Here is a 144,179-nt window from a genome sequence, read left to right on the forward strand (position 1 = left end):
TACAGGTGTATGAGAGAGATCCCCCAGTACAAGTGTATATGAGAGAGATCCCAGTACAAGTGTATGAGAGAGATCCCCAGTACAGGTGTATGAGAGAGATCCCCAGTACAAGTGTATGAGAGAGATCCCAGTACAAGTGTATGAGAGAGAGAGGGGGGAGGTATGCTTCCCTTTTAGAAGCTATAGAGTTAAATGTTTTAATTCAGCTATTTTTCTCATTTAAACTGTTGTTTGCCTTTTCACAATATCCTTGGCATTTCTTACCGTCCTTCGGGCCTCTGTATTCTTGTTATTTATTTTGGTTATGAAGAAGCTTCTAGGAGCCATTGTGTAGATAAGCATGGCTGTAAACAAGGCCTAGTCATTTTTCCCAGAATGTGCTGGTACAAAAACATAATGGCCAATAGAATCTAAGTGTCTTATCTCCATTCATACAACACCCCAAATGCTGATCTCTATGTGCTAAAATATAGCTGTATCTGTTTGAAATAAACAGTTTGATTTGAGTGCATTGGAAGACCGACTGTGTTTTTCATTTACTCTGTCAGCTCGCTGCCGGCAGCTATCTCATCCTCCCTCAAAGGGTTAATTAGGACTCACCTTACAAAAGTCAAGAGGGCTGTTGGGGCCCTGCATAAAAATCCCTAACAATATTTGGCGTCCCTGGGTGGGCTTAGAAGTAAACAACATCAACACCGAGACAGCCTCCGTGAAGTGTCCCCGCCGGCTCGGTGAACAGAACTGACCAGAGAGCTCTCAGGGTAAGCTGTTTTTTTGTCTACCTTGATATGTCACTTCTGTGTCACTGGTTGGACGGACCGGGTAAGACTGTCTCTGTGTTATGTATTTGCCACTGTTGTTCACTGTAACCTAAGCTCATAGTTTTTGGCAAAGAACCACTTTGTAAGGTGATGGACAGAGACTGGACAGAGACTGGACAGTGACGGATGGTCAGACAGTCTGTGATGTTAGCTGAAACTGTGGGACGGGAGGGAGTAACCCTTAGAGGTCCGCACTGCTAAAGTAGGAGATACTTTGTTGTGATTGTCAGATTATCATAGTGTCTATAGTACTGTTTGACTAGTGTCAATAGGGTTACCCATAGAGGTATAGAGCTCAATTTGTGCACGTGCAGCGGAGACCCACTCTGATCAAGTGTGCGTTTAGCTTCATTTTGAAGTCTGAACGACTTTGTGGATGACTGTAAGAACTAGTAGTGACTTGGTAAAGAGTCAGTAAGAGAGTTGACTTGGTAAAGAGTCAAGGAGAGAGTAGTTCAGTAAAGAGAGTTGATTTGGTTAAGAGTCAATAAGGGAGACTTGGTAAAGAGTCCTCTGTGGAAGTCTGGTATCTAGTTTCTTTGGGGTCGGTCACACAAGGTGTCGGATTCGTTGTATCTGTGGGGGACAGGTTTGGCAGTGTTGCAGTTGTAGACATTTGTGATGGGAAGTAAGCAAAGTAAAGTAAGCCAAGGGTGCGGACCTAGAAAAGCTACTCAGATTGTGTCTCACATGAAGGGGTAAGATGCACAGAGACAGAAGGTTGTTGAGTTAAGTAGGACTGATGGAAAAGTGTAAGTTGACATGATCGGACATAAGGGCTGGTAGTTTTGTGTTTGAAGTGAGAAGTAGTATTGAAGGTTTTGGGATGTGTCAGATGATCTGATGATTGTACAAGTGAGAAAACTTGATCAGATTTGCAAAACAGACTCTTAGAGCCTCTGACTGATGGACGGACCAGGACAGAGTGACAGGAATCCTTCAGAGTGCCCAATGAAGAAAGAGACGGGCGATAAGGGACATTTCAAAGTTTTTGATGTGGAAAGAATTTGAGAAAAAAGAGATTTAATTATATTTTCCTTGGAGTGAAAAATGGCCCCTATAATCCAGACTCCACCCCTGTATCTGGTGGTTAGAGAAGATGACACGCCCTACCATTCTTCAGTGGCGGCCATCTTAAGACAGTTTATTTTTCAGTGGCGGCCATTTTAAGTTATATTCCCTTCAAGTCGATGAAAGTTGATTGCTGTTGGCAGCCATAAAAGCTGTTGTGGGGCTTTGTAGGATAACAGCTGACCATGTTTCGGGCGTCTGCTAGGGGTCTTGGGAGTGAGGGATGTTGTTTGTTTGAGTATTATTCAAATTTATTGATCCCGACAATTAGAGAAAAATTACTATGAAAAAGTGTTGCAATGTCTCTGGTACCTGCTTTCTGGTGTTTAAGGGGTTAACAGAAGGGTGGGGGCTGTTGGAGCTGCGTTTTGTTTTGTGAAGACATGTACATGGCCTTGACGCTGAAGTTCTCCAAAAATCTAGGGCTCTGTCTGAGCTGTGTTATCACTTTGTGTTCTGTTCTGACCTTGACGCTACAGTAAGCTGAAGTTGTTTACAGAAGGGGGCAGATCGCTGCATTTAGACTTCTCCCTGACAATCTAAAAAAAGACTTGAAGGAATTTATTTGGTTGTGGAACAGGAATACAGTATGATGTGATGTCCTCCTGTGTACCCCATGAACAGACTAAGCAAGAATGAGCCCCCCAACTGTATTACAGAGCCTATGACTGACTTTTGTTCCTTTTTGATTAAAAACCATTTTAAGTGTACCTGGATTTTATTGAGACGTTGGAGTCTGGCCAGAACTTTATAGGAAGCACAGAACACTGGGCTGGAGATGTGGAGGACTCTGACACACTGACGTACAGAGGGAATAGAGGATGTTTCACAGACCACGCCAAAGTGAGATTGACAACATCTCCGGAAGTCTCAACCGACCAACCCAAGTGGGCGTTGCGGGGAGGAGACATTACTTTAGTGAGTGGCGGAGACGGCCCCCACAGGGCAGGACAAGGGGTGGTTACGGACAAGGATGTTAGCGAGAACAGTCCCCCTTCTGAACGGCCCCCCCAGACAGAGTTAGTGCCTTTCATTGTAGAACTCTCCCCTGCTAGTCCGATGATGATTTTAGCCCATTCCCGGTCAAGAAAAGACTCAGAAAGAACAGCTGGATACATGTAGGATGGTCCAAGAGCTCTAAGCTGCCAATGAGTGCACTGAAGCCCAGTGGTCCCTAGCCCAAACTGGCAGCAGTCCCTGAGAGTGACATATTATTCACTGTTATTGATTTGGCAAATGTTTTCCTCTCTGTGCCCCTACATGAAAATTGCCAGTACCTATTTGCCTTTACCAGTTCAGTATTCCAGTATACCTGATGTAGATTCCCACAAGGGGGTGAAACTCACCCAGCCAATACCCCACGGCCCTACAGGGAGTAGACTGGCAGACTAGCCCCTTACTGGATGTTCTCCTTTTCAGTATGCGGAAGATCTACTGTTTTTGTTTGCCAGGATGCAGCTATTGACCTTATGTGTTTTCTGTTCCAGAAGGGTTGCAAAGTTCCCAGAGACAAACTCCGGTACTGCCAGGAGAAGGTGGTCTTCCTAGGCCACTGCTTCTCAGCCACAGGCAGACACCTGACAGAGGGAAGAAAGCTGGCAGTCCAGAATGTGCCCCTGCCCTGAGGCCCTAAGCCTCTTCACATGATTCTAGGACTGGCCAGCTCCTGCAGGCCTGGGATAAGGTCTGCTGCCTCCAGCCCAATGCTGCCCCTTTCTGACTGAATTGCCTCTTTCCCATTTGCCCTTAGTCAGGAGGCAGTTGATGCATTCCATAGCCTTAAGCTGGCAAATCCTGTCTGCCCCGGCCCTAGGCACATGCCACGGAACCAGACCTTTTATTTTATTTTGCACGGAGTATATAAGCCACAGGTGTCCTAGCCCAGGAACGGGGTGGCCTCCCCAGTGGCCCACTATTAGGCCCGGTTAGACTCAGTCGTGAGGGGGGCCCCTCATGTGTCAGTAGCTGCAGCCAGCAATCTGCTCACCAGGGCCAGTGAGCTGATCCTAGATCATTCAGATGCAGTGCAAACCCCACATACCTTGCACAGTGTCCTCACCCAAGTACAGCCCAAGCATCTGAGCAAAGGCCAGACAGCTCAGACTCCAGTGTGCACTCCTGATGCCCCAGGATACACTGATAAGGTGCACAGCCCTGAATCCTGCATTCTATCGCCAGTCTGCCAGGATTCAGAGAGGGGGGGGAGAAGGGTGATTAACCCAGATGTTGAGTTTTTCTCATAGATGGCTCCAGGTCTTCAGGAGAAGACAGACGGTTCTATGCTGGATATACAGTGGTCAGTGGCGCACATGAGGTAGTGCAAGCAGAACCACTCCCTCCACACAGGTCAGTGCAGGAGGTGAAGTGACGGCACTCAGGGAAGCGCTACAGCTGGTGGAAGGTAAAAGGGCAAACATCTATACTCAAGGTATAGTCCTGGGGTCTAAACACGACTATAAAGGCTAGAGATTTCCTCACCTCTGCAGGGACCCCCTTTAAGCATGGTACACTGGTTAAAGAGCTCATGGATGCTCTCCTACTTCCACAAGAGGTGGGGATAATAAAAGAAAAAGCACACACAATTTGTTGACTCCACAAGCCAAGGGCAAGTATGTGGCCGACGGGATGGCGAAGGCAGCTGCACAGATGGAGCCCAGAGACTGTCCTGAAGTCTCAGAGGTGAGTTCTGAGCTAAAAGTTTGATCCACAGGTGTTCCAGTCCCTGGTGGCCCGAGAGTCATCAGAAGTGAAGGAAGTGTGGAGGAAAGCTGGAGCCCAGATGCTGATGGGACCTGGATGCGGGGAGAGAGGGTGTGCCTGCCCAGAGCCCTGCACCCGACAGTAAGTCAAGTATCCCACGGACACACACACATATTCAAAATGGCCATGCTAGTGCTCAGAAACCGCAAGTGGTTTGCCCGGGCATTACTACCCCTGTCACTAGACTAGTGAAAGCCTTTATAGTCTGTGGCCGCCACAACCCGGGTAAGGTGGAAAAGGCCCCACAGAAGGTGACACCCAAGCTGCTGTATCCCTTCCAGAGACTGCAGATGGATTTTATCCAGCTACCAAAAAGTGGTACGTAGGAGTACATGCGTGTGTGCATTGATCTCTTTCCAGGGTGGCCAGAAGCTTTTCTCATGACCAAGGCTACTGCCAGAGCTGCAGCCAAGAAGTTGGTGAGTGAGATTTTTCTGCAGGTTTGGACTTCCAGAGACCATAGAGTCCGGTCGCAGAACCCACTTCACTGGACAGGTAAAGACCTGAAACCTTGTCCCTCCTGGGTGTAGAACAGGCCCTGAACACCCCATACCCTTCCCAAGTTGGTGGTGCGTTTGAGATACTTTAAACAGCACTCTTAAGTTAGAGATCCAGGAGGCCATGGAAGAAACAGGGAAACCATGGCGCGAGTGCTTTCCTGCTGCCCACCATTCAGTTAGGACCACCCCCAACAGAAAGATGGGATTGTCCCCTTTTGAAGTACTTTTTGGCTGTGCACCCAGACTAGGCCCCTTCTTCCCACAGATCCTATAGCTGACGGCAGGAAACCAGGTGGAACATGCCACACAGTTGAGCCAGGCCTTGGAAAAGCTCCGCGAAAGTGTTTCTGATTACTTTTTCAGATCCAGACAGAGACCTCAGGACGCATAACCTGAAGCCTGGAGACTACGTGGTGGTAAAGAGACACCAGGGAGAGAATCTGGAGCCTTGCTACGATGGTCCTTTCCAAGTCCTGCTGACCAGTGCCACGTCTGTGAAGCTAGAGGGAAGTCAGCACGCTTCCACGCTTTCTATTGCAAACTTACTTATTCTTCTTGCTAGCTGGTCTCGTCTGACTGACTGTATGCTCAGGGACACCCCAACCATGACTATCACTGTATCTATAGGGGTGACCAGGATGCCCCCAGGGTAGGAGACTTTACCTATGGTTGGTGCAACAAGACAATGACCTTCTTTAACATTGACAGCACAGGTAACCCTGTATTAGCAGTGTCTGATGTGTACAGGATTTGTGGGGACAGGAGAGTCAGGTCAGGCCTAGAGGCTGGGAAGGTGAGTGTACGGTGATAACACTTGTGCATTCCTTCCTCGTCATCTCCAGGGATAAGGTTGATCAGACACATAAAGAAAAGGTAGAGAATCCCAAAGGATTCTGGAGGTCTGAGAGGAGCACCTAGATGACAACGTTTATATAGATACAGTGGGAGCACCAAGGGGGGGTTCCAGATGAGTACAAGGCCCACAATCAGATATGGGCAGGTCTTCCCCAGATCATTATTCCCCATGACATATCATTATTCCCCAGAGAGCTATGAGCAAAGATGTTGGTTGGGTAACTGTTTTTATTGTAATCAACAGAGATTTATGAATTATATCCGAGATGCTTCCCAGAACCGCATGGCTTTGGACATGACCCTTGCTGAGAAGGGAGGAGTCTGTAAGATGGTGGGAGTGGCTTGTCGCATATACATCCCAGATGACATCGCCCCCTATGGATCCATTACCCATGCTCGTGAAAAGATTGAAGGACTGTCCAGGGAACTCAAGAGAAACTCTGGGGTGGACACTTTGCCCTTCACTTTGTAGTTGGGGGATTGGAAGGGTTTCCTTTAAGTGGGGGTGATATTGGGGATTGTGATTTTGCTCTTGTCACTTATGGTGTGCTGTGTGGTCCCCCTCATCAAGTCCACCATGTCCCAGATGGCCGTCCAAGCGGTAAGAACCACGACAGGAGAAGTGCCCGGAGCGGAGGATGATGCTGCCTGTTTACAAACCTATGGACTATGGGGACTCAGTGATGTGATTTGAGTGTGCGGGCCTGTAACCCCTGAGTGACCAGCCTCCAGGGGATCTGGTGAAGAGTTAACAAGTCCAGCAGGTACGGGCTTAGCCTACCTGTGGGTACCTGGAGCTTGAGGAGGTCGCTCAGGATGGAGTTACAGGCCAGCAAAGCTCAAAGGGGGGAATTGTTAAGGAGGTCGCACTGGTTTCGGGCGCCATCTTGACTACTGTCCGCCATCTTAGATACAGCGGCCACCTTGAGGGGGGGGGGGGTATGCTTCCCTTTTAGAAGCTATAGAGTTAAATGTTTTAATTCAGCTATTTTTCTCATTTAAACTGTTGTTTGCCTTTTCACAATATCCTTGGCATTTCTTACCGTCCTTCGGGCCTCTGTATTCTTGTTATTTATTTTGGTTATGAAGAAGCTTCTAGGAGCCATTGTGTAGATAAGCATGGCTGTAAACAAGGCCTAGTCATTTTTCCCAGAATGTGCTGGTACAAAAACATAATGGCCAATAGAATCTAAGTGTCTTATCTCCATTCATACAACACCCCAAATGCTGATCTCTATGTGCTAAAATATAGCTGTATCTGTTTGAAATAAACAGTTTGATTTGAGTGCATTGGAAGACCGACTGTGTTTTTCATTTACTCTGTCAGCTCGCTGCCGGCAGCTATCTCATCCTCCCTCAAAGGGTTAATTAGGACTCACCTTACAAAAGTCAAGAGGGCTGTTGGGGCCCTGCATAAAAATCCCTAACATATAGTAGTTATATTCCTGTACATAGGGGGCAGTATTATAGTAGTTATATTCCTGTACATAGGGGGCAGTATTATAGTAGTTATATTCCTGTACATAGGGGGCAGTATTATAGTAGTTATATTCCTGTACATAGGGGGCAGTATTATAGTAGTTATATTCCTGTACATAGGGGGCAGTATTATAGTAGTTATATTCCTGTACATAGGGGGCAGTATTATAGTAGTTATATTCCTGTACATAGGGGGCAGTATTATAGTAGTTATATTCCTGTACATAGGGGGCAGTATTATAGTAGTTATATTCCTGTACATAGGGAGCAGTATTATAGTAGTTATATTCCTGTACATTGGGGGCAGTATTATAGTAGTTATATTCCTGTACATTGGGGGCAGTATTATAGTAGTTATATTCCTGTACATAGGGGGCAGTATTATAGTAGTTATTTTCCTGTACATAGGAGGCAGTATTATAGTAGTTATTTTCCTGTACATAGGGGGCAGTATTATAGTAGTTATATTCCTGTACATAGGGGGCAGTATTATAGTAGTTATATTCCTGTACATAGGGGGCAGTATTATAGTGGTTATTTTCCTGTACATAGGGGGCAGTATTATAGTAGTTATATTCCTGTACATAGGGAGCAGTATTATAGTAGTTATATTCCTGTACATAGGGGCAGTATTATAGTAGTTATATTCTTGTACATAGGGGACAGTATTATAGTAGTTATTTTCCTGTACATAGGAGGCAATTTTTATTAGTAGAAACAAACAAAATACATGGTACATTCCAATCAGAATTTAACAGAAATCATACATTGAAATTAATAAATAAATGTATAATATGTTAATTGGTTAAAGGGAAAAGGATTAAACATAATTACACGATGCATTAGTCCAAACATATATTTCTCCATAACTTCCTATTCCCATCTCTTTTCCCTATCTCTATGGATCGGATCCACCTGAGCTCAGACATAATAAGTGTGACTGCGGTCATGTGCTGGAAGGTCTCGCTGTGGATGGAGACTCGGGTCCTGTTGTGCCAGTGGTAATACTTTATGGTGGTGATAATGAGGTACATGGTTTCCCTGTTGATGCCATCTACATGTGATGTTACCCCATAGATGATCTCTGGGTAGCTTAGAGACTGCAGCCTTGGTATATTCAGCCTGCGAGACACCTCCTGCCATATCCGCCTCCCTCCCCGGCACTCGGTGGTAAAATGCTCCATGGTCTTCTCTTGGGGGCATCCTAGGGGGCACATACGCTCAGAGACGCTCAGAAATTTTAAATTGCCCCTAACAAAGAGCTTCCCATGCAGAGATAACCAGGCGATGTCATAGAACTTTGCGGGAAGCCTCAGACTATTCAGAAACCTCAGACTCTCCTGCAGGGTGGCCGTCGTGCAGTCCCTCAGAGCTGGCTGTACTGTATAGAAGGTCTTACAGATATTAGTGTACAGCTCCTTCCTGGTCCTACTCTCCAGATATGTCTTATCTATTCTCCACTTTTTCAAAGACCTCAGACCATACTCCAGATACTGGGGGAGGAAGCCAGGAGTCCATCGGCCCCTCTTGAGACTCCCGCCTCGCACCAAAGATTCTGCAAAAGGCAATATCCAGTCCCTGACACTACTTACCCACAGGAGACCATTATTTGAGTCCAGGCAACCAAAATTAACTTTCAGAAACATGGAGTCAAAGAAAACCCTTGGATTTAACATATCCAGTCCACCCTCTCTCCTCTGCAGGTAGGTGATCCCTCTTTTTACTGGGTTCAACCTGTTCCCCCATAAAAGTTGGAAGAACAGGCTAAAGAGCCTAGCGGAGAAAGATTCTGGCAAAGGAAAGACGACAGAGACGTAGAGGAAGACAGGGACCAGGTAAGTCTTCATCAGAGTAACCCTTTCTCTATAGGTCAGCCTCCAGTTCTTCCATCGCTGAACCTTTGCATTTCCGGCTTCCAACTTCTCTTCCCAATTTAGTTTGGCATTATCTTCCCTCCCAAATTTAACCCCAAGAATTTTAATATGGGTGGAGGCCTTGGCGAATTGTGGTAGATCAAAGCCAGGAGCAGTGTCCAATGTCCAGAAAGCTTGGCTCTTCTCAAGGTTGACCAGAGACCCGGAGGCCTCTGAGTAGCTTCTGATGGCTGCAGATAACATCTCCACCTCACGAGGTTCAGATATCACCACAGTCACATCATCCGCGTAGGCGACTACCTTCAAAGGCAAGCAATGGGGGACAGGCACCCCCCAAAAATCGCACCGCTGCAGTGATCGCAGAAACAAGTCTATGGCAAACACATACAGCAGTGGACTCAGAGGGCAGCCCTGTCTCACCCCTGCGTCTACTCCGAAAGTGTCCCCCTGCCAACCATTGATCAGAGGAAAGCTCTTCGCCTCTCTGTACAAAGTTCTCAGCCAATCAATAAATTGTCCCGGAATACCGTACTTTGACAAAGTGGCCCATAGATAATCGTGATCAACCCTGTCAAAGGCTTTAGCCTGGTCCAGACCTACAACATATCTCCCACACCTCAGAGCTTTACATCTCTCAAACATCTCCCTTATCGAGATGACTGCTCCAGAGATGTTCCGCCCTCTTACCGTGCCGTACTGAGAGCCTGCCAACAGTGCCGGGGACAAACAGACTAACCTAGAAAACAGAATATTTGCCAGAATCTTCCTGTCGACATTCAAGAGGGCGATCGGCCTCCAGTTCTTGATGTCACTAGGCTCCTTACCTTTGGACAGCAGAATAAGGGAGGACACTCTCATGGATGGAGGCATCAGGTGATTTTCTAGACAATTTGTAAACACATCCACAAGGATCGGGGCTAAGAGGTCCCTGAACTTCTTATAGAATTCACATGTTATTCCATCAGGACCTGGTGCCTTCTTCAGATGTAACTTATCAATGGCCTCTTTAACCTCCTCCTCTGTTATTCCTGCTGTCAAAGGAGAAAAGTCCAATTCTCTAGTGTCAGGGCCTGGAGTTGCCTCCAAGAATTGAGCCATTTTCTCTTTATCCAAAACCTTTTTCTGAAATAACTCAGCATAGTAGGATCTCACCACCCCCAGGATACCCTCCCGAGATTCCTGTAAAACTCCCTGGGAGTCAGTGAGACCTGTGATTGATTTCTTGGCCACACGTTCCCGGCAATTTTCATACGGATCAGGGACGCCTAGAGTCCCGTAATCTCTTTCTATTACCAGGGACGTGTAGCGGCTGTACTGATACTGCTTTATCTCAGACTTCAGTCGGTCAATCTTTTGTTTGTCAACCCCACCCGCCGAATAGAGTGACTCCAATTCTTTCCGCAGCTTGAGATACTGGCTGTACTTACTCTTCCCCTTCTTCACTGACAGTCTCTTCAAGAGGGACCGGATCTCCTCCTTGACGTTCTCCCACCAGTCAGATATGTTTTCATAGAAGTCCTGTCTCTGAAGCTGGTCCTGAAAAAGGGAGTGGACACAGTTCTGGACATATACATCATCCAGGATGCTGGAATTAAGCCTCCATAACCCCCGTCCAATATCAGAACGGTTAGCGGTGCCTAGGTGAAACAATAAGACAAGATGGTCAGAATATGGGACGACCCTCTCAATCATCCCACTAACAGTCTCTGAAGGACTTACAAACGCCATGTCAATTCTACTGTTCCTGTCAGCACATGTGTAGGTATATTTAAGTTTCCTCCCGTCCAGGGTGAACACATCACACAGATGGGCCTGTGATACGATGTTCTGTAGTACTTTGGAGTCTCTGACCACTGCTCTGCCCGAGGACCTGTCACCCGATGTCATGGTAACATTAAAGTCGCCCGCCAATACTACAGGGATCGAGGTAAAAAGATATTGTTTTACCTCATTAAACAGCTGGATTCTCTCTGTCACTGTCTGTGGGCCATAGATGTTGATCAGCCGGAGCCGCCTACCATGGATGGTCACTTCCAGCACCAGGCACCTCCCCATAGCGACCTCCGTCAGCCTGTGCACCGTCACGTCTGTGGTGTTAAACAGTATGGCGACCCCGGCGTACGGCTCCACAGCCAGTGACCAGTAAGAAGGACCAGACCGCCACTCACGCTCAGCCTCACGGAGATGCCCTAAGGTGGTCAGACGGGTCTCCTGCAGGAAGATAACATCAGCGTCCAGATATCTCAGGTGGTCATATACAGCGTGTCTGGTCCTTCTTACTTTAATGCTGTTGACGTTGCTGGAAGCAACTTTTAGAGAGAATCCAGCCATCATAAGGAAACAGAAAAACAGAGCAGCGACCCCCATCATCATATGTCAGAGTCAGAGTCTCCCTGTACACCACCAGTCTCCATGTCCGACTCCTCAGCAGCCTCTACAGGAGGGGGCTTCTTCTTAGTTGGGGGGTCTCCTGTGTCCACCTCACAATCATTATCAATGCGCTGTAACTCGCGCTCATAATCACCTTCTGACTCAGACAGAACATCATATCTGTTAGATAGGACCATGACCCCGGTATCACCACTGGACTTTTTCCTGGTTTTTGGACCTAAGTTGTTTTCTTCCTCTGGTTTACGGGAGGATTTATCTTTTTTCTTTCTTTTGTTTTTTTTAACCTCCTCATATTCCCCAGGTGCTATAGAGGTGGCTGACTGAGGCTGCTCCTGAGTTACCACCCCCAAACTCCCCTGAGCACCATCCGACATCTGAGGTGCTGGTACAGCATCACCTGAGCCCTGTACCTCCCGCCTGGTCAAAATTTGCCCTGACACCAAGGCCTCCTCCTCTAAGGCATCTGCCTCCTGCACCATCTCATCATCAGAGAAGTCTCTGGCGATGTTGTGCCAGGCCTCCGGGCAATCCTTGTGTGGGTGCCCAATCTCTCCGCAGAGGTTACATTTCACCCTCTCACAGGTGGCACTGAGATGACCGACCTCCCCGCACAGGTTACACTTCACCACTGTACATATATTGGCCACGTGACCGATCTTTCCGCACTTGAAGCACTTTCTTGGTTGCCCAGGATAGAAGCAGACGCCTTTCTCTCTCCCTATGAAGAAGGAGTTGGGGAGGTGTAGGGTGATATTATTGTACTGCCTCAGTTTTACCAGAACCTTCCACCCTCCAGTCCAGATGCCGTCGGCGTCTCTGTTCTTAGTGAGGTCAGACACCAGATCACAATGGCGCCTGAGCCACACTAGAATGTCCTGAGGGGGAACAGACTCGTTCCAAAATATCACATTGACCACCACGGTACCTGGCCTGGATATGGGGACAAACGTGAACTTACACCAGCCATCAGTGTCCCTGAACCGGGGGAGTTTATCCCAGAACCTATCCAGACTGGACATAAGCTTAAAGCTGACATCATAGCCCTGTCTGTCTGGAAGGTTGATGACTGCCAGGATATCATCTGGGGAGAACCCCATCTGGCTGCACAGGAGATCCCGCACCACAAACCTCCTATCTGGGAGATCTTCCTTTGCGCCCCTGTTTTTAAAGCGCACCACATTCCTCCTCTTAAACGCCTGCCCCGTGTAGTGTGCGCCGGAGGTGAAGGAGGGAGCGCCGCGGCTCCAGGCGTTTCTGGGAGGTTCATGACAGGGTTCACTCCGGGTATTGGGGGGAGGGTCTGAGCTAGAGCGACCCGACTCAACTGGGGGGCTCGATGTTATAGGGGGGAAGTCACTTACATTATCCTGTACAACCCCCTTTCCCCCATCCACCTCTATGTTATCCTCAGGTGACTGCACATCCCATACAGATTGAGGGTCCCCTCCATCCCCCGACCCATCAGGAACATCATGATGACCACCAGTGTCCCCAGTGTCTGCTCCAGCAGTAGAACCGTCCTGGATCACCACATCACCCTGACACATAGGTGTATGTCCACTGTCCTGCTGTGGTGTAGTGCCTCCTGGGACTTGTGGTGCCTGTGCATGCTCCTGCTGCAGTGTAGTGCCTCCTGGGACTTGTGGTGCCTGTGCATGCTCCTGCTGCGGTGTAGTGCCTCCTGGGACTTGTGGTGCAGGTGCATGCTCCTGCTGATGGATGGCTGCAGACCTTGGCAGCTGCTGTCTTCCCTTCTCGCCCTCATGAAACACAAAGCTTGGGGCCTGCAGTATGGGACGTGTTCCTCTCTCATCAGGGGACATGCTGGACACTGACGCAGCGTCAGAGGGTCTGGACATAGATGTTATGTTCTGTCTGGCAAAGCGTTCCTTGTTCCTATAGGACTCAGACAGCGGCCCCATCTTCTCCAGGACACAGTCCATCTCTCCCACCACCACCGCCAGCTCTTTGCTCAGTGAGTGCAGCTTAGAGTCATACAGGGCGCTACTCTCAGGGTGCGCAGTTTTTAGTGAGTACATGCAGTCTATTTGCATTTGCAGCATCTGTTTGTGGTGACTTAGCTCCCCCATCCTCCTTACCAGTGCTGGGATCTCCTCTGCTAGCCTTAGCTCAGGCGCTCGGGTGGTCTCCTTCACCTGCCGTGCTGGTCTCTGTAGTCCTCCAGGCTGAGTGCATCCACCGGTCTCCTTGTGAGTCACATCTCCAGGCTTGCTGCTTGCACCGGCCTTTGCAGGGACATGTTGTGGCTTCACAGCAGATCTGGTGCGGCCTGGAGCGGCCATGCTGGTCACCACATCCCTCTGCTGCAGGTTTTCTTGCAGGGTTTGTTTCTCTATGGATGTACTCCTCTGTCTGGGTGCAGGAGTGGGGGGCTGTGCACCTGCTGCTGGTCTGACAATCTGCTGCTTCACCTGTGCTCCTCCACGCTGCTGTACTCACTTTCTTTACTTCAGCTTTCTTCTCCACATTACTGCAATTCAGTTGATTCTCTTGTTTACTGAGAACTTTTGGATTTGCATCCATCTTTAGAATTGTCTGGGAGTTTTCTCCCGGTTTAGGCCTGGAAGCCTGGGCCTCGCTTGGGGAATCTCCCCACCCAGGGTGGCCCCGCCCTGGGCTGTCTCCAGACATGAGGAGGGTCAAGAGCTCTCACCACACACAACCTCACCTCTAGGAGGCAGGATTATAGTAGTTATATTCCTGTACATAGGAGGCAGTATTATAGTAGTTATATTCCTGTACATAGGGGCAGTATTATAGTAGTTATATTCCTGTACATAGGGTGCAGTATTATAGTAGTTATTTTCCTGTACATAGGAGGCAGTATTATAGTAGTTATATTCCTGTACATAGGGGGCAGTATTATAGTAGTTATATTCTTGTACATAGGGAGCAGTATTATAGTAGTTATATTCCTGTACATAGGGGGCAGTATTATAGTAGTTATATTCCTGTACATAGGGGGCAGTATTATAGTAGTTATATTCCTGTACATAGAGGACAGTATTATAGTAGTTATTTTCCTGTACATAGGAGGCAGTTTTATAGTAGTTATTTTCCTGTACATAGGAGGCAGTATTATAGTAGTTATATTCCTGTACATAGGTAATTATATTCTTGTTATTGTAGTAAGGTGTTTTTATTTATTTGTGTTCTTTATTCCTGTATAAGGGCTGTATATATACATTACATTGTCACGCCTACTTTTTTTTAACCCTGCCCACAGAATGGGGCCACTTTTACAGTTTTTTTTTCATGGCCACTTTGAATTCCCAGTCCGTCCGTGCACCTGCTGACAGATTCCCTGTTATTGGGAACGTTGAGTGATACCTTTATACAGCAGAGAAGAGGATCACTTACTGGTTCCAGCAGTTCTGTCCGGTTGATGAGGATCCCCCCAACTGAGATTCGCATGATGGTCTGAAGGCTCTGGGTGACCCCCTCTGTCACATGACCAATGCGGAGACTTTGCTCTTCGTCCACTTCAAGGACAATACGATGGTCATCGCTGCGCACCACAACCTGAGAGAGGAGCACAGGGGTCAGGCGGGGCGCAGAGGGGTCAGGCGGGACGCAGGTCCCATCCCTGCTGGTACTAACTTCTGGCCGAGGGCCGGGAGGGGAAATAGTGTCACAGGGCGCAGCCTTCAAATGAAGGAATAAACAGCCAAAAACTAATGTTTTTCCGCTCATTTTGCGTTCAGTTTCTGCTTCAGATACTTTTCCTGCTCTTTTAGTTTCCCAAAACCAATTTTTGGCGTGATTTTTTTTTTGGACATTTAGAACAGCTGCTAAACCTTCAGAAACGGCTTACAGTGCGACAAATGCAAGGGCCCAGAATTCTCGGTAGTGACGCAGTAAGGGGCCACGTGCAGCCACGGATGTGCAGAGCAATGGTCCTCATGCATCTGCACGCGCCACTCATACTTACACTGAGTGCACTCCATGTAATGGGCGTGTGCCAGATTTATTAATGCGACTCTGCACCAGACACCCCTTCATCTGCAGAACTTTGTGGCTCCGTGGACACAGTGAAGCCCAACACAAAACTGTCACAGACATCAGTCCAAAACACTGGGCACCAAAATACAGACCCGGCACCATACCGCCTGGTGAGCAGTGTATCTAATCCCATCCTGCACTATACCGCCTGGTGAGCAGTGTATCTAATCCCATCCTGCACCATACCGCCTGCTGAGCAGTGTATCTAATCCCATCCTGCACTATACCGCCTGCTGAGCAGTGTATCTAATCCCATCCTGCACCATACCGCCTGCTGAGCAGTGTATCTAATCCCATCCTGCACCATACCGCCTGCTGAGCAGTGTATCTAATCCCATCCTGCACCATACCGCCTGCTGAGCAGTGTATCTAATCCCATCCTGCGCCATACCGCCTGCTGAGCAGTGTATCTAATCACACCCTGCGCCATACCGCCTGCTGAGCAGTGTATCTAATCCCATCCTGCACCATACCGCCTGCTGAGCAGTGTATTTGCAACATCCCTGCCAATGCAAGGCGGCGGAGTTGTTGTGAGTAAGCCCCTAATATTTGTGTTCCCTTCATAGTCTGGTCAGCTCCTCTGCAGGACACTACACATATAATTAGGTCATTGTGCAGCGGTAGATTCTGCCTGGATAGGTAAGGGTTAAATGTATTTCATGTTACCATCCAATGATATGCCTCAATGCACTTAATTGTGAACTGGAGTGTGATTGGAAGAGGAGACCGCCTGACCAGGGATTGACTAAACCCTTACAGGAGGAGTTAGAGTTCCAGAAACTTCAGAAGTGAGCAGATCTCTTTAGGCCCAGCCCTCACCTCATGGAGAGTTCAGACCCAGCTTCTGACTGAGAAGAACCACGTGCCACGTGCTGTCGAGCATCGCTCCAGCACTCCGTAGATTAATCTCTGCCACAGAACTTTACCAGCTCTGCTACATCCGGCCCTGCAGTGCCCGGAGCGGTTACCTCACGAGATGGTGGCGCAGCAAGTAATTCCAGCCTGCCAAAACCTTCACTGGCGGGAAACCCAGAGGCATTGCCAAGCTCCACCCCCTGCGCGTGTGGCGCAAAGTACCGTGGAGGAGGAGTCGGAGTGTGAGCGGCCGGCAACGAAGAGGGTTAATCGGCCATCTTGGATTTCGGCGCCTAAAGCCTGCCAGCAGCGTGCCAGCAGCGTGCGCCTCATCCAGAGTCCCGGCGCACGTGTCCTGCGACTGAAGGAGAGTAACGCTGAGCATCACGAGCCCCTGCTGCCTGCCGGACATCGGGAACTGAGTCCTCTGTGCACCGGAGCTGTTCTGTCACCGCGGCTGATCTTGAGTGATTACCGCTGGGGAAGTTAAAGGGGGGTAGAGATTGTTACCGAAGCTAGGTTAATTGGCTCATCTCCCAGGGAATAGTGACTGTGCTTTAAAGTGCCTAAGTTCCTATTTCTGGCCAGCGCCCATAGCAACGGACATTGTGTAACCCCTCAGACTTCACTAGGCTAGCCCAATCATGTCAGTCCAAGACGAAGAAACGGAACCAGGGCAATTCCCGTCCCCCGGTCCCTCCTCAGGGTATCAGAGCATGTTAAACCCGCCAGAAAGCCCCTTCAGCCCTGCTGCAGCCAGTGTCCCCGGGACTCCCACCATGATGCCTCTGACTATGCCCTACTATCTGGGGGCCCCACTACGAAGGAGAATTACACACTCTCTCTAAATTTAGAGCCAAGCTGTTAGCTACCTTTGCCCTGCATCCGCTCACAGAAGAACAGAAAGTGGTCATTTTAACCGGGCAATTAAAGGGACCCGCTCTCCGGGAAGTCAAGTCTGGGCCCCGAGAACAGCGCCAGAATGTGGTCCAAATTCTCAATAGGCTGTGCAACACCTTTGAAAAATGTACTGCGTCAGAAAAGAAGCAAAAGTTCTTCGGAGAAAGACTCAGAGACTTTGCCCTCTCCCTACTGGAGACATGGAAGGCCATAACCCGCCTTGATCTCAAAGAGGCTGAAAACTCTGATCAAACCCTGCGGGAACAATTCAATAATGGACTTTTTGATAGACATCAAAGATGTCAACTACAGATGCTGTCTCTTCAACATGCCCAGGCCTCTTATCCAGAGTTCAAAGAGATTGCCATTGACATACAAGGGGAACGACTGCCCGCTGGACCGCAGAAAGATTCTGAATCCGTGGATATGGAGTCTACGGAAGTTGCTGTCCTAGCAGAACAGATCACCACCCTGGCGGACACCATGATTAAAATACTCGACCGACTGTCCCAGTTGGAAGTAACCATCTCCTCCAAAATGAGGAAACCACCAGAGGACTCTTTATGGCCAGTGACTCTCCGTGACTCCCCATCCAAACATCGCCCAAGGGAGGCAAAGTCTTTAAACACCTGGAGTCAGAAAGAACCCCGTCAGCGGTGCAGCTACTGCCGTAAATACGGGCATGAAGAGAATGGATGTCGTCGGTTAAATGACAAACCCTTGGAGCTACGGGACGACCTCCAAGGGAAGAACCTTTAGGTCCCCGAGATGCCAACTGGATGCCCAAGTTTGTGGGGAGTCACCCCATGGTTCATGTAACCATCAAAGGAGTAACCCTACCGGCCTTAATTGATACCGGCTCTGAAGTGACCACCCTTCGAAGTGCTACCTTCGAGAGATGCCGAAGAGGAGCATCCTTGACGCAGCCTCCCCAACATTATTGCTACCAATGGAAAACCGTACCCATCCGCGGCTATTGGGAGCCCGCACTAACCATTGGAGACACTGAGTTAACCAGGCAGGGCGTTGTGGTGACACAAGTGCCTGAAGACGGTAACTTCTCCCTGATACTGGGTACCAACATCCTCCGCAACTGCTACCCTGAAGTGCTGAAGTCTCTCCACAACTCTCTACCAACAGTTCACAGCAGAGACGGAAGGCAATTCAGGAGACTATGCAGGTCCTAGCGGCGCAACAGAAGTTTGCTGGCCCTAATGGAGAAATCTGCAGAGCCCGGATCAAGGATCCACAACCTGTCCGCCTTCAACCTGGGACTGAGAAGTTAGCATGGTGCCGAGCCTGCATGGCCGTTCAAGGTCAAGACTACCAGGCTATGGTAGAACCACCAGCTGATGAAGACCTGCCCATTCTAGCCGCCAGGAGCCTAGTCACTGTATCCAGAGGACAAGTACCCATCAGACTGCTAAACGTGAGCATCCACCCTGAAGACTTAGTGGAAACCTCTCTGTCTGCCTCTCAACAGCTGGAGGTGATGCAAATTGCTGAGGGTGAGCCTGCCGAGCAATCCTGGTGGCTTGAGCTCAACATTGGAGATGACGATATTACTCCTGCAGACCAAGTACAAGGTGTCCTGAATGTCGTCATGAAGCACCACCCGGCCTTCAGCAAATACCCGCTGGATTTTGGGCAGACTACCCTGATTCAACATACCATCCCTACTGGCTTTCATCCTCCTATCAAAGAGAGGTACCAGCCCATACCTCCAGCCCATTACCAAGAGATGAAGACAGCCAATGTTATCCAGGAGAGTCGCAGCCCATGGGCTGCCCCGCTGGTCCTTGTGAAAAAGAAGGATGGAACCCTTCAATTCTGTGTTGACTATAGGAAGATCAACAATATCACCCACAAGGATGCCTATCCGCTGCCTCAAATCGAGGAATCCCTCGCAGCCCTACTTCTCTACCCTGGATTTGACCAGTGGCTACTGGCAAGTGGCCATGCGCCAGAAGATAGGGAGAAGACGGCTTTCACCACCCCAATGGGCCTGTTCAAGTTCAACAACATGCCTTTCAGCCTATGCAATGCCCCAGGCACGTTTCAGCGGTTAATGGAGAGATGTTTGGGTCATCGGAACTTTGCGACTGTCCTACTGTACTTGGATGATATCATCATCTACTCTAAGACCTATGAAGAGCATCTCCAACATCTGGCTGAAGTCTTCCAAATCTTGACCCAGCATGGGTTGAAGGTAAAGCCCTAGCGTAAAGTACCTTGGACATGTGGTGAGTGCTGATGGAATTGAGCCAGACCCAGATAAAATTGCAGCTGTCCATAACTGGCCTACCCCATCTACTATCTCGGATATCAAGAGCTTCTTGGGATTTGCCAGCTACTACAGGCGATTTTTCCTGAAGTTTGCCCAGTTAGCAGCCCCTCTGCAAGAACTCTTAAGGGGACTGCCAAAAGAGGGCCAATGATCCTGAGCAGCCATTGAATGGACAACAGAACGAGAAGCAGCCTTCCAAATGCTGAAGCAAAGACTAACTGAGCCTCTGGTGTTAGGATACCCAGATTACAATCTGCCCTTCATACTCTACACCGATGCCAGCAAGCAGGGATTAGGAGCTATACTATCCCAGCTTCAGAATGGAACCGAAAGGGTCATAGCCTACGCCAGCCATTCCCTTCAAGAACTGGAACAGAATGACCAGAATTAGAGCTCATTCAAGTTGGAGTTTCTGGCATTAGTCTGGGCTGTGACCTAAAAGTTCAACCCCTTGCCGCATCTGAACACTGCCCGGCTTGGAGCCCTGGAGCCGCGATGGGCTTCCAGGTTAGCAAACTTCAACTTCACTATCAAGTACCGGGTTGGCAAGACCATCGACAATACTGATGCTCTTTCCCGACTCGCTGACCAGTGGGAGGGACCCTCTACGGATGCTCACTGGGAAGATGTGGAGATGCCAGCGTTCTATGCCCGGTTTGTCTGCCAAGAGGCCCAGAGAGTCTACTCCTTACCCTCAGAAGCAGTACCAGCTACCCCACCAGAAGAGGCTGCACCACCGGCTGAGAAAGACCTCTGGATGAGCCTGCAGGCTGATAGCCGCGCCATAGGAGAAATGATGGACTATCTCTCTAGTGGGCGAGTGCCTGAACGGATTCGATGGAGGAGGGCCGATGGAGAATTGTCCCAACTGTGGTGCCAGAGGAAGACTCTGAGTATGCATCAGGGCCTGCTGAAAAGGAGAACTCTGGATCCTATGACCGGCTGTACCAGATTGTGATTCCCCAGAGGAATGCCAAGATAGTGCTGGATATGTACCATGACTAGTCCAGACACTTTGGCACTCAGAAGACTGAAGCTACCCTCCGGAAGCGCTTCTACTGGGTGAACATGAAGGCAGACACCGAGACCTGGTGCCGGGAATGCCCAGGCTGCGCCATTGCTCGAGGAGAGCGACACAATCAAAGGGCCCCTCTACATCCCATTGTGAGCCAATGGCCTCTGGAGATCCTGGCTCTGGATCACGTGAAGTTGGAGCCCAGCAGATCCGGTCACACTTATGCCCTGACAATAATCGACCACTACACCAAGTTTGTGGTCACAGTACCAGTCAGAGACTTGTCCGCCAGGATCACCGCAGCGGCCCTGTGGAAGAGCTTCATTCTCCCTTATGGCTGTCCGGATAAAATCCTTATAGACCAGGGAACTGCATTTGAGTCGCAAGTGTTCCAGGAACTGTGTACTCTCTACGGCTGCAAGAAGCTGAGGACCTCAACTTACCATCCTCAGGGCAATGGGCTCTGTGAGAAAATGAACCAGACTCTCATCAACATGCTGAGAACCCTGACCCCTTCGAAAAGGGTTGATTGGCCGAAGTTACTACCGGAGCTAGTTTATCTGTACAATAATACCACCCATTGCTCCACAGGATACACTCCCTACTACTTGATGTTTGGGAGACATGGCCATCTCCCTGCTGATATGGCCTTGGACATGGAAAACCCGATTCCCAATCTTTACTCCCTCAGACTGATTGGGTTCAGGAGCATCAGAGGCGTCTGGGGGATGCCAGAGATATTGTGGATCTTCGGGTGGAAGAAGCCCGAGACAAACAAAAGAGAGACTTTGACCGCAATGCCTGTGCTGAGCCCCTTACCCCCGGAGAACGAGTGTGGCTTAAAAACAACCATCCCACCATCCCATCCTTACTCCAGCGAGAGTTACTCCAGAGAGGTCTCCATCCCCGCCACAGTCTCCAGTGCTGCTGCCTGTGGAGGAGGACCCTGTCCCCGAACCTTTTTCCCCCCTCGTCTCTGAGGAGCCTGTGATCCTTACTGCAGTGCCTGATTCCGGAGATGACGACGAAGAAATGGTAATTTTCTCTCAACAGGAACTCGGGAGATCTCAGCGAGAGATAAAGGGGAAACCTCCTGCGTATCTGCAGGAGTACCAGCTGTCCCAACACAAAGGTCGAAAGCCAAAGGCCATCTGCTTTGCTGATCCTGAGGTACTCACTGCTACTGACTGCAACTCTGATACAGAGTAATCCCTACGGGCTGTAGCCCTTTCCAGGTACTATGTATATATTGTAAATATGTACCATTTTCCTGCTATTCCCAGTTGGGCTGAGCGCCCATATACCTTATAGAGCCAGAGAATTTCCTGGGACTCTTTCCCCTATTTATCATAGAGTCAAGAGACTCTCCTTGAACTGCTCACTATTGTTATATGCTATGTTAGAATCAACCTCTGCTGACGCAGAGCCCCATCTCCATGAAGAATTCTGTCCCTCCACATCTAGAGGAGATCCTTTGTTCATTTGCACTTTTCCCCACATCAAGGCCTGTGCCCAGAAGATGGACTTTGTCTTAGAGCCTTCTGAGAGACTTTTAGCCAACGGCCATAGAGGAAAAGTTTCTAATGACTTCATTTTTGCACTTAGTGGGGCACATTTACTTACCCGGCCCATTCGCGATCCAGCGGCGCGTTCTCTGCACAGGATTCGGGTCCGGCTGGGATTTAAGATGGTAGTTCCTCCGCCGTCCACCAGGTGGCGCTGCAGCGCCGAAAATAATCTTAACGCCCCGGAATGCACCATCCCATAGAAGGTGAAGGTGAGCGCTCCCCAAGCGACACATTTTCGGTTTTTAAATGCGGCGGTTTTTCCGAATACGTCGGGTTTTCGTTCGGCCACGCCCCCCCGATTTCTGTCGCGCGCATGCCGGCCCCGATGCGCCACAATCCGATCGCGTGCGCCAAAAACCCGGGGCAATTCATGTACAAGCGGCGCAAATCGGAAATATTCGGGTAACACGTCGGGAAAACGCGAATCGGGCCCTTAGTAAATGACCCCCAATGTCTTCCTTTGCAGAAATGGACATTCTGTTTGCAATTTCTATGTTTTTTTCTCTACAGGAAAAGAGACATTCTTGCTATTACTACTGTGATACCAGTAAAGTTTCATGTAACGTTTGTAATGTTAAGCCATTTACCCATTGGGCTGTTTAAAGCCAATGTGTGTTAACATGTTTGCACAACTGTCAATGCCATTTTGTCAGTAAGTTTGCACATAACCATTTTATAGGCTTTGCAGGATTGTAGCGAGACTGTGTTGGACCGTCTTTGTATTTAAATCCTGATCGCAGGCTTACGCCTAGAACCCGAGCTCGGTACTTGTGTGGCTTCTGTAAACTGCGGGTCCTTAGGGGACAGGGGGTGTTCATCCAGTAGCACCTAGATGTCATACACTCAGGGTAAGACCGTCAGACGACAGGTAAAAGTGTACTGTATGTATTGCACGTACTTAATTGTATTACTATTTGTCGCTAAGGAAGAGGAGTTTTTGAACAAATATTCAGGCCTTGGTGCAAGGAGTGGATTACAGGACATGACACCACACCTTTCCCTACTATACAGTTGGTTCAAGGGCGTTAGGCCCTGGTGGGGGATGTTGCATACCTAATCCTTTAATGTTTGACACTGTTGTCTTGGAATCCATGCAGCACAGATAGAGGAGTCTCTGGTCACTCCTTGCACTTTGTGGATAAATATATCAGGGAATTGTATCAGTTATGGCTAAAGTAGGAAGCTCTTCCTGCTCTACAGCATGTTGCCTGCAGATAGGACACTATGTATAATGTGCTCAGCTCCTCCTACTCTATAACATACTGCCTGTAGATAGGACACTATATACAATCTGCTTGGCCCCTCCTGCTCTATAACATGCTGCCTGCAGATAGGACACTATGTACAATCTGCTCAGCTCCTCCTACTCTATAACATACTGCCTGTAGATAGGACACTATATACAATTTGCTTGGCCCCTCCTGCTCTATAACATGCTGCCTGCAGATAGGACACTATGTACAATCTGCTTGGCCCCTCCTGCTCTATAACATGCTGCCTGCAGATAGGACACTATGTACAATCTGCTTGGCCCCTCCTGCTCTATAACATATAATCCAGTAGAATAAAACCTCTTTTGTGACTGGAGCTCAAAAACGAAAACGACGATCCATGCACGTTTCCTACTTATTTGTGCACCAAACACAAGGGATCACTTTCAGGGATAAGTCACCATTCAGACCAGAAACCGTCTAGTCCCAGTCTCCTCCACTCACTGTATATAAGAGACATATCCAGACATAGTGTAGACAGTTTCAAACTTTTAAAACTTTTATTTCCAGTTCTACTCAAATATGTAGATAAAAAATGCGCATATCACAAATAACTCCACGAGGACGCCAATCCTTGCCCGATCCAGGGTTTCGCCTCTGTGCTTCTTCCGGGGCATCTTATATACAGTGAGTAGAGGAGACTGGGACTAGACGGTTTCTGGTCTGAATGGTGACTTATCCCTGATCGTTTTCGTTTTTGAGCTCCAGTCACAAAAGAGTTTTTATTCTACTGGATTATTGAATAGTGGATGTTTGCTGGATCCATCTAGGACCGTTAAGGACAGCTCATAAGAGAGAAGGTGCAGCACCACTCAATTTTTGTTGCTCTATAACATGCTGCCTGCAGATAGGACACTTTGTACAATCTACTTTGCCTGGGTCGTGGTTTCCCTGTGCTCCTTACCTTGTGCCAGGCCCCATCATTGATTCTTCGACCTCCATTTATAGTCACTTTTGCAAACTGGTTGTGAATCTGGATTTCAGGGCGACCATTTCGAAGTCCTAAGAGAAACCACTCTCTACCACCTGCTGTGTCCCCAAAAATCAGCACACCCTCGGGGTCATAGGTGCGAACCTCAAAGGCAGAGAATGGTCTGCAAGAAGAAGGAAAGAAAGTGTCATCTCTTGATATCCATCAGGGTGGGCGCTATGGGTAGGCAAAGTGGGCATTTCAGAGGAGAATCTCTTGTTTCAAATGAATTTAGAATCGTGTTTCTAGGTGCCAGGGATCCGGAGATATTCAGGTTTAAAGTGAGGATTTCATGTGCGATTTTTACATCTAAAAATCACTCCAGGTGGCATTTTAACAGTTAATGGGGCAGATCTACTTACCCGGTCCATTCGCGATCCAGCGGCGCGTTCTCTGCGGTGGATTCGGGTCTTCCGGCGATTTACTAAGGCAGTTCCTCCGACGTCCACCAGATGTTTCTATTGCGCTGAATGCACCGGACTTCACCAAGCCGGGCTGAGTGAAGGTAAGCGCGTGTCCCGCGACACTTTTTTTAAATGTGGCGGTTTTTCCAAATCCATTGGGTTTTCGTAACGGCCACGCCCCCGATTTCCGTTGCGTGCATGCCGGCGCCGATGTGCCACAATCCGATCGCGTGCGCCAAAATCCGGGGGCAATTCAGGAATAATCGGAAATATTCGGGTAACACGTCGGGAAAACGCAAATCGGGCCCTTAGTAAATGACCCCCAATATCTCCGTTTTCCTGACACTTAGAAACAAATTTAGATTCATATAAAAGAGGAGACTCTTCTTTAATAGGAAACAAGAAGTGAGGTTCTATGTGTCACAGAGCCAGAGATACAGCCCCCTGAAATGTAAGCACCCCACTCCAGATTCTTAGCCATCAGGCTGCAGGGAGAATTTGCTGCACCTCACAGATGATGGAAATATTCACTTTTATATGTTACTACATTGTGATAAAAAAATAATATCAACTAATATTCAGGTTTTTAACCGTCTCCTATCCAGAACTATCTAAGAACACACTTTCTCTCTTATTGCCTTTTATTTCGTGATACGATGAACATTCGATCCTCTTCACCTACATATTAACACCGCGACCCAGAACATGTCCATAAAGTTATATGTAACACCAAAAACACACACATGTTCCAGAATATACACATCTAAAAGTGACTGACTTATTATCTCATTAGCTTCTGGTCATTTACTAAGGGACCGAATCGCGTTTTTACGCGTTATCCGAATTTTTCCAATTTGCGCCGATTTTCCCTGAATTGCCCCGGTATTTTGGCTCACGTGATCGGATTGTGGCGCATCGGCGCTGGCATGCACGCGACGGAAATCGGGGGGCGTGGCCATACGAAAACCCGACGGATTCGGAAAAAATGCAGATTTAAAAAAAAAAAAGTGTCGCTTGACATGCGCTTACCTGCACCCAGGATAGGATAGTGAACTCCGACGTCCTTCAGCACAGCAGCGACACCTGGTGGACGTCGGAGGAACTACCTTAGTGAATCCAAGCAGAACCCGATTCTCCGCAGAGAACGTGCCGCTGGATCGCGAATGGACCGGGTAAGTAAATCTGCCCCATAATTATTATTTGGGTCACCATTGAGTAAGGAACATACAGTGATAAATCTGTGTGACGCTCAGTGCAATTTCCTGCAAAAATAGTGGACCCTGTGGATGTAACGTTCCCTTTGCTGCATGTTTTGGTGAATATACGTATGGGCTCTGTATGATCTCCTCACATCTTACTATTTTAGGAAAGTAGATTTTCTTTATATAAGTGTCTGGATTTGTACAGATTTTAGAGGAAGTTTTGAATTTTCATGCAATTTTTGCATTTTATTGCCGTTTGCTGCAAAGTTGCATGAAGGTGGTCGTGTGTATGAATTTTAAAGTTATTCTTGTTTACATGGAGATTTCTGGAAAAAATAGGAGCTTTTTATGTTAGGATTGGGTAACACAAAAGACAGGGGATAGTGTGCCCTGAGCTTGCCCCAACCCCTGTCCCTTCCTATTGCCCCCCCACGCTAAACTGTGGGGCGACTACTTGAAGACTCGGAATACACTGGATAAGTGTGGGAAGGGAAACACAAACAGACTGACAAACATAAAACACAAAAGAATAGTAAACTAGCCGGAGTCACAACGAGAGGGAACGTCAATAGCAAAATCAATAGGCAAAGAGTCAATGTCAAAAACGAGCCGAGGTCACAACGATACAGATACAGAGCAAGTCAAACCTAATGCTGAGAGCGAGTGGAGAAGGGATTTCAAACACTGGCACAGGTGACTAGTGAAGCTGCAATTTATGCAGCCAGAACTCCACCTACAGAACCTGATAGGAGCTGGACAGCTTCTGGGAATTAACCCCTCATGGTGCAGAACAACCAGGCACCAAGCAGAGGTAGCACAAGTCCCAGCAGTTCCGAACACAACTCCTAGACAGCGCGAGATCTTAGCAGCCGCTGCCCAGGACGAGAGGTGGAGTTTGCGCGGATACGCGCCGGGGTTCGGAGAACGCTGCTGGTACCACCAGAAGAACCAGAAGTCCCAGCATTTTCCCTAGCGAACCTGACAGTACCCCCCCCCCCTTGACGGGGGGCCTTCGGACCCCTAGATCTTAAAGATGGCTTCTGAGGGTAGGCCTGATGGAATAACCTGAGTAACCGCGGAGCATGAACATCTCTAGCCGGAACCCAAGACCTATCCTCAGGACCAAAACCTTTCCAATGGACCAGGTACTGGAGAGAGTTACCTACCCATCTGGAATTCACCACCTTTTCCACCTCAAATTCCAGATTCCCCTCTACAATAGATGGAGAAGGAGGGTCAGGAAGAGGCAAAACGGGCTCAACATAGCGCTTCAGAAGACTCTTATGGAAGGTGTTATGGACCCGCCACCCTGCTGGAAGTGTAATCTTGAAGGAAACCGGGTTAACAATATGAGTAACAACAAATGGACCCACAAACCTGGGCGCAAACTTCAAAGAGGGGACCTTCAATTTAAGGTTCGTGGATAACCACACTTTATCCCCCACCACAAACGTATCAGAGTTAGTGCGCCTTCTTTCAGTTTGTTGGACCATAGAATTTTGTGCCCTCTGAATATTCTCCTGAACTTGTGACCAGAGCGAGCGCAACTTGGATGTAATAGCTTCTGCCCGAAGAATATTAGAGACAGGCACAGATGAAAAAGAGAAACGAGGATGAAAACCATAATTGCAGAAAAACGGAGAAACCTGAGTGGAGGAACTACAGTGATTATTAATAGCAAATTCTGCCAACGGAAGGAATTTCACCCACTGGTCCTGACTGTCCGAGACAAAGAGTCGCAGATATTGAATCATCTCCTGATTCATTCTCTCGGACTGACCATTAGACTCAGGGTGAAACGCCGACGAGAACGACAAATTAACTTCCAGTCTAGAACAAAATGCTCGCCAAAATTTGGAAACAAATTGTACGCCCCTATCTGACACAATATCATCTGGTATACCATGGAGGCGTACAATATTCTGTATAAACAATTCAGCTAATTCTTCAGCTGAAGGTAACTTTTTTAATGGAACAAAGTGTCCCATTTTAGAGAAACGGTCCACTACCACCCAAATCACTGTACAGCCTTGAGATGCTGGCAGATCAGTGACAAAATCCATAGACACTTTAGACCATGGCCTGGTGGGAACTGGAAGCGGAAGAAGAGGCCCCTCAGGACGTCTCCTGGGAGTCTTTCCTCGCGCACAGACCTGACAGGCTTGGACAAATGCGTGCACATCTTTAGTCATGTGAGGCCACCAGTAACTTCTCTTTAAGAGATCCAAGGTACTCCGCATTCCCGGATGACCTGCCAATACCGAGCAATGCGTCTCCTCCAACACTCTTAAATGACAAGAAAGAGGAACAAATAATTTGCCTTCCGGAAGGTCTTTAGGTGCAGATCTTTGTCCTGCTAAAATTTGAGAGGAGAGGTGGGAGGAGACACCTGCCAGCACAACCCCTGGAGACAAAATATTACTGTCCGTAGCCTCTGGAAGCTCAGGAGTCCCGAAGCTACGGGACAAGGCATCAGCCTTCACATTTTTTGACCCAGGTCGGTAGGTGACCACAAAATTAAAGCGAGAGAAAAACAAGGCCCACCTAGCCTGACGTGAGTTCAAGCGCTTAGCAGTATCCAAATATACTAAGTTCTTATGATCCGTGAGTACAGTTATAGGATGAAGAGCTCCCTCCAAAAAGTGCCGCCAGACTTCAAATGCCCACTTAATGGCAAGGAGCTCTCGATTACCAATATCATAATTCCTCTCACAAGAAGAAAACTTTCTAGAGAAATATGCACAGGGCCTAAGTCTGGTGAGAGTGGGGGACCCCTGAGACAACACTGCACCTACTCCAACCTCGGAGGCATCAACCTCCACAACAAACGGTAGAGAGAGGTCAGGATGAACCAAAACTGGGGCTGACGAGAATGCCGCTTTTAAAGTTCCAAACGCAGAGCAAGCGGTAGGGGACCAATTGTTTGGATCAGCACCCTTACGGGTTAGATCCGTGAGGGGTTTGGCGATCACGGAAAAGTTCTTTATAAAGTTCCGATACTAGTTAGCGAAACATAAAAAACCTTGTAGGGCCTTAAGATTGGTAGGCCGAACCCAGTCCGTGAGCGCCTGAACCTTACTCCGATCCATCTGTACATCAGAGGGAGTCACAACATAACCTAAGAAGGAAACCTTCTGGACGCAAAAAACACACTTCTCCAGCTTAGCGAAGAGGTGGTTTTTGCGCAACCTGGTAAGTACTTGGCGGAGATGTTGCTGGTGAGAAACCATATCAGGAGAGAAAATCAAGATATCGTCTAGATACACCACCATAAACACACCGATGTAATCATGAAAGATGGAGTTCATAAACCCTTGGAACACCGCTGGGGCATTACTCAAACCAAAGGGCAGAACCAGGTATTCAAAGTGTCCCAAAGGTGTATTAAATGCAGTTTTCCACTCATCCCCTTCTCGGATCCGAATCAGGTTATAAGCCCCTCTGAGATCTAATTTAGAGAAAACTAGGGCCCCAGAAACCTGATTTATGAGATCCGGGATCAAGGGGAGAGGACCTGAGTTTTTTACCGTTATCTTATTTAATTCTCGATAATCAATACACGGCCGTAAACCACCATCTTTCTTCTCAACAAATAAGAACCCGGCCCCAGTGGGCGACTCAGAGGGACGGATATGTCCGATTGCCAAACTCTCATCAATATAACTCTTCAGTGCCTCCCGTTCTGGTACTGACAGGTTATATATACGACCCTTAGGTAATCTAGCATCAGGAAGAAGGTCAATTTTACAATCATACTCCCTGTGAGGAGGAAGGACTTGGGACATCTGAGTAATCAGAGAGAAAACCTGGAAGACTCTGATCTTCCGCCACCACTGTACATAATGAAACTCTGGTCAGGTGATCCTTACAGTGAGGACCCCAGTGAACCAGCTCCAGAGTTTCCCAATTAATTACCGGATTATGGATCCGGAGCCAGGGTAGACCAAGAATGACGTTTTCAGACAAGTTTTCCATAACTAGGAAAGAACACCATTCTTCATGCCTAGCTCCTACCATAAGCTTTATCTGCGGGGTTCGGAATTTAATCAACCCTGCCTGTAGAGGGGTCAAATCCGCACCCGACATCTGGATAGGAGTGGACAAAGGAATCAATGACATGCAAAACTGAGAGACAAAATTATAATCAATTAAATTAGATGCAGCACCTGAATCCAAAAAGGCGCGACCAGTGCAGGAAACAGACTGAAACTTAACCGTACAAGGTAAATACATTCTAGACACAATTGGGAGTACCTGAGCTCCTAAGCAGTCCCCCCGACTACTGCTTAGGAGCGGAATTTTTCCTGCTGCTGCCTCTTGGAACAGGTGTTGATCTGATGATCAAGACTTCCACAGTAGAAACAAAGATGACGTCTCAGTCGATGTTGCTTCCGCTGTGCAGGAGAGATGCTATCCAGCTCCATGGATTCCCATTCTGGACTACCTGGAGACAGACTGGCCGCTGGCTGACAGTCAGAGGACACCCGAGGTGATCGCCTGGATCTTAGGCGACGATCAACTCGGATGACCAGAGTCATAGCATCATCTAATGTCTGTGGCTCGGCATAAGCTAAGACTAAGTCCTGTACTCGGTCTGACAGTCCGGACATAAATTGGTCTTTTAGGGCGCAGTCATTCCATTGCGAGTCAGTCACATACTGTCTGAACTGGGCACAATAATCTTCTGCTGTCCGTTTTCCCTGACACAGAGATCTAAGGTGGGAAACTGCCAGTGCTCGGCGGTCAGGTTCGTCATAAATCTGGCCTAAAGCAGAAAAAAAAGCGTCAAGAGAAGAAAGGGATGGAGAGTCAGGTGGGAGAGAAAAGGCCCAATTTTGCGGATCCCCATGCAACAGGGAAATGACCACGCCCACCCTTTGAGTCTCTGTGCCCGATGAACGAGGGTGTAAAGAAAAATAAAGTTTACAGCCCTCCCGAAATGAAAAAAATTTCTTACGGTCACCAAAAAACAAGTCAGGGAGAGGAACCTTAGGTTCAGGTGCAGGTGGTGGTGGAGCCTGCGGTGTTGTCTGCCCCGAAACCTGCATTTGAAGACGGGCAGACCGACTCTGAACATACTGAGTTAAGGTCTGGACCTGAGCAACCACAGCTGACAAAGGCTCCATGGAAGGAGAGAATGTAGCAGGTCATATACAGGTTGCAGACCTATGTGTGGGCCAGTGTTTCTGTTAGGATTGGGTAAAACAAAAGACAGGGGATAGTGTGCCCTGAGCTTGCCCCAACCCCTGTCCCTTCCTATAGCCCCCCCACGCTAAACCGTGGGGCGACTACTTGAAGACTCGGAATACACTGATAAGTGTGGGAAGGGAAACACAAACAGACTGACAACATAAAACACCAAAGAATAGTAAACTAGCCGGATTCACAACGAGAGGGAACGTCAATAGCAAAATCAGTAAGCAAAGAGTCAATGTCAAAAACTCGCCGAGGTCACAACGATACAGATACAGAGCAAGTCAAACCTAATGCTGAGCGAGTGGAGAAGGGATTTCAAACACTGGCACAGGTGACTAGTGAAGCTGCAATTTATGCAGCCAGAACTCCACCTACAGAACCTGATAGGAGCTGGACAGCTTCTGGGAATTAACCCCTCATGGTGCAGAACAACCAGGCACCAAGCAGAGGTAGCACAAGTCCCAGCAGTTCCGAACACAACTCCTAGACAGCGCGAGATCTTAGCAGCCGCTGCCCAGGACGAGAGGTGGAGTTTGCGCGGATACGCGGCGGGGTTCGGAGAACGCTGCTGACACCACCAGAAGAACCAGAAGTCCCAGCATTTTCCCTAGCGAACCTGAAATTTTATTTTGTGCGTTATGTATTTTTAAACACATTTGTGGATAGCAACCAAATATGTTTTTGTTTTAGCATTTTTGGGAGTGTAAATTCTTGATGTTGTGTGCTGTGGTATATATAAATCTGCTCACTTATTTTTAGTTCCCTATTTGTGCGTAAACCTCCACATACTGTATGTTATCAAGACATTTTCAATGCACTTTTTGTGTTTGTCACAAAGTTACATGAGGGTGGTCAAATGTTAATTGCCAAATGCATGGCCTGGTTGTCTGCTTTCTATTCTATAGATTTATGGCGCCTTTACTGTTTATTCTGTTTTATTGCTATATTTTGCAGGTTGTGACTGTCTTAAAATTTCTAGCTGAAAAGCAGATATCCGGTTATTACAGTGTTACTGATATCATGTGGATTTATTGATGTGAACATTTGTGAGCTCTACACATGACCTTTTAATACATTTGGGATGTGAAGGTAAATATTTTCTGTTTGGAGAACATTTTTTGCCATCAAAGTCAAATTTTAAGTATATTTTATAAAATGTTTCAGTTTGAATCTAAATTGCATGAAGGCGCCGCTGTCTATAAACTCTTTAATGCTTTCAGAAAATCTGTGGTTTGCTGCGGTTCACTTTAATTTTCTTTGCTGTAATTTCGATTTTATTTGTAAACGTCAAAATTGCTCTGACCAAAACCGCGACAAAATATCCAGAAATACCGGGCGATGAAAGGGTTAATATCCCTCGGCTGAATTCGCGCGGGAAGATTCTTAACATCTATCTGTCTGGTTCTCCATCTCCTATAATCCGACCCATTTATATATCTTACTTTTTCTCTATTTATCAATCTTCTATTTCTCTTCTAGTGTATTTATCTCTCATATCCATCTCCTGTGTATACCCTCTCCTCCTGTATATACGTAGAGAGATAGTTGTTGACGCCAAATTCTGACCCTACCATCCGAATGTCACAGCAGAAATCGAGACTCATCAGACCAGGCAACGTTTTTCCAATCTTCTACTGTCCAATTTCGATGAGCTTGTGCAAATTGTAGCCTCAGTTTCCTGTTCTTAGCTGAAAGGAGTGGCACCCGGTGTGGTCTTCTGCTGCTGTAGCCCATCTGCCTCAAAGTTGGACGTACTGTGTGTTCAGAGATGCTCTTCTGCCTACCTTGGTTGTAACGGGTGGCGATTTGAGTCACTGTTGCCTTTCTATCAGCTCGAACCAGTCTGCCCATTCTCCTCTGACCTCTGGCATCAACAAGGCATTTCCACCCACAGAACTGCTGCTCACTGGATGTTTTTTCTTTTTCGGACCATTCTCTGTAAACCCTAGAGATGGTTGTGCGTGAAAATCCCAGTAGATCAGCAGTTTCTGAAATACTCAGACCAGACCTTCTGGCACCAACAACCATGCCACGTTCACAGGCCACAAATCACCTTTCTTCCCCATACTGAGGCCCGGTTTGAACTGCAGGAGATTGTCTTGACCATGTCTACATGCCTAAATGCACTGCCGCCATGTGATTGGCTGATTAGAAATGGCTGAAAGAAAGTGTTAACGAGCAGTTGGACAGGTGTACCTAATAAAGTGGCCGGTGAGTGTATATATAATCAGCTCCTGTATATTCTGCATCTAGAAATCTCGCTTTCATATTTACCTTCTATCATAATAATAATTAATAATTCTTTGTATATAGTGCACACAGATACCGCCGCGCTGCACAGAACTTGCCAGATCAGTCCCTGTCCCCATTGGGGCTCACAATCTGTTCAACCTACCAGTATGTATGGAGTGTAGGAGGAAACCGGAGGAAACCCCCACAGACACCGAGAAAACATACAAACTCTTTGCAGATGTTGACCAGAGTTGCAATGCTATAATGCTAACCAGCGAACCACCATGCTGCCCATCAATCTCCTATAAAATTCTCCCATATTACAGGTTGTTTTACCAGACTAAAGGTTACTGACCGTCTTGCTGACTGTGACTGGTCATAAAACTGTTTTATTTAGGGGCCCCACTTTTAGTTTTGCCCAGGGCCGCACTTGGTCTAGAACCGTCCCTGCTTGTCCTTACCGGGTGACCCTGTGCAGATCGATGTGGACTGTTCCTGCTGGAAGGTCATGGCCCCAGTTCTGTCCTATGTGCATGGATGTCCGTGGATCCAGGAAGCCTCCGTGGCAGCTTCTAGTCTACGACATAACAGCCAAAGTCATTCCGGACCCAAGTACTTCTCCATCTATAACAGCCAAAGTCATTCCGGACCCAAGTACTTCTCCATCTATAACAGCCAAAGTCATTCCAGATCCAAGTACTTCTCCATCTATAACAGCCAAAGTCATTCCGGACCCAAGTACTTCTCCATCTATAACAGCCAAAGTCATTCTGGACCCAAGTACTTCTCCATCTATAACAGCTAAAGTCATTCCAGATCCAAGTACTTCTCCATCTATAACAGCCAAAGTCATTCCGGACCCAAGTACTTCTCCATCTATAACAGCCAAAGTCATTCCAGACCCAATTACTTCTCCATCTATAACAGCCAAAGTCATTCCAGATCCAAGTACTTCTCCATCTATAACAGCCAAAGTCATTCCGGACCCAAGTACTTCTCCATCTATAACAGCCAAAGTCTTTCCGGACCCAAGTACTTCTCCATCTATAACCGCCAAAGTCATTCCGGACCCAAGTACTTCTCCATCTATAACAGCCAAAGTCATTCCAGATCCAAGTACTTCTCCATCTATAACAGCCAAAGTCATTCCGGACCCAAGTACTTCTCCATCTATAACAGCTAAAGTCATTCCGGACCCAAGTACTTCTCCATCTATAACCGCCAAAGTCATTCCGGACCCAAGTACTTCTCCATCTATAACAGCCAAAGTCATTCCAGACCTAAGTACTTCTCCATCTATAACAGCCAAAGTCATTCCGGACCCAAGTACTTCTCCATCTATAACAGCCAAAGTCATTCCAGATCCAAGTACTTCTCCATCTATAACAGCCAAAGTCATTCCGGACCCAAGTACTTCTCCCTCTATAACAGCCAAAGGCATTCCGGACCCAAGTACTTCTCCATCTATAACAGCCAAAGTCATTCCGGACCCAAGTACTTCTCCCTCTATAACAGCCAAAGGCATTCCGGACCCAAGTACTTCTCCATCTATAACAGCCAAAGTCATTCCGGACCCAAGTACTTCTCCATCTATAACAGCCAAAGTCATTCCAGATCCAAGTACTTCTCCATCTATAACAGCCAAAGTCATTCCGGACCCAAGTACTTCTCCATCTATAACAGCCAAAGTCATTCTGGACCCAAGTACTTCTCCATCTATAACAGCTAAAGTCATTCCAGATCCAAGTACTTCTCCATCTATAACAGCCAAAGTCATTCCGGACCCAAGTACTTCTCCATCTATAACAGCCAAAGTCATTCCGGACCCAAGTACTTCTCCATCTATAACAGCCAAAGTCATTCCGGACCCAAGTACTTCTCCATCTATAACAGCCAAAGTCATTCCGGACCCAAGTACTTCTCCATCTATAACAGCCAAAGTCATTCCAGATCCAAGTACTTCTCCATCTATAACAGCCAAAGTCATTCCAGATCCAAGTACTTCTCCATCTATAACAGCCAAAGTCATTCCAGATCCAAGTACTTCTCCATCTATAACAGCCAAAGTCATTCCAGATCCAAATACTTCTCCATCTATAACAGCCAAAGTCATTCCGGACCCAAGTACTTCTCCATCTATAACAGCCAAAGTCATTCCGGACCCAAGTACTTCTCCATCTATAACAGCCAAAGTCATTCCAGATCCAAGTACTTCTCCATCTATAACAGCCAAAGTCATTCCGGACCCAAGTACTTCTCCATCTATAACAGCCAAAGTCTTTCCGGACCCAAGTACTTCTCCATCTATAACCGCCAAAGTCATTCCGGACCCAAGTACTTCTCCATCTATAACAGCCAAAGTCATTCCAGATCCAAGTACTTCTCCATCTATAACAGCCAAAGTCATTCCGGACCCAAGTACTTCTCCATCTATAACAGCTAAAGTCATTCCGGACCCAAGTACTTCTCCATCTATAACCGCCAAAGTCATTCCGGACCCAAGTACTTCTCCATCTATAACAGCCAAAGTCATTCCAGACCTAAGTACTTCTCCATCTATAACAGCCAAAGTCATTCCGGACCCAAGTACTTCTCCATCTATAACAGCCAAAGTCATTCCAGATCCAAGTACTTCTCCATCTATAACAGCCAAAGTCATTCCGGACCCAAGTACTTCTCCCTCTATAACAGCCAAAGGCATTCCGGACCCAAGTACTTCTCCATCTATAACAGCCAAAGTCATTCTGGACCCAAGTACTTCTCCATCTATAACAGCTAAAGTCATTCCAGATCCAAGTACTTCTCCATCTATAACAGCCAAAGTCATTCCGGACCCAAGTACTTCTCCATCTATAACAGCCAAAGTCATTCCGGACCCAAGTACTTCTCCATCTATAACAGCCAAAGTCATTCCAGATCCAAGTACTTCTCCATCTATAACAGCCAAAGTCATTCCGGACCCAAGTACTTCTCCATCTATAACAGCTAAAGTCATTCCGGACCCAAGTACTTCTCCATCTATAACCGCCAAAGTCATTCCGGACCCAAGTACTTCTCCATCTATAACAGCCAAAGTCATTCCAGACCTAAGTACTTCTCCATCTATAACAGCCAAAGTCATTCCGGACCCAAGTACTTCTCCATCTATAACAGCCAAAGTCATTCCAGATCCAAGTACTTCTCCATCTATAACAGCCAAAGTCATTCCGGACCCAAGTACTTCTCCCTCTATAACAGCCAAAGGCATTCCGGACCCAAGTACTTCTCCATCTATAACAGCCAAAGTCATTCCGGACCCAAGTACTTCTCCCTCTATAACAGCCAAAGGCATTCCGGACCCAAGTACTTCTCCATCTATAACAGCCAAAGTCATTCCGGACCCAAGTACTTCTCCATCTATAACAGCCAAAGTCATTCCAGATCCAAGTACTTCTCCATCTATAACAGCCAAAGTCATTCCGGACCCAAGTACTTCTCCATCTATAACAGCCAAAGTCATTCTGGACCCAAGTACTTCTCCATCTATAACAGCTAAAGTCATTCCAGATCCAAGTACTTCTCCATCTATAACAGCCAAAGTCATTCCGGACCCAAGTACTTCTCCATCTATAACAGCCAAAGTCATTCCGGACCCAAGTACTTCTCCATCTATAACAGCCAAAGTCATTCCGGACCCAAGTACTTTTCCATCTATAACAGCCAAAGTCATTCCGGACCCAAGTACTTCTCCATCTATAACAGCCAAAGTCATTCCAGATCCAAGTACTTCTCCATCTATAACAGCCAAAGTCATTCCAGATCCAAGTACTTCTCCATCTATAACAGCCAAAGTCATTCCAGATCCAAGTACTTCTCCATCTATAACAGCCAAAGTCATTCCAGATCCAAATACTTCTCCATCTATAACAGCCAAAGTCATTCCGGACCCAAGTACTTCTCCATCTATAACAGCCAAAGTCATTCCGGACCCAAGTACTTCTCCATCTATAACAGCCAAAGTCATTCCGGACCCAAGTACTTCTCCATCTATAACAGCCAAAGTCATTCCAGATCCAAGTACTTCTCCATCTATAACAGCCAAAGTCATTCCAGATCCAAGTACTTCTCCATCTATAACAGCCAAAGTCATTCCAGATCCAAGTACTTCTCCATCTATAACAGCCAAAGTCATTCCAGATCCAAATACTTCTCCATCTATAACAGCCAAAGTCATTCCGGACCCAAGTACTTCTCCATCTATAACAGCCAAAGTCTTTCCGGACCCAAGTACTTCTCCATCTATAACCGCCAAAGTCATTCCGGACCCAAGTACTTCTCCATCTATAACAGCCAAAGTCATTCCAGACCTAAGTACTTCTCCATCTATAACAGCCAAAGTCATTCCGGACCCAAGTACTTCTCCATCTATAACAGCCAAAGTCATTCCAGATCCAAGTACTTCTCCATCTATAACAGCCAAAGTCATTCCGGACCCAAGTACTTCTCCATCTATAACAGCTAAAGTCATTCCGGACCCAAGTACTTCTCCCTCTATAACAGCCAAAGGCATTCCGGACCCAAGTACTTCTCCATCTATAACAGCCAAAGTCATTCCGGACCCAAGTACTTCTCCATCTATAACAGCCAAAGTCATTCCAGACCCAAGTACTTCTCCATTTATAACAGCCAAAGTCATTCCGGACCCAAGTACTTCTCCATCTATAACAGCCAAAGTCATTCCGGACCCAAGTACTTCTCCATCTATAACAGCCAAAGTCATTCCAGATCCAAGTACATCTCCATCTATAACAGCCAAAGTCATTCCTGACCCAAGTACTTCTCCATCTATAACAGCCAAAGTCATTCCAGACCCAAGTACTTCTCCATCTATAACAGCCAAAGTCATTCCGGACCCAAGTACTTCTCCCTCTATAACAGCCAAAGGCATTCCGGACCCAAGTACTTCTCCATCTATAACAGCCAAAGTCATTCCGGACCCAAGTACTTCTCCATCTATAACAGCCAAAGTCATTCCGGACCCAAGTACTTCTCCATCTATAACAGCCAAAGTCATTCCGGATCCAAGTACATCTCCATCTATAACAGCCAAAGTCATTCCGGACCCAAGTACTTCTCCATCTATAACAGCCAAAGTCATTCCGGACCCAAGTACTTCTCCATCTATAACAGCCAAAGTCATTCCGGACCCAAGTACTTCTCCATCTATACCTCCCCATACTTAAACCCCTTAGGGACCAGGCCCCTTTTCCATTTTTTATTCCCCACTTGTCTTCTGCCAAATAGATTGTATTTGCCATTTAATTTTCCCTGCCAAAAAAACCATTTGCTCCATATTCTATTGGCCATGTATTTACAGCTTTCACTGTGTGCCCCAAATGTCTCCTTTATTCTCTGGGTCCGAATAACGTTATATTTTAACTGTTTTATTGAGAAATATGCAAAAATAATAAGACAGCAGTGGGATTTTGTATCAAAGGCGTCGAGCACCCAATAAGATAGACTTGAGGAATCGTATAAGACGTTGTGCACCCTATAAGATATATGTCGCGCGTCCCATAAGACAGGCGTGGCGTGTCCCATAAGACGTTGTATACCCTATAAGACACGTTTTATGATATTATTATTGCTACTATTACGGGATTGTACAACCATTTTAACACTTATTAAAATGGCATAAAGTGTTGAGTCAGACGTTTGGGAACCATTTTCCGTTATAGGGGATCAGAAATTTTGGGATGTGGTGATAAACAAATGAAATCATAAAAATGTTGGGTATTTTATTTGAGTTCTGAGGAACTGTATTTTTAGACCCCTTCGGGTACTTGAGCGGATCCAATATAGCGTTGCACTATATGGGGATTTCCTCATGCTACAGACAACTGTTATAGATTGAGCAGAATGACATGTTGGGGTCTCGCATAGACTCACTATGCTGGCATTTAAAGGGAACCTGTCACCACATTTTCACACATACAGCCAGTGACAGGTTCCCATGGAGCCCTAGTAACTAACTGACGCCCTTTTTCAGCTACAGCAGGGAATAAAAGTATTTTGTCAGCCACCAATTGTACACGTTCTCTGTCTTATAAAGATGAGCGATTCCTGTACCTGACATCATAGGTAGAACCTCAACTATGAGAGACAAAATGAGTAAATAAATCCAGGAAGTCAAATTGTCTGATTATTAAAGAATTTATTTTCAAATTATGGCGGAAAAGATGAAAATAACACTTACCTGTAATTGGAACTTTTTCGCCCCCACAGCGGCACCACAGGAGGATCCCCCCACCCCAGAGACAGGAAACAAAGGACTGTGCAACATCCCCACCGGGGCCTTTTCTTGGGGCCTGGAGGCAGCTGGGGCCCAGAATACCGGAGTGGCTGGCGGTTGCGGCCTAGGGCATGCTGATGTCACGGTGCTTGGCATGGGGACCGGAGGGCTGTCCTCCAGCAGGTGGTGTGTGCAAGAAATATGGAGGGAGAGGCTGATGTACTGGTTTTCCTTGGGGCAACCCCTGAGTGTCTGTAAGATAAGTCCCTGGGTAATGGAGGGGGAGCCCTTGGTGTTATAGCCGTATCCAGGGAACAGATGGAGGCAACGTTGTGCAAAAAGTAACTTGCGGTTCTTTATTGAAACAACTGCAGGGAACAAGCCAAAAGATCTGGTTACAGATTCCAGTTTATAGGAGGGGTCCGGATTACTGGAGTGGTCATGGAGAGTGATCCTCAGGAGTTGGTTCACCAGCCTGGTAGTAGGTGCAGGCTGGGAGGTAGCTGTGTCCAGATATGGAAGCTGCAGCTTTGTCCTGGGTCTAAGTTCTGAGTGTGGCACTGGAGGTGTGCGTCACACCATCTCTCTAGTCACTGACAGATCTGTGCTCTCTGGGAGAGCTGGGGCCTAGGAGCTGCTCATGTGGTGAGAGCATGTGCTCTCAGTGGTCTCTGGAACTCAAGAGGCCTTGCCCCTTCCTGTCCAGGTGGTGGCTCACTCTCCAATCACACTCCAGTTCACATAAAAGAATATCATTGGATAAGAGACATCACATACCTTAACCCTTGCTATACAGGCAATGTCTACCACTGCTAATTACCTCTATACGACTGAGGGGCTTACTCGCAACACTCTTCTGTCTGCACATTGGCAGGGGTGTTGAAACTGGAACCCTTTAAAGGACACCTGTCATCAGGTCTGTGTCACTAGTCCTGTCACTACTACCTGTTGGAGCCGCTTACAAGGATCCATCCCAGCCTTTATCTAGTTATTTCATACATTAATTATTGTAAAATCATCTATTTTTTATCATGTAAATGAGGCTGGTCACATGGTCAGAGGCAGTGATGTCACCTCTGTTCTCCTCCCCTCTCCTCCCCCTGCTCATGTCTGTGTGTAATGTATAGTAAAGCATTGCTGGTGTCTGTGCTGCATCTGCTGACATGCTGCATCCTCCTAATATACAGGTGAGAGACACCGACATCAGCTACACATGTATCTGACATGTTCTGCTGTAACATGGAGCTGCTGTATCTCTCCTAAACACACACACATGCACACACAGGCTGCAGGGGGCGTGGCCACCAGCACCAGGAAGCACATCATTATACAGCCTCACATCATTATACAGGCTGTCAGTCATGCACTGGGGGTGTGGCTGCGCCTCCCACTCATGAATAGAGTGGACAGCTTGAATATGCTAATGCTTCATTGGACATTTCACAGGTCATTTGTATACAGTTTTAGGACCTCATTGCTTAGGTTTACAGGCATGTAGAGGGACAATGAAGGGATAGAGGCAATGCTCTCTAATGGCAGTTTATGAAAATATATTTAGTTTAGGGGGGTTATTTTGCATGACGGGTTCTCTTTAAATGCAGCCCCTCCTCACAACGCACCAGTTTAGTTTCAGAGAACCTTAATTCAGGATGCAACCAAACAATTTTATTACAACTGTAATTTCAGCTGGAATAAAAGAGTTAATGTATATATTGTCTATAACCAATAATATGCTGTGTTATTATTGTAAAGCAAGCTGGAAGCTGATTGGGGAGTGCTGCGACCTCACTATGGAAGTATAACACCCCTTGTGGGCGGAAGCACCTGGGCTGAGTGTAGCACCTACCTGTGCTGCAGAAGCCAGTGTCACACTACCAGGAAGCAAAGCCTACTCAACCTGCTGTTGATGTTCAAATAAAGAACTGAGTTGATTTGCACAATGCCCCTCCACGTGATCCCTGGATCCGACTGCTTCACCATCAGGGGCTCCCCATTCTCCATCAGCTAGGGATTTCTATATACAACTCAGAAGTTACCCCAGGGAGAAACCTCCTTCATCAGCCTCTCCCTCTATTTTTATTACACACCACCTGCTGGAGACCTGCCAGTCTGTAGGCCCGTCCTCTGGTCCCAACACACAGCACTGTGACCATAGTGTGCCCAATGCTGCATAAGCCAGCCACTCCGATATCCTGGGCCCCGGCTGCCTCCAGCCACCCGGAGAAAGGCTAGGCCCTGGTGGGGGATGTTGATAATTCCTAGGAGGGGAGGAACTGGAGACATCACAGTTTACCAAATGATAGGTTGTGAGCAGAAGAAATGTCCAATTGATAATGTCGAAAAAAGGTAGTAGGAATACGCAGGTAGCTACCCTTGATTCCGAGTGGAATAGGCCTTGTGCCCCAGTGGAACCAGTAAATCTTTGATCTGGTAACAGGAAGCAATGGTACTTCTGCTCCATCGAGCTATTGCAGTGATGGCGAACCTTTTAGAGACTGAGTGCCCAAACTACAACGGAGACCCACTTATTTATCACAAAGTGCCAACACAGAAATGTAATTTGGGATTTATACTCCCTGCTCTGTCACAGTTTTCATTGATACCAGCACCTGAGGACACCAATAAAGCAGAAAATAGTCCCAGGTAGAGCTGTCACTTTAAAATACCTCTGTGCACAGCAAGTCCTGGGCTGTCTGGGACTGCAGGAAGATACCTGGAGTCATCTCTGGTGATGACCTGAGTGCCCACAGAAAGGGCTCTGAGTGCCACCTCCGGCACCAGTGCCATAGGTTAGCCATCACTGAGCTATTGTCACCTTACTAGCAGATAATAGGACAAGAAGACATTCAGTGGCCCTAAACTGGTTAGTTTTCTGCACATAAAGGGGGATAGACCTACATACATCCCAGGAATGAAACTGTGACACAAGAAGGATTGGGACACAAAGAAGGGAGGAAAATCTCAAGTTGACAATGACAAGCGGAAATCACCTTAGGTGAAAAAGAGGGCAGTCTTCTAAAAGAAAGACCAATTTAAGGGAAAGGTTCCGAAGAGATGAGTCTTGGAGAAGCTCAAAAGGAGGACCTTTCAAAACAGATAATAAGCCCAGGGAGGAACAGAGGGAGAACTAATGGCGCGTAACCTAGAGGCTCCATTAAGGAGTCTGTTAACTATGGAAAACTGTGCCACCCTGCAGTCTAAAAAGGCCCTGAAGGCTGCCACCTGCACTTTAAGGGTCAATACTCTAAGCCCCTTGTGTAGACCACTTTGAAGAAAGTCCAATATTAAACTAATATCTGAAGCAGATGATTGGTCCCTCTGTCCTTAGTAAAATTGAGGAAAACTCTCCAAAGTAGATATTACCTTGTCCGACAAGCCTTTAGGTTCCGTCCATCCTGAGGGACAAGAAAAAAAAAAAGTTGGTGGTTTGTGAGGGTTCCAGTCCTTTGTTTCCTGTCCCTGGGAGTGGGGGAATCCTCCTGTGGTGCCGCTGTGGAGATGTAGGTCTACAAACAAGTAAGATTTCTGGCTCTCACAGACCTACCTGAAGAGCTTTTATTAAAATATAAAGTATAAAATATAACACAAACCAAACATCATATACAATAAATACAATTACTTACCTGCTGGTCCAGCCCCATTCACACAAAAAACAATAACTTAAAATACACCAAAAAGAATAAACACTACATACCACAACCCATCAATCCAAACCACATAAAGTCCAGGTTCGGTGCCTCCAAGCCCCTGCATCTATATATACTCAGAACACAAAACAAAAATCTACTGTGCAGCACCAGCCCAACACCAGGAGAGGAGAGGACAGACTAAGGGACACTAAAGGAGAACCCCCTCCAAAGAAGCCCTCCCCGTGCCCAGCCTCTCATACTCCAGAGAGCGCACCTTCACCAGGAGGGAGAGGACAGACTAAGGGGCACTAAGGAGAGAGGCCCTCCCTGTGCCCAGCCTCTCATACTCCAGAGAGCGCACCTTCACCACGAGGAGAGAGGACAGACTAAGGGACACTAAGGAGAGAGGCCCTCCCCGTGCCCAGCCTCTCATACTCCAGAGAGCGCACCTTCACCAGGGGGGGAGAGGACAGACTAAGGGACACTAAGAAGAGAGGTCCTCCCCGTGCCCAGCCTCTCATACTCCAGAGAGCGCACCTTCACAAGGAGGGGAGAGGACAGACTAAGGGACACTAAGGAGAGAGGTCCTCCCTGTGCCAAGCCTCTCATACTCCAGAGAGCTCACCTTCACCAGGAGGGAGATGACAGACTAAGGGGCACTAAGGAGAGAGGCCCTCCCCGTGCCCAGCCTCTCATACTCCAGAGAGCGCACCTTCACCAGGAGGGAGAGGACAGACTAAGGGGCACTAAGGAGAGAGGCCCTCCCTGTGCCCAGCCTCTCATACTCCAGAGAGCGCACCTTGACCACGAGGAGAGAGGACAGACTAAGGGACACTAAGGAGAGAGGCCCTCCCCGTGCCCAGCCTCTCATACTACAGAGAGCGCACCTTCACCAGGAGGGAGAGGACAGACTAAGGGACACTAAGGAGAGAGGTCCTCCCCGTGCCCAGCCTCTCATACTCCAGAGAGCGCACCTTCACCAGGGGGGAGAGGACAGACTAAGGGACACTAAGGAGAGAGGTCCTCCCCGTGCCCAGCCTCTCATACTACAGAGAGCGCACCTTCACCAGGAGGGGAGAGGACAGACTAAGGGACACTAAGGAGAGAGGCCCTCCCCGTGCCCAGCCTCTCATACTCCAGAGAGCGCACCTTCACCAGGGGGGAGAGGACAGACTAAGGGACACTAAGGAGAGAGGCCCTCCCTGTGCCCAGCCTCTCATACTCCAGAGAGCGCACCTTCACCAGGATGGGAGAGGACAGCCTAAGGGACACTAAGGAGGACCTCCCCGTGCCCAGCTTCTCATACTCCAGAGAGCGCACCTTCACCAGGAGGGAGATGACAGACTAAGGGACACTAAGAAAAGAGGTCCTCCCCCTGCCCAGCCCCTCATACTCCAGAGAGCGCACCTTCACCAGGAGGGAGAGGACAGACTAAGGGACACTAAGGAGAGAGGCCCTCCCCGTGCCCAGCCTCTCATACTCCAGAGAGCGCACCTTCACCAGGAGGGGAGAGGGCAGACTAAGGGACACTAAGGAGAGAGGACCTCCCCGTGCCCAGCCTCATACTCCAGAGAGCACACCTTCACCAGGAGGGGAGAGGGCAGACTAAGGGACACTAAGGAGAGAGGTCCTCCCCGTGCCCAGCCTCTCATACTCCAGAGAGCGCACCTTCACCAGGAGGGAGAGGACAGACTAAGGGACACTAAGAAAAGAGGTCCTCCCCCTGCCCAGCCCCTCATACTCCAGAGCGCGCACCTTCACCAGGAGGGGAGAGGGCAGACTAAGGGACACTAAGGAGAGAGGTCCTCCCCGTGCTCAGCCTCTCATACTCCAGAGAGCGCACCTTCACCAGGAGGGAGAGGACAGACTAAGGGGCACTAAGGAGAGAGGTCCTCCCCGTGCCCAGCCTCTCATACTCCAGAGAGCCCACCTTCACGAGGAGGGGAGAGGGCAGACTAAGGGACACTAAGGAGAGAGGTCCTCCCCGTGCCCAGCCTCTCATACTCCAGAGAGCGCACCTTCACCAGGAGGGGAGAGGGCAGACTAAGGGACACTAAGGAGAGAGGTCCTCCCCGTGCACAGCATCTCATACTCCAGAGAGCTCACCTTCACCAGGAGGGAGAGGACAGACTAAGGGACACTAAGAAAAGAGGTCCTCCCCCTTCCCAGCCCCTCATACTCCAGAGAGCGCACCTTCACCAGGAGGGAGAGGACAGACTAAGGGACACTAAGGAGAGAGTCCCTCCCCGTGCCCAGCCTCTCTTACTCCAGAGAGCACACCTTCACCAGGAGGGAGAGGACAGACTAAGGGACACTAAGGAGAGAGGTCCTCCCCGTGCCCAGCCTCTCATACTCCAGAGAGCGCACCTTCACCAGGAGGGAGAGGACAGACTAAGTGACACTAAGGAGAGAGGTCCTCCCCGTGCCCAGCCTCTCAAACTCCAGAGAGCCCACCTTCACGAGGAGGGGAGAGGGCAGACTAAGGGACACTAAGGAGAGAGGTCCTCCCCGTGCCCAGCATCTCATACTCCAGAGAGCTCACCTTCACCAGGAGGGAGATGACAGACTAAGGGACACTAAGAAAAGAGGTCCTCCCCCTGCCCAGCCCCTCATACTTCAGAGAGCGCACCTTCACCAGGAGGGGAGAGGACAGACTAAGGGACACTAAGGAGAGAGGTCCTCCCCGTGCCCAGCCTCTCATTCTCCAGAGAGCGCACCTTCACCAGGAGGGAGAGGAAAGACTAAGGGACACTAAGGAGAGAGGTCCTCCCGGTGCCCAGCCTCTCATACTCCAGAGAGCCCACCTTCACGAGGAGGGGAGAGGGCAGACTAAGGGACACTAAGGAGAGAGGTCCTCCCTGTGCCCATCCTCTCATACTCCAGAGAGCGCACCTTCACCAGGGGGGAGAGGGCAGACTAAGGGACACTAAGGAGAGAGGCCCTCCCCGTGCCCAGCCTCTCATACTCCAGAGAGCGCACCTTCACCAGGGGAAGAGGACAGACTAAGGGACACTAAGGAGAGAGGCCCTCCCCGTGCCCAGCCTCTTATACTCCAGAGAGCGCACCTTCACCAGGAGGGGAGAGTACAGACTAAGGGACACTAAGGAGAGAGGCCCTCCCCGTGCCTAGCCTCATACTCCAGAAAGCGCACCTTCACCAGGAGGGAGAGGACAGACTATGGGACACTAAGAAGAGAGGTCCTCCCTGTGCCAAGCCTCTCATACTCCAGAGAGCGCACCTTCACAAGGAAGAGAGAGGACAGACTAAGGGGCACTAAGGAGAGAGGTCCTCCCTGTGCCCAGCCTCTCATACTCCAGAGAGCGCACCTTCACAAGGAGGGGAGAGGACAGACTAAGGGACACTAAGGAGAGAGGCCCTCCCCGTGCCCAGCCTCTCATACTCCGAAGAGCGCACCTTCACCAGGGGGGGGGGGGGCAGACTAAGGGACACCAAGGAGAGAGGCCCTCCCCATGCCCAGCCTCTTATACTCCAGAGAGCGCACCTTCACCAGGGGAGAGAGGACAGACTAAGGGACACTAAGGAGAGAGGTCCTCCCCGTGCCCAGCCTCTCATACTCCAGAGAGCGCACCTTCACCAGGAGTGGAGAGTACAGACTAAGGGACACTAAGGAGAGAGGCCCACCCCGTGCCCAGCCTCATACTACAGAAAGCGCACCTTCACCAGGAGGAAGAGGACAGACTAAGGGACACTAAGGAGAGAGGTCCTCCCTGTGCCCAGCCTCTCATACTCCAGAGAGCGCACCTTCACCAGGGGGGAGAGGCCAGACTAAGGGACACTAAGGAGAGAGGTCCTCCCCGTGCCCAGCCTCTCATACTCCAGAGAGCGCACCTTCACCAGGATGGGAGAGTACAGACTAAGGGACACTAAGGAGAGAGGCCCTCCCCGTACCCAGCCTCATACTCCAGAAAGCGCACCTTCACCAGGAGGAAGAGGACAGACTAAGGGACACAAAGGAGAGAGGTCCTCCCCGTGCCCAGCCTCTCATACTCCAGAGAGCTTACCTTCACCAGGGGGGAGAGGACAGACTAAGGGGCACTAAGGAGAGAGGCCCTCCCCGTGCCCAGCCTCTCTTACTCCAGAGAGCGCACCTTCACCAGGAGGGAGAGGACAGACTAAGGGACACTAAGGAGAGAGGTCCTCCCTGTGCCCAGCCTCTCATACACCAGAGAGCGCACCATCACAAGGAAGGGAGAGGACAGACTAAGGGACACTAAGGAGAGAGGTCCTCCCTGTGCCCTGCCTCTCATACTCCAGAGAGCGCACCTTCACAAGGAGGGGAGAGGACAGACTAAGGGACACTTAGGAGAGAGGTCCTCCCCGTGCCCAGCCTCTCATACTCCAGAGAGCGCACCTTCACCAGGAGGGAGAGGGCAGACTAAGGGACACTAAGGAGAGAGGCCCTCCCCGTGCCCAGCCTCTCATACTCCAGAGAGCGCACCTTCACCAGGGGAAAGAGGGCAGACTAAGGGACACTAAGGAGAGAGGTCCTCCCCGTGCCTAGCCTCTCATACTCCAGAGAGCGCACCTTCACCAGGAGGGAGAGGGCAGACTAAGGGACACTAAGGAGAGAGGTCCTCCCCATGCCCAGCCTCTCATACTCCAGAGAGCGCACCTTCACCAGGAGGGAGAGGACAGACTAAGGGGCACTAAGGAAAAAAGGTCCTCCCTGTGCCCAGCCTCTCATACTCCAGAGAGTGCACTTTCACCAGGGGGGAGAGGACAGACTAAGGGACACTAAGGAGAGAGGTCCTCCCCGTGCCCAGCCTCTCATACTCCAGAGAGCACACCTTCACCAGGGGGGAGAGGACAGACTAAGGGACACTAAGGAGAGAGGGCCTCCCTGTGCCCAGCCTTTCATACTCCAGAGAGTGCACCTTCAACAGGGGGAGAGGACAGACTAAGGGACACTAAGGAGAGAGGCCCTCCCCGTGCCCAGCCTCTCATACTCCAGAGAGCGCACCTTCACCAGGAGGGAGAGGGCAGACTAATGGACACTAAGGAGAGAGGCCCTCCCCGTGCCCAGCCTCTCATACTCCAGAGAGCGCATCTTCACCAGGGGAGAGAGGGCAGACTAAGGGACACTAAGGAGAGAGGTCCTCCCCATGCCCAGCCTCTCATACTCCAGAGAGCGCACCTTCACCAGGAGGGAGAGGACAGACTAAGGGGCACTAAGGAGAGAGGTCCTCCCTGTGCCCAGCCTCTCATACTCCAGAGAGTGCACTTTCACCAGGGGGGAGAGGACAGACTAAGGGACACTAAGGAGAGACGTCCTCCCCGTGCCCAGCCTCTCATACTCCAGAAAGCGCACCTTCACCAGGGGGGAGAGGACAGACTAAGGGACACTAAGAAGAGAGGGCCTCCCTGTGCCCAGCCTTTCATACTCCAGAGAGTGCACCTTCACCAGGGGGAGAGGACAGACTAAGGGACACTAAGGAGAGAGGCCCTCCCCGTGCCCAGCCTCTCATACTCCAGAGAGCGCACCTTCACCAGGGGAGAGAGGGCAGACTAAGGGACACTAAGGAGAGAGGTCCTCCCCGTGCCCAGCCTCTCATACTCCAGAAAGCGCACCTTCACCAGGAGGGAGAGGACAGACTAAGGGGCACTAAGGAGAGAGGTCCTCCCCGTGCCCAGCCTCTCATACTCCAGAGAGTGCACTTTCACCAGGGGGGAGAGGACAGACTAAGGGACACTAAGGAGAGAGGTCCTCCCTGTGCCCAGCCTCTCATACTCCAGAGAGTGCACCTTCACCAGAAGGGAGAGGACAGACTAAAGGAAATTAAGGAGAGAGGTCCTCCCCGTGCCCAACCTCTCATACTCCAGAGAGCGCACCTTCACCAGGGGGAGAGGACAGACTAAGGGACACTAAGGAGAGAGGCCCTCCCCGTGCCCAGCCTCTTTTACTCCAGAGAGCACACCTTCACCAGGAAGGGAGATGGCGGACTAAGGGACACTAAGGAGAGAGGTCCTCCCCGTGCCCAGCCTCTCATACTCCAGAGAGCGCACCTTCACCAGGGGGAGAGGACAGACTAAGGGACACTAAGGAGAGAGGCCCTCCCCGTGCCCAGCCTCTCATACTCCAGAGAGTGCACCTTCACCAGTGGGAGAGGACAGACTAAGGGGCACTAAGGTGAGAGGTCCTCCCCGTGCCTAGCCTCTCATACTCCAGAGAGTGCACTTTCACCAGGGGGAGAGGACAGACTAAGGGACACTAAGGAGAGAGGTCCTCCCCGTGCCCAGCCTCTCATACTCCAGAAAGCGCACCTTCACCAGGAGGGAGAGGACAGACTAAGGGACAGTAAGGAGAGAGGGCCTCCCCGTGCCAAGCCTTTCATACTCCAGAGAGTGCACCTTCACCAGGGGGAGAGGACAGACTAAGGGACACTAAGGAGAGAGGTCCTCCCCATGCCGCCCAGCCTCTCATACTCCAGAGAGCGCACCTTCACCAGGGGAGAGAGGGCAGACTAAGGGACACTAAGGAGAGAGGTCCTCCCCGTGCCCAGCCTCTCATACTCCAGAAAGCGCACCTTTACCAGGAGGGAGAGGACAGACTAAGGGGCACTAATGAGAGAGGTCCTCCACGTGCCCAGCCTCTCATACTCGAGAGAGTGCACTTTCACCAGCGGGGAGAGGACAGACTAAGGGACACTAAGGAGAGAGGCCCTCCCCATGCCCAGCCTCTCATACTCCAGAGAGCGCACCTTCACCAGGGGAGAGAGGGCAGACTAAGGGACACTAAGGAGAGAGGTCCTCCCCGTGCCCAGCCTCTCATACTCCAGAAAGCGCACCTTCACCAGGAGGGAGAGGACAGACTAAGGGTCACTAAGGAGAGAGGTCCTCCCCGTGCCTAGCCTCTCATACTCCAGAGAGTGCACTTTCACCAGGGGGAGAGGACAGACTAAGGGACACTAAGGAGAGAGGTCCTCCCCGTGCCCAGCCTCTCATACTCCAGAAAGCGCACCTTCACCAGGAGGGAGAGGACAGACTAACGGACAGTAAGGAGAGAGGGCCTCCCCGTGCCCAGCCTTTCATACTCCAGAGAGTGCACCTTCACCAGGGGGAGAGTACAGACTAAGGGACACTAAGGAGAGAGGTCCTCCCCGTGCCGCCCAGCCTCTCATACTCCAGAGAGCGCACCTTCACCAGGGGAGAGAGGGCAGACTAAGGGACACTAAGGAGAGAGGTCCTCCCCGTGCCCAGCCTCTCATACTCCAGAAAGCGCACCTTTACCAGGAGGGAGAGGACAGACTAAGGGGCACTAAGGAGAGAGGTCCTCCACGTGCCCAGCCTCTCATACTCGAGAGAGTGCACTTTCACCAGCGGGGAGAGGACAGACTAAGGGACACTAAGGAGAGAGGTCCTCCCTGTGCCCAGCCTCTCATACTCCAGAGAGCGCACCTTCACCAGGGGGGAGAGGACAGACTAAGGGGCACTAAGGAGAGAGGACCTCCCCGTGCCCAGCCTCTCATACTCTAGAGAGTGCACCTTCACCAGAAGGGAGAGGACAGACTAAAGGAAACTAAGGAGAGAGGTCCTCCACGTGCCCAACCTCTCATACTCCAGAAAGCGCACCTTCACCAGGGGAAGAGGACAGACTAAGGGACACTAAGGAGAGAGGCCCTCCCCGTGCCCAGCCTCTTATACTCCAGAGAGCGCACCTTCACCAGGAGGGGAGAGTACAGACTAAGGGACACTAAGGAGAGAGGCCCTCCCCGTGCCTAGCCTCATACTCCAGAAAGCGCACCTTCACCAGGAGGGAGAGGACAGACTATGGGACACTAAGAAGAGAGGTCCTCCCTGTGCCAAGCCTCTCATACTCCAGAGAGCGCACCTTCACAAGGAAGAGAGAGGACAGACTAAGGGGCACTAAGGAGAGAGGTCCTCCCTGTGCCCAGCCTCTCATACTCCAGAGAGCGCACCTTCACAAGGAGGGGAGAGGACAGACTAAGGGACACTAAGGAGAGAGGCCCTCCCCGTGCCCAGCCTCTCATACTCCGAAGAGCGCACCTTCACCAGGGGGGGGGGGGGCAGACTAAGGGACACCAAGGAGAGAGGCCCTCCCCATGCCCAGCCTCTTATACTCCAGAGAGCGCACCTTCACCAGGGGAGAGAGGACAGACTAAGGGACACTAAGGAGAGAGGTCCTCCCCGTGCCCAGCCTCTCATACTCCAGAGAGCGCACCTTCACCAGGAGTGGAGAGTACAGACTAAGGGACACTAAGGAGAGAGGCCCACCCCGTGCCCAGCCTCATACTACAGAAAGCGCACCTTCACCAGAAGGAAGAGGACAGACTAAGGGACACTAAGGAGAGAGGTCCTCCCTGTGCCCAGCCTCTCATACTCCAGAGAGCGCACCTTCACCAGGGGGGAGAGGCCAGACTAAGGGACACTAAGGATAGAGGTCCTCCCCGTGCCCAGCCTCTCATACTCCAGAGAGCGCACCTTCACCAGGATGGGAGAGTACAGACTAAGGGACACTAAGGAGAGAGGCCCTCCCCGTACCCAGCCTCATACTCCAGAAAGCGCACCTTCACCAGGAGGAAGAGGACAGACTAAGGGACACAAAGGAGAGAGGTCCTCCCCGTGCCCAGCCTCTCATACTCCAGAGAGCTTACCTTCACCAGGGGGGAGAGGACAGACTAAGGGGCACTAAGGAGAGAGGCCCTCCCCGTGCCCAGCCTCTCTTACTCCAGAGAGCGCACCTTCACCAGGAGGGAGAGGACAGACTAAGGGACACTAAGGAGAGAGGTCCTCCCTGTGCCCAGCCTCTCATACACCAGAGAGCGCACCATCACAAGGAAGGGAGAGGACAGACTAAGGGACACTAAGGAGAGAGGTCCTCCCTGTGCCCTGCCTCTCATACTCCAGAGAGCGCACCTTCACAAGGAGGGGAGAGGACAGACTAAGGGACACTTAGGAGAGAGGTCCTCCCCGTGCCCAGCCTCTCATACTCCAGAGAGCGCACCTTCACCAGGAGGGAGAGGGCAGACTAAGGGACACTAAGGAGAGAGGCCCTCCCCGTGCCCAGCCTCTCATACTCCAGAGAGCGCACCTTCACCAGGGGAAAGAGGGCAGACTAAGGGACACTAAGGAGAGAGGTCCTCCCCGTGCCTAGCCTCTCATACTCCAGAGAGCGCACCTTCACCAGGAGGGAGAGGGCAGACTAAGGGACACTAAGGAGAGAGGCCCTCCCCGTGCCCAGCCTCTCATACTCCAGAGAGCGCACCTTCACCAGGGGAAAGAGGGCAGACTAAGGGACACTAAGGAGAGAGGTCCTCCCCGTGCCTAGCCTCTCATACTCCAGAGAGCACACCTTCACCAGGAGGGAGAGGACAGACTAAGGGACACTAAGGAGAGAGGCCCTCCCCGTGCCAACCCTCCAATTCTCCAGAGAGCGCACCTTCACCAGGAGGGGAGAGGGCAGACTAAGGGACACTAAGGAGAGAGGTCCTCCCCGTGCCCAGCCTCTTATACTCCAGAGAGCTCACCTTCACCAGGAGGGATATGACAGACTAAGAGACACTAAGAAAAGAGGTCCTCCCCCTGCCCAGCCCCTCATACTCCAGAGAGCGCACCTTCACAAGGAGGGGAGAGGACAGACTAAGGGACACTTAGGAGAGAGGTCCTCCCCGTGCCCAGCCTCTCATACTCCAGAGAGCGCACCTTCACCAGGGGAGAGTACAGACTAAGGGACACTAAGGAGAGAGGCCCTCCCCGTGCCCAGCCTCATACTCCAGAAAGCGCACCTTCACCAGGAGGAAGAGGAAAGACTAAGGGACACAAAGGAGAGAGGTCCTCCCCGTGCCCAGCCTCTCATACTCCAGAGAGCTTACCTTCACCAGGGGGGAGAGGACAGACTAAGGGGCACTAAGGAGAGAGGCCCTCCCCGTGCCCAGCATCTCTTACTCCAGAGAGTGCACTTTCACCAGAAGGGAGAGGACAGACTAAGGGACACTAAGGAGAGAGGTCCTCCCTGTGCCCAGCCTCTCATACTCCAGAGAGCGCACCATCACAAGGAAGGGAGAGGACAGACTAAGGGACAGTAAGGAGAGAGGTCCTCCCTGTGCCCTGCCTCTCATACTCCAGAGAGCGCACCTTCAGAAGGAGGGGAGAGGACAGACTAAGGGACACTAAGGGGAGAGGCCCTCCCCGTACCCAGCCTCATATTCCAGAGAGCGCACCTTCACCAGGAGGGAGATGACAGACTAAGGGACACTAAGGATAGAGGCCCTCCCCGTGCCAACCCTCCAATTCTCCAGAGAGCGCACCTTCACCAGGAGGGGAGAGGGCAGACTAAGGGACACTAAGGAGAGAGGTCCTCCCCGTGCCCAGCCTCTTTTACTCCAGAGAGCTCACCTTCACCAGGAGGGATATGACAGACTAAGGGACACTAAGAAAAGAGGTCCTCCCCCTGCCCAGCCCCTCATACTCCAGAGAGCGCACCTTCACGAGGAGGGGAGAGGGCAGACTAAGGGACACTAAGGAGAGAGGTCCTCCCCGTGCCCAGCCTCTCATACTCCAGAGAGCGCACCTTCACCAGGGGGGAGATGACAGACTAAGGGACACTAAGGAGAGAGTCCCTCCCCGTGCCCACCCTCCCATTCTCCAGAGAGCGCACCTTCACCAGGAGGGGAGAGGGCAGACTTAGGGACACTAAGGAGAGAGGCCCTCCCAGTGCCCAGCCTCTCATACTCCAGAGAGCGCACCTTCACCAGGAGGGAGAGGGCAGACTAAGGGACACTAAGGAGAGAGGCCCTCCCCGTGCCCAGCCTCTCATACTCCAGAGAGCGCACCTTCACCAGGGGAAAGAGGGCAGACTAAGGGACACTAAGGAGAGAGGTCCTCCCCGTGCCTAGCCTCTCATACTCCAGAGAGCACACCTTCACCAGGAGGGAGAGGACAGACTAAGGGGCACTAAGGAGAGAGGTCTTCCCCGTGCCCAGCCTCTCATACTCCAGAGAGTGCACTTTCACCAGGGGGGAGAGGACAGACTAAGAGACACTAAGGAGAGAGGTCCTCCCCGTGCCCAGCCTCTCATACTCCAGAGAGCGCACCTTCACCAGGAGGGAGAGGACAGACTAAGGGGCACTAAGGAGAGAGGTCTTCCCCGTGCCCAGCCTCTCATACTCCAGAGAGTGCACTTTCACCAGGGGGGAGAGGACAGACTAAGGGACACTAAGGAGAGAGGTCCTCCCCGTGCCCAGCCTCTCATACTCCAGAGAGCGCACCTTCACCAAGGGGGAGAGGACAGACTAAGGGACACTAAGGAGAGAGGGCCTCCCCGTGCACAGCCTTTCATACTCCAGAGAGTGCACCTTCACCAGGGGGAGAGGACAGACTAAGGGACACTAAGGAGAGAGGTCCTCCCCGTGCCCAGCCTCTCATACTCCAGAGAGCGCACCTTCACCAGGGGGGAGAGGACAGACTAAGGGACACTAAGGAGAGAGGTCCTCCCTGTGCCTAGCCTCTCATACTCCAGAAAGCGCACCTTCACCAGGAGGGAGAGGACAGACTAAGGGGCACTAAGGAGAGAGGTCCTCCCTGTGCCTAGCCTCTCATACTCCAGAGAGCGCACCTTCACCAGGGGGGAGAGGACAGACTAAGGGGCACTAAGGAGAGAGGGCCTCCCCGTGCCCAGCCTCTCATACTCCAGAGAGTGCACCTTCACCAGAAGGGAGAGGACAGACTAAAGGAAACTAAGGAGAGAGGTCCTTCCTGTGCCCAACCTCTCATACTCCAGAAAGCGCACCTTCACCAGGGGGAGAGGACAGACTAAGGGACACTAAGGAGAGAGGCCCTCCCCGTGCCCAGCCTCTTATACTCCAGATACTCCAGAGAGCGCACCTTCACCAGGAGGGGAGATGACGGACTAAGTGACACTAAGGAGAGTGGTCCTCCCCGTGCCCAGCCTCTCATACTCCTGAAAGCGCACCTTCACCAGGAGGGAGAGGACAGACTAAGGGGCACTAAGGAGAGAGGTCCTCCCCGTGCCCAGCCTCTCATACTCCAGAGAGCACACCTTTACTAGGGGGGAGAGGACAGATTAAGGGGCACTAAGGAGAGAGGGCCTCCCCGTGCCCAGCCTCTCATACTCCAGAGAGTGCACCTTCACCAGAAGGGAGAGGACAGACTAAAGGAAACTATGGAGAGAGGTCCTCCCCGTGCCCAACCTCTCATACTCCAGAAAGCGCACCTTCACCAGGGGGAGAGGACAGACTAAGGGACACTAAGGAGAGAGGTCCTCCCCGTGCCCAGCCTCTCATACTCCAGAGAGCTCACCTTCACCAGGAGGGAGATGACAGACTAAGGGACACTAAGGAGAGAGGTCCTCCCCGTGCCCAGCCTCTCATACTCCAGAGAGCGCACCTTCACGAGGAGGGGAGAGGGCAGACTAAGGGACACTAAGGAGAGAGGTCCTCCCCGTGCCCAGCCTCCCATTCACCAGAGAGCGCACCTTCACCAGGAAAGGAGAGGGCAGACTAAGGGACACTAAGGAGAGAGGCCCTCCCCGTGCCCAGCCTCTCATACTCCAGAGAGCGCACCTTCACCAGGAGGGAGAGGGCAGACTAAGGGACACTAAGGAGAGAGGCCCTCCCCGTGCCCAGCCTTTCATACTCAAGAGAGCGCACCTTCACCAGGGGAGAGAGGGCAGAATAAGGGACACTAAGGAGAGAGGTCCTCCCTGTGCCCAGCCTCTCATACTCCAGAGAGCGCACCTTCACCAGGAGGGAGAGGACAGACTAAGGGGCACTAAGTAGAGAGGTCCTCCCCGTGCCCAGCCTCTCCTACTCCAGAGAGTGCACCTTCAAAAGGGGGGAGAGGACAGACTAAGGGACACTAAGGAGAGAGGTCATCCCTGTGCCCAGCCTCTCATACTCCAGAGAGCACACCTTCACTAGGGGGGAGAGGACAGACTAAGGGGCACTAAGGAGAGAGGGCCTCCCCGTGCCCAGCCTCTCATACTCCAGAGAGTGCACCTTCACCAGGAGGGAGAGGACAGACTAAAGGAAACTATGGAGAGAGGTCCTCCCCGTGCCCAACCTCTCATACTCCAGAAAGCGCACCTTCACCAGGGGGAGAGGACAGACTAAGGGACACTAAGGAGAGAGGCCCTCCCCGTGCCCAGCCTTTTATACTCCAGAGAGCGCACCTTCACCAGGAGGGGAGATGGCGGACTAAGGGACACTAAGGAGAGTGGTCCTCCCCGTGCCCAGCCTCTCATACTCCAGAGAGCGCACCTTCACCAGGGGGAGAGGACAGACTAAGGGACACTAAGGAGAGAGGCCCTCCCCGTGCCCAGCCTCTCATACTCCAGAGAGCGCACCTTCACCAGGGGAGAGAGGGCAGACTAAGGGACACTAAGGAGAGAGGTCCTCCCCGTGCCCAGCCTCTCATACTCCAGAAAGCGCACCTTCACCAGGGGAGAGAGGACAGACTAAGGGGCACTAAGGAGAGAGGTCCTCCCCGTGCCCAGCCTTTCATACTCCAGAGAGTGCACCTTCACCAGGGGGAGAGGACAGACTAAGGGACACTAAGGAGAGAGGCCCTCCCCGTGCCCAGCCTCTCATACTCCAGAGAGCGCACCTTCACCAGGGGATAGAGGGCAGACTAAGGGACACTAAGGAGAGAGGTCCTCCCCGTGCCCAGCCTCTCATACTCCAGAAAGCGCACCTTCACCAGGAGGGAGAGTACAGACTAAGGGACACTAAGGAGAGAGGGCCTCCCCGTGCCCAGCCTTTCATACTCCAGAGAGTGCACCTTCACCAGGGGGGAGAGGACAGACTAAGGGACACTAAGGAGAGAGGCCCTCCCCGTGCCCAGCCTCTTATACTCCAGAGAGCGCACCTTCACCAGGAGGGGAGAGTACAGACTAAGGGACACTAAGGAGAGAGGTCCTCCCCGTGCCCAGCCTCTTATACTCCAGAGAGCGCACCTTCACCAGGAGGGGAGAGTACAGACTAAGGGACACTAAGGAGAGAGGCCCTCCCCGTGCCCAGCCTCAAACTCCAGAAAGCGCACCTTCACCAGGAGGAAGAGGACAGACTAAGGGACACTAAGAAGAGAGGTCCTCCCCGTGCCCAGCCTCTCATACTCCAGAGAGCGCACCTTCACCAGGGGGGAGAGGACAGACTAAGGGGCACTAAGGAGAGAGGCCCTCCCCGTGCCCAGCCTCTCATACTCCAGAGAGCGCACCTTCACCAGGAGGGGAGAGGACAGACTAAGGGACACTAAGGAGAGAGGCCCTCCCCGTGCCCAGCCTCTCATACTCCAGAGAGCGCACCTTCACCAGGAGGGGAGAGGACAGACTAAGGGACACTAAGGAGAGAGGCCCTCCCCGTGCCCAGCCTCTCTTACTCCAGAGAGCGCACCTTCAGCAGGAGGGAGAGGACAGACTAAGGGACACTAAGGAGAGAGTCCCTCCCCGTGCCCAGCCTCTCTTACTCCAGAGAGCACACCTTCACCAGGAGGGAGAGGACAGACTAAGGGACACTAAGGAGAGAGGTCCTCCCTGTGCCAAGCCTCTCATACTCCAGAGAGCGCACCTTCACAAGGAAGAGAGAGGACAGACTAAGGGGCACTAAGGAGAGAGGTCCTCCCTGTGCCCAGCCTCTCATACTCCAGAGAGCGCACCTTCACAAGGAGGCGAGAGGTTAGACTAAGGGACACTAAGGGGAGAGGCCCTCCCCGTGCCCAGCCTCTCATACTCCGAAGAGCGCACCTTCACCGGGGGGGGGGGGCAGACTAAGGGACACCAAGGAGAGAGGCCCTCCCCATGCCCAGCCTCTTAAACTCCAGAGAGCGCACCTTCACCAGGGGGGAGAGGACAGACTAAGGGACACTAAGGAGAGAGGTCCTCCCCGTGCCCAGCCTCTCATACTCCAGAGAGCGCACCTTCACCAGGAGGGGAGAGTACAGACTAAGGGACACTAATGAGAGAGGCCCTCCCCGTGCCCAGCCTCTCACATCCAGAGAGCGCACCTTCACAAGGAAGAGAGAGGACAGACTAAGGGACACTAAGGGGAGAGGCCCTCCCCGTGCCCAGCCTCTCATACTCCGAAGAGCGCACCTTCACCAGGGGGGGGGGGGGCAGACTAAGGGACACCAAGGAGAGAGACCCTCCCAAAGCCCAGCCTCTTATACTCCAGAAAGCGCACCTTCACCAGGAGGAAGAGGACAGACTAAGGGACACTAAGGAGAGAGGTCCTCCCCGTGCCCAGCCTCTCATACTCCACAGAGCGCACCTTCACCAGGGGGGAGAGGACAGACTAAGGGACACCAAGGAGAGAGGCCCTCCCCATGCCCAGCCTCTTATACTCCAGAGAGCCACCTTCACCAGGGGGGAGAGGACAGACTAAGGGACACTAAGGAGAGAGGTCCCCCCCGTGCCCAGCCTCTCATACTCCAGAGAGCGCACCTTCACCAGGATGGGAGAGTACAGACTAAGGGACACTAAGGAGAGAGGCCCTCCCTGTGCCCAGCCTCATACTCCAGAAAGCGCACCTTCACCAGGAGGAGGAGGACAGACTAAGGGACACTAAGGAGAGAGGTCCTCCCCGTGCCCAGCCTCTCATACTTCAGAGAGCGCACCTTCACCAGGGGGGAGAGGACAGACTAAGGGGCACTAAGGAGAGAGGCCCTCCCTGTGCCCAGCCTCTCTTACTCCAGAGAGCGCACCTTCACCAGGAGGGAGAGGACAGACTAAGGGACACTAAGGAGAGAGGTCCTCCCTGTGCCCAGCCTCTCATACCCCAGAAAGCGCACCTTCACAAGGAGGGGAGAGGACAGACTAAGGGACACTAAGGGGAGAGGCCCTCCCCGTGCCCAGCCTCTCAAACTCCAGAGAGCGCACCTTCACCAGGAGGGGAGAGGGCAGACTAAGGGACACTAAGGAGAGAGGTTCTCCCCATGCCCAGCCCCTCATAATCCAGAGAGCACACCTTCACAAGGAGGGGAGAGGACAGACTAAGGGACACTAAGGAGAAAGGCCCTCCCCGTGCCCAGCCTCTCAAACTCCAGAGAGCGCACCTTCACCAGGAGGGGAGAGGGCAGACTAAGGGACACTAAGGAGAGAGGTTCTCCCCATGCCCAGCCCCTCATAATCCAGAGAGCACACCTTCACCAGGAGGGGAGAGGACAGACTAAGGGACACTAAGGAGAAAGGCCCTCCCCGTGCCCAGCCTCTCAAACTCCAGAGAGCGCACCTTCACCAGGAGGGGAGAGGGCAGACTAAGGGACACTAAGGAGAGAGGTCCTCCCCGTGCCCTGCCTCTCATACTCCAGAGAGCGCACCTTCACCAGGAGGGAGAGGACAGACTAAGGGACACTAAGGAGAGAGGTCCTCCCTGTGCCCAGCCTCTCATACTCCAGAGAGCGCACCATCACAAGGAAGGGAGAGGACAGACTAAGGGACACTAAGGAGAGAGGTCCTCCCTGTGCCCTACCTCTCATACCCCAGAGAGCGCACCTTCACAAGGAGGGGAGAGGACAGACTAAGGGACACTAAGGGGAGAGGCCCTCCCCGTGCCCAGCCTCTCAAACTCCAGAGAGCGCACCTTCACCAGGAGGGGAGAGGGCAGACTAAGGGACACTAAGGAGAGAGGTTCTCCCCATGCCCAGCCCCTCATAATCCAGAGAGCACACCTTCACAAGGAGGGGAGAGGACAGACTAAGGGACACTAAGGAGAAAGGCCCTCCCCGTGCCCAGCCTCTCAAACTCCAGAGAGCGCACCTTCACCAGGAGGGGAGAGGGCAGACTAAGGGACAATAAGGAGAGAGGTCCTCCCCGTGCCCTGCCTCTCATACTCCAGAGAGCGCACCTTCACCAGGGGGGAGAGGACAGACTAAGGGACACTAAGGAGAGAGGTCCTCCCCGTGCCCAGCCTCTCATACTCCAGAGAGCGCACCTTCACCAGTAGGGAGAGGACAGACTAAGGGACGCTAAGGAGAGAGGTCCTCCCCGTGCCCAGCCCCTCATACTCCAGAGAGTGCACCTTCACTAGGCGGGGAGAGGGCAGACTAAGGGACACTAAGGAGAGAGGTCCTCCCCGTGCCCAGCCTCTCATACTCCAGAGAGCGCACCTTCACCAGGAGGGGAGAGGACAGACTAAGGGACACCAAGGAGAGAGGCCCTCCCCATGCCCAGCCTCTTATACTCCAGAAAGCGCACCTTCACCAGGGGGGAGAGGACAGACTAAGGGACACTAAGGAGAAATGCCCTCCCCGTGCCCAGCCTCTCAAACTCCAGAGAGCGCACCTTCACCAGGAGGGGAGAGGGCAGACTAAGGGACACTAAGGAGAGAGGTTCTCCCCGTGCCCAGCCCCTCATAATCCAGAGAGCACACCTTCACCAGGAAGGGAGAGGACAGACTAAGGGACACTAAGGAGAAAGGCCCTCCCCGTGCCCAGCCTCTCAAACTCCAGTGAGCGCACCTTCACCAGGAGGGGAGAGGTCAGACTAAGGGACACTAAGGAGAGAGGTCCTCCCCGTGCCCAGCTTCTCATACTCCAGAGAGCGCACCTTCACCAGGAGGGGAGAGGACAGACTAAGTGACACTAAGGAGAAAGGCCCTCCCCGTGCCCAGCCTCTCATACTCCAGAGAGCGCACCTTCACCAGGAGGGGAGAGGACAGACTAAGGGACACTAAGGAGAGAGGCTCTCCCCGTGTCCAGCCTCTCATACTCCAGAGAGCGCACCTTCACCAGGGGGGAGAGGACAGACTAAGGGGCACTAAGGAGAGAGGCCCTCCCGGTGTCCAGGCTCTCTTACTCCAGAGAGCGCACCTTCACCAGGAGGGGAGAGGACAGACTAAGGGACACTAAGGAGAGAGGTCCTCCCCGTGCCCAGCCTCTCATACCCCAGAGAGCGCACCTTCACCAGGTTACCAAGAATGTTCCTAACCACCTTATCCACTGGGAGGATTTTACGCTGCGTCAACACTAAACACCGTGCGTTCCACGTGTGGTACCTGACCACTAGACTAACCAGGAATAACGTGCAGTGGTCCCAGCCTCTAAATGCTCCATAGGCCCACTCCGCATAGGAGAACGGCCAAACCGGGCCAATGGAGGGGAGCGCCCACCCGGTTGTACACCTCTGTGTTAAAGGGGCACTGAAGCAGGAAGTGGTCCATGCTCTCCAGCAGGCCACCGCACTCCTCCCGGGGACAACCCCTTTCCTCAAAGCTCCTACACTTCAGATTGTCCCTCACAAACACTTCTGCTGTAAGAGGATCCTTTGTCCTCCTCTCATTACCTGTAGTAATGGCTCCTGTGTCCTGCCCTCATTACCTGTAGTAATGGCTCCTGTGTCCTCCCCTCATTACCTGTAGTAATGGCTCCTGTGTCCTCCTCTCATTACCTGTAGTGATGGCTCCTGTGTCCTCCTCTCATTACCTGTAGTAATGGCTCCTCTGTCCTCCTCTCATTACCTGTAGTAATGGCTCCTGTGTCCTCCCCTCATTACCTGTAGTAATGGCTCCTCTGTCCTCCTCTCATTACCTGTAGTAATGGCTCCTGTGTCCTCCCCTCATTACCTGTAGTAATGGCTCCTGTGTCCTCCCCTCATTACCTGTAGTAATGGATCCTGTGTCCTCCCCTCATTACCTGTAGTAATGGCTCCTCTGTCCTCCCCTCATTACATGTAGTAATGGCTCCTGTGTCCTCCTCTCATTACCTGTAGTAATGGCTCCTGTGTCCTCCCCTCATTACCTGTAGTAATGGCTCCTGTGTCCTCCTCTCATTACCTGTAGTAATGGCTCCTGTGTCCTCCTCTCATTACCTGTAGTAATGGCTCCTCTGTCCTCCTCTCATTACCTGTAGTAATGGCTCCTGTGTCCTCCTCTCATTACCTGTAGTAATGGCTCCTGTGTCCTCCCCTCATTACCTGTAGTAATGGCTCCTGTGTCCTCCCCTCATTACCTGTAGTAATGGCTCCTGTGTCCTCCCCTCATTACCTGTAGTAATGGCTCCTGTGTCCTCCCCTCATTACCTGTAGTAATGGCTCTGGTGTCCTCCCCTCATTACCTGTAGTAATGGCTCCTGTGTCCTCCCCTCATTACCTGTAGTAATGGCTCCTGTGTCCTCCTCTCATTACATGTAGTAATGGCTCCTGTGTCCTCCCCTCATTACATGTAGTAATGGCTCCTGTGTCCTCCTCTCATTACATGTAGTAATGGCTGCTGTGTCCTCCTCTCATTACCAGTAGTAATGGCTCCTGTGTCCTCCCCTCATTACTTGTAGTAATGGCTCCTGTGTCCTCCCCTCATTACTTGAAGTAATGGCTCCTGTGTCCTCCCCTCATTACCTGTAGTAATGGCTCCTGTGTCCTCCCCTCATTACCTGTAGTAATGGCTCCTGTGTCCTCCCCTCATTACCTGTAGTAATGGCTCCTGTGTCCTCCCCTCATTACCTGTAGTAATGGCTCCTGTGTCCTCCCCTCATTACCTGTAGTAATGGCTCCTGTGTCCTCCTCTCATTACCTGTAGTAATGGCTCCTCTGTCCTCCCCTCATTACCTGTAGTAATGGCTCCTGTATCCTCCCCTCATTACCTGTAGTAATGGCTCCTGTGTCCTCCTCTCATTACCTGTAGTAATGGCTCCTGTGTCCTCCCCTCATTACCTGTAGTAATGGCTCCTGTGTCCTCCCCTCATTACCTGTAGTAATGGCTCCTGTGTCCTCCTCTCATTACCTGTAGTAATGGCTCCTGTGTCCTCCTCTCATTACCTGTAGTAATGGCTCCTGTGTCCTCCTCTCATTACCTGTAGTAATGGCTCCTGTGTCCTCCCCTCATTACCTGTAGTAATGGCTCCTGTATCCTCCTCTCATTACCTGTAGTAATGGCTCCTGTATCCTCCTCTCATTACCTGTAGTAATGGCTCCTGTGTCCTTCCCTCATTACCTGTAGTAATGGCTCCTGTGTCCTCCCCTCATTACCTGTAGTAATGGCTCCTGTGTCCTCCTCTCATTACCTGTAGTAATGGGTCCTGTGTCCTCCCCTCATTACCTGTAGTAATGGCTCCTGTGTCCTCCCCTCTTTACCTGTAGTAATGGCTCCTGTGTCCTCCCCTCATTACCTGTAGTAAGGGCTCCTGTGTCCTCCCCTCATTACCTGTAGTAATGGCTCCTGTATCCTCCTCTCATTACCTGTAGTAATGGGTCCTGTGTCCTCCTCTCATTACCTGTAGTAATGGCTCCTGTGTCCTCCCCTCATTACCTGTAGTAATGGCTCCTGTGTCCTCCCCTCATTACCTGTAGTAATGGCTCCTGTATCCTCCTCTCATTACCTGTAGTAATGGGTCCTGTATCCTCCCCTCATTACCTGTAGTAATGGCTCCTGTGTCCTCCTCTCATTACCTGTAGTAATGGCTCCTCTGTCCTCCTCTCATTACCTGTAGTATTTTCTCCTGTGTCCTCCTCTCATTACCTGTAGTAATGGCTCCTCTGTACTCCTCTCATTACCTGTAGTAATGGCTCCTGTGTCCTCCCCTCATTACCTGTAGTAATGGCTCCTGTGTCCTCCCCTCATTACCTGTAGTAATGGTTCCTGTGTCCTCCCCTCATTACCTGTAGTAATGGCTCCGGTGTCCTCCTCTCATTACCTGTAGTAATGGCTCCTGTGTCCTCCTCTCATTACCTGTAGTAATGGCTCCTGTGTCCTCCTCTCATTACCTGTAGTAATGGCTCCTCTGTCCTCCCCTCATTGCCTGTAGTAATGGCTCCTGTGTCCTCCCCTCATTACCTGTAGTAATGGCTCCTGTGTCCTCCCCTCATTACCTGTAGTAATGGCTCCTGTGTCCTCCCCTCATTACCTGTAGTAATGGCTCCTGTGTCCTCCCCTCATTACCTGTAGTAATGGCTCCTGTGTCCTCCCCTCATTACCTGTAGTAATGGCTCCTGTGTCCTCCCCTCATTACCTGTAGTAAAGGCTCCTGTGTCCTCCTCTCATTACCTGTAGTAATGGCTCCTCTGTCCTCCTCTCATTACCTGTAGTAATGGCTCCTCTGTCCTCCTCTCATTACCTGTAGTAATGGCTCCTCTGTCCTCCTCTCATTACCTGTAGTAATGGATCCTGTGTCCTCCCCTCATTACCTGTAGTAAGGGCTCCTCTGTCCTCCCCTCATTACATGTAGTAATGGCTCCTGTGTCCTCCTCTCATTAACTGTAGTAATGGCTCCTCTGTCCTCCTCTCATTACCTGTAGTAATGGCTCCTGTGTCCTCCCCTCATTACCTGTAGTAATGGATCCTGTGTCCTCCCCTCATAACCTGTAGTAATGGCTCCTCTGTCCTCCCCTCATTACATGTAGTAATGGCTCCTGTGTCCTCCTCTCATTACCTGTAGTAATGGCTCCTGTGTCCTCCCCTTACTACCTGTAGTGATGGCTCCTGTGTCCTCCCCTCATTACCTGTAGTAATGGCTCCTCTGTCCTCCCCTCATTACCTGTAGTAATGGCTCCTCTGTCCTCCCCTCATTACCTGTAGTAATGGCTCCTGTGTCTTCCTCTCATTATCTTTAGTAATGGCTCCTGTGTCCTCCTCTCATTACCTGTAGTAATGGCTCCTGTGTCCTCCTCTCATTACCTGTAGTAATGGCTCCTGTGTCCTCCCCTCATTACCTGTAGTAATGGCTCCTGTGTCCTCCCCTCATTATCTGTAGTAATGGCTCTTGTGTCCTCCTCTCATTACCTGTAGTAATGGATCCTGTGTCCTCCCCTCATTACCTGTAGTAATGGCTCCTGTGTCCTCCCCTCATTACATGTAGTAATGGCTCCTGTGTCCTCCTCTCATTACATGTAGTAATGGCTGCTGTGTCCACCTCTCATTACCTGTAGTAATGGCTCCTGTGTCCTCCCCTCATTACCTGTAGTAATGGCTCCTGTGTCCTCCCCTCATTACCTTTAGTAATGGCTGCTGTGTCCACCTCTCATTACCTGTAGTAATGGCTCCTGTGTCCTCCCCTCATTACCTGTAGTAATGGCTCCTGTGTCCTCCCCTCATTACCTTTAGTAATGGCTCCTGTGTCCTTCCCTCATTACCTGTAGTAATGGCTCCTGTGTCCTCCCCTCATTACCTGTAGTAATGGCTCCTGTGTCCTCCCCTTATTACCTTTAGTAATGGCTCCTGTGTCCTTCCCTCATTACCTGTAGTAATGGCTCCTGTGTCCTCCCCTCATTACCTGTAGTAATGGCTCCTCTGTCCTCCCCTCATTACCTGTAGTAATGGCTCCTGTGTCCTCCTCTCATTACCTGTAGTAATGGCTACTGTGTTCTACCCTCATTACCTGTAGTAATGGCTCCTGTGTCCTCCTCTCATTACCTGTAGTAAGGGCTCCTGTGTCCTCCCCTCATTACCTGTAGTAATGGCTCCTGTGTCCTCCCCTCATTACCTGTAGTAATGGCTCCTCTGTCCTCCTCTCATTACCTGTAGTAATGGATCCTGTGTCCTCCCCTCATTACCTGTAGTAATGGCTCCTGTGTCCTCCCCTCATTACATGTAGTAATGGCTCCTGTGTCCTCCTCTCATTACATGTAGTAATGGCTGCTGTGTCCACCTCTCATTACCTGTAGTAATGGCTCCTGTGTCCTCCCCTCATTACTTGTAGTAATGGCTCCTGTGTCCTCCCCTCATTACTTGAAGTAATGGCTCCTGTGTCCTCCCCTCATTACCTGTAGTAATGGCTCCTGTGTCCTCCCCTCATTACCTGTAGTAATGGCTCCTGTGTCCTCCCCTCATTACCTGTAGTAATGGCTCCTGTGTCCTCCCCTCATTACCTGTAGTAATGGCTCCTGTGTCCTCCCCTCATTACCTTTAGTAATGGCTCCTGTGTCCTTCCCTCATTACCTGTAGTATTGGCTCCTGTGTCCTCCCCTCATTACCTGTAGTAATGGCTCCTGTGTCCTCCCCTTATTACCTTTAGTAATGGCTCCTGTGTCCTTCCCTCATTACCTGTAGTAATGGCTCCTGTGTCCTCCCCTCATTACCTGTAGTAATGGCTCCTCTGTCCTCCCCTCATTACCTGTAGTAATGGCTCCTGTGTCCTCCTCTCATTACCTGTAGTAATGGCTACTGTGTTCTACCCTCATTACCTGTAGTAATGGCTCCTGTGTCCTCCTCTCATTACCTGTAGTAAGGGCTCCTGTGTCCTCCCCTCATTACCTGTAGTAATGGCTCCTGTGTCCTCCCCTCATTACCTGTAGTAATGGCTCCTCTGTCCTCCTCTCATTACCTGTAGTAATGGATCCTGTGTCCTCCCCTCATTACCTGTAGTAATGGCTCCTGTGTCCTCCCCTCATTACATGTAGTAATGGCTCCTGTGTCCTCCTCTCATTACATGTAGTAATGGCTGCTGTGTCCACCTCTCATTACCTGTAGTAATGGCTCCTGTGTCCTCCCCTCATTACTTGTAGTAATGGCTCCTGTGTCCTCCCCTCATTACTTGAAGTAATGGCTCCTGTGTCCTCCCCTCATTACCTGTAGTAATGGCTCCTGTGTCCTCCCCTCATTACCTGTAGTAATGGCTCCTGTGTCCTCCCCTCATTACCTGTAGTAATGGCTCCTGTGTCCTCCCCTCATTACCTGTAGTAATGGCTCCTGTGTCCTCCCCTCATTACCTGTAGTAATGGCTCCTGTGTCCTCCCCTCATTACCTGTAGTAATGGCTCCTCTGTCCTCCCCTCATTACCTGTAGTAATGGCTCCTGTGTCCTCCCCTCATTACCTGTAGTAATGGCTCCTGTGTCCTCCCCCCATTACCTGTAGTAATGGCTCCTGTGTCCTCCTCTCATTACCTGTAGTAATGGCTCCTGTGTCCTCCCCTCATTACCTGTAGAAATGGCTCCGGTGTCCTTCCCTCATCACCTGTAGTAATGGCTCCTGTGTCCTCCTCTCATTACCTGTAGTAATGGGTCCTGTGTCCTCCCCTCATTACCTGTAGTAATGGCTCCTGTGTCCTCCCCTCATTACCTGTAGTAATGGCTCCTGTGTCCTCCCCTCATTACCTGTAGTAATGGCTCCTGTATCCTCCCCTCATTACCTGTAGTAATGGCTCCTGTGTCCTCCTCTCATTACCTGTAGTAATGGCTCCTCTGTCCTCCTCTCATTACCTGTAGTATTTTCTCCTGTGTCCTCCTCTCATTACCTGTAGTAATGGCTCCTCTGTACTCCTCTCATTACCTGTAGTAATGGCTCCTGTGTCCTCCCCTCATTACCTGTAGTAATGGCTCCTGTGTCCTCCTCTCATTACCTGTAGTAATGGCTCCTGTGTCCTCCCCTCATTACCTGTAGTAATGTCTCCTGTGCCCTCCCCTCATTACCTGTAGTAATGGCTCCTGTGTCCTCCCCTCATTACCTGTAGTAATGGCTCCGGTGTCCTCCTCTCATTACCTGTAGTAATGGCTCCTGTGTCCTCCTCTCATTACCTGTAGTAATGGCTCCTGTGTCCTCCTCTCAATACCTGTAGTAATGGCTCCTCTGTCCTCCCCTCATTGCCTGTAGTAATGGCTCCTGTGTCCTCCCCTCATTACCTGTAGTAATGGCTCCTGTATCCTCCCCTCATTACCTGTAGTAATGGCTCCTGTGTCCTCCTCTCATTACCTGTAGTAATGGCTCCTCTGTCCTCCTCTCATTACCTGTAGTATTTTCTCCTGTGTCCTCCTCTCATTACCTGTAGTAATGGCTCCTCTGTACTCCTCTCATTACCTGTAGTAATGGCTCCTGTGTCCTCCCCTCATTACCTGTAGTAATGGCTCCTGTGTCCTCCCCTCATTACCTGTAGTAATGTCTCCTGTGCCCTCCCCTCATTACCTGTAGTAATGGCTCCTGTGTCCTCCCCTCATTACCTGTAGTAATGGCTCCGGTGTCCTCCTCTCATTACCTGTAGTAATGGCTCCTGTGTCCTCCTCTCATTACCTGTAGTAATGGCTCCTGTGTCCTCCTCTCATTACCTGTAGTAATGGCTCCTGTGTCCTCCTCTCAATACCTGTAGTAATGGCTCCTCTGTCCTCCCCTCATTGCCTGTAGTAATGGCTCCTGTGTCCTCCCCTCATTACCTGTAGTAATGGCTCCGGTGTCCTTCTCTCATTACCTGTAGTAATGGCTCCTGTGTCCTCCTCTCATTACCTGTAGTAATGGCTCCTGTGTCCTCCTCTCATTACCTGTAGTAATGGCTCCTCTGTCCTCCCCTCATTGCCTGTAGTAATGGCTCCTGTGTCCTCCCCTCATTACCTGTAGTAATGGCTCCTGTGTCCTCCCCTCATTACCTGTAGTAATGGCTCCTGTGTCCTCCCCTCATTACCTGTAGTAATGGCTCCTGTGTCCTCCCCTCATTACCTGTAGTAATGGCTCCTGTGTCCTCCCCTCATTACCTGTAGTAATGGCTCCTGTGTCCTCCCCTCATTACCTGTAGTAATGGCTCCTGTGTCCTCCCCTCATTACCTGTAGTAAGGGCTCCTGTGTCCTCCCCTCATTACCTGTAGTGATAGCTCCTGTGTCCTCCCCTCATTACCTGTAGTAATGGCTCCTGTGTCTTCCCCTCATTACCTGTAGTAATGGCTCCTGTGTCCTCCCCTCATTACCTGTAGTAATGGCTCCTGTGTCCTCCCCTCATTACCTGTAGTAATGGCTCCTCTGTCCTCCTCTCATTACCTGTAGTAATGGCTCCTCTGTCCTCCTCTCATTACCTGTAGTAATGGCTCCTGTGTCCTCCCCTCATTACCTGTAGTAATGGCTCCTGTGTCCTCCCCTCATTACCTGTAGTAATGGCTCCTGTGTCCTCCCCTCATTACCTGTAGTAATGGCTCCTCTGTCCTCCTCTCATTACCTGTAGTAATGGCTCCTCTGTCCTCCTCTCATTACCTGTAGTAATGGCTCCTGTGTCCTCCCCTCATTACCTGTAGTAATGGCTCCTGTGTCCTCCCCTCATTACCTGTAGTAATGGCTCCTGTGTCCTCCCCTCATTACCAGTAGTAATGGCTCCTGTGTCCTCCCCTCATTACCAGTAGTAATGGCTTCTCTGTCCTCTCATTACCTGTAGTAATGGCTCCTGTGTCCTCCCCTTATTACCTGTAGTAATGGCTCCTGTGTCCTCCCCTCATTACCTGTAGTAATGGCTCCTGTGTCCTGCCCTCATTACCTGTAGTAATGGCTCCTCTGTCCTCCTCTCATTACCTGTAGTAATGGCTCCTGTGTCCTCCTCTCATTACCTGTAGTAATGGCTCCTGTGTCCTCCCCTCATTACCTGTAGTAATGGCTCCTGTGTCCTCCCCTCATTACCTGTAGTAATGGCTCCTGTGTCCTCCCCTCATTACCTGTAGTAATGGCTCCTGTGTCCTCCCCTCATTACCTTTAGTAATGGCTCCTGTGTCCTTCCCTCATTACCTGTAGTAATGGCTCCTGTGTCCTCCCCTCATTACCTGTAGTAATGGCTCCTCTGTCCTCCCCTCATTACCTGTAGTAATGGCTCCTGTGTCCTCCTCTCATTACCTGTAGTAATGGCTACTGTGTTCTACCCTCATTACCTGTAGTAATGGCTCCTGTGTCCTCCTCTCATTACCTGTAGTAAGGGCTCCTGTGTCCTCCCCTCATTACCTGTAGTAATGGCTCCTGTGTCCTCCCCTCATTACCTGTAGTAATGGCTCCTCTGTCTCCTGTACACCAGATGTCCCCATGTCTGGTCCAGATACACAGATCTTATATTACCTCATACATCTCCTATACACCAGATGTCCCAATGTCTGGTCCAGATACACAGATCTTATATTACCTCATACATCTCCTATACACCAGATGTCCCCATGTCCATCCAGATACACAGATCTTATATTACCTCATACATCTCCTGTACACCAGATGTCCCCATGTCCATCCAGATACACAGATCTTATATCACCTCATACATCTCCTATACACCAGATGTCCCCATGTCTGGTCCAGATACACAGATCTTATATTACCTCATACATCTCCTGTACACCAGATGTCCCCATGTGTGGTCCAGATACACAGGTCTTATATTACCTCATACATCTCCTGTACACCAGATGTCCCCATGTCTGGTCCAGATACACAGATCTTATATTACCTTATACATCTCCTATACACCAGATGTCCCCATGTCTGGTCCAGATACACAGATCTTATATTACCTCATACTTCTCCTATACACCAGATGTCCCCATGTCTGGTCCAGATACACAGATCTTATATTACCTCATACATCTCCTGTACACCAGATGTCCCCATGTCTGGTCCAGATACACAGATCTTATATTACCTTATACATCTCCTATACACCAGATGTCCCCATGTCTGGTCCAGATACACAGATCTTATATCACCTCATACATCTCCTGTACACCAGATGTCCCCATGTCCATCCAGATACACAGATCTTATATCACCTCATACATCTCCTGTACACCATATGTCCTCATGTCTGGTCCAGATACACAGATCTTATATTACCTCATACATCTCCTGTACACCAGATGTCCCCATGTGTGGTCCAGATACACAGATCTTATATTACCTCATACATCTCCTATACACCAGATGTCCCCATGTCCATCCAGATACACAGATCTTATATTACCTCATACATCTCCTGTACACCAGATGTCCACATGTCTGGTCCAGATACACAGATCTTATATTACCTCATACATCTCCTGTACACCAGATGTCCCCATGTCTGGTCCAGATACACAGATCTTATATTACCTCATACATCTCCTGTACACCAGATGTCCCCATGTCTGGTCCAGATACACAGATCTTATATTACCTCATACATCTCCTGTACACCAGATGTCCCCATGTCTGGTCCAGATACACAGATCTTATATTACCTCATACATCTCCTGTATACCAGATGTCCCCATGTCTGGTCCAGATACACAGATCTTATATTACCTCATACATCTCCTGTACACCAGATGTCCTCATGTCTGGTCCAGATACACAGATCTTATATTACCTCATACATCTCCTGTACACCAGATGTCCCCATGTCTGGTCCAGATACACAGATCTTATATTACCTCATACATCTCCTGTACACCAGATGTCCCCATGTCTGGTCCAGATACACAGATCTTATATTACCTCATACATCTCCTGTACACCAGATGTCCCCATGTCTGGTCCAGATACACAGATCTTATATTACCTCATACATCTCCTGTACACCAGATGTCCCCATGTCTGGTCCAGATACACAGATCTTATATTACCTCATACATCTCCTGTACACCAGATGTCCCCATGTGTGGTCCAGATACACAGATCTTATATCACCTCATACATCTCCTATACACCAGATGTCCACATGTCTGGTCCAGATACACAGGTCTTATATTACCTCATACATCTCCTGTACACCAGATGTCCCCATGTCTGGTCCAGATACACAGATTTTATATTACCTCATACATCTCCTGTACACCAGATGTCCCCATGTCCATCCAGATACACAGATCTTATATTACCTCATACATCTCCTATACACCAGATGTCCCCATGTCTGGTCCAGATACACAGATCTTATATCACCTCATACATCTCCTATACACCAGATGTCCCCATGTCTGGTCCAGATACACAGATCTTATATTACCTCATACATCTCCTGTACACCAGATGTCCCCATGTCGGGTCCAGATACACAGTTCTTATATTACCTCATACATCTCCTGTACACCAGATGTCCCCATGTCTGGTCCAGATACACAGATCTTATATCACCTCATACATGTCCTGTACACCAGATGTCCCCATGTCCATCCAGATACACAGATCTTATATTACCTCATACATCTCCTGTACACCAGATGTCCCCATGCCTGGTCCAGATACATAGATCTTATATTACCTCATACATCTCCTATACACCAGATGTCCCCATGTCTGGTCCAGATACACAGATCTTATATTACCTCATACATCTCCTATACACCAGATGTCCCCATGTCTGGTCCAGATACACAGATCTTATATTACCTCATACATCTCCTGTACACCAGATGTCCCCATGTCTGGTCCAGATACACAGATCTTATATTACCTCATACTTCTCCTATACTCCAGATGTCCCCATGTCTGGTCCAGATACACAGATCTTATATTACCTCATACATCTCCTGTACACCAGATGTCCCCATGTCCATCCAGATACACAGATCTTATATTACCTCATACATCTCCTATACACCAGATGTCCCCATGTCTGGTCCAGATACACAGATCTTATATCACCTCATACATCTCCTGTACACCAGATGTCCCCATGTCTGGTCCAGATACACAGATCTTATATTACCTCATACATCTCCTATACACCAGATGTCCCCATGTACATCCAGATACACAGATCTTATATTACCTCATACATCTCCTGTACACCAGATGTCCCCATGTACATCCAGATACACAGATCTTATATTACCTCATACATCTCCTGTACACCAGATGTCCCCATGTCTGGTCCAGATACACAGATCTTATATTACCTCATACATCTCCTATACACCAGATGTCCCCATGTACATCCAGATACACAGATCTTATATTACCTCATACATCTCCTGTACACCAGATGTCCCCATGTACATCCAGATACACAGATCTTATATTACCTCATACATCTCCTGTACACCAGATGTCCCCATGTCTGGTCCAGATACACAGATCTTATATTACCTCATACATCTCCTGTACACCAGATGTCCCTATGTCTGGTCCAGATACACAGATCTTATATTACCTCATACATCTCCTGTACACCAGATGTCCCCATGTCTGGTCCAGATACACAGATCTTATATTACCTCATACATCTCCTGTACACCAGATGTCCCCATGTCTGGTCCAGATACACAGATCTTATATTACCTCATACATCTCCTGTACACCAGATGTCCCCATGTCTGGTCCAGATACACAGATCTTATATCACCTCATACATCTCCTGTACACCAGATGTCCCCATGTCTGGTCCAGATACACAGATCTTATATTACCTCATACATCTCCTGTACACCAGATGTCCCCATGTCTGGTCCAGATACACAGATCTTATATCACCTCATACATCTCCTGTACACCAGATGTCCACATGTCTGGTCCAGATACACAGATCTTATATCACCTCATACATCTCCTGTACACCAGATGTCCCCATGTCCATCCAGATACACAGATCTTATATCACCTCATACATCTCCTGTACACCAGATGTCCACATGTCTGGTCCAGATACACAGATCTTATATCACCTCATACATCTCCTGTACACCAGATGTCCCCATGTCTGGTCCAGATACACAGATCTTATATTACCTCATACATCTCCTGTACACCAGATGTCCCCATGTACATCCAGATACACAGATCTTATATTACCTCATACATCTCCTGTACACCAGATGTCCCCATGTCTGGTCCAGATACACAGATCTTATATCACCTCATACATCTCCTGTACACCAGATGTCCCCATGTCTGGTCCAGATACACAGATCTTATATCACCTCATACATCTCCTGTACACCAGATGTCCCCATGTCTGGTCCAGATACACAGATCTTATATTACCTCATACATCTCCTATACACCAGATGTCCCCATGTCCATCCAGATACACAGATCTTATATTACCTCATACATCTCCTATACACCAGATGTCCCCATGTCTGGTCCAGATACACAGATCTTATATTACCTCATACATCTCCTATACACCAGATGTCCCCATGTCTGGTCCAGATACACAGATCTTATATTACCTCATACATCTCCTATACACCAGATGTCCCCATGTCTGGTCCAGATACACAGATCTTATATTACCTCATACATCTCCTGTACACCAGATGTCCCCATGTCCATCCAGATCCACAGATCTTATATTACCTCATACATCTCCTGTACACCAGATGTCCACATGTCTGGTCCTTATACACAGATCTTATATTACCTCATACATCTCCTATACACCAGATGTCCCCATGTCTGGTCCAGATACACAGATCTTATATTACCTCATACATCTCCTATACACCAGATGTCCCCATGTCTGGTCCAGATACACAGATCTTATATTACCTCATACATCTCCTGTACACCAGATGTCCCCATGTCTGGTCCAGATACACAGATCTTATATTACCTCATACATCTCCTATACACCAGATGTCCCCATGTCTGGTCCAGATACACAGATCTTATATTACCTCATACATCTCCTATACACCAGATGTCCCCATGTCTGGTCCAGATACACAGATCTTATATTACCTCATACATCTCCTATACACCAGATGTCCCCATGTCTGGTCCAGATACACAGATCTTATATTACCTCATACATCTCCTGTACACCAGATGTCCCCATGTACATCCAGATACACAGATCTTATATTACCTCATACATCTCCTATACACCAGATGTCCTCATGTCTGGTCCAGATACACAGATCTTATATTACCTCATACATCTCCTGTACACCAGATGTCCACATGTCTGGTCCATATACACAGATCTTATATTACCTCATACATCTCCTATACACCAGATGTCCCCATGTACATCCAGATACACAGATCTTATATTACCTCATACATCTCCTGTACACCAGATATCCCCATGTGTGGTCCAGATACACAGATCTTATATCACCTCATACATCTCCTGTACACCAGATGTCCCCATGTCCATCCAGATACACAGATCTTATATTACCTCATACATCTCCTGTACACCAGATGTCCCCATGTGTGGTCCAGATACACAGATCTTATATTACCTCATACATCTCCTATACTCCAGATGTCCCCATGTACATCCAGATACACAGATCTTATATTACCTCATACATCTCCTGTACACCAGATGTCCCCATGTCCATCCAGATACACAGATCTTATATTACCTCATACATCTCCTATACACCAGATGTCCCTATGTCTGGTCCAGATACACAGATCTTATATTACCTCATACATCTCCTATACACCAGATGTCCCCATGTCTGGTCCAGATACACAGATCTTATATCACCTCATACATCTCCTGTACACCAGATGTCCCCATGTCTGGTCCAGATACACAGATCTTATATCACCTCATACATCTCCTGTACACCAGATGTCCCCATGTCTGGTCCAGATACACAGATCTTATATTACCTCATACATCTCCTATACACCAGATGTCCCCATGTCTGGTCCAGATACACAGATCTTATATTACCTCATACATCTCCTATACACCAGATGTCCCCATGTCTGGTCCAGATACACAGATCTTATATTACCTCATACATCTCCTATACACCAGATGTCCTCATGTCTGGTCCAGATACACAGATCTTATATTACCTCATACATCTCCTGTACACCAGATGTCCCCATGTCTGGTCCAGATACACAGATCTTATATTACCTCATACATCTCCTATACACCAGATGTCCCCATGTCTGGTCCAGATACACAGATCTTATATTACCTCATACATCTCCTGTACACCAGATGTCCCCATGTCTGGTCCAGATACACAGATCTTATATTACCTCATACATCTCCTGTACACCAGATGTCCCCATGTCTGGTCCAGATACACAGATCTTATATTACCTCATACATCTCCTATACACCAGATGTCCCCATGTCTGGTCCAGATACACAGATCTTATATTACCTCATACATCTCCTGTACACCAGATGTCCCCATGTCTGGTCCAGATACACAGATCTTATATTACCTCATACATCTCCTGTACACCAGATGTCCCCATGTCTGGTCCAGATACACAGATCTTATATTACCTCATACATCTCCTGTACACCAGATGTCCCCATGTCTGGTCCAGATACACAGATCTTATATTACCTCATACATCTCCTATACACCAGATGTCCCCATGTCTGGTCTAGATACACAGATCTTATATTACCCCATACATCTCCTGTACACCAGATGTCCCCATGTCTGGTCCAGATACACAGATCTTATATTACCTCATACATCTCCTGTACACCAGATGTCCCCATGTCCATCCAGATACACAGATCTTATATTACCTCATACATCTCCTGTACACCAGATGTCCCCATGTCCATCCAGATACACAGATCTTATATTACCTTATACATCTCCTATACACCAGATGTCCTCATGTCTGGTCCAGATACACAGATCTTATATTACCTCATACATCTCCTGTACACCAGATGTCCACATGTCTGGTCCATATACACAGATCTTATATTACCTCATACATCTCCTATACACCAGATGTCCCCATGTACATCCAGATACACAGATCTTATATTACCTCATACATCTCCTGTACACCAGATATCCCCATGTGTGGTCCAGATACACAGATCTTATATCACCTCATACATCTCCTGTACACCAGATGTCCCCATGTCCATCCAGATACACAGATCTTATATTACCTCATACATCTCCTGTACACCAGATGTCCCCATGTGTGGTCCAGATACACAGATCTTATATTACCTCATACATCTCCTATACTCCAGATGTCCCCATGTACATCCAGATACACAGATCTTATATTACCTCATACATCTCCTGTACACCAGATGTCCCCATGTCCATCCAGATACACAGATCTTATATTACCTCATACATCTCCTATACACCAGATGTCCCTATGTCTGGTCCAGATACACAGATCTTATATTACCTCATACATCTCCTATACACCAGATGTCCCCATGTCTGGTCCAGATACACAGATCTTATATCACCTCATACATCTCCTGTACACCAGATGTCCCCATGTCTGGTCCAGATACACAGATCTTATATCACCTCATACATCTCCTGTACACCAGATGTCCCCATGTGTGGTCCAGATACACAGATCTTATATCACCTCATACATCTCCTGTACACCAGATGTCCCCATGTCTGGTCCAGATACACAGATCTTATATTACCTCATACATCTCCTATACACCAGATGTCCCCATGTCTGGTCCAGATACACAGATCTTATATTACCTCATACATCTCCTATACACCAGATGTCCCCATGTCTGGTCCAGATACACAGATCTTATATTACCTCATACATCTCCTGTACACCAGATGTCCCCATGTCTGGTCCAGATACACAGATCTTATATTACCTCATACATCTCCTATACACCAGATGTCCCCATGTCTGGTCCAGATACACAGATCTTATATTACCTCATACATCTCCTATACACCAGATGTCCCCATGTCTGGTCCAGATACACAGATCTTATATTACCTCATACATCTCCTGTACACCAGATGTCCCCATGTCCATCCAGATCCACAGATCTTATATTACCTCATACATCTCCTGTACACCAGATGTCCACATGTCTGGTCCTTATACACAGATCTTATATTACCTCATACATCTCCTATACACCAGATGTCCCCATGTCTGGTCCAGATACACAGATCTTATATTACCTCATACATCTCCTATACACCAGATGTCCCCATGTACATCCAGATACACAGATCTTATATTACCTCATACATCTCCTGTACACCAGATGTCCCCATGTCTGGTCCAGATACACAGATCTTATATTACCTCATACATCTCCTGTACACCAGATGTCCCCATGTCTGGTCCAGATACACAGATCTTATATTACCTCATACATCTCCTGTACACCAGATGTCCCCATGTCTGGTCCAGATACACAGATCTTATATTACCTCATACATCTCCTGTACACCAGATGTCCCCATGTCCATCCAGATACACAGATCTTATATTACCTCATACATCTCCTATACACCAGATGTCCCTATGTCTGGTCCAGATACACAGATCTTATATTACCTCATACATCTCCTATACACCAGATGTCCCCATGTCTGGTCCAGATACACAGATCTTATATTACCTCATACATCTCCTATACACCAGATGTCCCCATGTCTGGTCCAGATACACAGATCTTATATTACCTCATACATCTCCTGTACACCAGATGTCCCCATGTCCATCCAGATACACAGATCTTATATTACCTCATACATCTCCTATACACCAGATGTCCCCATATCCATCCAGATACACAGATCTTATATTACCTCATACATCTCCTGTACACCAGATGTCCCCATGTCCATCCAGATACACAGATCTTATATTACCTCATACATCTCCTATACACCAGATGTCCCCATGTCTGGTCCAGATACACAGATCTTATATTACCTCATACATCTCCTGTACACCAGATGTCCCCATGTCTGGTCTAGATACGCAGATCTTATATTACCTTATACATCTCCTATACACCAGATGTCCCCATGTCTGGTCCAGATACACAGATCTTATATTACCTCATACATCTCCTGTACACCAGATGTCCCCATGTCCATCCAGATACACAGATCTTATATTACCTCATACATCTCCTGTACACCAGATGTCCCCATGTCTGGTCTAGATACGCAGATCTTATATTACCTTATACATCTCCTGTACACCAGATGTCCCCATGTCTGGTCCAGATACACAGATCTTATATTACCTCATACATCTCCTGTACACCAGATGTCCCCATGTGTGGTCCAGATACACAGATCTTATATCACCTCATACATCTCCTATACACCAGATGTCCCCATGTCTGGTCCAGATACACAGATCTTATATTACCTCATACATCTCCTGTACACCAGATGTCCCCATGTCTGGTCCAGATACACAGATCTTATATTACCTCATACATCTCCTATACACCAGATGTCCTCATGTCTGGTCCAGATACACAGATCTTATATTACCTCATACATCTCCTATACACCAGATGTCCCCATGTCTGGTCCAGATACACAGATCTTATATTACCTCATACATCTCCTATACACCAGATGTCCCCATGTCTGGTCCAGATACACAGATCTTATATTACCTCATACATCTCCTATACACCAGATGTCCCCATGTCTGGTCCAGATACACAGATCTTATATTACCTCATACATCTCCTGTACACCAGATGTCCCCATGTCTGGTCCAGATACACAGATCTTATATTACCTCATACATCTCCTGTACACCAGATGTCCCCATGTCTGGTCCAGATACACAGATCTTATATTACCTCATACATCTCCTGTACACCAGATGTCCCCATGTCCATCCAGATACACAGATCTTATATTACCTCATACATCTCCTGTACACCAGATGTCCCCATGTCCGGTCCAGATACACAGATCTTATATTACCTCATACATCTCCTGTATACCAGATGTCCCCATGTCTGGTCCAGATACACAGATCTTATATTACCTCATACATCTCCTGTACACCAGATGTCCCCATGTCCATCCAGATACACAGATCTTATATTACCTCATACATCTCCTGTACACCAGATGTCCCCATGTCCATCCAGATACACAGATCTTATATTACCTCATACATCTCCTGTACACCAGATGTCCCCATGTCCGGTCCAGATACACAGATCTTATATTACCTCATACATCTCCTGTATACCAGATGTCCCCATGTCTGGTCCAGATACACAGATCTTATATTACCTCATACATCTCCTGTACACCAGATGTCCCCATGTCCATCCAGATACACAGATCTTATATTACCTCATACATCTCCTGTACACCAGATGTCCCCATGTCCATCCAGATACACAGATCTTATATCACCTCATACATCTCCTGTACACCAGATGTCCCCATGTCCATCCAGATACACAGATCTTATATTACCTCATACATCTCCTGTACACCAGATGTCCCCATGTCTGGTCCAGATACACAGATCTTATATTACCTCATACATCTCCTATACACCAGATGTCCCCATGTACATCCAGATACACAGATCTTATATTACCTCATACATCTCCTATACACCAGATGTCCTCATGTCTGGTCCAGATACACAGATCTTATATTACCTCATACATCTCCTGTACACCAGATGTCCCCATGTCCATCCAGATACACAGATCTTATATTACCTCATACATCTCCTGTACACCAGATGTCCCCATGTCTGGTCCAGATACACAGATCTTATATTACCTCATACATCTCCTGTACACCAGATGTCCCCATGTCTGGTCCAGATACACAGATCTTATATTACCTCATACATCTCCTGTACACCAGATGTCCCCATGTCTGGTCCAGATACACAGATCTTATATTACCTCATACATCTCCTATACACCAGATATCCCCATGTTTAGATCTTAGATGATCCGTTTTGCTCAGTTCCTTGCAGGTTTTATTCAGATACAACCTCATATTTTCTGTCCTTCATCCTTTCGATGTTTCTGAAGACATTGTCCTCTTCTACCCCTCCACCCGATCTCTGATTTGATCTTTCTTCCTCCCCCTTTGCACTTACCTCAGCTCTACACTTATGCAGAAGAAGAATAAGTAGAAATATGACTGTGGTCATTCTTCAGAGCTTGTCCTCCACCAGAGATCTCAGATCACAGCAAGTCCAACACAGAAGTGAAAGCCACAAATGGTCTCCAGTCCTTTCTGAGCAGGGACCTCTGGGCCAATGACCATGGACATCTAGTGTAATGGTCAGGGTCTGCACAAGGTCAGCGTCTGTTTGATCACATAGTTCTCATTAACCACAGAGAAAACATCACGCTGCCTGTGACATTCGCAGATTCAATGGCTGCCAGGAGAATTTCATCGGGATCCAACTACAGCTATGAAAGGCCACGACTGCTCGGTACAGATATCCAGGGCACATCGGATTGGAACGTTATATAAATGAGATTTATATCATCTTGTGCGACTCAGAATCTGCACGTCTCTGTATACAGTGAGAGGCCATGGGCATCCTCTCTGCACGTCTCTGTATACAGTGAGAGGCCATGGGCATCCTCTCTGCACGTCTCTGTATACAGTGAGAGGCCATGGGCATCCTCTCTGCACGTCTCTGTATACAGTGAGAGGCCATGGGCATCCTCCCTGCACGTCTCTGTATATAGTGCGAGGCCATGGGCATCCTCTCTGCACGTCTCTGTATACAGTCAGAGGCCATGGGCGTCCTCCCTGGACTGGGTGGCATGAGCAACCAAACACACAGACTCACTTTTTGTTGGGTATAAAAGATGGTCACAGCTTTATTTAATTAACAATTCAAAATCTTTATCTCGTAAATGCACTTGTAAAATCGTTCCATCGGCTCGGCCGCTCTATGCCAGCTGGCCTCCCAGCTGCCAAGTTGGCCAACCGAGCCTTCACATCCATCGCTCACTTTCCGCCACCAGCAGGGCCGTGTACCCCTACACGGTGCTGCGACCACCACCCAACAAAAAGAGAGCCTGCTAAATACCGTCTTGAAAGCCCGATAAGAAAATATCCGTGCCGATGTCGTTTAAATGGGCCCTATCCTCACGCATCATATTGTCATTATTGCCCTCCAATTCCCTGTGACGCACCACAACCCCACAACGCCCTTGAACATAATGGGACATTCTCGTATTAATGGTACGTCTGGCCCTCTCAACTGCCGAGCGATCCCGGGCTCCCCTCCACACCACCCGGGGACTCACCTCTGACCATACCCCCACGACCTCGGCGAAAAACGACATAATGCGCTCAAGGTCCTGACGCATGAGCGTAATTAATTCGGCCACCCGTTCAGTGCAAAGATCGTTACCCCCCCGCATGTAAAACTAACACCACCGGGCCTTACACCTCTGTCCGGCCCAGAAAATGTAAGAATGTCCAAGTAACCAAACCACCGGCCTGGGGCGCGTTGTGCCAGCAACTCCTGAAAAAAAAAGAACAACAACACATCATTACAAAAAATTACAATAAATCAGGGCGTATGTAACGCGCGAAACACGCCGACCTCCATGTCCGATTTTCATCACTTCCGCATCCGGGAGTCCAGCCCTGGCTGCCTCCGTCGCTGCCCCGATCTGGAAGGAATGCATGACGTAACTCCTGTGATCTGCCCCAGGACCCCAAGGCACTTCCAAAAAACAGCTTGAAAATGGTAACGCGTTCGAGGAGAGCTGTCCTCATGCACCAACGAAACTGGGCACGAAGGGCCGTCAACCGACCCCAAACGAATCCAGGTACCCCTACCAAAAACATCGGATTTTGAACGTCGCACCCGTATGCGAACAAACCCAGAACCCAATGCCACGTTAGCCGTCAAAAAAGGAAAGATTCAAAAGGTGAGGAGCAAACCACAGAACACCCCTTAATCAAGTCGCACAGCAAAACAAAAGAAACCGGCCGCCGCGATTCGTCCGGGATATGCTCCCTGCGCCAACCCTTCAAGGCCTGTCTGATGATAAAAGACTTCGTAGGATCAGCCAACCCCTCGTCAGATTACGAACCAACCCTGAAGCTCACCAGTCATGCGGCCAGGGCTCAGCGCACCATGAAGACCCGAAAATCGCTCCAAAACCATGCGCGCCAGTGGTGTCCGTGAACAGTGAAATCTCGGAATTAGAGACTTCGTGGGCCTGCCAGCACGTCCTGCCATTATATGCCACCAAAAAACTCTCCCACACCCGCAGGTCAGCCCGGAGCGGAAATACGAATGCGATGTTTGGGCGATGAGTACCTTTCGTGGCCAAAGACAAGCGCCATAAAAAAACCCTGCCCATAGGCATGACCCGACACGCGAAAACCAGCAAACCCAATAACGATTGCATCTGCCGCAGCGTGACCGCGCAAAAACCCTTCACCAACAACAAAAGCCTATCGAGCTTATCCCTAGGCAAACGGAAGACCATTGCCTCAGAATCAAGTTCAATGTCAAGAAAAGACAAAAACGTGCAAGGGCCCTCCGTCTTTTCCGCCGATAACGGGACCCCGAATAGCTCCATGAAAAACTGAAAAGACTTCAACAAACAAAAAATCATCCAGATAGTGAGTGACTGACCGAAAGCCAGTTTTGTACTGAACCACCCACTCCAGGAATGAACTAAAAAGTTCAAAATATTTGCATGAAATGGAGCAGCCCATGGGGAGGCAGGTATCGTAATAATACATCCCATCAACCATGCAACCCAAAAGATGATAGCAGTCTGGGTGCACAGGCAGAAGTCGGAAAGTGGACTCGATGTCCGATTTTGCCAACAACTCCCCCTTGCCCGCTTACCGCAACAAGAAAACCGCCCTGTCGAATGAGACGTAGGATACAGATGCCTGCTCCGGAGAAATTCCATCATTCACCGACGAACCCTTAGGGAAGGATAAGTGGTGAATGAATCTGAACTTCCCAGGCTCCTTTTTAGGGACAACACCTAATGGTGAAACCCTCAGGTTTGGAAATGGCGGAGATGAAAAGGGGCCTTCAATGCGGCCCATATCCACCTCCTTGCCTACCTTTTCCCGGAGGACATCCGGGTGCTCCTCTGCGGACTTTAGATTCACTGCAAAAGAACCAACTGGGGAAAAATTAAAGGGGATGAAAAAACAAAATGAAAAGCTGAAACTAAGCTGTCCCGCCGCTTCCTTATCAGGATACCGGCCGAGCCAGTGGGACATCTCCCAAACGTTCACCGGTGTCTTTTTGTTCGGCACCAGCGCCATTCCCCCTGTGCCTAACAGCCGGACGGGAGCACTTGACTGCCGAGTGGTTCCCCCCACAAGTGGAGCACTCGTGCTTGTATTTGCACAGCCCGTAGAACCTGCAATGGCCCTCGTTGAAGAGCCAGCAGGCCCCAGGGCGCCTGACGGCCGCCGAACCATGGCCGGTATTCCCAGCTTGCCCGGCGGCCCCAGAGTGAATGGGGGGTCGCTGAGACACCATCAAGCGGATCCAATCATCGGCCGCCTTCACACCCCAACCCATCCCCGGCTCCCAAAATCTTCACCGTACCACCACCAGGCGGAACCCCCATGAGACTTATAGGACGAATAAATAACATCCTGATAAATGAACAATTCTGAACAGCGTTCAGGGTGTTTCTGACCCATCACGCACCCCAACACCGAAAAGGCTTGCAGCCAATGGGCATTCTCTCTGCAAGTCTCTGTATACAGTGAGAGGCCATGGGCGTCCTCCCTGCACGTCTCTGTATACAGTGAGAGGCCATGGTCGTCCTCCCTGCACGTCTCTGTATACAGTGCGAGGCTATGGGCATCCTATCTATAGTATCTGTATACAGTAAGAGGCCATGGGCATCCTCCCTGCACATCTCTGTGTACAGGGAGAGGCCATGGGCATCCTCCCTGCACGTCTCTGTATACAGGGAGAGGCCATGGGCATCCTCCCTGCACGTCTCTGTATACAGGGAGAGGCCATGGGCATCCTCCCTGCATGTCTCTGTATACAGTGCGCGCTCTTTGCGTAACATCCATTACCGTGCCCTTCATGTTCCTGGGGTTGAAAATGTTGTCGCTGATCTTTTGCAAAGTTTTGAATTCCAGGTTTTTCGTCAGTGCCACCATTCAGCGGCGCTGGTGGGCAAGGAGTGCCCGGGTTTTCTGTGGGAGCTGATCCACCGTTGATGGCCTTAGTTTGGTCGTCTTTGGCCCCTTCTACTTGGCAGCAATATGGTAAGGGGTGGGAGGCTTGGTTGGCTGTGTCTGGTGGGCTCGATGTTTTTCATTGTGTTTCTGACAGAATGCAGGTTACTCACCGGTGTTTGGTTTTGTTGCGTAACGCAGGCTAGCGGGTGTGGCCTTTTCTTACAGCTTTATAGGTTTTACCAAAAAAGAAAGTATGACAAATAAGCGTAGGCCAGCTCGCCATCCGTCAAAGTCAATGACACAAAATATTTGAGAAGGCCAAGAAAGATGATGCGTGGCTATCGCAAAATATCAATTTTATTTCAATACAACATTAAAAAGATGAATAAAACAGTGTAAAGACAAACATATTTAACAATTGGTGAAATGTATAGACCACACAGAGGAATAAAAAACATGTAGGTCACCAGGTAACGCCCTTATGGGCTTCCGGCAGGTTATATGGTCAAATAAGGTGCAAACAATGTAAACAACAAATATGCAGCTAAATGCTGCTGTACAAAAATGCAAAGTGAGCAAACCAGAGACCAATACCATACCAATAAGTAGGACCCCACACGTAAGACCCCGACACGTGTTTCGCCGTCGCGCTTCTTCAAGGGAGCTTTATAGGTTTGCGGATGTCACTAAGTCCTTTTTGATACGACAAGCCTTGAAGGGCTGGCGTCGCAAACACATCACGGTTGAATCTCGTCGCCCGGTTTCTTTTGCTTTGTTACCCCAATAGTGTGTTCCTCGCCTACTGAAGCTTTATTGTTTGTGCAGGCTTTCAGTATTGCATTCTTTGGGGCTTTTCGGGTGAGTGAGCTGGTTCCCCCTTCTTCTTTCAAGCGGGGTGGTTTATTGCAGGGAGATTCGGGTGCGTAGGTCCAAGACCGACCTTTATGGTCGGGGGTCATGGGTCCGTCTTCTGTATGTACCTGGGCCAGCGTGCCCTTATGCCCTCACGCAGGACTATGTTGCTTTGGCTCTCCTGGGGAATAATTTCTTATCCCACGGGGATGGTTCCCCTTTAACGTGTTTTCAATTTCGGTCTGTTTTCAAAAAGTGTTTGTTGGAGGTTGGCTCGGATGTATACGCGTATGGGACCCATTCGTTTAGGATCTGCGCGGTGACTGAGGCGGCTAGAGTGGGTTTGCCGGACTCGGAGTTTATGCGGATAGGTAGATGTTCGCCCTGAACTCTAATGTGTTTGTTTGTTTTTCAGGTTCTTCAGGATCACTTCGTCCTGCGGTTTGGATTTTGGGGCATTCCTATGTCCTCTGGGCGGGTCAGAGATCGGCATGTCGGCCGGGCGGCCGGCAACTCGGTTTTCAATGTGCTGATGTTTTTTGGAGGGGTCTCGACGCACGGTTAATTCTAGAATGGCGTGGTATGTAAGAAGTGTGGGGTTGTAGTGCGACACCAGGAGTTGGAAGGCGACAATGCTGTTTTGTTGCGCCCTGGCGGCGTTTATTTAAATGAGATTGGGTTGGACATATTTTTGGCAGGTTTGCAGGACAGGGTGGATCAGGCTCTGTTCTTGTTGGGTGGTGGTTGTAGCTCCGTGTAGGTGTACATGGACCTACTGGTGGCGGAAAATGGAGATCTGAGATGTGTGCTTTGCTCGTCTGGCTGACTTGCCATCTGGGAGTCCAGATAGGCATAGTGCATTCCCGGGCCATTTACCGTCGAATGGAGAGTTCTTTCACCTAAAGTGCCTACTGTTTTTCAATAATGTTTGAAATTGTTAAATAATAATTGTTAATAAATGATGTGACCGGTTTTCCACCACCCAACACGAGCCTTGGTCTTCAATGTTATACAGGTTAATTGAATGCTGTTCAAGCCATATATTTAAGGTGGGGTTAAGTTAATCATTTCACCAGTCTGAGCATTCTGCAAGGTAGATAGTATACCTGAGCATTAAGCAAGGTGGACAGTATACCTGAGCATTCAGCAAGGTAGACAGTATACCTGAGCATTCAGCAAGGTAGACAGTATACCTGAGCATTCAGCAAGGTAGACAGTATACCTGAGCATTCAGCAAGGTAGACAGTATACCTGAGCATTCAGCAAGGTAGACAGTATACCTGAGCATTTAGCAAGGTAGACAGTATACCTGAGCATTCAGCAAAGTTGACAGTATACCTGAGCATTCAGCAAGGGAAACATTACACTTGAGCATTCAGCAGGGATAGACATTACACCTGAGCATTCAGCAAGGTAGATGGTATACCTGAGCATTCAGAAAGGTAGATGGTATACCTGAGCATTCAGCAAGGTAGATGGTATACATGAGCATTCAGCAGGGATAGACATTACACCTGAGCATTCAGCAGGGATAGACATTACACCTGAGCATTCAGCAGGGATAGACATTACACCTGAGCATTCAGCAGGGATATGTGTGCTGTCGAAGCAAATTGTGTCGCAAGACACGCACTCACATGCACCAGGAAGAAGAAGATGAACTCCAGGGACCTGAGTGGGGAAGCGACACATGCAGGATATCGGGTGCAGGATCTTAGTGACTCCCCGCACAGAGCATTATACACGGACAATGCACTTACATGCACCAGGAAGAAGAAGGTGAACTCCGGGGACCTGAGCGGGGAAGCGACACATGCAGGATATCGGGAGCAGGATCTTAGTGACTCCCCGCACAGTGCATTATACATGGACAATGCACTTACATGCACCAGGAAGAAGAAGGTGAACTCCGGGGACCTGAGCGGGAAAGTTGATTTTTCCATGGCGTCCCCCATGACGGCCCCAACTGGAGGATGACCCTTGACCTCTGTATGGACAGGAAGCAGAGAGGTTAAATACCCCACCCGGCATCCGTACTCCAGTGGCTTCCTACACAGGGAAGGGAGTAGAGAGAAGTTCTCTCCTCATCCCCAGTAGTTGGGACAGTGAGGGGGAATCGCACTTAGGTGTAGGGACTTGTTACCTTACCCGAAGCAGTCTCGGCCTTGATCGGACCTCGGTCCTTTCCTCTGCCACGAGGAGACTGCGCTTCTCCGTCTCTGCCCGCAGCTCCGTGAAGCTAAGAACACCCAGAGCGCGTCCGTCGCGGAGGTCACGTGAGCCGGCTGCAGTCCGACTCTGGTGATGATGTCCGCTGGAAATGACGGAGCCGGATGTGACGTCACGACGGCACGACCTGGAAGCAGGAGCGCGGAGCAGGTAAGATTTAAAAAGCGAGGTGTTCACGTTGATCTGAGGTCTAATGATCGTATGTCAGCCCTGACCCAGGTGCTTACAGACTCCACTCTAGGCATCTCCAGCCTGCTAAGGTCGGTCATATGCTATATGTTTGGATCAATGGTGCCATATACGATATATATTTATATCTATGTGTATATTTCCTTTAGAATCTTGTGGAGTGTGCTCCTTGCTCAAGCTACATAAGGTACTTTCCCACTTATCTACCATACTGAATTAATGTCAGAAGCTATCATGGTATCATTCTATTAATGGTTAGGCTTGCTGATACCAGTAGTTCAGCGATTGGGAACATGGAGTCATGTGGTATGGAGGCTTCAGGCCTGGACCTCATATCCTTAAACCCTGTAAGTGGGGTCATCCAGGGATAAGGTGGTGGGTTACCCACATATCCACCATATCATCACATCATATGGGTGATAAAGGACTAATAACTCCACCTTCTCCTTGGTAGGAACCCAGGGAAAAGGAGAAGGATAAAGGGAGAGCTTAGGACAAAGATCAGGCGAGCACAAAGAAAGCCACATCAAAAAAGTGCAATATGTGTCTGGAAAAACTCCCAAATGATTACAAAAAAACAGTTTGCAAGAATTGTGTGGATAATTTACTCAGACAGGAAAGAGCATCATTTGTAGATGAAATGCGTAACTTTATCAGAGACTAAGTTAAAACTTCGGTTACAACATCCATAGCGGCATTAATCCCTCAAGAACCTACACATAAGAGACAAAGGATTATAGAATCCATATCAGATTCAGAGGGAACTGGAACTAAGGAATCTGTAGATATGTATCCGGGTCCTTCAAGTTCAGCGAGTAAGATGGAATCCAGATATCTACTGGCAACTGAAGACCAAGAACCACTTTGAGAGCTATGTGAGATACCCTCAAGATGGATGAAGTAGAAGAAACCAAGACTATTCAGGATGAGCTATTCAGACTTCTTAAAGTCAAGAAGAGACGTGTGTTCCCAATTAATAACACCCTCAAAGAGTTAATATTGGAAGAATGGAGGGAGCCAGAAAACAAGATCTCCATTTCTAAAGAATTTAAAAACCGACTTTCATTTGACGAATCTGAAGCCAAAATTTGGAATGCTACGCCTAAAGTGGACATCCAGGTCACAAAAATGACCAAAAAAACGGATCTCCCATTCGAAGACGCAATCCAACTAAAGGATCCCTTAGATAGAAAAGCGGACAGTCTTCTTAAAATTGACATGGGAGTGTGGCGTGTTAGATTTGAAATCCAATATCGCCACAACATCCATGGCACGTACCCTCTTTCACTGGATAACTGAACTAGAGAATCATGTCAGAGATGGCACTCCTAGGGAAATGCTATTAAGTACCTTCCCCACACTAAGAGCGGCTACAGCATTCATCGCAGACGCATCAGTCAGGAGGTCACTTTGGCTTCGCCAATGGACTGGAGACTTCTGATCAAAGTCAAAACTGTGTGGTATCCCCTTTGAAGGGGAATATTTATTCTGATCCGAATTAGACACGCTTCTAGAAAAAGCAGCGGATAGGAAGAAAGGCTTTCCAGAATCTAAAAGCAGTCTAAGGAAACAGCCCTTTTGGGACCCTAAGGATAAGAAGCAGTTTTACAGAGGGAAAGGCAAGCAAGGCAGGTGGAGCTACCCTAAAGGAGGGAAAGGAAGAGGGTTTGGGTAGGTCCTGTTTCACAAAAATTCCTCAGGTTCCCAATATTATCACCCAGAGGAGAAGTCCATTTTCAATACAAGGCGCTGCCTTTTGGAATATCCTCGGCCCCGAGAACGTTCACAAAACTTATGGTCGAAGTGATAGCATTCCTCAGGAGAAAAGGGATATTAGTTATTCCCTATCTGGACGATCTATTAGTAGTACTAGGGGTACTTGTGCATCTTGGTGGCTACGTGCATCCTGATACCTAGGTAAACATTCATACTGTTTATTACATAGTGTTTTACTATATCAGATTTTGTCATCATGTCTGTGTCTGTGTTGCATCGCAGCCTCCCCATAGGCCCAGGAGATAGAATACATGCCACTGTGTATTGACAATTTTACATCACTATGCCACCTGATGCTTTTATGTAATTTGCCCAGCATTAGTTGTTACCCCCCCCCCCAAAAAAAAAAAGAATGTCTGCTCCATACTCTTGATTGTGTATGTTTTTATGGTATTTCATTTGATTAATAAAACCTTTTTGCTATATATTTTTTCAACAATATAGTGTCTGTGTATATCTGGTGTTTTGTGTGTTGAGTAGGTTTAGTTGATCTATTAGTAGTGGCCAGTTCAAGACAAGAACTAATACATCTCACAGGGATATCACGATAATAACCTTGCAACAATTAGGATGGATAGTCAACATGGAGAAATCCAAGCTAGCTCCAAGTACGAAGGTAATCTTTTTGGGAACCCTGTTGGATTCAGTTCAGCAAATGTCCTTCTTACCACCAGAGAAGAAAACAAATCTGATACAGCAGATAATAACGTTTCAGAAGAGAAGTCAGTGCACGATAAGAGAAGCCATGAGAATCCTTGGGATTATGACATCATGCATACTGTGTGTACAGTGGAGTCAGTCACACAAGATCCCTTCAGAGTTTGGTAATGGCCTCCTGGGACAAAAACCCCCGACACCTGGGGGTGTGGTTTAGCCGCCGAGCTGCATGGCCGCATGAGAGTGTAGCTCCGTGCCCAAAGCTCCACCATAGCCACATTACCGCAGCGACCACCTGCCATTTAGCAAAAAATTAAGCACCGGGGCTCCGGAGAGACAGTATGCAGGCAGCCGGCAGGAAAAGAACGTCGAGAGACGCCGACAGGACTCCGAAGCAGTCCGGACCCGCGGCGCACAGGAAAAAAAATGGCGCCAACGCGCCTCCTCAGCAGTCCTCACCACCGCTCCCGCTGCCACAGCGGAGCAGCCAGAAGAACAGGGGAGCAACTATGAAAATTCCTCAGCAGGAGGAAGATACAAGGGACAGAAGCAGAAACGGCCAGGTGAGAAAACCCCTCACCCCTGCGCCAACTCCTAGCGCTAGCAGTACAACCCAGAGAGACCCCAAAATGGCGCCAGCCCACACTACACGTGGGAACACATCAAATAGCCCCACAACGCTGGAGCAGCTAGAAATTAGCCCAACTCACTCACCTTCTCCACAATCAGCTTCTAGCACCTCTAACTCAGCCTACAACTCTCCCACAATCAGCCCTGCCAAGCAGAAGCAGAAGCTGCAGGAGGAAGAGCTCACTGACATACAGGAGGGGGACCCTGATATGCCTGATATCACATCAGAGAGATCACTGACATACAGGAGGGGGACCCTGACATGCCTGATATCACATCAGAGAGATCACTGACATACAGGAGGGGGACCCTGACATGCCTGATATCACATCAGAGAGATCACTGACATACAGGAGGGGGACCCTGATATGCCTGATATCACATCAGATTCTCAGGATGCATTTGCCAGATTTCAAGCTTCCGATAAAGCTGTATCTGAATCCCTTCTTAAAGATATGCTCATGGCCCTGCGCAACTCTATGCATAAAGACCTGACACAGCTAATTACACCACTGCAAACAACAGTTAATGATCTAGGGGACAGAGTCTCCGAAACTGAAAAAAGAATGACAACTTTTACTACAGCACACAACGCATTAGTAGATGTGCACACAGAAACGGAGGAGAAAATCACAATGATGCAGGCAAAACTGACAGATTATGAAGATCGCAGTAGACGCAATAACGTCAAACTCAGAGGAATACCTGAAAACGTGCTCGGGCAAGACCTCAAAAGTTATGTGCAGAAACTAACCAACACACTTCTACCAGACCTGGCAGACTACGAACTTTGCCTGGACAGAGTGCATCGCGTGCCAAAACCACCGAATTTACCGGAAACAGTACCCAGAGACACGCTGGCCAGGTTCACATTCTTCCATGTGAAAGAGGCTTTACTCTCACAATCAAGAAAACTGCAAACACTACCACAACCATTTGACAACATCAAGCTTTACACGGATCTATCCGCAGCGACGCTACAGGCTAGGAGAGAGTTCCAACCCATCACAACTACCCTGAGAAACCACGGAATACCCTACAGATGGGGCTTCCCCACAAAACTACTTGTTAAAAGATACAACTCCATCATTCCAATAAATTCAATAGAAGCAGGAAAAGAAATCCTGAAAACTTGGAACATTACAACAGACCCTGTAATGAACACCTCAACAAGAAAATCCCTTCAACGCCTGGAAAAAGACTGGAACGACCGCTGAAGAGTCCTGGGACTATAATCTAATCAACACGTCGCGACAGCTAAGTATCAGCTTTGTTGGACACTTAGTTTACCTCTATGCACATGTTGGTTAAGACCCCTCCAAAGTCGCGGGTTAACATAACCACCGTGATCCTTACATAGTAACACTATGAGTAAAAAAAACCGAATGTTTAAATGTATAAATGTTAATATGTTTATGTCACCCTATTCCCTCCTTACCCAACCCCATCCCACGTATATGGTGAGCTGTGACACTCGAGGGAAATACAACAACAACACACCAGCAATACGACAGTCAGAGACTATCACACCAATAATAAAATAAATGGGTATTAAAATTATGTCATTAAACGTGAAAGGCATGAACAGCCCATGCAAGAGAGCATCAATATGGCGCGAGGCCAAACGGAAAAGTATAGACATATGCTGCTTACAAGAAACCCACATATCAAACAAAAGCCCTCCAAAAATTGACCATAATCAATATCCCAACATTATCTACTCAACATATAAGAATAAAAAAAGAGGAGTATTATTGGCATTCAAGTCACATCTCCAAATCAATATAGAACTACAAGTAATTGATCCCAACAGTAGATACATCATAGTAATTGTGCTCATCAATAATATCAGGTACACCATAGTTAACCTGTATGCACCAAACAAAAGACAAAACCGCTTCATGACGAAACTAATGGGAAAAATTAGGAAGCTGCAGCAAGGTTCCTTAATAATATGCGGCGATTTCAACGCTACGGTACAACACGACCTGGACTCCACCTCAACACCAAAACAAAAACCATACGAGCCTCACTCCTTTCTCTGGAAAAACGGACTTCATGACATCTGGAGAATCCAACACACCACCCAAAGGGATTATTCATTTTTCTCACAAAGACACAACATGTACTCCAGAATTGATATCTTTACTATAGATCGTTCGTTAATTGACAGGATAGAAAAAACATCAATAGGAAACATCGAATGGTCAGACCATGTCCCCATCTATATGACGATATCTGATGCATCAAAACACAACGACTACATATGGAAAGCTGATATGAGCATCATTTATAAGGATAGGGACAAATGCTCAATAGAAACTGCACTCCTAGAGTGCCTAAAAAATAATTTCTCCCCAGAAATAAATATCTTCACAGCCTGGATGGGACACAAGGTATTCATAAAAGGGGAACTAATGAAATTAGGAGCGAAAATTAAAAAACAAAGAGAGAAAGACATCTCTGAAGCCACTAAGACACTTCACCACCTGGAAACACAGAATAAAAAGAAACAATCATATGCACTTAGATTAGAGCTCAATAAAGCAAGGGACAACCTTCGTAATCTATTATTATATAGATACGAGAAAGCCACGAGATTCACAAAAACTAAATACTATTCCCAAGACCAGAAAATTGGATCATTATTAGCTAAGAAACTCAAAGATAAGCACAAAAAAATCAAAATAACACAACGTAAACCCCCCTTTACACATAGAGAACTACGAGACCCCAGAGAAATCGCTAACGCCTTCAAAGGCTATTACCACAGACTATATAACCTCAAACAGGACACAACGACATTCCAACCTACTGAAGAGGATAGAGCCAACGTCCTACACAAAGTCAACCTACCACAGATCCCTCCAGAACAACTGCATCACCTTAACCTACCCCTCACACAAGAAGAGATCAAAAAAACTATCCTCAAACTCCCCTCACATAAAGCTCCTGGACCAGACGGACTGACAGGAGAATATTACAAACAGTTTTCACATATCTTAACTCCTTATCTACTGAAAATCTGTAACATAGCGGCCAACACAGAAACTTTCCCCCAAGACATGTTGACTGCACTCATAGTCACCATCCCGAAACCGGACAAACCAACCGACTCCACACTCAACTACAGACCAATATCACTACTCAACGTAGACGTCAAAATCTACGCTAAAATTATTGCGAACAGACTAAAACATATACTACCGGACCTAATCAAAAATGATCAAGTAGGATTTGTACCAGACAGACAAGCACCAGACAACACTAGAAGACTATTAAACATACTACAGCACTGCGAAATCCACAACATACCGACGACCTTCCTTACGATAGACGCAGAAAAGGCATTTGACAGAGTTAACTGGAAGTACGCTTTTCATACCCTGACAAAATACGGACTGACAGGCCCAATACTATCAGCAATTAAAGCACTTTACTCCAACCCAGCAGCATACGTATACACAAATAACACCCTATCCCAAAAACTCACACTCACAAACGGAACCAGGCAGGGCTGCCCACTATCCCCCATCTTCTTTACCCTTTCAATAGAGCCCCTAGCGGAAATAATTAGGAACCATCCTAATATATCAGGAGTGAAGATTGGAGACTCAGAACACAAAGTAGCACTTTTTGCGGACGACATAGCCCTTACATTAACAAAGACAGACGCCTCACTAACACAACTCTTCAAAATTATAGAAGAATACGGAAAGGTAACACACTATAAAATTAATACCAACAAATCACAAGTCTTACCAGTTAGAATACCAGACGCAGAATTAACAACGCTCAGAAAGAAATACAACCTGGACTGGCAGATGCAAAACATAACGTATCTAGGAATACAACTAACCTACCCCTCTAAAAAACTATACGAAACAAACTTTGCCCCCCTTAATACCAAGATTAAAGCACTATATATAAAATACTCAAGACATCAACTCACATGGTTTGGCCGAATAGCATCCTTTAAAATGATAATTTTACCCAAATTCCTTTATCTGTTCAGAACGGTTCCAATAAATTTACCATGCACTTTCTTTAAACACAATAACAAGAATCTCCAAAATTTCATCTGGCAGCAGAAAAAAACGAGAATTTCACTATCCACCATGACCAAACATAAAATGGCAGGAGGTCTAGGATTACCAGACATAAAAGATTACTACAAGGCAGCGATCCTTGACCAACTCAAACACTGGTGGCTAGACTCAACCGATAAAGTGTGGGTAACAATTGAGAAACACTATAACAACAATACACCATTAATAAATAGAATGATCGCTAACTTATGGAACACGGACCCACCTCACCCAAAACTACAAACAATGAGAACATCAGATACAACATGGAGGAATATGATTAAAAACGAAACCAACTCTAAAGAAAATATCCTACACCGCATCCCATTAAGCTTCCTAGAAAACCAAAACAAAACTCTACAACTAGAAACATGGAGACAAAAAGGATGAGAAACTTTAGAAGATATTCTGAACCCAAACGGCCTGATAGACGCCAGACACCTCATGTCCACTAAAGGCCTCCCATGCAGCGAAACCCAGCAAATCGCAAAGATTAAAAACCTTTTCAACTCACTAAACCATACAACACCTAAGATTGAGCCGGAACTACTAAAATTCCTAGACAAACAACACCCCGGGAAAAAAGGAATATCCTTCTTTTATAACAGAATAGGGAAAAGAAGTAATAAAATGGGAAGAAGACCTACAACAGAAATTCTCAATACAAAAGTGGGAAGCGGCTCTAAAAACAACACACCAAATTTTCCGCTGCACATCGCACATAGAAGCGATAGTAAAGACACACCTGAGATGGTATTTCACACCCACCAGATTAAACCTCATCTACCCCAGCGTGTCACCTATGTGTTGGCGAGGATGCGGCAACAGAGGAAACCTCATACACATCTTATGGAACTGCCCAAAAATAATGAGCCTATGGAAAGCAACAAGCACCGTAATAAAAGAAATAACAAGAAAAGACATAAAGATAAAGCCAGAACAAGCCTTATTACTTATCAATGTAGAAGACCTGCCACAAGAACAGAAAACCATCACTGTACACCTCCTGATGTCAACCAAATTAATAATAACCAGATACTGGAAAAACAAAGACAGCCCAAAACAAAACCTATAAAAAATTCTCCACCAGATGGAACCTCTGGACTGAAAGCAAATATTATCACCCATAACTCAACCTGACTGAGGAAGAAAATATCAACGAACATAGAAGAAAAAGGATAGACTCACAGCTCACCACCACCCCCTACCCCCATACTCACCTTCCCTCCGACCCACTCCTGAATGTTAAGTCATTACCTAAAATGTTATTCTTGTTTTTTGTTATTCTGTTAAAAACAAATCTGCATAGACCATAAATCGCTCTCAACTAGATAAATATGAAGACATATGTGTAATTACAGATTAGGATTTTAACTTGCAACATATGCAACAGGAAGAAAACACAAGAGACCTATGTATAAAAGCATGCTTTATTAAAGAGTCAATAATGCATCTTCCACCCAGGAAAAGAATAGAAATAGGTCAATACTGACAATGTAATTGCACTAAATATGCAACAGAATGTACTGCATGTTGTTATGTAATAAAACTTAATAAAAAGTATTTGAAAAAAAAAAAAAAACCCCGACACCTGAATCAGAAAATAGAGATACCGGAAGTAGTCAAGCAATCCATGGATTGGTGGAAGAACACTTCAAATCTAGAAATCCCTGGCCAGTAATAAATATTCAGACGGATGCGAGTCAATCAGGATGGGGAGCAGACGTAGCAGGTCTCCCCACACAGGGACAATGGCCAAGGTCGATCAGATCCCATTCTTCAAATTACCGAGAATTGAGAGCGGTTTTAGAGACTTTAGGAGCCAGCACTCTAAAGTTAAAGGGGAAACATGTCAGAAAATACTCGGACAATACCACCATGGTGGCTTATCTTCCTCATCAAGGGGGAACCAGGAACTCCGATCTCCTCAGTCTTTCATGGAAGATATTTACGTGGGCAGAAATCAACATCTGCTCTCTCTGCCACCCATCTAAAGGGGGAAGAGAATATGATAGCGGACTATCTCAGTCGTCAGGTCATAGACCATAACGAATGGTGTCTGAACAAGAACATCTTTTCACGTCTCACACAAAGAGGGGGACAACCAGCAGTAGATCTCTTTGCCTCCAGCAAAAATGCAAAAGTACCTCATTTCTTCTCTCTAGAACCAAAAACTCAATTTGGTCAAAGAGATGCCTTCAGTCAGTCCTGGAGCGGACCTCTGATGTATGCATTTCCTCCCATACCTCTCATGGCACGGGTCATTCAGAAGATCAGAGAGGACCAAGCAAAGATTATTCTCATCGCGCCCTGGTGGCCAAAGAGAAACTGGTTTCCGTGGTTAAGGAAGATGGCGTTGGAAGAACCTATCCTGCTGGAACCTCTAAACGACCTCCTGTTCCAGGGTCCAGTATATCATCCCAATCCACAGGCGCTCCAGCTCTCTGCATGGATCCTGAAAGGATGTTGTTGACATCTAAGGGATTATCGAATAAGGTAATATCCACGCTCAAGGCAAGCCGCAAGCCAGTTACTCACAAAATCTATTCCAGGATATGGGGAAGATTTGTATCCTTCTGTGGCAGGACTCCTCCTAAACAACTGTCCCCTAACATTTCCCAGGTGCTGGACTTCCTGCAGGCAGGATTTGACAAGAGCCTAAAGACAAGTTCTCTAAGTCCAGGTTTCAGCCCTCAGCGCATTCTTTGACACTTCACTAGCAGAAAACAAGTGGATTCAGAGGTTTGTCAAAGCTACCGCTAGACTAAGGCCACATGTAAAACAAAATATCCCAAACTGGGATCTCTCATTAGTACTGAACCACCTCGCAGAGGTACCATCTGAGCCCTAAAGACGGTTAAGATTAGAGAGCTGCCGTTACAACTCACCTTCCTTATAGCCATACCAACAGCGAGGCGTCTGGGAGAAATCCAGACCTTGTCAATCAAACAGCCCTATCTCAAGATGTATGAGGACAGGGTCGTGCTAATGTTAGATAAAACCTTCACACCAAACGTGGCCTCATCCTCTCACCGTAACCAAGAAATTATTCTACCTTCCTTTTGCCAGAACCCGAGACACGCCAGAGAATCAGAGTGGCATACACTGGACGTCAGAAGAAACCTTCTACATTATATAGAATTTACCAAGTTTTGGAGGAAAGATGACAACATTCTCCTACAATTCAGAGGAAGGAACAAGGGCAAAAAAGCTTCAATGGCGTCCATTGCCCGATGGATCCGGACTGTCATCAAAGGAGCTTATGATGCCAACAACTGGGACATTCCGGGGACTGTTAGGGCCCACTCAACCAGAGGAGTGGCAGCCTCATGGGCTGAGAAACGTGGTGCCTCACTAGAGGATATATGTAGAGCGGCCACCTGGTCTAGTCAGCTAACTGTTGCCAAACACTATAGGCCAGATATTCAGAGTGCTAGAGACCAGTCCTTCGGAAGGAAGGTCTTACAGGCTGTTGTCCCCCCTAATATATTATCTGGTACATCTCCAGTTGGGGCCGTCATGGGGGACGCCATGGAAAAAGAGAATTATTCTCCCCATTAATTCGGTTTCCATTAGTCCACCATGACGGCCCATATATATTTCCCACCCTAATTTTTGACTAATTTGATCTTAGGAAAGTTTTGCCTATTTGTTCTGTGTGTAATAGTAACATACAATAAATGGGTTGCATCCAAGGCCGGTGTAGTTATTTGGTAGCCACTGGAGTACGGATGCCGGGGTGGGGTATTTAACCTCTCTGCTTCCTGTCCCTACAGAGGTCAAGGGTCATCATCCAGTTGGGGCCGTCATGGTGGACTAATGGAAACCGAATTAACGGTGAGAATAATTCTCTTTTTCACACATTGAGGGGTGCAGTTTCTAAAAAGGGGTAATATATGGGGTTTTACTGCTATTTCGGGCTCTCAAAGTCTAAATAAGGGTTTTCGCGATTTTCATAAAAATTTGAAACATTGTTCTCACAACCTAAAAGAGAGCGAGGAGGCCTAAGAACGCGATATAAAGCAGAACATGTGGGAAATGTTAGTTATGAAGTTACTTGTGTGCTGCCACTATCTGCCTGAAATGCTGAAAATGTTGAACTTTGGCAAAAATTTCTAAAAATTATTCATTTTCAAATTTCCATAACTAAACACAAAGATATCATCAAATGTTTCTATTGATTTGTTTTCTCATAACAAATCCCCTGGATATGGCAAGGGTGTAATAAGAGAAGAGCAGGAAATACTTGTACATGTTCCCTCTCTAGACAGTAGGTGGCAGCACGGTATTACTGCATGGGAGCTGAGCAGGTGAGTAATGGCGACACGGATCTCTGTTTCTGTCTCATTTTTGTGATTTTTGCTGCCGTTTCTCCAGTTGCTTTGGTATGAGCCTCATGTAGAATTATTTTCCACATGTTCTGTGCGACTTTTCACTCTTTAGGCGCAAATCTGCACCTGGTCCAGGGCAGGTGGAAAGGAAGGTTATTTATGTTTAATATTTTGCACATAAACCTGCGGAAGTGAAAGGTTGAACTTTTTTTTGTTCTTCATATATTGTTGCATTCACATTTTATCGCAATGTATCTGTCACTTCTAGGGTTGAGGTCACATGTGGCTTTAACAAACTCATCACAACATTTGGGAAGAACAGATTTGTCTAATTGCTTTCACCATGGCGTTTACAAAACGCATTGCAGATGCACAGGGTTAGGTAGGTGGGTGCGAAAGTGTCGCTCTCCATGTCACAAGCTGGAACATGGGAAACTTAGTAATTGCAGCTGAAGCTACTGCCTGGTAAGGCAACAGTTAATTGTGAAATGTATAATTGTCCAATAGTGTTTCTGTAACACAAGCTGGAAGGTGATTGGACAGAAGCTACCACCTCACCACGGGGAGTATATAATATATAAACTGTATATGAGAGCAGCTCACCTTCTAGTGCCTCAGGCCTACTGCCAGGCACACAGGGCAATTCTGGAGACTTGAGCCCAGGACCGCAGCTTCCACCACTTGGACTCCATCTGAGCAAGCCCAGCCTGCATCTACTATCAAGCTGTGTGCACCTTTCCTGGAGACCACCTCTCCGTAACCACCCCAGCCTAAAAAAATCTGCTCTTAACCATTTTGGCCATTGCCAACGTTGCCCCCGTCTGATCCCTGGGAATGGCTGTTACCACTACAGGCTCCCCATCCATTACCCAGGGACTTATCCTACAGACACTGTGGGTTTGCCCCAGCCTCAGCCTCTCCCTCCACACAACATCTACTTGAGACCTGCCAGACAGCCCTCCGGTCCCCATACCAAGCCCCGTGACATCAGAGTGCCCTAGTCCGCAACCACCAGCCACTCTGGTATTCTGGACCCCGGCTGACTCCAGGCCCCAAGAAAAGGCCGGGCCCCTGTGGGGGATGTTGAACATGCATTAAAACAATGTTAACACATATGATAAACCTGTCTTAACACATGCATGTATTAACACAATGTTAACGTCAGGAAAATGTCCTCTTCTTAGATTTTATCCTCTCCTGTATATAACCCCCTCACATGTCTTGTATCCTCTCCTGTATATAACCCTCACATGGCTTGTATCCTCTCCTGTATATAACCCCTAACATGGCTTGTATTCTCTCCTGTATATAACCCCTCACATGTCTTGTGTCCTCTCCTGTATATAACCCCTCACATGGCTTGTATCCTCTCCTGTATATAACCCCTCACATGTCTTGTATCCTCTCCTGTATATAACCCCCTCACATGGCTTGTATCCTCTCCTGTATATAACCCCCTCACAAGGCTTGTATCCTCTCCTTTATATAACCCCCTCACATGGCTTGTATCCTCTCCTGTATATAACCCCTCACATGGCTTGTATCCTCTCCTGTATATAACCCCTCACATGGCTTGTATCCTCTCCTGTATATAACCCCTCACATGGCTTGTATCCTCTCCTGTATATAACCCCCTCACATGGCTTGTATCCTCTCCTGTATATATTCCCCTCACATGTCTTGTATCCTCTCCTGTATATATCCCCTCACATGGCTTGTATCCTCTCCTGTATATATCCCCTCACATGGCTTGTATCCTCTCCTGTATATATCCCCTCACATGGCTTGTATCCTCTCCTGTATATGTCCCCTCAAATAGCTTGTGTCCTCTCCTGTATATAACCCCTCACATGGCTTGTATCCTCTTCTGTATATAACCCCCTCACATGGCTTGTGTCCTCTGCTGTATATAACCCCTCACATGACTTGTATCCTCTCCTGTATATAACCCCTCACATGGCTTGTATCTTCTCCTGTATATAACCCCTCACATGGCTTGTATCCTCTCCTGTATATATCCTCACACACGGCTTGTATCCTCTCCTGTATATAACCCCTCACATGGCTTTTATCCTCTCCGGTATATAACCCCTCACTTGGATTGTATCCTCTCCTGTATATAACCGCCTCACATGGCTTGTATCCTCTCCTGTATATAACAGCTCACGTGGCTTGTATCCTCTCTTGTATATAACCCCTCACATGGCTTGTGTCCTCTCCTGAATATACCCCTCACATGGCTTGTGTCCTCTCCTGTATATAACCCCCTCAGATGGCTTGTATCCTCTCCTGTATCAAACCCCTGACATGTCTTGTATCCTCTCCTGTATATAACCCCTGACATGGCTTGTATCCTCTCCTGTATATAACCCCTCACATGGCTTGTATCCTCTCCTGTATATAACCCCTCACATGGCTTGTGTCCTCTCCTGTATATAACCCCTTCACATGGCTTGTATCCTCTCCTGTATATAGCCCCTCACATGGCTTTTGTCCTCTCCTGTATATAACCCCTCACATGGCTTGTATCCTCTCCTGTATATAACCCCTCACATGGCTTGAATGCTCTGCTGTATATAACCCCTCACATGGCTTGTGTCCTCTCCTGTATATAACCCCTCACATGGCTTGTATTCTCTCCTGTATATAACCCCCTCACGTGGCTTGTATTCTCTCCTGTATATAACCTCCTCACGTGGCTTGTATCCTCTCCTATATATAACCACTCACATGGCTTGTGTCCTCTCCTGTATATAACCCCTCAAATGGCTTGTATCCTCTCCTGTATATAACCCCTCACATGGCTTGTATCCTCTCCTTTATATAACCCCCTCACATGGCTTGTTACCTCTCCTGTATATAACCCCTAACATGGCTTGTATCCTCTCCTGTATGTAACCCTCTCACGTGGCTTGTATCCTCTCCTGTATATAACCCCCTCACGTGGCTTGTATCCTTTCCTGTATATAACCCCCACAAGTGGCTTGTATCCTCTCCTGTATGTAACCCCACACGTGGCTTGTATCGCCTCCAGTATATAACCCCTCACGTGGCTTGTATCCTCTCCTGTATATATCCCCTCACATGGCTTAAATCCTGTCCTGTATATAACCTCTCACGTGGCGTGTATCCTCTCCTGTATATAACCCCCTCACATGGCTTGTATCCTCTCCTGTATATAACCCCTCACATGGCTTGTATCCTCTCCTGTATATAACCCCTCACATGGCTTCTATCCTCTCCTGTAAATAACCCCCTCACGTGGCCTGTATCCTCTCCTGTATATAACCCCTCACATGGCTTGTGTCCTCTCCTGTATATAACCCTTCACATGGCTTGTATCCTCTCCTGTATATAACCCCTCACATGGCTTGTGTCCTCTCCTGTATATAACCCCTCACATGGCTTGTATCCTCTCCTGTATATAACCCATCACATGGCTTGCATCCGCTCCTGTATATAACCCCTCACATGGCTTGTATCCTCTCCTGTATATAACATCTCACATGGCCTGAATCCTCATCTGCATTTAACCCCTCACATGGCTTGTATCCTCTCCTGTATATAACCCCCTCACATGGCTTGTATCCTCTCCTTTATATACTCCCTCACATGGCTTGTATCCTCTCCTGTATATAACCCCCTCACGTGGCGTGTATCCTCTCCTGTATATAACCCCCTCATGTGGCTTGTATCCTTTCCTGTATATAACCCCCTCATGTGGCTTGTATCCTCTCCTGTATGTAACCCCACACATGGCTTGTATCCTCTCCTGTATATAACCCCCTCTTATGGCTTGTATCCTCTCCTTTATATACTCCCTCACATGGCTTGTATCCTCTCTGGTATATAACCCCTCACATGGCTTGTATCCTCTCCTGTATATAACCCCTCACATGGCTTGTATCCTCTCCTGTATATAACCCCCTCACGTGGCCTGTATGCTCTCCTGTATATCTCCCCTCACATGGCTTGTGTCCTCTCCTGTATATAACCCCCTCACATGGCTTGTATCCTCTCCTGTATATAACCCCTCACATGGCTTGTATCCTCTTCTCTATATACTCCCTCACATGGCTCGTATCCTCTCTTGTATATAACCCCTCACATGGCTTTGTATCCTCTCCTGTATATACTCCCTCACATGGCTTGTATCCTCTCCTGTATATAACCCCCTCACATGGCTTGTATCCTCTCCTGTATATAACCCCCTCACATGGCTTGTATACTCTTCTCTATATACTCCCTCACATGGCTTGTATCCTCTCTTGTATATAACCCCTCACATGGCTTGTATCCTCTACTGTATATACTCCCTCACATGGCTTGTATCCTCTCCTGTATATAACCACCTCACATGGCTTGTATCCTCTACTGTATATACTCCCTCACATGGCCTGTATCCTCTCCTGTATATAACCCCTCAAATGGCTTGTATCCTCTCCTGTAGATAACCACTCACATGGCTTGTATCCTCTGCTGTTTATAACCCCTCACATGGCTTGTATCCTCTCCTGTATATAACCCCTCACATGGCTTGTATCCTCTCCTGTATAAAACCCCTCACATGGCTTGTATCCTCTCCTGTATATAACCCCTAACATGGCTTGTATCCTCTCCTGTATATAACCCCTCACATGGCTTGTGTCCTCTCCTGTATATAACCCCTCACATGGCTTGTATCCGCTCCTGTATATAACCCCTCACATGGCTTGTATCCTCTCCTGTATATAACCCCTCACATGGCTTGTATCCTCTCCTGTTTATACTACCTCACATGGCTTGTATCCTCTCCTGTATATAACCCCCTCACATGGCTTGTTTCCTCTCCTGTATATAACCCCTCACGTGGCCTGTATCCTCTCCTGTATATAACCCCTCAAATGGCTTGTATCCGCTCCTGTATATAACCCCTCACATGACTTGTATCCTCTCCTGTATATAACCCCTCACATGGCTTGTATCCTCTCCTGTTTATACTACCTCACATGGCTGGTATCCTCTCCTGTATATAACCACTCACATGACTTGTGTCCTCTCCTGTATATAACCACCTCATGTGGCTTGTATCCTTTCCTGTATATAACCCCCTCACGTGGCTTGTATCCTCTCCTGTATGTAACCCCACACATGGCTTGTATCCTCTCCTGTATATAACCCCCTCACATGGCTTGTATCCTCTCCTTTATATACTCCCTCACATGGCTTGTATCCTCTCCTGTATATAACCCCCTCACGTGGCGTGTATCCTCTCCTGTATATAACCCCCTCATGTGGCTTGTATCCTTTCCTGTATATAACCCCCTCATGTGGCTTGTATCCTCTCCTGTATGTAACCCCACACATGGCTTGTATCCTCTCCTGTATATAACCCCCTCACATGGCTTGTATCCTCTCCTTTATAAACTCCCTCACATGGCTTGTATCCTCTCCTGTATATAACCCCTCACATGGCTTGTATCCTCTCCTGTATATAACCCCCTCACATGGCTTGTATCCTCTTCTCTATATACTCCTTCACATGGCTTGTATCCTCTCTTGTGTATAACCCCTCACATGGCTTGTATCCTCTCCTGTATATACTCCCTCACATGGCTTGTATCCTCTCCTGTATATAACCCCCTCACGTGGCCTGTATCCTCTCCTGTATATAACCCCCTCACGTGGCCTGTATCCTCTCCTGTATATAACCCCATCACGTGGCCTGTATCCTCTCCTGTATATAACCCCTCAAATGGCTTGTATCCTCTCCTGTAGATAACCCCTCAAATGGCTTGTATCCTCTGCTGTTTATAACCCCTCACATGGCTTGTATCCTCTCCTGTATATAACCCCTCACATGGCTTGTATCCTCTCCTGTATAAAACCCCTCACATGTCTTGTATCCTCTCCTGTATATAACCCCTCACATGGCTTGTATCCTCTCCTGTATATAACCCCTCACATGGCTTGTGTCCTCTCCTGTATATAACCCCTCACATGGCTTGTATCCGCTCCTGTATATAACCCCTCACATGGCTTGTATCCTCTTCTGTTTATACTACCTCACATGGCTTGTATCCTCTCCTGTATATAACCCCCTCACATGGCTTGTATCCTCTCCTGTATTTAACCCCTAACGTGGCCTGTATCCTCTCCTGTATATAACCCCTCAAATGGCTTGTATCCTCTCCTGTAGATAACCCCTCACATGGCATGTATCCTCTCCTGTATATAACCCACTCACATGGCTTGTATCCGCTCCTGTATATAACCCCTCACATGGCTTGTATCCTCTCCTGTATATAGCCCCTCACATGGCTTTTGTCCTCTCCTGTATATAACCCCTCACATGGCTTGTATCCTCTCCTGTATATAACCCCTCACATGGCTTGAATGCTCTGCTGTATATAACCCCTCACATGGCTTGTGTCCTCTCCTGTATATAACCCCTCACATGGCTTGTATTCTCTCCTGTATATAACCTCCTCACGTGGCTTGTATTCTCTCCTGTATATAACCTCCTCACGTGGCTTGTATCCTCTCCTATATATAACCACTCACATGGCTTGTGTCCTCTCCTATATATAACACCTCAAATGGCTTGTATCCTCTCCTGTATATAACCCCTCACATGGCTTGTATCCTCTCCTTTATATAACCCCCTCACATGGCTTGTTACCTCTCCTGTATATAACCCCTAACATGGCTTGTATCCTCTCCTGTATGTAACCCTCTCACGTGGCTTGTATCCTCTCCTGTATATAACCCCCTCACGTGGCTTGTATCCTTTCCTGTATATAACCCCCACAAGTGGCTTGTATCCTCTCCTGTATGTAACCCCACACGTGGCTTGTATCGCCTCCAGTATATAACCCCTCACGTGGCTTGTATCCTCTCCTGTATATATCCCCTCACATGGCTTAAATCCTGTCCTGTATATAACCTCTCACGTGGCGTGTATCCTCTCCTGTATATAACCCCCTCACATGGCTTGTATCCTCTCCTGTATATAACCCCTCACATGGCTTGTATCCTCTCCTGTATATAACCCCTCACATGGCTTCTATCCTCTCCTGTAAATAACCCCCTCACGTGGCCTGTATCCTCTCCTGTATATAACCCCTCACATGGCTTGTGTCCTCTCCTGTATATAACCCTTCACATGGCTTGTATCCTCTCCTGTATATAACCCCTCACATGGCTTGTGTCCTCTCCTGTATATAACCCCTCACATGGCTTGTATCCTCTCCTGTATATAACCCATCACATGGCTTGCATCCGCTCCTGTATATAACCCCTCACATGGCTTGTATCCTCTCCTGTATATAACATCTCACATGGCCTGAATCCTCATCTGCATTTAACCCCTCACATGGCTTGTATCCTCTCCTGTATATAACCCCCTCACATGGCTTGTATCCTCTCCTTTATATACTCCCTCACATGGCTTGTATCCTCTCCTGTATATAACCCCCTCACGTGGCGTGTATCCTCTCCTGTATATAACCCCCTCATGTGGCTTGTATCCTTTCCTGTATATAACCCCCTCATGTGGCTTGTATCCTCTCCTGTATGTAACCCCACACATGGCTTGTATCCTCTCCTGTATATAACCCCCTCTTATGGCTTGTATCCTCTCCTTTATATACTCCCTCACATGGCTTGTATCCTCTCTGGTATATAACCCCTCACATGGCTTGTATCCTCTCCTGTATATAACCCCTCACATGGCTTGTATCCTCTCCTGTATATAACCCCCTCACGTGGCCTGTATGCTCTCCTGTATATCTCCCCTCACATGGCTTGTGTCCTCTCCTGTATATAACCCCCTCACATGGCTTGTATCCTCTCCTGTATATAACCCCTCACATGGCTTATATCCTATTCTCTATATACTCCCTCACATGGCTCGTATCCTCTCTTGTATATAACCCCTCACATGGCTTGTATCCTCTCCTGTATATACTCCCTCACATGGCTTGTATCCTCTCCTGTATATAACCCCCTCACATGGCTTGTATCCTCTCCTGTATATAACCCCCTCACATGGCTTGTATACTCTTCTCTATATACTCCCTCACATGGCTTGTATCCTCTCTTGTATATAACCCCTCACATGGCTTGTATCCTCTACTGTATATACTCCCTCACATGGCTTGTATCCTCTCCTGTATATAACCACCTCACATGGCTTGTATCCTCTACTGTATATACTCCCTCACATGGCCTGTATCCTCTCCTGTATATAACCCCTCAAATGGCTTGTATCCTCTCCTGTAGATAACCACTCACATGGCTTGTATCCTCTGCTGTTTATAACCCCTCACATGGCTTGTATCCTCTCCTGTATATAACCCCTCACATGGCTTGTATCCTCTCCTGTATAAAACCCCTCACATGGCTTGTATCCTCTCCTGTATATAACCCCTAACATGGCTTGTATCCTCTCCTGTATATAACCCCTCACATGGCTTGTGTCCTCTCCTGTATATAACCCCTCACATGGCTTGTATCCGCTCCTGTATATAACCCCTCACATGGCTTGTATCCTCTCCTGTATATAACCCCTCACATGGCTTGTATCCTCTCCTGTTTATACTACCTCACATGGCTTGTATCCTCTCCTGTATATAACCCCCTCACATGGCTTGTTTCCTCTCCTGTATATAACCCCTCACGTGGCCTGTATCCTCTCCTGTATATAACCCCTCAAATGGCTTGTATCCGCTCCTGTATATAACCCCTCACATGACTTGTATCCTCTCCTGTATATAACCCCTCACATGGCTTGTATCCTCTCCTGTTTATACTACCTCACATGGCTGGTATCCTCTCCTGTATATAACCACTCACATGACTTGTGTCCTCTCCTGTATATAACCACCTCATGTGGCTTGTATCCTTTCCTGTATATAACCCCCTCATGTGGCTTGTATCCTCTCCTGTATGTAACCCCACACATGGCTTGTATCCTCTCCTGTATATAACCCCCTCACATGGCTTGTATCCTCTCCTTTATAAACTCCCTCACATGGCTTGTATCCTCTCCTGTATATAACCCCTCACATGGCTTGTATCCTCTCCTGTATATAACCCCCTCACATGGCTTGTATCCTCTTCTCTATATACTCCTTCACATGGCTTGTATCCTCTCTTGTGTATAACCCCTCACATGGCTTGTATCCTCTCCTGTATATACTCCCTCACATGGCTTGTATCCTCTCCTGTATATAACCCCCTCACGTGGCCTGTATCCTCTCCTGTATATAACCCCCTCACGTGGCCTGTATCCTCTCCTGTATATAACCCCATCACGTGGCCTGTATCCTCTCCTGTATATAACCCCTCAAATGGCTTGTATCCTCTCCTGTAGATAACCCCTCAAATGGCTTGTATCCTCTGCTGTTTATAACCCCTCACATGGCTTGTATCCTCTCCTGTATATAACCCCTCACATGGCTTGTATCCTCTCCTGTATAAAACCCCTCACATGTCTTGTATCCTCTCCTGTATATAACCCCTCACATGGCTTGTATCCTCTCCTGTATATAACCCCTCACATGGCTTGTGTCCTCTCCTGTATATAACCCCTCACATGGCTTGTATCCGCTCCTGTATATAACCCCTCACATGGCTTGTATCCTCTTCTGTTTATACTACCTCACATGGCTTGTATCCTCTCCTGTATATAACCCCCTCACATGGCTTGTATCCTCTCCTGTATTTAACCCCTAACGTGGCCTGTATCCTCTCCTGTATATAACCCCTCAAATGGCTTGTATCCTCTCCTGTAGATAACCCCTCACATGGCATGTATCCTCTCCTGTATATAACCCACTCACATGGCTTGTATCCGCTCCTGTATATAACCCCTCACATGGCTTGTATCCTCTCCTGTATATAACCCCCCAGATGGCTTGTATCCTCTCCTGTTTATACTACCTCACATGGCTGGTATCCTCTCCTGTATATAACCCCTCACATGGCTTGTATCCTCTCCTGTATATAATCCCTCACATGGCTTGTATCCTCTCCTGTATATAACCCCTCACATGGCTTGTATCCTCTCCTGTATATAACCCCTCACATGGCTTGTATCCTCTCCTGTATATAACCCCTCACATGGCCTGTATCCTCTCCTGTATATAACCCCTCACATGGCCTGTATCCTCTCCTGTATATAACCCCCTCATGTGGCTTGTATCCTCTCCTGTATGTAACCCCACACATGGCTTGTATCCTCTCCTGTATATAACCCCCTCACATGGCTTGTATCCTCTCCTTTATATACTCCCTCACATGGCTTGTATCCTCTCCTGTATATAACCCCTCACATGGCTTGTATCCTCTCCTGTATATAACACCCTAACATGGCTTGTATCCTCTCCTGTATATAACCCCTCACATGGCTTGTATCCTCTCCTGTATATAACCCCTCACATGGCTTGAATCCTCTCCTGCATATAACCCCTCACATGGCTTGTATCCTCTCCTGCATATAACCCCTCACAGGGCTTGTATCCTCTCCTGTATATAACATCTCACATGGCCTGAATCCTCTCCTGTATATAACCCCTCACAGGGCTTGTATCTTCTCCTGTATATAACCCCCTCACGTGGCTTGTATCCTCTCCTGTATATAACCCCTCACATGGCTTGAATCCTCTCCTGTATATAACATCTCACATGGCCTGAATCCTCTCCTGTATATAACCCCCTTACATGGCTTGTATCCTTTCCTGTATATAATCCCCTCACATGGCCTGAATCCTCTCCTGTATATAACCACCTTACATGGCTTGTATTCTCTCCTTTATATAACCCCCTCATGTGGCTTGTATCCTCTCCTGTATGTAACCCCACACATGGCTTGTATCGCCTCTTGTATATAACCCCTCACGTGGCTTGTATCCTCTCCTGTATATATCCCCTCACATGGCTTGAATCCTCTCCAGTATATAACCTCTCACGTGGCTTGAATCCTCTCCTGTATATAGCCCCCTCACATGGCTGGTATCCTCTCCTGTATATAACCCTTCACATGGCTTGTATCCTCTTCTGTATATAACACCTCACATGGCTTGTATCCTCTCCTGTATATAACCCCATTACATGGCTGGTATCCTCTCCTGTATATAACCCCTCACATGACTTGTGTCCTCTCCTGTATATAACCCCCTCATGTGGCTTGTATACTCTCCGGTATGTAACCCCACACATGGCTTGTATCGCCTCTTGTATATAACCCCTCACGTGGCTTGAATCCCCTCCTGTATATAACCTCTCACGTGGCGTGTATCCTCTCCTGTATATAACCCCCTCACATGGCTTGTATCCTCTCCTGTATATAACCCATCACATGCCTTGCATCCTCTTCTGTATATAACACCTCACATGGCTTGTGCCCTCTCCTGTATATAACCCCTCACATGGCTTGTATCCTCTCCTGTATATAATCCCCTCACATGGCTTGTATCCTCTCCTGTATATAACCCCTCACATGGCTTGTGTCCTCTCCTGTATATAACCCTCACATGGCTTGTATCCTCTCCTGTATATAATCCCCTCACATGGCTTGTATCCTCTCCTGTATATAAGCCCCTGACATGGCTTGTGTCCTCTCCTGTATATAACCCCTCACATGTCTTTTATCCTCTCCTGCATATAAGCCCTCACATGGCTTGTATCCTCTCCTGTATATAACATCTCACATGGCCTGAATCCTCTCCTGTATATAACCCCTCACATGGCTTGAATCCTCTCCTGTATATAACATCTCACATGGCCTGAATCCTCTCCTGTATATAACCCCCTTACGTGGCTTGTATCCTTTCCTGTATATAATCCCCTCACGTGGCTTGTATTCTCTCCTGTATATAACCCCTCACATGGCTTGTATCTTCTCCTGTATATAACCCCTCACATGTCTTGTATCCTCTCCTGCATATAATCCCTCACATGGCTTGTATCCTCTCCTGCATATAACCCCTCACATGGCTTGTATCCTCTCCTGTATATAACCCCTCACATGGCTTGTATCTTCTCCTGTATATAACCCCCTCATGTGGCTTGTATCCTCTCCTGTATATAACCTCTCCCATGGCTTGAATCCTCTCCTGTATATACCCCTCACATGGCTTGTGTCTTCTCCTGTATATACCCCTCGCATGGCTTGTGTCCTCTCCTGTATATAACCCCCTCAGATGGCTTGTATCCTCTCCTGTATATAACCCCCACATGTCTGGTATCCTCTCCTGTATATAACCCCTCACATGGCTTGTATCCTCTCCTGTATATAACCCCATCAAGTGGCTTGTTTCCTCTCCTGTATATAACCCCTCACATGGCTTGTATTCTCTCCTGTATATAACCCCTAACATGGCTTGTGTCCTCTTCTGTATATAACCCCTCACATGGCTTGTGTCCTCTCCTGTATATAACCCCTCACATGGCTTGTATTTTCTCCTGTATATAACCCCTCACATGGCTTGTATCCTCTCCTGTATATAACCCCTCACATGGCTTGTGTCCTCTCCTGTATATAACCCCTCACATGGTTTGTATTCTCTCCTGTATATAACCCCTCACTTGGCTTGTATCCTCTCCTGTATATAACCCCTCACATGGCTTGTATCCTCTGCTGTATATAACCTCTCACATGGCTTGTATCCTCTCCTGTATATAACCTCCCACATGGCTTGTATCCTCTCCTGTATATAACCCTCTCACATGGCTTGTATCCTCTCCTGTATATGACCCCTCACATGGCTTGTATCCTCTCCTGTATATAACCCCTCACATGGCTTGTGTCCTCTCCTGTATATAACCCCTCACATGGTTTGTATTCTCTCCTGTATATAACCCCTCACTTGGCTTGTATCCTCTCCTGTATAAAACCCCTCACATGGCTCGTATCCTCTCCTGTATATAACCCCTCACATGGCTCGTATCCTCTCCTGTATATAACCCTTCACATGGCTCGTATCCTCTCCTGTATATAACCCTCTCACATGGCTTGTATCCTCTGCTGTATATAACCCCTCACATGGATTGTATCCTCTCCTGTATATAACCCCTCACATGGCTTGTATCCTCTCCTGTATATAACCCTCTCACATGGCTTTTATCCTCTCCTGTATATAACCCTCTCACGTGGCTTGTGTCCTCTCCTGTATATAACCCCTCACATGGCTTGTATCCTCTCCTGTATATAACCCCTCACATGGCTTGTATCCTCTCCTGTATATAAACCCTCACATGGCTTGTATCCTCTCCTGTATATAACCCTTCACATGACTTGTATCCTCTCCTGTATATAACCTCGGACATGGCTTGTATCCTCTCCTGTATATAACTCCTCACTTGGCTTGTATCCTATCCTGTATATAACCCCTCACATGTTTTGTATCCTCTCCTGTATATAACCCCTCACATGGCTTGTATCCTCTCCTGTAAATAACCCTCTGATATGGCTTGTATCCTCTCCTGTATATAACCCCTCACATGGCTTGTATCCTCTCCTGTATATAACCACTCACATGGCTTGTATCCTCTCCTGTATATAACCCCTCACATGGCTTGTATCCTCTCCTGTATATAACCCCATCAAGTGGCTTGTTTCCTCTCCTGTATATAACCCCTCACATGGCTTGTATTCTCTCCTGTATATAACCCCTAACATGGCTTGTGTCCTCTTCTGTATATAACCCCTCACATGGCTTGTGTCCTCTCCTGTATATAACCCCTCACATGGCTTGTATCCTCTCCTGTATATAACCCCTCACATGGCTTGTATCCTCTCCTGTATAAAACCCCTCACATGGCTTGTATCCTCTCCTGTATATAACCCCTAACATGGCTTGTATCCTCTCCTGTATATAACCCCTCACATGGCTTGTGTCCTCTCCTGTATATAACCCCTCACATGGCTTGTATCCGCTCCTGTATATAACCCCTCACATGGCTTGTATCCTCTCCTGTATATAACCCCTCACATGGCTTGTATCCTCTCCTGTTTATACTACCTCACATGGCTTGTATCCTCTCCTGTATATAACCCCCTCACATGGCTTGTTTCCTCTCCTGTATATAACCCCTCACGTGGCCTGTATCCTCTCCTGTATATAACCCCTCAAATGGCTTGTATCCGCTCCTGTATATAACCCCTCACATGACTTGTATCCTCTCCTGTATATAACCCCTCACATGGCTTGTATCCTCTCCTGTTTATACTACCTCACATGGCTGGTATCCTCTCCTGTATATAACCACTCACATGACTTGTGTCCTCTCCTGTATATAACCACCTCATGTGGCTTGTATCCTTTCCTGTATATAACCCCCTCACGTGGCTTGTATCCTCTCCTGTATGTAACCCCACACATGGCTTGTATCCTCTCCTGTATATAACCCCCTCACATGGCTTGTATCCTCTCCTTTATATACTCCCTCACATGGCTTGTATCCTCTCCTGTATATAACCCCCTCACGTGGCGTGTATCCTCTCCTGTATATAACCCCCTCATGTGGCTTGTATCCTTTCCTGTATATAACCCCCTCATGTGGCTTGTATCCTCTCCTGTATGTAACCCCACACATGGCTTGTATCCTCTCCTGTATATAACCCCCTCACATGGCTTGTATCCTCTCCTTTATAAACTCCCTCACATGGCTTGTATCCTCTCCTGTATATAACCCCTCACATGGCTTGTATCCTCTCCTGTATATAACCCCCTCACATGGCTTGTATCCTCTTCTCTATATACTCCTTCACATGGCTTGTATCCTCTCTTGTGTATAACCCCTCACATGGCTTGTATCCTCTCCTGTATATACTCCCTCACATGGCTTGTATCCTCTCCTGTATATAACCCCCTCACGTGGCCTGTATCCTCTCCTGTATATAACCCCCTCACGTGGCCTGTATCCTCTCCTGTATATAACCCCATCACGTGGCCTGTATCCTCTCCTGTATATAACCCCTCAAATGGCTTGTATCCTCTCCTGTAGATAACCCCTCAAATGGCTTGTATCCTCTGCTGTTTATAACCCCTCACATGGCTTGTATCCTCTCCTGTATATAACCCCTCACATGGCTTGTATCCTCTCCTGTATAAAACCCCTCACATGTCTTGTATCCTCTCCTGTATATAACCCCTCACATGGCTTGTATCCTCTCCTGTATATAACCCCTCACATGGCTTGTGTCCTCTCCTGTATATAACCCCTCACATGGCTTGTATCCGCTCCTGTATATAACCCCTCACAAGGCTTGTATCCTCTTCTGTTTATACTACCTCACATGGCTTGTATCCTCTCCTGTATATAACCCCCTCACATGGCTTGTATCCTCTCCTGTATTTAACCCCTAACGTGGCCTGTATCCTCTCCTGTATATAACCCCTCAAATGGCTTGTATCCTCTCCTGTAGATAACCCCTCACATGGCATGTATCCTCTCCTGTATATAACCCACTCACATGGCTTGTATCCGCTCCTGTATATAACCCCTCACATGGCTTGTATCCTCTCCTGTATATAACCCCCCAGATGGCTTGTATCCTCTCCTGTTTATACTACCTCACATGGCTGGTATCCTCTCCTGTATATAACCCCTCACATGGCTTGTATCCTCTCCTGTATATAATCCCTCACATGGCTTGTATCCTCTCCTGTATATAACCCCTCACATGGCTTGTATCCTCTCCTGTATATAACCCCTCACATGGCTTGTATCCTCTCCTGTATATAACCCCTCACATGGCCTGTATCCTCTCCTGTATATAACCCCTCACATGGCCTGTATCCTCTCCTGTATATAACCCCCTCATGTGGCTTGTATCCTCTCCTGTATGTAACCCCACACATGGCTTGTATCCTCTCCTGTATATAACCCCCTCACATGGCTTGTATCCTCTCCTTTATATACTCCCTCACATGGCTTGTATCCTCTCCTGTATATAACCCCTCACATGGCTTGTATCCTCTCCTGTATATAACACCCTAACATGGCTTGTATCCTCTCCTGTATATAACCCCTCACATGGCTTGTATCCTCTCCTGTATATAACCCCTCACATGGCTTGAATCCTCTCCTGCATATAACCCCTCACATGGCTTGTATCCTCTCCTGCATATAACCCCTCACAGGGCTTGTATCCTCTCCTGTATATAACATCTCACATGGCCTGAATCCTCTCCTGTATATAACCCCTCACAGGGCTTGTATCTTCTCCTGTATATAACCCCCTCACGTGGCTTGTATCCTCTCCTGTATATAACCCCTCACATGGCTTGAATCCTCTCCTGTATATAACATCTCACATGGCCTGAATCCTCTCCTGTATATAACCCCCTTACATGGCTTGTATCCTTTCCTGTATATAATCCCCTCACATGGCCTGAATCCTCTCCTGTATATAACCACCTTACATGGCTTGTATTCTCTCCTTTATATAACCCCCTCATGTGGCTTGTATCCTCTCCTGTATGTAACCCCACACATGGCTTGTATCGCCTCTTGTATATAACCCCTCACGTGGCTTGTATCCTCTCCTGTATATATCCCCTCACATGGCTTGAATCCTCTCCAGTATATAACCTCTCACGTGGCTTGAATCCTCTCCTGTATATAGCCCCCTCACATGGCTGGTATCCTCTCCTGTATATAACCCTTCACATGGCTTGTATCCTCTTCTGTATATAACACCTCACATGGCTTGTATCCTCTCCTGTATATAACCCCATTACATGGCTGGTATCCTCTCCTGTATATAACCCCTCACATGACTTGTGTCCTCTCCTGTATATAACCCCCTCATGTGGCTTGTATACTCTCCGGTATGTAACCCCACACATGGCTTGTATCGCCTCTTGTATATAACCCCTCACGTGGCTTGAATCCCCTCCTGTATATAACCTCTCACGTGGCGTGTATCCTCTCCTGTATATAACCCCCTCACATGGCTTGTATCCTCTCCTGTATATAACCCATCACATGCCTTGCATCCTCTTCTGTATATAACACCTCACATGGCTTGTGCCCTCTCCTGTATATAACCCCTCACATGGCTTGTATCCTCTCCTGTATATAATCCCCTCACATGGCTTGTATCCTCTCCTGTATATAACCCCTCACATGGCTTGTGTCCTCTCCTGTATATAACCCTCACATGGCTTGTATCCTCTCCTGTATATAATCCCCTCACATGGCTTGTATCCTCTCCTGTATATAAGCCCCTGACATGGCTTGTGTCCTCTCCTGTATATAACCCCTCACATGTCTTTTATCCTCTCCTGCATATAAGCCCTCACATGGCTTGTATCCTCTCCTGTATATAACATCTCACATGGCCTGAATCCTCTCCTGTATATAACCCCTCACATGGCTTGAATCCTCTCCTGTATATAACATCTCACATGGCCTGAATCCTCTCCTGTATATAACCCCCTTACGTGGCTTGTATCCTTTCCTGTATATAATCCCCTCACGTGGCTTGTATTCTCTCCTGTATATAACCCCTCACATGGCTTGTATCTTCTCCTGTATATAACCCCTCACATGTCTTGTATCCTCTCCTGCATATAATCCCTCACATGGCTTGTATCCTCTCCTGCATATAACCCCTCACATGGCTTGTATCCTCTCCTGTATATAACCCCTCACATGGCTTGTATCTTCTCCTGTATATAACCCCCTCATGTGGCTTGTATCCTCTCCTGTATATAACCTCTCCCATGGCTTGAATCCTCTCCTGTATATACCCCTCACATGGCTTGTGTCTTCTCCTGTATATACCCCTCGCATGGCTTGTGTCCTCTCCTGTATATAACCCCCTCAGATGGCTTGTATCCTCTCCTGTATATAACCCCCACATGTCTGGTATCCTCTCCTGTATATAACCCCTCACATGGCTTGTATCCTCTCCTGTATATAACCCCATCAAGTGGCTTGTTTCCTCTCCTGTATATAACCCCTCACATGGCTTGTATTCTCTCCTGTATATAACCCCTAACATGGCTTGTGTCCTCTTCTGTATATAACCCCTCACATGGCTTGTGTCCTCTCCTGTATATAACCCCTCACATGGCTTGTATTTTCTCCTGTATATAACCCCTCACATGGCTTGTATCCTCTCCTGTATATAACCCCTCACATGGCTTGTGTCCTCTCCTGTATATAACCCCTCACATGGTTTGTATTCTCTCCTGTATATAACCCCTCACTTGGCTTGTATCCTCTCCTGTATATAACCCCTCACATGGCTTGTATCCTCTGCTGTATATAACCTCTCACATGGCTTGTATCCTCTCCTGTATATAACCTCCCACATGGCTTGTATCCTCTCCTGTATATAACCCTCTCACATGGCTTGTATCCTCTCCTGTATATGACCCCTCACATGGCTTGTATCCTCTCCTGTATATAACCCCTCACATGGCTTGTGTCCTCTCCTGTATATAACCCCTCACATGGTTTGTATTCTCTCCTGTATATAACCCTTCACATGGCTCGTATCCTCTCCTGTATATAACCCTCTCACATGGCTTGTATCCTCTGCTGTATATAACCCCTCACATGGATTGTATCCTCTCCTGTATATAACCCCTCACATGGCTTGTATCCTCTCCTGTATATAACCCTCTCACATGGCTTTTATCCTCTCCTGTATATAACCCTCTCACGTGGCTTGTGTCCTCTCCTGTATATAACCCCTCACATGGCTTGTATCCTCTCCTGTATATAACCCCTCACATGGCTTGTATCCTCTCCTGTATATAAACCCTCACATGGCTTGTATCCTCTCCTGTATATAACCCTTCACATGACTTGTATCCTCTCCTGTATATAACCTCGGACATGGCTTGTATCCTCTCCTGTATATAACTCCTCACTTGGCTTGTATCCTATCCTGTATATAACCCCTCACATGTTTTGTATCCTCTCCTGTATATAACCCCTCACATGGCTTGTATCCTCTCCTGTAAATAACCCTCTGATATGGCTTGTATCCTCTCCTGTATATAACCCCTCACATGGCTTGTATCCTCTCCTGTATATAACCACTCACATGGCTTGTATCCTCTCCTGTATATAACCCCTCACATGGCTTGTATCCTCTCCTGTATATAACCCCATCAAGTGGCTTGTTTCCTCTCCTGTATATAACCCCTCACATGGCTTGTATTCTCTCCTGTATATAACCCCTAACATGGCTTGTGTCCTCTTCTGTATATAACCCCTCACATGGCTTGTGTCCTCTCCTGTATATAACCCCTCACATGGCTTGTATTCTCTCCTGTATATAACCCCTCACATGGCTTGTATCCTCTCCTGTATATAACCCCTCACATGGCTTGTATCCTCTCCTGTATATAACCCCTCACATGGCCTGTATCCTCTCCTGTATATAACCCCTCACATGGCCTGTATCCTCTCCTGTATATAACCCCCTCATGTGGCTTGTATCCTCTCCTGTATGTAACCCCACACATGGCTTGTATCCTCTCCTGTATATAACCCCCTCACATGGCTTGTATCCTCTCCTTTATATACTCCCTCACATGGCTTGTATCCTCTCCTGTATATAACCCCTCACATGGCTTGTATCCTCTCCTGTATATAACATTCTAACATGGCTTGTATCCTCTCCTGTATATAACCCCTCACATGGCTTGTGTCCTCTCCTGTATATAACCCCTCACATGGCTTGAATCCTCTCCTGCATATAACCCCTCACATGGCTTGTATCCTCTCCTGCATATAACCCCTCACAGGGCTTGTATCCTCTCCTGTATATAACATCTCACATGGCCTGAATCCTCTCCTGTATATAACCCCTCACAGGGCTTGTATCTTCTCCTGTATATAACCCCCTCACGTGGCTTGTATCCTCTCCTGTATATAACCCCTCACATGGCTTGAATCCTCTCCTGTATATAACATCTCACATGGCCTGAATCCTCTCCTGTATATAACCCCCTTACATGGCTTGTATCCTTTCCTGTATATAATCCCCTCACATGGCCTGAATCCTCTCCTGTATATAACCACCTTACATGGCTTGTATTCTCTCCTTTATATAACCCCCTCATGTGGCTTGTATCCTCTCCTGTATGTAACCCCACACATGGCTTGTATCGCCTCTTGTATATAACCCCTCACGTGGCTTGTATCCTCTCCTGTATATATCCCCTCACGTGGCTTGAATCCTCTCCAGTATATAACCTCTCACGTGGCTTGAATCCTCTCCTGTATATAGCCCCCTCACATGGCTGGTATCCTCTCCTGTATATAACCCTTCACATGGCTTGTATCCTCTTCTGTATATAACACCTCACATGGCTTGTATCCTCTCCTGTATATAACCCCATTACATGGCTGGTATCCTCTCCTGTATATAACCCCTCACATGACTTGTGTCCTCTCCTGTATATAACCCCCTCATGTGGCTTGTATACTCTCCGGTATGTAACCCCACACATGGCTTGTATCGCCTCTTGTATATAACCCCTCACGTGGCTTGAATCCTCTCCTGTATATAACCTCTCACGTGGCGTGTATCCTCTCCTGTATATAACCCCCTCACATGGCTTGTATCCTCTCCTGTATATAACCCATCACATGGCTTGCATCCTCTTCTGTATATAACACCTCACATGGCTTGTGTCCTCTCCTGTATATAACCCCTCACATGGCTTGTATCCTCTCCTGTATATAATCCCCTCACATGGCTTGTATCCTCTCCTGTATATAACCCCTCACATGGCTTGTGTCCTCTCCTGTATATAACCCTCACATGGCTTGTATCCTCTTCTGTATATAATCCCCTCACATGGCTTGTATCCTCTCCTGTATATAAGCCCCTGACATGGCTTGTGTCCTCTCCTGTTTATAACCCCTCACATGTCTTTTATCCTCTCCTGCATATAAGCCCTCACATGGCTTGTATCCTCTCCTGTATATAACATCTCACATGGCCTGAATCCTCTCCTGTATATAACCCCTCACATGGCTTGAATCCTCTCCTGTATATAACATCTCACATGGCCTGAATCCTCTCCTGTATATAACCCCCTTACGTGGCTTGTATCCTTTCCTGTATATAATCCCCTCACGTGGCTTGTATCCTCTCCTGTATATAACCCCTCACATGGCTTGTATCTTCTCCTGTATATAACCCCTTACATGTCTTGTATCCTCTCCTGCATATAATCCCTCACATGGCTTGTATCCTCTCCTGCATATAACCCCTCACATGGCTTGTATCCTCTCCTGTATATAACCCCTCACATGGCTTGTATCTTCTCCTGTATATAACCCCCTCATGTGGCTTGTATCCTCTCCTGTATATAACCTCTCCCATGGCTTGAATCCTCTCCTGTATATACCCCTCACATGGCTTGTGTCTTCTCCTGTATATACCCCTCACATGGCTTGTGTCCTCTCCTGTATATAACCCCCTCAGATGGCTTGTATCCTCTCCTGTATATAACCCCCACATGTCTGGTATCCTCTCCTGTATATAACCCCTCACATGGCTTGTATCCTCTCCTGTATATAACCCCATCAAGTGGCTTGTTTCCTCTCCTGTATATAACCCCTCACATGGCTTGTATTCTCTCCTGTATATAACCCCTAACATGGCTTGTGTCCTCTTCTGTATATAACCCCTCACATGGCTTGTGTCCTCTCCTGTATATAACCCCTCACATGGCTTGTATTCTCTCCTGTATATAACCCCTCACATGGCTTGTATCCTCTCCTGTATATAACCCCTCACATGGCTTGTGTCCTCTCCTGTATATAACCCCTCACATGGTTTGTATTCTCTCCTGTATATAACCCCTCACTTGGCTTGTATCCTCTCCTGTATATAACCCCTCACATGGCTTGTATCCTCTGCTGTATATAACCTCTCACATGGCTTGTATCCTCTCCTGTATATAACCTCCCACATGGCTTGTATCCTCTCCTGTATATAACCCTCTCACATGGCTTGTATCCTCTCCTGTATATAACCCCTCACATGGCTTGTATCCTCTCCTTTATATAACCCCCTCACGTGGCTTGTATCCTCTCCTGTATAAAACCCCTCACATGGCTCGTATCCTCTCCTGTATATAACCCCTCACATGGCTCGTATCCTCTCCTGTATATAACCCTTCACATGGCTCGTATCCTCTCCTGTATATAACCCTCTCACATGGCTTGTATCCTCTGCTGTATATAACCCCTCACATGGATTGTATCCTCTCCTGTATATAACCCCTCACATGGCTTGTATCCTCTCCTGTATATAACCCTCTCACATGGCTTTTATCCTCTCCTGTATATAACCCTCTCACGTGGCTTGTGTCCTCTCCTGTATATAACCCCTCACATGGCTTGTATCCTCTCCTGTATATAACCCCTCACATGGCTTGTATCCTCTCCTGTATATAAACCCTCACATGGCTTGTATCCTCTCCTGTATATAACCCTTCACATGACTTGTATCCTCTCCTGTATATAACCTCGCACATGGCTTGTATCCTCTCCTGTATATAACTCCTCACTTGGCTTGTATCCTATCCTGTATATAACCCCTCACATGTTTTGTATCCTCTCCTGTATATAACCCCTCACATGGCTTGTATCCTCTCCTGTATATAACCCTCTGATATGGCTTGTATCCTCTCCTGTATATAACCCCTCACATGGCTTGTATCCTCTCCTGTATATAACCACTCACATGGCTTGTATCCTCTCCTGTATATAACCCCTCACATGGCTTGTATCCTCTCCTGTATATAACCCTTCACATGACTTGTATCCTCTCCTGTATATAACCCCCTCACATGGCTTGTATCCTCTCCTGTATATAACTCCTCACATGGCTTGTATCCTCTCCTGTATATAACCCCTGACATGGCTTGTATCCTCTCCTGTATATAACCCTTCACATGACTTGTATCCTCTCCTATATAAAACCACCTCACATGGCTTGAATCCTCTCCTGTATATAACCCCTCATATGGCTGGTATCCTCTCAGGTATATAACCCCTCACATGGCTTGTATTCTCTCCTGTATATAACCCCTCACATGGCTTGTGTCCTCTTCTGTATATAACCCTCTCACATGGCTTGTATCCTCTCCTGTATATAACCCCTCACATGGCTTGTATCCTCTCCTGTATATAACCCCTCACATGGTGTAATGATGGCTCGGGAATTCAGGGGCAACTAACCAGACAGTGAGCCCTTAGTCTGAGCCCCCCAATGCTGTCACCTGCCTACTTGCCTCCGGTATCCTATTGATACGGGACAACCACGAAGACGATCCCTTCCTAGGCTACAGTGCAGACAAAAAACACGACAAACAAACAATACACACAGGTAGCGAAGTCAGGTAAACCGGGTCACAACGGAGAGAGCAATATATAAGCAGAATCAGAAAGCGAAAGCCGAGGTAAGTAACGAAAGCCAAAGTCAGAATGCCAGAGAAGTCAATATCAAAACAAAACGCTGAAAGGACTGGGGAGCTGAAAAATACGAATATTACCAGCGCTGGGGAACCTGTGCTGGGAAGTAATATAGGTGACTGGGGAACCTCCCCTCAAGGTGACTGGAGGAGAGATCTGTCATTCACAGCAGGTTAACTGTTGCTAGACTGCAGGGAAGCGGGTGTGGTGCAACAATCAACCCTGCAGCAATCTCAGTCCCAGTTCACACACAGGAAGACTGAACAACCTCAACGCCTTCTAAGCCGCATACCGCGGACAGAAGACGATACAGGCAAAGACGTAACAGTACCCCCCCTTTTACGAGGGGCCACTGGACCCTCATTATTCCCACCTGGTTTAGAAGGATTTCGGCAGTGGTATATGTTGAGGAGACGTGGAGCATGGAGATCTTTACCAGAAACCCAGGTACGATGTTCCGGGCCATAACCTTTCCAATGGACCAGATATTGGACAGAGTTTTGTACCCTGCGGGAATCCAAAATCTTTTCTACCTCAAACTCTAGTTCACCTTGGACCACCACAGGAGCTGGTGGTTTAGTCACGGGTAACACGGGAGGGATATATTTTTTCAGAAGAGATTTGTGAAAAACATTATGAATGCGAAGAGAGCTAGGTAATTGTAACCTAAAAGAGACGGGATTAATAATTTCGTTAATCGTGTATGGCCCAATAAATCGAGGAGCAAATTTCCCTGATGGCACTCTGAGACGCAAATTTCTTGTAGATAGCCACACTCGTTCCCCCACATTATATTCAGGACCGGGAGATCGTTTTTTATTAGCCTGACGCCGTTGGGTATCTTGGGCTTTCACCAGGTTCGACAGAACCCGTGCCCAGACTGAGCTCAGCCTTTGGAACGTTGCTTCGGCGGAAGGGTTAACAGACTCAATGTCTTGGCAGGACGAAAACTTTGGGTTGAACCCGTAATTACAAAAGAACCGCGACATTTTAGATGAGGTACTAACCCTGTTGTTTAAGGCAAATTCGGCGAGCGGGAGAAAGGATCTCCATTTCTCCTGGTTATCGGAAATAAAGCATCTTAAAAACTGTTCAAGCGATTGGTTAAGTCTCTCTGTCTGCCCATTAGTCTCAGGATGGAAAGCGGAAGAAAACGAAAGAGAGATTCCCAATTTACCACAAAATTCTCTCCAGAATTTAGAGACAAACTGTACCCCCCGATCAGAGACAATATTTTCTGGTATACCATGAAGACGCAAAATATTGTTTATGAACAATGAGGCCTATAATTTAGCACTGGGTAATTTCCTGAGGGGTACTAAATGACACATTTTCGAGAATCGGTCACAAACCACCCAAATGACAGTTCTCCCTTGAGAAACAGGTAAGTCAGTTATAAAGTCCATGGAGATATGAGTCCAGGGTTTTTTAGGCAGAGGGAGAGGTTGGAGAAGTCCCTCTGGTACTCTTCTGGGCACCTTAGACCTGGCACATATATCACATGCTGCTACGAACTCCTGAACGTCACGTGACCACGAGGGCCACCAGTACAACCTTTCTAAGAGATACTTAGTGCCGGCAATACCAGGATGTCCGGCGAGCACAGAGCAATGGATCTCCTCTAAGACCCGGAGACGAAGATTATGTGGCACAAACAATTTACCCATAGGAAGATTACTAGGCGCAAGATCTTGAGAGTTCGAGATAGCGGTGGTGAGGTCATGGTCAATGGCAGATAACACAATACCAGGTGATAGGATCTTATCTGGGACAACCTCTGGGGTATTGTCGTTTCCAAAGCTACGTGAAAGAGCATCTGCTTTGATATTCTTAGTACCTGGACGGTAAGTAACAACAAAATTAAAACGAGTAAAGAAGAGTGCCCAGCGAGCTTGTCTGGGGGACAGTCGTTTAGCATTATCTAAGTATAACAGGTTCTTATGGTCAGTAATCACAGTTATGCGATGTTTAGCTCCTTCTAGGAAGTGTCTCCATTCCTCGAATGCCCATTTTATGGCCAAAAGCTCTCTGTTACCCACATCATAATTATGTTCGGCAGAGGAGAACTTCCTGGAGAAGAAAGCTACAGGTTTTAGGTTAGTGAGAGACTTTGATCCCTGAGATAACACTGCTCCCACCCCTACTTCGGATGCATCAACTTCAACTACAAAAGGGTGATTCAAATCAGGTTGAGTCAAAACTGGCGCGGTTACAAAACATCTTTTAAGCTGTGCAAATGCTTGCTCCGCCTCTGGAGTCCAATTGGTCAGATCAGCACCCTTTTTAGTGAGATCCGTCAACGGCTTAGCCACAACAGAAAAATTCTTAATAAATTTGCGATAATAGTTGGCAAACCCTAAAAACCGCTGAAGGGCTTTAAGAGTGTTGGGATGTTCCCATTTCTCGATAGCCGTGACCTTAAGTGGATCCATACAAAAAGATTTAGGGGTGATAATATAACCCAAAAAAGTAATCTTTTGGACCCCGAACAGACATTTAGACAACTTAGCACATAAGGAATTCTTACGTAATCTAGAGAGAACATCCCTGATCTGTCGGATATGAGTTGAGCAGTCAGGGGAAAAAATCAGAATATCATCCAGATAGACTACCACATATTGACCCAGGATATCACGAAAAATATCATTCACAAATTCTTGAAATACTGCTGGTGCATTACACAACCCGAAGGGCATCACACAATATTCAAAGTGTCCTTCGGGGGTATTAAAAGCAGTTTTCCACTCGTCCCCCCTTTTGATGCGAATCAGGTTGTAGGCACCACGGAGGTCAATTTTGGAGAACCAGCGGGCACCCACCACCTGGTTAAGCAAATCAGGGATAAGAGGAAGTGGGTATTGGTTTTTGACAGTGATGTTATTCAGTTCACGGTAATCAATACAGGGTCTAAGTCCACCATCTTTTTTCCCAACAAAGAAAAAACCAGCCCCCATAGGGGTATTCGAGGGTCGTATATGACCCTTTTGAAGGCTCTCTTGTATATACTCTCGCATAGCCTCTCGTTCTGGGGAAGACAAATTAAAAATCCTTCCCTTGGGATACTTAGACCCGGGAATGAGATCGATCCCACAGTCATAAGGCCTATGTGGAGGCAGGGACTAGGCAGTCTTTTTATCAAAAACATCAGAGAAATCAGAGATAAATTCAGGCAGAGTTTCCTCCTCTGACTGACATTCAGAGAGGAACAGCGTATTACAATGGGAGGAACACAGCGGATCCCATTTAACCAGTTCACCAGTGGTCCAATTAAATACAGGATTGTGTACAGATAACCATGGAAACCCCAAAATGACATCAGCGGACAAGTTTTTTAAAACAAAAAACACTACCCGTTCGGTGTGAATAGCACCAACCTGCATGGTTATCTGTGGAGTTCTGAAACAAACTCTACCCCCCCTTAAAGGGGTAGAATCTGCCCCCACAACCAGGACAGGAGGATTCTGGTTAACCAACTCCAGCCCTAGGGCTGAAACAAAAGCAAAGTCAATAAAATTAGCAACGGATCCAGAATCAACCATAGCTTGTCCAGATATAGACTTATCTTTAGCAAACAGAGACACTGGCAACAAAATTTTAGATACCGAGTCGGAAGATACCTGTGCGCCTGAGTGACACTCCCGATTACCACTCAGGCGCTGAAGTTTTCCGCCTGTGGCCTGGGTCTGGTAGGGCAGCCTCTCAAGAAGTGTCCAGATTCACCGCAGTAAAAGCAAAGACGATTCTTCTGGCGATGCTCTTTCCGGGTTTTGGCTCTCGCCGTGCCCAACTGCATAGGTTCTTGTTCAGAAATAGGAGAGACAGAGTTTTTAGGAGAAAGTAAAGGTGACCCGGAGGAGTGACTCGCACCTACTCTATCTTTTCGTCTGTCCCGTAGGCGACGATCAATGCGGACTGCTAAGGCCATGGTTTGCTCCAGTGAGTTTGGATCAGGATGACCAATCCAGGCATCCTTTACAGGTTCTGACAGGCCTTTTCTGAAGAGGGCTTTCAGGGACGGTTCACACCAGTTCAAGGTTACGCAGTGTTTGCGGAATTCCATGCAGTATTCCTCCACAGAGCGGGTACCCTGCGAAAGAGACAGCAAACTGGATTCCGCAAGCCCAACATGATCGGGTTCTGAGTATATGGCCCCCAAGGATCGAAAAAAGCGTTCCAAAGAGGACCACTCCTCTGCGGCTGGAGGTAGTTTCAGGGCCCATGCCTGGGGATCCCCCTGGAGTAAGGAAATAACCACCCCTACCATTTGAGTCTGGGAGTATAACGGGTTAACCCGAAAATAAAGCAAACAGGATTCCCTGAAAGTCTCAAATTTCTCTCTATCACCTGAGAATCGATCCGGGAGTAACATTTTTACCTTGTTAATACTGGGGAGTGGAGGTTGTGGAGCAGCAGGAGACGTGGCAGGGGTCTCTGCTCTAAACTGAGTTAGAACATGGACCTGGTTAGCCAGATCAGCCACAATGCCTGCTAGGCCTTCCAAGCGATGCACAAGATCCGGGATGGAGCTCATCCTGGCGGGTCCGGAAGACGTAGCAAACTAAGGATTTAAATGGCTGGTAATAATGTAATGATGGCTCGGGAATTCAGGGGCAACTAACCAGACAGTGAGCCCTAAGTCTGAGCCCCCCAATGCTGTCACCTGCCTACTTGCCTCCGGTATCCTATTGATACGGGACAACCACGAAGACGATCCCTTCCTAGGCTACAGTGCAGACAAAAAACACGACAAACAAACAATACACACAGGTAGCGAAGTCAGGTAAACCGGGTCACAACGGAGAGAGCAATATATAAGCAGAATCAGAAAGCGAAAGCCGAGGTAAGTAACGAAAGCCAAAGTCAGAATGCCAGAGAAGTCAATATCAAAACAAAACGCTGAAAGGACTGGGGAGCTGAAAAATACAAATATTACCAGCGCTGGGGAACCTGTGCTGGGAAGTAATATAGGTGACTGGGGAACCTCCCCTCAAGGTGACTGGAGGAGAGATCTGTCATTCACAGCAGGTTAACTGTTGCTAGACTGCAGGGAAGCGGGTGTGGTGCAACAATCAACCCTGCAGCAATCTCAGTCTCAGTTCACACACAGGAAGACTGAACAACCTCAACGCCTTCTAAGCCGCATACCGCGGACAGAAGACGATACAGGCAAAGACGTAACACATGGCTTGTATTCTCTCCTGTATATAACCCCTCACTTGGCTTGTATCCTCTCCTGTATATAACCCCTCACATGGCTTGTATCCTCTCCTGTATATAACCCCTCACATGGCTTGTATCCTCTCCTGTATATAACCTCTCACATGGCTTGTATCCTCTCCTGTATATAACCTCCCACATGGCTTGTTTCCTCTCCTGTATATAACCCTCTCACATGGCTTATATCCTCTCCTGTATATAACCCCTCACCTGGCTTGTATCCTCTCCTGTATATAACCCCTCACATGGCTTGTATCCTCTCCTGTATATAACCCCCTCACGTGGCTTGTATCCTCTCCTGTATATAACCCCTCACATGGCTCGTATCCTCTCCTGTATATAACCCTCTCACATGGCTTGTATCCTCTGCTGTATATAACCCTCTCACATGGCTTGTATCCTCTGCTGTATATAACCCCTCACATGGCTTGTATCCTCTCCTGTATATAACCCTCTCACATGGCTTGTATCCTCTCCTGTATATAACCCTCTCACGTGGCTTGTGTCCTCTCCTGTATATAACCCCTCACATGGCTTTTATCCTCTCCTGTATATAACCCCTCACATGGCTTGTATCCTCTCCTGTATATAACCCCTCACATGGCTTGTATCCTCTCCTGTATATAACCTCTCACATGGCTTGTATCCTCTCCTGTATATAACCTCTCACATGGCTTGTATCCTCTCCTGTATATAAACCCTCACATGGCTTGTGTCCTCTCCTGTACATAACCCCCTCACATGGCTTTTATCCTCTCCTGTATATAACCCCCTCACATGGCTTCTTTCCTCTCCTGTATATAACCCCTCACATGGCGTGTATCCTCTCCTGTATATAACCCCTCACATGGTTTTTATCCTCTCCTTTATATAAACCCCTCACATGGCTTGGAGCCCCTCCTGTATATAACCCCTCACATGGCTTGTATCCTCTCCTGTATAAAACCCCTCACATGGCTTGTATCCTCTCCTGTATATAACCCCCTCACATGGATTGTGTCCTCTCCTGTATATAACCCCTACAATTTCTTGTATCCGCTTCTGTATATAACACCCTCACATGGCTTGTATCCTCTCCTGTATATAACCCCTACAATTTCTTGTATGCACTCCTGTATATAACCCCTCACATGGCTGGTATCCTCTCCTGTATATAACCCCTACAATTTCTTGTATCCTCTCCTGTATATAACCCCTCACATGGCTGGTATCCTCTCCAGTATATAACACCCTCACATGGCTTGTATCCTCTCCTGTATATAACCCTTCACATGGCTTGTATCCTCTCCGGTATATAACCCCTCACATGGCTTGTATCCTCTCCTGCATATAACCCCTCACATGGCTTGTATCCTCTCCTGCATATAACACCTCAAATGGCTTGTGTCCTCTCCTTTATATAACCCCCTCACATGGCTTGTATCCTCTCCTGTATATAACCCCCTCACATGGCTTGTATCCTCTCCTGTATATAACCCCCTCACATGGCTTGTGTCCTCTCCTGTATATAGACCCTCACATGGCTTGTATCCTCTCCTGTATATAACCCCTCACATGGCATGTATCCTCTCCTGTATATAACCCCCTCACATGGCTTGTATCCTCTCCTGTATATAACCCCTCACATGGCTTGTGTCCTCTCCTGTATATAACCCCTCACATGGCTTGTGTTCTCTCCTGTATATAACCCCTCACATGGCTTGTATCCTCTCCTGTATATAACCCCCTCACATGGCTTGTATCATCTCCTGTATATAACCCCTCACATGGCTTGTGTCCTCTCCTGTATATAACCCCCTTTCATGGCTTGTATCCTCTCCTTTATATACTCCCTCACATGGCTTGTATCCTCTCCTGTATATAACCCTCTCACATGGCTTGTATCCTCTCCTGTATATACTCCCTCACATGGCTTGTATCCTCTCCTATATATTCTCCCTCACATGGCTTGTATCCTCTCCTGTAAATAACCCCTCACATGGCTTGTATCCTCATCATCTGTATATAACCGCTCACATGGCTTGTATCCTCTCCTGTATATAAAATATCAAATGGCCTGAATCCTCTCCTGTATACAACCCTTCACATGGCTTGTATCCTCTCCTGTATATAACCCCTCACATGGCTTGTATCCTCTCCTGTATATAACCCCCTCACATGGATTGTATCCTCTCCTGTATATAACCCCTACAATTTCTTGTATGCGCTCCTGTATATAACCCCTCACATGGCTGGTATCCTCTCCTGTATATAACCCCTACAATTTCTTGTATCCTCTCCTGTATATAACCCCTCACATGGCTGGTATCCTCTCCAGTATATAACACCCTCACATGGCTTGTATCCCCTCCTGTATATAACCCTTCACATGGCTTGTATCCTCTCCGGTATATAACCCCTCACATGGCTTGTATCCTCTCCTGCATATAACACCTCAAATGGCTTGTGTCCTCTCCTTTATATAACCCCCTCACATGGCTTGTATCCTCTCCTGTATATAACCCCCTCACATGGCTTGTATCCTCTCCTGTATATAACCCCCTCACATGGCTTGTGTCCTCTCCTGTATATAGACCCTCACATGGCTTGTATCCTCTCCTGTATATAACCCCTCACATGGCTTGTATCCTCTCCTGTATATAACCCCCTCACATGGCTTGTATCCTCTCCTGTATATAACCCCTCACATGGCTTGTGTCCTCTCCTGTATATAACCCCTCACATGGCTTGTGTTCTCTCCTGTATATAACCCCTCACATGGCTTGTATCCTCTCCTGTATATAACCCCCTCACATGGCTTGTATCATCTCCTGTATATAACCCCTCACATGGCTTGTGTCCTCTCCTGTATATAACCCCCTTTCATGGCTTGTATCCTCTCCTTTATATACTCCCTCACATGGCTTGTATCCTCTCCTGTATATAACCCCCTCACATGGCTTGTATCCTCTCCTGTATATACTCCCTCACATGGCTTGTATCCTCTCCTGTAAATAACCCCTCACATGGCTTGTATCCTCATCATCTGTATATAACCCCTCACATGGCTTGTATCCTCTCCTGTATATAAAATCTCAAATGGCCTGAATCCTCTCCTGTATACAACCCTTCACATGGCTTGTATCCTCTCCTGTATATAACCACTCACATGGCTTGTATCCTCTCCTGTATATAACCCACTCACGTGGCTTGTATCCTCTCCTGTATATAACCCCCTCACGTGGCTTTTATCCTCTCCTGTATATAGACCCTCACATGGCTTGTGTCCTCTCCTGTATATAGACCCTCACATGGCTTGTGTCCTCTCCTGTATATAACCCCTCACATGGCTTGTGTTCTCTCCTGTATATAACCCCTCACATGGCTTGTATCCTCTCCTGTATTTAACCCCCTCACATGGCTTGTATTATCTCCTGTATATAACACCCTCACATGGCTTGTATCCTCTCCTTTATATACTCCCTCACATGGCTTTTATCCTCTCCTGTATATAACTCCCTCACATGGCTTGTATCCTCTCCTGTATATACTCCCTCACATGGCTTGTATCCTCTCCTGTAAATAACCCCTCACTTGGCTTGTATCCTAATCATCTGTATATAACCCCTCACATGGCTTGTATCCTCTCCTGTATATAACATCTCAAATGTCCTGAATCCTCTCCTGTATACAACCCCTCACATGGCTTGTATCCTCTCCTGTATATAACCACTCACATGGCTTGTATCCTCTCCTGTATATAACCACCTCGCGTGGCTTGTATCCTTTCCTGTATATAACCCCCTTACATGGCTTGTGTCCTCTCCTTTATATAGACCCTCACATGGCTTGTGTCCTCTGCTGTATATAACCCCTCACTTGGCATGTATCCTCTCCTGTATATAACCCCCTCACATGGCTTGTATCCTCTCCTGTATAAATTCCCCTCACATGTCTTGTATCCTCTCCAGTATATATCCCCTCACATGGCTTGTATCCTCTCCTGTATATATCCCCTCACATGGCTTGTATCCTCTCCTGTATATATCCCTTTCACATGGCTTGTATCCTCTCCTGTATATGTCCCCTCAAATAGCTTGTGTCCTCTCCTGTATATAACCCCTCACATGGCTTGTATCCTCTCCTGTATATAACCCCTCACATGGCTTGTATCCTCTTCTGTATATAACCCTCTCACATGGCTTGTATCTTCTCCTGTATATAACCCCTCACATGGCTTGTATCCTCTCCTGTATATATCCTCACACATGGCTTGTATCCTCTCCTGTATATAACCCCTCACATGGCTTGTATCATCTCCTGTATATAACCATTCACATGACTTGTATACTCTCCTGTATATAACTCCTCACATGGCTTTTATCCTCTCCTGTATATAACCCCTCACTTGGTTTGTATCCTCTCCTGCATATAACCCCTCACATGGCTTTTATCCTCTCCTGTATATAACACCTCACGTGGCTTGCATCCTCTCTTGTATATAACCCCTCACATGGCTTGTGTCCTCTCCTGCATATACCCCTCGCATGGCTTGTGTCCACTCCTGTATATACCCCTCACAGGGCTTGTGTCCTCCCCTGTATATAACCCCCTCAGATGGCTTGTATCCTCTCCTGTATAGAACCCCTGACATGGCTTGTATCCTCTCCTGTATATAACCCCTGACATGGCTTGTATCCTCTCCTGTATATAACCCCTGACTTGGCTTGTATCCTCTCCTGTATATAACCCCTCACATGGCTTGTGTCTTCTCCTGTATATAACCCCCTCACATGGCTTGTATCCTCTCCTGTATATAGCCCCTCACATGGCTTGTGTCCTCTCCTGTATATAACCCCTCACATGGCTTGTATCGTCTCCTTTATATAACCCCTTCACGTGGCTTGTATTCTCTCCTGTATATAACCCCCTCACGTGGCTTGTATCCTCTCCTGTATATAACCCCTCACATGGCTTGTATCCTCTCCTTTATATAACCCCCTAACATGGCTTGTATATTCTCCTGTATATAACCCCCTCACATGGCTTGTGTCCTCTCCTGTATATAGCCCCTCACATGGCTTGTGTCCTCTCCTGTATATAACCCCTCAAATGGCTTGTATCCTCTCCTGTATATAACCCCTCACATGGCTTGTATCCTCTCCTTTATATAACCCCCTCACATGGCTTGTTACCTCTCCTGTATATAACCCCTAACATGGCTTGTATCCTCTCCTGTATATAACCCTCTCACGTGGCTTGTATCCTCTCCTGTATATAACCCCCTCACGTGGCTTGTATCCTTTCCTGTATATAACCCCCTCACGTGGCTTGTATCCTCTCCTGTATGTAACCCCACACGTGGCTTGTATCGCCTCCTGTATATAACCCCTCACGTGGCTTGTATCCTCTCCTGTATATATCCCCTCACATGGCTTAAATCCTCTCCAGTATATAACCTCTCACGGGGCGTGTATCCACTCCTGTATATAACCCCCTCACATGGATTGTATCCTCTCCTTTATATAACCCCTCACATGGCTTGTATCCTCTCCTGTATATAACCCCTTACATGGCTTGTATCCTCTCCTGTAAATAACCCCCTCACGTGGCCTGTATCCTCTCCTGTATATAACCCCTCACATGGCTTGTATCCTCTCCTGTATATAACCCATCACATGGCTTGTATCCGCTCCTGTATATAACCCCTCACATGGCTTGTATCCTCTCCTGTATATAACATCTCACATGGCCTGAATCCTCATCTGCATTTAACCCCTCACATGGCTTGTATCCTCTCCTGTATATAACCCCTCACATGGCTTGTGTCCTCTCCTGTATATAACCCCCTCACATGGCTTGTATCCTCTCCTGTATATAGCCCCTCACATGGCTTGTGTCCTCTCCTGTATATAACCCCTCATATGGCTTGTATCGTCTCCTTTTTATAACCCCTTCACGTGGCTTGTATTCTCTCCTGTATATAACCCCCTCACGTGGCTTGTATCCTCTCCTGTAAATAACCCCCTCATGTGGCCTGTATCCTCTCCTGTATATAACCCCTCACATGGCTTGTATCCTCTCCTGTATATAACCCATCACATGGCTTGTATCCGCTCCTGTATATAACCCCTCACATGGCTTGTATCCTCTCCTGTATATAACATCTCACATGGCCTGAATCCTCATCTGCATTTAACCCCTCACATGGCGTGTATCCTCTCCTGTATATAACCCCCTCATGTGGCTTGTATCCTTTCCTGTATATAACCCCCTCACGTGGCTTGTATCCTCTCCTGTATATAACCTCCTCACATGGCTTGTATCCTCTCCTTTATATACGCCCTCACATGGCTTGTATCCTCTCCTGTATATAACCCCTCACATGGCTTGTATCCTCTCCTGTATATAACCCCCTCACATGGCTTGTATCCTCTCCTCTATATACTCCCTCACATGGCTTGTATCCTCTCTTGTATATAACCCCTCACATGGCTTGTATCCTCTCCTGTATATACTCCCTCACATGGCTTGTATCCTCTCCTGTATATAACCCCCTCACGTGGCCTGTATGCTCTCCTGTATATAACCCCTCACATGGCTTGTATCCGCTCTTGTATATAACCCCTCACATGGCTTGTATCCTCTCCTGTATATAACAACTCACATGGCTTGTATCCTCTCCTGTTTATACTACCTCAAATGGCTTGTATCCTCTCCTGTATATAACCCCCTCACATGGCTTGTATCCTCTCCTGTATATAACCCCTCACGTGGCCTGTATCCTCTCCTGTATATAACCCCTCAAATGGCTTGTATCCTCTTCTGTAGATAACCCCTCACATGGCTTGTATCCGCTCCTGTATATAACCCCTCACATGGCTTGTATCCTCTCCTGTATATAACCCCTCACATGGCTTGTATCCTCTCCTGTATATAATCCCCTCACATGGCTTGTATCCTCTCCTGTATATAACCCCTCACATGGCTTGTATCCTCTCCTGTATATAACCCCTCACATGGCTTGTATCCTCTCCTGTATATAACCCCTCACATGGCTTGTGTCATCTCCTGTATATAACCCCTCACATGGCTTGTATCCTCTCCTGTATATCACCCCTCACATGGCTTGTATCCTGTCTTGTTTATACTACCTCACATGGCTGGTATCCTCTCCTGTATATAACCCCTCACATGGCTTGTATCCTCTCCTGTATATAATCCCCTCACATGGCTTGTATCCTCTCCTGTATATAACCCCTCACATGGCTTGTATCCTCTCCTGTATATAACCCCTCACATGGCTTGTATCCTCTCCTGTATATAACCCCTCACATGGCTTGTGTCATCTCCTGTATATAACCCCTCACATGGCTTGTATCCTCTCCTGTATATCACCCCTCACATGGCTTGTATCCTGTCCTGTTTATACTACCTCACATGGCTGGTATCCTCTCCTGTATATAACCACTCACATGACTTGTGTCCTCTCCTGTATATAACCCCCTCACATGGCTTGTATCCTCTCCTGTATATAACCCCTCACATGGCTGGTATACTCTCCTGTATTTAACCCCTCACATGACATGTGTCCTCCCCTGTATATAACCCCCTCACATGGCTTGTGTCCTCTCCTCTATATAACCCCTCACATGGCTTGTATCCTCTCCTGTATATAACCCCTCACATGGCTTGTATCCTCTCCTGTATATAAGCCCCTCACATGGCTTGTGTCCTCTCCTGTATATAACCCCTCACATGGCTTATATCCTCTCCTGCATATAACCCCTCACATTGCTTGTATCCTCTCCTATATATAACATCTCACATGGCCTGAATCCTCTCCTGTATATAACCCCTCACATGGCTTGAATCCTCTCCTGCATATAACCCCTCACATGGCTTGTATCCTCTCCTGCATATAACCCCTCACAGGGCTTGTATCCTCTCCTGTATATAACATCTCACATGGCCTGAATCCTCTCCTGTATATAACCCCTCACATGGTTTGTATCTTCTCCTGTATATAACCCCCTCACGTGGCTTGTATCCTCTCCTGTATATAACCCCTCACATGTCTTGAATCCTCTCCTGTATATAACATCTCACATGGCCTGAATCCTCTCCTGTATATAACCCCCGTACATGGCTTGTATCCTTTCCTGTATATAATCCCCTCACATGGCTTTTATCCTCTCCTGTATATAACCCCCTCATGTGGCTTGTATCCTCTCCTGTATGTAACCCCACACATGGCTTGTATCGCCTCTTGTATATAACCCCTCACGTGGCTTGTATCCTCTCCTGTATATATCCCCTCACATGGCTTGAATCCTCTCCTGTATATAACCTCTCACGTGGCTTGAATCCTCTCCTGTATATAGCCCCCTCACATGGCTTGTATCCTCTCCTGTATATAACCCTTCACATGGCTTGTATCCTCTTCTGTATATAACACCTCACATGGCTTGTATCCTCTCCTGTATATAACCCCATTACATGGCTGGTATCCTCTCCTGTATATAACCCCTCACATGACTTGTGTCCTCTTCTGTAAATAACACCTCACATGGCTTGTATCCTCTCCTTTATATACTCCCTCACATGGCTTTTATCCTCTCCTGTATATAACCGTCTCACATGGCTTGTATCCTCTCCTGTATATACTCCCTCACATGGCTTGTATCCTCTCCTGTATATAACCCCTCACATGGCTTGTATCCTCATCTGTATATAACCCCTCACATGGCTTGTATCCTCTCCTGTATATAACATCTCACATGGCCTGACCCCTCTCCTGTATACAACCCCTCACATGGCTTGTATCCTCTCCTGTATATTACCCCTCACATGGCTTGTATCCTCTCCTGTATATAACCCCTTCATATGGCTTGTATCCTCTCCTGTATATAAATCCCTCAGATGGCTTGTATCCTGTAATGTATATAACCCCTCACATGGCTTGTTTCCTCTCCTGTATATAACCCCTCACATGGCTTGTCTTCTCTCCTGTATATAACCCCTCACATGGCTTGTGTCCTCTCCGCTATATAACCCCTCACATGGCTTGTATCATCTCCTGTATATAATCCCCTCACATGGCTTGTATCCTCTCCTGTACATAACCCCTCACATGGCTTGTATCCTCTCCTGTATATAACCCCCTCACATGGCTTGTATCCTCTCCTTTATATACTCCCTCACACGGCTTGTATCCTCTCCTGTACATAACCCCTCACATGGCTTGTATCCTCTCCTGTATATAACCCCCTCACATGGCTTGTATCCTCTCCTGTATATAACCCCTCACATGGCTTGTATCCTCTCCTGCATATAACCCCTCACATGACTTGTATCCTCATCTGTATATAACCCCTCACATGGCTTGTATCCTCTCCTGTATATAACATCTCACATGGCTTGTATCCTCTCCTGTATATAACCCCTCACATGGCTTGTATCCTCTCCTGTATATAACCCCTCACATGGCATGTATCCTCTCTTGTATATAACCCCTCACATGGCTTGTATCCTCTCTTTATATAACCCTCTCACATGGCTTGTATCCTCTCCTTTATATAACCCCCTCATGTGGCTTGTATCCTCTCCTGTATATAATCCCTCACATGGCTTGTATCATCTCCTGTATATAACCCCTCACATGGCTTGTGTCCTCTCCTGTATATAATCCCCTCACATGGCTTGTATCCTCTCCTTTATATACTCCCTCACATGGCTTGTATCCTCTCCTGTATATATCCCCCTCACATGGCTTGTATCCTCTCCTGTATATACTCCCTCACATGGCTTGTATCCTCTCCTGTATATAACCCCTCACATGGCTTGTATCCTCATCTGTATATAACCCCTCACATGGCTTGTATCCTCTCCTGTATATAACATTTCACATGGCCTGAATCCTCTCCTGTATAAAACCCCTCACATGGCTTGTATCCTCTCCTGTATATAACCCCTCACATGGCTTGTATCCTCTCCTGTATATAACCCCTTCATATGGCTTGTATCCTCTCCTGTATATAACTCCCTCACATGGCTTGTATCCTCTAATGTATATAACCCCTCACATGGCTTGTATCCTCTCCTGTATATAACCCCTCACATGGCTTGTATCCTCTCCTGTATATAACCCCTCACATGGCTTGTATCCTCTCCTGTATATAACCCTCTCCCATGGCTTGTATCCTCTCCTGTATATAACCCTCTCACGTGGCTTGTGTCCTCTCCTGTATATAACCCCTCACATGGCTTTTTTCCTCTCCTGTATATAACCCCTCACATGGCTTGTATCCTCTCCTGTATATAACCCCTCACATGGCTTGTATCCTCTCCTGTATATAACCTCTCACATGGCTTGTATCCTCTCCTGTATATAACCTCTCACATGGCTTGTATCCTCTCCTGTATATAAACCCTCACATGGCTTGTGTCCTCTCCTGTACATAACCCTCTCACATGGCTTGTTTCCTCTCCTGTATATAACCCCCTCACATGGCTTCTTTCATCTCCTGTATATAACCCCCTCACATGGCTTGTATCCTCTCCTGTATATAACCTCTCACATGGCTTGTATCCTCTCCTGTATATAACCCCTCACATGGCTTGTATCCTCTCCTGTATATAACCCCTCACATGGCGTATATCCTCTCCTGTATATAACCCCTCACATGGTTTTTATCCTCTCCTTTATATAAACCCCTCACATGGCTTGTATCCTCTCCTGTTTATACTACCTCACATGGCTGGTATCCTCTCCTGTATATAACCACTCACATGACTTGTGTCCTCTCCTGTATATAACCCCCTCACATGGCTTGTATCCTCTCCTGTATATAACCCCTCACATGGCTGGTATCCTCTCCTGTATATAACCACTCACATGACTTGTGTCCTCCCCTGTATATAACCCCCTCACATGGCTTGTGTCCTCTCCTCTATATAACCCCTCACATGGCTTGTATCCTCTCCTGTATATAACCCCTCACATGGCTTGTATCCTCTCCTGTATATAAGCCCCTCACATGGCTTGTTTCCTCTCCTGTATATAACCCCTCACATGGCTTATATCCTCTCCTGCATATAACCCCTCACATTGCTTGTATCCTCTCCTATATATAACATCTCACATGGCCTGAATCCTCTCCTGTATATAACCCCTCACATGGCTTGAATCCTCTCCTGCATATAACCCCTCACATGGCTTGTATCCTCTCCTGCATATAACCCCTCACAGGGCTTGTATCCTCTCCTGTATATAACATCTCACATGGCCTGAATCCTCTCCTGTATATAACCCCTCACATGGTTTGTATCTTCTCCTGTATATAACCCCCTCACGTGGCTTGTATCCTCTCCTGTATATAACCCCTCACATGTCTTGAATCCTCTCCTGTATATAACATCTCACATGGCCTGAATCCTCTCCTGTATATAACCCCCGTACATGGCTTGTATCCTTTCCTGTATATAATCCCCTCACATGGCTTGTATCCTCTCCTGTATATAACCCCCTCATGTGGCTTGTATCCTCTCCTGTATGTAACCCCACACATGGCTTGTATCCTCTCCTGTATATAACCCCTCACATGGCTTGTATCCTCATCTGTATATAACCCCTCACATGGCTTGTATCCTCTCCTGTATATAACATCTCACATGGCCTGACCCCTCTCCTGTATACAACCCCTCACATGGCTTGTATCCTCTCCTGTATATAACCCTTCACATGGCTTGTATCCTCTTCTGTATATAACACCTCACATGGCTTGTATCCTCTCCTGTATATAACCCCATTACATGGCTGGTATCCTCTCCTGTATATAACCCCTCACATGACTTGTGTCCTCTTCTGTATATAACACCTCACATGGCTTGTATCCTCTCCTTTATATACTCCCTCACATGGCTTTTATCCTCTCCTGTATATAACCGTCTCACATGGCTTGTATCCTCTCCTGTATATACTCCCTCACATGGCTTGTATCCTCTCCTGTATATAACCCCTCACATGGCTTGTATCCTCATCTGTATATAACCCCTCACATGGCTTGTATCCTCTCCTGTATATAACATCTCACATGGCCTGAACCCTCTCCTGTATACAACCCCTCACATGGCTTGTATCCTCTCCTGTATATTACCCCTCACATGGCTTGTATCCTCTCCTGTATATAACCCCTTCATTTGGCTTGTATCCTCTCCTGTATATAAATCCCTCACATGGCTTGTATCCTCTCCTGTATATAACCCCTCACATGGCTTGTTTCCTCTCCTGTATATAACCCCTCACATGGCTTGTCTTCTCTCCTGTATATAACCCCTCACATGGCTTGTGTCCTCTCCGCTATATAACCCCTCACATGGCTTGTATCATCTCCTGTATATAATCCCCTCACATGGCTTGTATCCTCTCCTGTACATAACCCCTCACATGGCTTGTATCCTCTCCTGTATATAACCCCCTCACATGGCTTGTATCCTCTCCTTTATATACTCCCTCACATGGCTTGTATCCTCTCCTGTACATAACCCCTCACATGGCTTGTATCCTCTCCTGTATATAACCCCCTCACATGGCTTGTATCCTCTCCTGTATATAACCCCTCACATGGCTTGTATCCTCTCCTGCATATAACCCCTCACATGACTTGTATCCTCATCTGTATATAACCCCTCACATGGCTTGTATCCTCTCCTGTATATAACCCCTCACATGGCTTGTATCCTCTCCTGTATATAACCCCTCACATGGCTTGTATCCTCTCCTGTATATAACCCCTCACAAGGCATGTATCCTCTCTTGTATATAACCCCTCACATGGCTTGTATCCTCTCTTTATATAACCCTCTCACATGGCTTGTATCCTCTCCTTTATATAACCCCCTCACGTGTCTTGTATCCTCTCCTGTATATAATCCCTCACATGGCTTGTATCATCTCCTGTATATAACCCCTCACATGGCTTGTGTCCTCTCCTGTATATAATCCCCTCACATGGCTTGTATCCTCTCCTTTATATACTCCCTCACATGGCTTGTATCCTCTCCTGTATATACTCCCTCACATGGCTTGTATCCACTCCTGTATATAACCCCTCACATGGCTTGTATCCACTCCTGTATATAACCCCTCACATGGCTTGTATCCTCTCCTGTATATATCCCCCTCACATGGCTTGTATCCTCTCCTGTATATACTCCCTCACATGGCTTGTATCCACTCCTGTATATAACCCCTCACATGGCTTGTATCCTCATCTGTATATAACCCCTCACATGGCTTGTATCCTCTCCTGTATATAACATTTCACATGGCCTGAATCCTCTCCTGTATACAACCCCTCACATGGCTTGTATCCTCTCCTGTATATAACCCCTCACATGGCTTGTATCCTCTCCTGTATATAACCCCTTCATATGGCTTGTATCCTCTCCTGTATATAACTCCCTCACATGGCTTGTATCCTCTAATGCATATAACCCCTCACATGGCTTGTATCCTCTCCTGTATATAACCCCTCACATGGCTTGTATCCTCTCCTGTATATAACCCCTCACATGGCTTGTATCCTCTCCTGTATATAACCCTCTCCCATGGCTTGTATCCTCTCCTGTATATAACCCTCTCACGTGGCTTGTATCCTCTCCTGTATATAACCCCTCACATGGCTTTTTTCCTCTCCTGTATATAACCCCTCACATGGCTTGTATCCTCTCCTGTATATAACCCCTCACATGGCTTGTATCCTCTCCTGTATATAACCTCTCACATGGCTTGTATCCTCTCCTGTATATAACCTCTCACATGGCTTGTATCCTCTCCTGTATATAAACCCTCACATGGCTTGTGTCCTCTCCTGTACATAACCCTCTCACATGGCTTGTTTTCTCTCCTGTAAATAACCCCCTCACATGGCTTCTTTCCTCTCCTGTATATAACCCCCTCACATGGCTTGTATCCTCTCCTGTATATAACCTCTCACATGGCTTGTATCCTCTCCTGTATATAACCCCTCACATGGCTTGTATCCTCTCCTGTATATAACCCCTCACATGGCGTGTATCCTCTCCTGTATATAACCCCTCACATGGTTTTTATCCTCTCCTTTATATAAACCCCTCACATGGCTTGGAGCCCCTCCTGTATATAACCCCTCACATGGCTTGTATCCTCTCCTGTATATAACCCCTCACATGGCTTGTATCCTCTCCTGTATATAACCCCCTCACATGGATTGTGTCCTCTCCTGTATATAACCCCTACAATTTCTTGTATCCGCTTCTGTATATAACACACTCACATGGCTTGTATCCTCTCCTGTATATAACCCCTACAATTTCTTGTATCCGCTCCTGTATATAACCCCTCACATGGTTGTTATCCTCTCCTGTATATAACCCCTACAATTTCTTGTATCCTCTCCTGTATATAACCCCTCACATGGCTGGTATCCTCTCCTGTATATAACACCCTCACATGGCTTGTATCCTCTCCTGTATATAACCCTTCACATGGCTTGTATCCTCTCCGGTATATAACCCCCTCACATGTCTCTTATCCTCTCCTGTATATAACCCGTCACATGGCTTGTATCCTCTCCTATATATAACCCCTCACATGGCTTGTATCCTCTCCTGCATATAACCCCTCACATGGCTTGTATCCTCTCCTGCATATAACACCTCAAATGGCTTGTGTCCTCTCCTTTATATAACCCCCTCACATGGCTTGTATCCTCTCCTGTATATAACCCCCTCACATGGCTTGTATCCTCTCCTGTATATACTCCCTCACATGGCTTGTATCCTCTCCTGTAAATAACCCCTCACATGGCTTGTATCCTCATCATCTGTATATAACCCCTCACATGGCTTGTATCCTCTCCTGTATATAAAATCTCAAATGGCCTGAATCCTCTCCTGTATACAACCCTTCACATGGCTTGTATCCTCTCCTGTATATAACCACTCACATGGCTTGTATCCTCTCCTGTATATAACCCCCTCACGTGGCTTGTATCCTCTCCTGTATATAACCCCCTCACATGGCTTGTGTCCTCTCCTGCATATAGACCCTCACATGGCTTGTGTCCTCTCCTGTATATAGACCCTCACATGGCTTGTGTCCTCTCCTGTATATAACCCCTCACATGGCTTGTGTTCTCTCCTGTATATAACCCCTCACATGGCTTGTATCCTCTCCTGTATATAACCCCCTCACATGGCTTGTATCATCTCCTGTATATAACACCCTCACATGGCTTGTATCCTCTCCTGTATATAACCCTTCACATGGCTTGTGTTCTCTCCTGTATATAACACCTCACATGGCTTGTATCCTCTCCCCCCTCACATGGCTTGTATCATCTCCTGTATATAACCCCTCACATGGCTTGTGTCCTCTCCTGTATATAACCCCCTCACATGGCTTGTATCCTCTCCTTTATATACTCCCTCACATGGCTTTTATCCTCTCCTGTATATAACCCCCTCACATGGCTTGTATCCTCTCCTGTATATACTCCCTCACATGGCTTGTATCCTCTCCTGTAAATAACCCCTCACTTGGCTTGTATCCTAATCATCTGTATATAACCCCTCACATGGCTTGTATCCTCTCCTGTATATAACATCTCAAATGGCCTGAATCCTCTCCTGTATACAACCCCTCACATGGCTTGTATCCTCTCCTGTATATAACCACTCACATGG

General features: G+C 47.8%; 1 protein-coding gene across 1 annotated transcript; it reads right to left on the reverse strand.

Moving 5' to 3' along the window:
• Window positions 1–14,928: 14,928 nt before the first annotated feature.
• Window positions 14,929–81,164, reverse strand: LOC140125832 (sex hormone-binding globulin-like). The gene is made up of 4 exons (XM_072144706.1): window positions 81,003–81,164; window positions 34,136–34,251; window positions 24,575–24,764; window positions 14,929–15,294 (listed from the first exon to the last, which is right to left on the reverse strand). Exons 1-4 carry the CDS (start codon window positions 81,054–81,056, stop codon window positions 14,983–14,985), a joined length of 672 nt encoding a protein of 223 aa, XP_072000807.1. The 5' UTR covers window positions 81,057–81,164; the 3' UTR covers window positions 14,929–14,982.
• Window positions 81,165–144,179: the final 63,015 nt, after the last annotated feature.

The sequence above is a fragment of the Engystomops pustulosus genome, chromosome 4 (genome assembly GCF_040894005.1).
Source record: "Engystomops pustulosus chromosome 4, aEngPut4.maternal, whole genome shotgun sequence".
Taxonomy (NCBI): Eukaryota; Metazoa; Chordata; class Amphibia; order Anura; family Leptodactylidae; genus Engystomops; species Engystomops pustulosus.

Coding starts and splice junctions, on each gene's coding strand:
- LOC140125832 (XM_072144706.1), bottom strand. CDS start 81,056: ATGACCACAGTCATATTTCTACTTATTCTTCTTCTGCATAAGTGTAGA. Junction 24,765..34,135: donor GATCTGCACAGGGTCACCCG/GTAAGGACAAGC, acceptor TTCTTCTTGCAG/ACCATTCTCTGCCTTTGAGG. Junction 15,295..24,574: donor ATGATGGGGCCTGGCACAAG/GTAAGGAGCACA, acceptor CTCCTCTCTCAG/GTTGTGGTGCGCAGCGATGA.